The sequence below is a fragment of the Coloeus monedula genome, assembly GCF_965178545.1.
Source record: "Coloeus monedula genome assembly, chromosome: Z".
NCBI classification, from domain to species: Eukaryota; Metazoa; Chordata; class Aves; order Passeriformes; family Corvidae; genus Coloeus; species Coloeus monedula.
Window position 1 is genome coordinate 24,201,173 of NC_138822.1, and position 144,179 is coordinate 24,345,351.

General features: G+C 40.2%; 1 protein-coding gene across 2 annotated transcripts; it reads right to left on the minus strand.

Annotated features, from left to right (window-relative positions):
* Window positions 1-29,048: 29,048 nt before the first annotated feature.
* On the minus strand, window positions 29,049-84,454 carry CHD1 (chromodomain helicase DNA binding protein 1). Of its 2 annotated transcripts, XM_082301397.1 has the most exons (37): window positions 84,131-84,454; window positions 82,120-82,328; window positions 64,540-64,744; window positions 63,514-63,618; window positions 62,149-62,216; window positions 60,801-60,950; window positions 60,224-60,498; window positions 57,579-57,804; window positions 56,631-56,731; window positions 56,201-56,379; window positions 55,031-55,158; window positions 54,243-54,459; window positions 53,553-53,642; window positions 52,544-52,734; window positions 51,260-51,448; window positions 50,784-50,946; window positions 50,221-50,373; window positions 49,664-49,735; window positions 47,895-48,044; window positions 47,158-47,306; window positions 46,829-46,925; window positions 46,627-46,722; window positions 45,510-45,686; window positions 45,178-45,338; window positions 43,791-43,832; window positions 43,020-43,150; window positions 42,525-42,663; window positions 41,665-41,815; window positions 40,518-40,640; window positions 40,020-40,157; window positions 37,545-37,808; window positions 36,992-37,132; window positions 34,004-34,182; window positions 32,078-32,174; window positions 31,802-31,859; window positions 30,680-30,890; window positions 29,049-30,472 (listed from the first exon to the last, which is right to left on the minus strand). In XM_082301397.1, exons 2-37 carry the CDS (start codon window positions 82,170-82,172, stop codon window positions 30,109-30,111), a joined length of 5,433 nt encoding a protein of 1,810 aa, XP_082157523.1. In that variant the 5' UTR covers window positions 82,173-82,328; window positions 84,131-84,454; the 3' UTR covers window positions 29,049-30,108. The 2 variants fall into 2 exon arrangements, with proteins under 2 accessions (XP_082157523.1, XP_082157524.1); XM_082301398.1 differs by lacking the exon at window positions 37,545-37,808.
* Between the last annotated feature and the right edge of the window lie 59,725 nt (window positions 84,455-144,179).

Sequence of the window (144,179 nt, forward strand, 5' to 3'; positions counted from 1 at the left end):
AACCCTGCAACAGAAAATTATTTTCTGTAAAACTGAAGAAGAGATGGTGAAATTTGAATAAATTATACAGAAGAGTCCATAAGATTACAGAACTAAGTGTAACAAGGTGATTTGCTAAGTATACATGGAGTATTTCAGCTGCAAGGCTAATCACACAGTGTGAAGGTAAATTGAAAGTGCCAAAACTTAAAAGAAGTTATGTCAGATACATACCAAGAAATACAGACCTAATAAACCTAATCACAACTCTGAATGTTGCTTTGCTAAGCTTGTATTACAGCTAGAAGTTGAGGTGTGTGAGAAATAATCTTATCCGGTAGATATATTGTGAAAAAAGTCATGGAAATTGCTGTAGAAGGCAAAAGGAGCTTTAAATGTGTATATGTACACAGAAGGCAGCTGTCATACATGTAGGAGCTTACTCTCAGAGGTGTCAGTCTAACACCACAAGCTCTGCAGAAGGCTATGTAATGTGATCATCGGTATTTTAATGCAACAACCAGTCAGCCATTACTGATGCTGTCTGTTGTTGGCCTTTGTCTTAGGCTAGCCTTGGATATTAGTGGCTTTCTCAAAAGGGTTTTTAAAGTATCTTCTAGAGCATTCCTAACCATATGCTAACAGAGCTTCTAACAACGGATGATGATAGTTCTCTGTAGTTGTGGAGTCTGACAACTTCGTCAGTAAGCATGTTGCAGGACTGGCAGAGACTGTATGTCTAATCCCTTATTTTGTGTGTGTATTTTGTATAATATCCTAAACAAGGATATTATAAAAAGAAATAGTAGGTTCAATTGCCTGTCAAACCAAAGATTCTTTTTTTCTTCCCGAAAAACCTGTCTGGAAGAAAAATCTGCATAGAACATCTGTTAAGTGGAACACAGCCTGAGAGAACAACCTTTTGTTCTTATGGTCAAGTTACAGACCTTCAGTATTGCATTTCCTTTCAGACTGCTGCTGTACTGCCAGAAAATCGATCACCAGTTATTTACATTCTCTTACTTTAGCATTATGGCTACCTTGCATTTGTTTGATGAGTTTTGAGGCTGTGCAAGTGGTTGTTTACTTACATACCCTCCAAAGTGAAGCAAGCAATGTTGCAAGCTTTGTACCGCCTAATGACAGTTTCATTAGTGAACATGTTTTGAAAAAAAGCCCAGGAGTCTCATGGCTGTCTTCTCTTCTGAGAGGAGACACACAGCAGTTTAAAATCTTGCATTCATTTTCTTCTGTAAGTGCAGCTATGGTGTTTTACACTGAAATTTTCATTCTTTGGTTATTTAATGCCCATCTATGTCTTGACTGATACAAATTCTTTTCTGTCGTTCCTTGTTCCAGCTATTCAAGACTGCTATCTATACAATGTCCAAACAGGACTAGTAATGATTCCTTTTTTTTAGCAAGTATTCTGTTTTTTTTACAAGATAAGCATTCTCTGTATTGTGCTGCTACTTGTCTTCAACTGTATTCAAAACAAACAAGGATTGTGGGGATCAGTTTTGTCTGTTAGATTTTATCATTCTCATTAATTACCTTGTTATGGAGAGCAACATAGCCACAGATCAATTACAAGTGTGCAGCTAAATTTATGATGCTGATGTAAAACAATTGCATCTGATCTGATTCAGAATTCTTTGTTTGTAAACTAAACTTTGTTGACATTAAAAGCTGCTGTTAGTAAATTAACTGTGAACAGGAAGATTGATTACAGTCTGTGCAGGGGTATGTATCAGGACTCATTAACTGGATATTAAAAAGTGTGTCATATGGGGAGTGCCAGTAACTTATTTATAGGAATTATTTTACACTAGTTTTAAACCTTAATTTCCACTTCCATCTACACTGTAACAATAGAAGAGTACTCCTTTTTGTACACAAAATATGTACGTGTCATTGATTCTAGCATGTGCTGAGGGCTGGATGTACAAAAGTTTTTTATGTCTAGTTTGTGTGTGAAGTGTCTAAATCTGAAACTGAGACACACAGTAAAGCCTTTTCAGCTTGAACCCACATGTTTCTCTAGGATCTCTACTCTCTTCTTAGTCCAGTAAGCCCCCTTAAAGAATCTGTATTTTACTGCTGAGCAGAGAAAACTAAAGCAGTTTTGAGGGTTGTACCTGCACCCCAGCCAGATTCACATGTTGGTTATCTGCCTGGTTTACTTGCAGGACTTTTTGGGCAAGTACTTGACTTGCTCACTCATGTTTGGCACGTGATGATGGAGTTGTTTAAAGTGTGGTGCTGGTGAGCATTCTGCTGGAGTTTGGGAGACGCAAGTTGAAATTCCTCTTCTGCCTTGGTCTTTCACATCTTGTGAGAGTAACACCTGGGGGCTATTATTAAATAAACACCATTTTGTTGTGTTACAGGGGGATAGCTTTATCCAGACTTAGGTCCAGAGGTCATAGGTGCCTCAAAAGAGACTGGAGGCTTGAGAGTCTTCAATGCTTGAGAGGTATTTCACCTAAATTCGGCAAACTAAACATGTAAGCTGCCTCTCTAGTCAGTGGGGAGAGTGGCAACATTGTAGATTGGATTGACTTTTCTTCTGGAAATGCTTATTGCTATTGTCCAGGAGAGGAGGAAACAGCTATTTTAAATAGCTGAAGTCAGGTGAAACTAGTCCAGCCCTGATGGGTACATTTTAAATTCCAGCCTTGGTTCATACCCAGGGACAGCCTATGTTCACTAGAGATGAGCCACTTGATCCAACACTTCCTCCACACACAGTTCCTTGTTTCCCAGACCTGACTGATGGAGACACCTTGGCCTGGGAAAGTTTCACGCCAAACCTGGGCCTTGCCTGTAGTCTGAAACCTTCAATGTTTGATTCTCTTGGAAGTAGAGCTGGAGAAGGCAACAAGGCCACCCCATCCTTGCTGTACTGGCCCCTTCACTCCTCCCAAAGCAGCTCTGTGTAGGTCAGGGGAAGGGCAGAAAAGAGAAGAAGCTGAAGTCAGAGGATAAAGAGGAAAGAGACCAAGTGGGTAAGGTCTTAGTGGTAATGCTTATAATATTAATTTTGGTCTTTAAATCCCAGAGTGTTTACATTTTCCAGTGAATGATACAAAGTATATAACAAGTGTGCAGAAGAACAAGGGCTGCATTTTCTAATTGGAGTATTTTATCTTTTAGGCTCTTCTTGGATGTGTCCTTTGCTGCCATTACCATGCAAGTGTTTTACAGAAAGCAAAACAGTTTCAACAGCTGAGGTTGGCAAAACCCTTAAATACCCTGCAGCCATATTATTAATGTATTTGACTAGAAAGTAAGAGACAGGTGTTTGTTTGAATCCTCACTCCAAACAGTGTGAAGGAGATGTGTAAACAACAGTTTTCTTGCTTACTTGGGTGACTGTAATAGTTATCCTACTGGGTTTACTGTTTTTATCTGGCAGGGATAAAAGTGCAGGTTGCTATCCTTCCTCAGGAAAAATGCTCAGCTTTTTCATACCAGTCGGCTTGGAAGTGTATGAGACCTGCCTTCAAAGAATGTATTAGGATTGAAACCACTCCCACTTTCTATACGTGGGGTATGTTAGAGGAATAACTTTCTGTAACCCTGTCTGTAGAGATATCTCAGTAGTGGCAAACCCTTGTGGGTAGGTCAAGTTAAAAAGTCATGTACACCGCTGTCTGTGATGCCATCTCTAATCCCTTATTTCTGACCTTTGTAGTGCCAGTGGTTTGGCATGACCTGCCTTCATCTAGTTCTTGCTCCTTGAGGTGCTGCCAGTCATCACTCCCTAGCTTGCTTAAAACACCATGAACTAACTCTCTGTGAAATAAGTAAGCTGATAGCCATGAGAGAACTGTTACCCGAACAGGCTATTTGGGAAAAAAATTTTACAATACTTTGGCAATTATAAATCCTGTAGAAAGGCCCTAATCAATAAATTGTGCCTTGCACAGTAGTGTTTGGGATTCTTCGGAATGCCACCATTTCAGAATGATTTTTTTTTTTTTTTAGTGTGCATGCAAAAAAGTCAAAGTCTCACCTTCTTGCAAATGAGATGAACTTTGTGTGTGTTAAAGAAATCAATAAATAGTCCTATTGGGAAAGGACAAATAGATACTCCTCTATAATAAGAATAACTGGTAAAAAGTAATTTCAGATGTGCCTGTGTCTATGGCAATCATAATCTTCTGCCCTTTCTCCGTGACTAGTCAAGGCTCCTTGGCCAAAAAATACCAAGTCCTACAGAGATGACCCTCTGTGTTTGAGTCCTTGAAAGCTTTCCACAAGCAGACCTGCATGTTCATTGACAGAAGTGCTAAGAGTTTTTTCTCTCAGCAGACCATCAGCTAACTGTTTTAAGACAGTGGATTGCTTTTTGACTTTTCTCTGGATACACTGTTTTGTATTGTTATACTCTGTTTGTAAAATATGATAATCCTGATGTTGCTGTTTCAGGGACAGAAAGAGAAGACCCGTAAAAGTGGAAACACTTTCTACTTTGGGGTTTAGACTCACAAAAATCCAGATTTCACTGTTGGAATTGTAAAAAGACGAGAGGCCCGGTAACTCCGGCAGGGGGAGAGGGTTGCAGACCAGCCAATATGGTTGATAAGAGCAAAACTCCGTTTATTAGCAATCCAAAGGCACTTATATAGTATACCAGCTTGTTAACTCCTAAGTGGCTTAAAGCCTATCAAAGCACATTTCTACTTCTACATAATTGGACTTACATTGGCAAGCTTCTTCAGTTATGTTATGATTAAAAGAATTCGGTGTTCACCCTCCTCCCTCCGGGTCTTATCTCCACAGCTGTACCTTTTCAAAACTCCCTTCTTGTTCTCAGCTTGGTTCTCACAGATTTTTCTCATGGAGAGTTTTTCTCACACACAGGCCTTTTGCTTGCAGGCTTATTGCTTGTATAGTTCTTCTGTTGATCCCATAATTCTATCAATGATCCATACCCCAGATCCTTTAATAATTGCAACAATTCCCCCTTTTTTTATTTTGTACAAGCAATACTTGATTGGTCACAGATGTAGTGACTTTGTATATTATCCTTTGCAAGCATTGGAAGGCAAGGTGAAACACTATTATTAATAATATTACTAGTCCTACAGTAATCAAATGCTACACAAATAAAACTAGCCATGATTTTGAACGTAATAACTTTAACCATCCCTCTAAGTTGAGACCGTCTTCTTTTTTCTGTAATTGTGTAGTTAATTGATGTAACTCACTTATCTGCTTGTGAAGTAGGAAAAAGTGGTTAGAATGATTCATACAGCACATACCTTGGAACCTTTCACAGCTGTGGCTGTGAGCTAATGGTAGAAAATCAATGGCTGCTTAATCTTATAATATTATATGTCTAACACTAATAACATACACACTTAACTTATTGAGCATTTGCAAAGTCATATTAAACTTATCCCTCTCCCAGCAAGCAAGTTTAAGCAATATAGTGTAAGCCCTGGCTGCTAAGAGTACCAGGTAAAAACATAAATGCTAACTAAATTAACTGCTTTCACTTGATCTAAATGGGCAGACAGCTGATTGAAAATGCCTGCTAATGCTCTTGTTTCAAGACAGTTAAAAAACACTTTTTCACTTTACTTCTGTGTTTGGTGTTATACCCAAAAATTTATGCAATATACCCAAAAATTTATGCCATTTTTTTTTCTTAGTTTTGTCTTTGGAGAGAGTTCCCCGACACCCACCACAAGTCACTAGCAACCACCCAGGGCAGCTGTTAGATTTGCCCCAGAGTCTCACTATTTCTCCTGCTATGGAGAGTGGTGGATCTGGCAAGTCCTCAGCTCCTTCACTCAGCCACGTCTGCAGCCTCTCTCAAGGCTCCTCGGGACAGGTCTCAGAGTCCCAGCTGTTGAAGTAGTGGCATCACTTTCCTCAGGAGCTGATGCTGACTGTGCCTTCTCGTTTCGGGGTCCTGTACCACTTTGCTGGACACAGCTCTGGTTAGTGATGTAGCGATGACTTGTCCCTGTTGTTGCAGGACATTCTGCAGCATTGCAGTCCACGTTCTTTCCCAGAGCAGGAACTGTGAAGGGGTTAACAACAACTGTACGATGTTGATGTAGTAATTTGAACACAGGACATCTGCTGTAAAGATAGACTGCAAAACGCTTTGTGTAGATAAGTCAGCAAGCTTTTTGATTACTTTTTGTTATCATTTCTTGGTGTTTCTCCCCGTCCTGGGGCCGCTTCCGGGCCGCCCCGACCGGCTTTGGCTTTGCAGGAGACGAAACCGCAGAAGCCGCGTTGCTACCGGACATCCCGTTGTTCAGCGGGGGGGGGGGGGGGGGGGGTGGTTTACTCTCTGCCGCTTTTGGCCGGGCTTTAGGACCTCTGGGCTGCTCTGCCGCTTTCGGCCGGGCAGCAGGACTGCCTGTGTCTCTTTGGCCCGCCTGTGCCCTCCCCCTGGATCGGGTGTCTCAGCTTCCGCGTTCGCAGCCATTCTTCCCTCGGCCGTCAGAAGGATAACATCCGGCTCTGCTGAGTTTAGCAGCTCCTGCACTGAGCGGACGCGCGCCGCCGAGTTTTTAACTGGTTTTCTCGCGGCCAGCCCGAAGGACCGTGCTACCCCGGACTCGGCTCTGGTCTCTGCCCGCCGCTCCGTAAGACCCGCGTCTGTTTCTTTCCCGGAGCTGCTACAGCCAGCGCTGCCACTCTCTAGCAGCTACAGCAACCGTCTTTTCTGTTTTTATTTCTGCGAGAGTGCTAGTTACTGCTCTCCAGATGAATTTGAGAGCTATTGTTTCTTTAGCTTTCTTATTGGATCAGCTAGTTCCTTATAAAGGTGCACTTCTTTAAGTCCCCATTTTTCTAAAAAGTGTAAAAATAAGTCAAGGGCCACCTCTGGTTCTGTAACTGCGTCCCAACCGCAAACTGCGTCCCAACCGCAAACTGTGTTTTTCCACAAACTGTGTCTTTCCACAAACTGCGTCTACCCACAAACTGCATCTACCCGCAAAGCCGCGTCCTACCGCGCCTGTCCCTGCTGTCAGGGTCGTGCAGCCTTCAGGTTTAGCCCTTGTCAGCCAAGCGGAGGACCCGCTGTTCAGTCGGTCCAGGATGGGATCAGGCGCCGACGTGCAGCTGCTGATCCTACGCCCCCGATCGCTGCTACCGTGCCGCAGTTGGTTCCCACAGGGTCGAGTTCGAGTTCCGTGTTCCGAGTTCGGGCGCCAGATGTTGGAATTGTAAAAAGACAAGAGGCCCGGTAACTCCGGCAGGGGGAGAGGGTTGCAGACCAGCCAATATGGTTGATAAGAGCAAAACTCCGTTTATTAGCAATCCAAAGGCACTTATATAGTATACCAGCTTGTTAACTCCTAAGTGGCTTAAAGCCTATCAAAGCACATTTCTACTTCTACATAATTGGACTTACATTGGCAAGCTTCTTCAGTTATGTTATGATTAAAAGAATTCGGTGTTCACCCTCCTCCCTCCGGGTCTTATCTCCACAGCTGTACCTTTTCAAAACTCCCTTCTTGTTCTCAGCTTGGTTCTCACAGATTTTTCTCATGGAGAGTTTTTCTCACACACAGGCCTCTTGCTTGCAGGCTTATTGCTTGTATAGTTCTTCTGTTGATCCCATAATTCTATCAATGATCCGTACCCCGGATCCTTTAATAATTGCAACATTTCACTATTATTAAGACAAAGCTAAATAGAGCTTTTTTTCAAAAATGTGTTAGGATTTTGCTCCTACACTGTCTGATAAGTGCAAAGTGCGTAGGAAAATCTCTAGTTCTGCACATTTGAGAGGATTTTGCTCTGAGTTTTTCCTACACTAGCTCAAACAGAGCAAACAGCTGTCAGCAGCTGGAGTGCATTACATGATCTTCTGAGTATTTCTTCCCATTTAGTTCTACCAGGAAGGATCCATTTCATCCGGTCAGAGATGTGAACCAAAAGCAAGGTAAGAGGGAGGATGAAATAAGGAGGTTCACTTCAAAAGTTAAAATCTTACCAGCTCATTTAATATTAAGGAAAGGTCAGTTGTCTGGTAATTATAACATGAATCTTTAAAATTAATATTCTATGTAATATCTCCGTGGATAAAAAATAACAACCAGAACCCTGCAATCTAAAAGCAGTTCATTTGTAAGTGAATGAGTTAGTCTAATGACAGGAAGTAAAAACCCTCCCAGTTTCAACTTTGCTCAGAGGATATTTTTACTGGCTAGTTAAAGTGCCAGTAGTTAAATGGCAATATATTGACCTCTGGTGGAGACCTTAAACTAAGGGCTGCTAACTACAGAGAAATTGTGGACAATAGGGTTATCTTGGTAGTCATTAATAAATCTTCCCCATGTAACAATTTAAGCAGGTTCTTTTACCACTACTTTCCCCTCAGTGGAGTTCTTTATTACATATGTATATGGATCACTATGTACATAGAGAGTCTCCTTGATTTTTAGTTTCTGGATATAATTTTCTTATGTGCCAAAGTATTTGGTGGTTTAGAGACTAAGAAGAATTTCTCCATCTTGCCTTTTCACCTCTGTTGCTTATGCATAGAGTCAGCATTCAGTCTGTCCCACTCCTAAAGGGGCAATACAGTTCTTCCATTCTTAATTTATTTCACCCTTACACATAGCTTTGAATATAGGGATTATTGTGTATCACCTTTGGCTGAAGCACTGCATCCTTGAATCTCGGACAAGCTCTTTCCCCTGCATATGACTTCCAAAGCTTTGTTTCAAACTCTTAGCACTCACCACTAGCTGCATTTTTCTACAAAGGGACAAAGCAATGCTCATAACTTCCTTTCACTAATTGTCTTATGCTACCAAGGGGCAGCCGAGTTGAAGTTACCATTTCATCTCTAGATATCCACCAGTGCCTTCGCACTCTGCCACCCACAAATGTAATTTTAGCAAGCAAATAAGCCTCCTACAAGAAAAATTTCACATGTCATTGTGAATTTAATGGAGCCTTGTGTTCTCATTTTCCTTTTCATATTGATTTTCTACCTAGAGAGAAAAAATCCACAGCATAATCTTCTACACGTGGATAAACCCATTTCTGGGATTATGTCAAGAATAGCCTTGCAAAAGACTGTTATCCCTGCAGATAAACAAACTCCAGCTTTTGCAGATGAGCTTTGATTTTGAGTATCCACACATCCTGGGACCTGATAAGTTGCATTTCAAGGTCCTCATCTTTTGTATTTGAAAAGTCAGGGCAATCAGGTGAAGTCTGTAGTGACTACATGCTCCATGCATGTAGAGAGGTACCCAGTTATGATGATCTTGTGTAAAAGGTGTGAGAACTTTCACCATAGTACAGAGAGTCCTCTTTGCATATCCTTGTTTGTGTGGGCTGGGCCCCCTTCTGCCCTGTTTTGCTGGCAGGAGGTTTCTCCTGTCCATGTCAGCCTGAGCCTTTTGCTTGTGAGTCCAGGTCACAACTTCCCCTCGTGATGCTTGTGAGAAATACTCTCTTGCTGATAAATGTAGGGTATGCCCAGCCACTGCCCTGGAGGGACGTCTGCTGAGATAATGATATTGCTCAAACTCCTCTGGAAAGGCAACCACTTTCAGTTACTGCGAGAAGAAGACAAACCCAGAATCCTCTGGGAGACCCTATGCAGATCCTTTGTAGCCCATTGGCCTTTACCCTCTGACACCCACCCCCTGTATAAGAGCTAGCCCCCTGCCCCTGTGAGGGCAGAGAGATGCTCGTCTCTGGCTCCCCTTCGCCGAACTAATAAAGCTACCTCATGCGGAACAGCTATATGGGCCTCTTGTCTCTCTCCCTGGTCTGGCCTGGAGGCTGCCCTGCAGAGCTAAGCCGAAATCACAAGCTGATAATCACTAAAGAGCTGACAGCTTCTGCACGGGCCCTCCTAGCTAGCAGCTGAGGGAAGACACCGGGCTTCGGGAAGATGATCTCTTTTGGGACCATCTCTCTGGACCAGTCACCTCTTCCTTGATCAGAGCTACTGACCCCTCACCAGCTGTCATAGATAAAGTGGAAAGAGGACAAAGTCATCAAAGCAACACTTATTTATTGATATAAACGAGTCACCTGATGTGGGATATGCCCAGCCACTGCCCTGGAGGGATGTCTGCTGAGATAAGAGATTTCGCAATCGCCCAGCAGGACTCCCTGGAAAGGAAAGGACTTTTGAGTCATGGTGAGGAAAAGTAGACCCACAATCCTTTGGGAGACCCTATGCAGATCTTTCTGTAACCCATTGGTCTTTCCCAGACCCTCTGTAACCCATTGGTCCCCTTGCTGATCCCCTGTATCCCTATAAAAGAAGACAAGTTCGCCTCTGTAGGAAAGAGCTCGTCACTGGCCTTCCCTTCGCTGGAGGGAGCCACCAATAAAGCTCCCTTCGTGCGGAACCAGCCATACGGGTCTTCTCGTCTCTCTCTCCGGTCTGGTTTGGCCTAGAGGCAGCCCTGCAGAGCTGAGCTGAAATCACGAGCTGATAATCACTAAAGAGCTGATAGCTTCTGCAAGGGCTCCTCTGCCAGCAGCTGAGAGGAAGATACCAGACCTCGGGCAGGCGATTCCTTTTGGGACCATCTCCCCGGACCGGTCATATCTTCCTGGGTCGCAGCCACGGACCCCATCACCAGCTGTAATAAATGGCGCCCGAACAGCCTTGGATCCTGGACAACCCGGACCTGGCCTGAGCTGCGTCTTGATCACCAAGACAGAACCAGCCGTTCGTGTCCTGCTCCTCTGAAGATAGACCTACGTTTTAGCAGGCCTTTCGGACGGGGACAGTTCGAGTCCCTCATCTCCCACCTAGGACAAAGTCCCTGAGGATCGAACTGCCAGACCATCCCCCCAGCAGACTTTTCCAGGAGCCAGCCCCACCAGAAACGGGATTTGTAAGTTTAAACTTGGGGCTCTGCTCTCGTCTTGCGCGCATTTTAAGTTTTTTTTTGTTTTTTCTCTTTTTCTGCTGAGGGAGGAACTAAGATGGGACAAAGGCAAACTAAACCCAGCCTTTCCCAATCTGAGAGAGACCTATACCCCTTTCTTCTGACTCTTCTCTTAAAATCTGACTTTAAATTCTGTAAAGGTGTTCTTTCTAAGAAAAATCTCAAATCTTTCAGTAATTGGCTATCTCTAAATTTCCCTGAAGCTACCATCGATTCTGTTCTTTCTGATTCGTTCTGGGACAGTGTGGGGAACAAACTGTATTCCTCTCAAGCCTCGGGAAACCTGTCAGTTTCCAAATTCATTCCTTTATTTCATTTACTGGTTAAAATGTGTCGTGCGAAAACCCCCCCTCAGCCAAACCCCTTCTCTGCCCTTCCCCCCTCCCACCCCCCCTCTCCGCCTCTGGTAATGGCCAGCCAGAGCGCGGACCCCGCCAGCTGCCCCGGCCCTGGCCCGGCTGGGGCGCCGGCCCCCCCACTTCCCTTCCCCGATCCCCTGTTCCCGGCGGTCCCCCCGTGTCCGGCCCCCCCCGCTCGCCCCCTCGGTTCCGCTGTCACCCCCCAGGCAGCGCACGCGGTACCCACCCCAGACTCATCCCCCCTCCCCGGCGTGGATGACTCTGAACCCCCCCCAGCCCCGTCTCCCTGTGCCCCTGGCATCCCGCAACCCTCCCCGCACGACACCACCCTTCCCCCTCTCGCACCGGCCCGCGGTGCCTCCGACCCCCCCTACCCCACCACGTCCCACTCCACCGCGTCCCAGTTTCCTGCCGCGTCCCTGCTCCACGCGGTCCTGCCCCCCCCCACCCCAGCACGGCGGCCCCGTCCCCACAAGCCGCCCCACCGCCGCTGCCCCCCCCCGCACCCACGGAGCAAGCATGGTACAACACGGGACCGGTCCCACAGAGTTCCGTGCACACCCTGTGGGACACGGAACAAGCGTCACGCCCCCCGCCAGCGTCTGCCCCTCTCGCCGCTGGCGGAACGCAGCTATCCGTGGCACCGCCTCAGGCTATCGCCCATAGAATGGAATCTCCCTCCCCCCTTCCCCCACCACAAATGGCCCTGACACCCTGGCAGGCGCCAGCACACCCGCTCTCCCCCCTCCCAGCTGCATCTTGCGCAATCCCTGCTGATGTTCCCCCTCTCCCTGCACCCCCCCCTCCCCCTACTACGGGTTCTTGCGCAATCCCCATTCCCCCCGCTGCTGTCCTAGAGCCTACTGCCCCCCCCCCCCATCCTCCTATCGCCTACCCCGACTCCACATGGAATTGCGAAACCGGCAGTACCTGTAATCTGCCCCCCCAAACGACCTCCTGCTGTACAACCTCTTCACCCACTTGCTGCCATAACACGACCCCTTCCCACCCCTCAAAGCACCCCCGACCCCCCGCCATTCCCACCCTGGGTAAAGCAGAGCCGGCATTTCAAAAACGCCGCGCTACGCCTGTATCCCAGCCCCGCCCTGCCACGGCCTATCCTTTCTGTTCAGATGACAGTAGCAGCAGCTCTGACTCGGAATCTGAAGACCGGTGGGCACAGACACGCAGAGAAGCAAACCGGGAGGGGGATTGGGAGTTGGCTCAGAAAATTTCAGCTTTTCCAGTCATTATAGGGAGAGGGAGGAGGGGCGGCCTATCTACAAAAGCATGGGAGCCTTTCCCATACAGAGTAATCAAAGAGCTTAGCAAGGCAGCAAAAGACCATGGGAGAGGATCACATTTCTTTAGAAACTTATTGGAAGCCACTTTCTCTGCCTATACATTAGTACCACATGATATTAAAAACATTATTAACTGCATCCTTTCCCCTGCCGAATATATGTTATGGGAAAGGCATTGGAGAAGACACTTAAAAACACTGTCTGACACTTATGCTAAAGATGCAAATCAGACAAATTGGACAATAGAACAACTGGCTGGAGAAGGTGACCTCCAAAAACCCTTAGATCAAGCTACAACCTTACCTGAAGTAGCATTACAAGACATAGCTATTGCAGCTAAGACATCGCTGTTTCTCACCCCTGATGATTCTGTTCCTACACAATATTTCTCTAACATCAAACAGTCAGCAAATGAAAGCTTCATTCAGTTTGTTGATCGTTTGAAAGCTAGCTTAGAAAAACAGATAGAAAGTCTGGATGGACGAAAAGAACTCTTGAGCAAACTTGCCATGGTAAATGCTAACGAACAATGTAAGAACATCTTGAGGGCCCTACCCATGGACACAGAACCCACAATAGAACAAATGATAGAGACCTGTACTAGACACACATCCACAGAGAACACAGTGACCCAAGCAGTTGTAAAGGGCATCACAGAGGGAGTTTCCAGTGCATTTGCTGCATCAGTCTCTAAGGACAATGCCCGCTGTTTCTATTGTGGTGAACTTGGACACTTTATAAAGGACTGCCCACAAAGGTCACCCACCCAGGACCATCGCGCCGCCTACCAAAGGCACCAGAGACAGCAACAGCACCAGCAGCGTCCAAAAAACTTCTATCGGAGCGCGGTGTCAAGGCCCTGCGCCCAGACAACAAATCAAAGGCCATACTACCCTGCCGCAGCTGTGAACTCCACATCGGACCACCGAGAGCAGACAGCTGGACCTCGCCCGGCACCATCATCCCAGGCGATCCCAGAACACATGAAAAGGATCCAACACACGGAGCGCTACCGATTGGAACGAGATGCCAACTGGTAACATCACTGCCATTTAACTTTGTTGACAAGCGTTTTTATCGTATTCCCACAGGAAAGTATGGACCGCATGACGGCCCATGGGACATTCTTATCCTAAGCGATACCATCCATGGTCCAGAACAACTCTTTGTATTACCTGAGATACAAACAGTGCACCCTGGACAAGAGATTCTTGTCCAGCTTTGCTGCACGGACACACCTTTCTTTCTCCCACAGGGAACACCGATTGCTCAAGCTTTTTTACTTCCACAGAACCGCCCAGAACAGCTTCCCCTCAATCCTACAGCAATGTGGATAGAGATCGTGGGCTCAAACAAACCGACCATTGAATGCAGCTTGTTCTGTAAAGGAGAGAGGGTCTACCACCCAGGGATGCTGGACACCGGAGCAGACGTGACCATCATCACCCGCTCTGAGTGGCCAGGGAATTGGGAACTGGAGCCAGTGGCAGGTATGATCTCCGGGATTGGTGGAGTTGCAGTATCCATGAGAAGCAAACAAAATGTTGTCATTGAAGGACCTGAGGGCAAGATAGCGACCACCCAACCATTCGTGGTAAGAGCCCCCATCACCTTATGGGGCAGAGACCTTCTATCCCAGTGGGGTGCCACTCTTACCATTCCCAGCCAGGATTTCTGACTGGGGCCACTGAGAAACGCGCGCTACCATCTACTCCCCCGCTCACCTGGAAGACTGACAACCCAAAATGGACAAGGCAGTGGCCCCTTGATAAAGAAAAACTCAGCGCGCTGGAAGCCCTGGTGGAAGAGCAACTTGCCAAAGGTCATATCACTGAGACTACAAGTCCTTGGAATTCACCTGTCTTTGTACTGAAAAAGCCCGGCACAAACAAATGGAGACTACTCCATGACCTACGAAAGATCAATGAGGTCATTGAAGACATGGGCCCCCTCCAACCCAGCCTGCCATCACCATCCATGCTGCCCCGAGACTGGCTGCTGGCCATCATAGACATTAAAGACTGTTTCTTTAACATCCTGCTCCATCCCCAGGACGCACCACGGTTCGCCTTCTCCATCCCCTCTATTAACAATAAAGCCCCACTCAGAAGGTACCATTGGCTCGTCCTCCCACAAGGCATGAAGAACAGCCCGACCATCTGCCAGTGGTATGTCACCCACATTCTATCCCCTATCAGAAGCCTGTTTCCAGAAGCAATCATTTACCACTATATGGATGACATTAATCTGTGCATCAGAAAAAACTTACTTGGACAGAACTCTTAAAAAGACAATTGAAGCCATAGAAGAAGCAGGGTTCGAGATTTGTGAAGACAAAGTGCAGCACTCCAGCCCATGGACTTACCTCGGCCTCCAGATCCGTGAGAGAACCATCGTACCCCAGCAACTCTCCATCAAAAAGGACCCTAAAACCCTAAGGGACTTACACAGCCTGTGTGGATCCATAAATTGGATACGCCCCCTACTGGGAGTTACAAATGAAGACCTTGATCCCCTCTTCAACCTCCTCCACGGCAGCAAAGACTTGGACTCTCCATGCGTCCTCACACCTGAAGCCCGAGATACCATCACTAAAGTTCAAGAAGCCCTGTCTTCACGCCAAGCCCATCGCATTGAACCCAGCCTGCCTCTTCAGTTCGCAGTTTTGGGTAAAGCTCCCTGTTTCCATGGACTGATCTTCCAATGGGACCCTAAACTCAGAGACCCTTTGCTGATACTTGAATGGGTCTTCACAAGCCATCAACCTACAAAGAGATTAACCACCTTCCAAGAAGTAATGGCACATTTAATAAAAAAGGCCAGAACTCGTCTCTGCTCTCTTGCAGGGTGTGAGTTCACATGCATATACTTGCCACTGACCACTGAAGATCTGAAGCTGTTGCTTCGGACCAATGAGAGCCCCAGTTAGCCCTAGATAGCTACACAGGCCAAATTTCCGGTCACATGCATTTTTTCACCAAAACATTCCTGCACTCGTCAGAATGTTCAAGCTTTCAAAAGATCAAGCAAAAGCTATCATTGCAACATGCCCGAACTGCCAGAACTACCAAATACCATCTATGGGTACCGGAGTCAACCCCCGCGGTCTGAACAGCTGCCAATTGTGGCAAACTGATGTAACCCACTTCCCATCCTTTGGGAGATCCAAATACGTGCACGTGTCAGTTGACACATTTTCTGGGGCAGTGTTTGCGTCAGCCCATGCAGGAGAAAGTGCCATCCACGTCATTAAGCATTTTCTCCTTGCCTTCGCCACCCTGGGAGTCCCTGAAGAAATCAAAACAGATAATGGGCCTGCCTACACCTCTCACAAGTTAAAAGATTTCTTCAACCAATGGGGAATAAAACACAAGACAGGCATACCTAGCAATCCCACAGGACAATCCATTGTAGAAAGGACCCACCAAACCCTCAAAAGAGTCCTCAACCAGCAACGGAGAGAAACGGAAATCTTGTCTCCTGTTGAAAGACTCTGTAAGGCTCTCTATGTCATTAACTTCCTAAATGGTACCTCGTCAGAGCCTGACCCCCCAGTACTCCGCCACTTCTCAAATTCAACCCAAGCTAAGCTCACAGAGAAGCCACCAGTGCTGGTGAAGGACCCTGAAACACACCAGGTATCTGGGCCTTTCCAATTGATTACCTGGGGGAGAGGCTACGCCTGTGTCCAGCTACCATCTGGCCCAAAGTGGTTCCCAGGAAAAAGCATTAAACCATACTTAAGCCCTACAAACACTGCTCCTACAAACACCAAGAACTCTCCTGAGACAAATACAGGACCTCCACAAAACCAGACCAGCTCGCCATGGAGACAAAAACGTCGCCGGATGCCCACCAACCAGGAAAAAGATTGTCCCACCACATGGCAGCAGACAAAACAGAAAGCTGAACAAGAAGCTACAGCAAACAGTCAAGCCGTAGGCCAGACACAGCCTGGAAAAACTGATCCCTAGTTTATATGTTATCACCCCTTGCTACCCCAAAATATCCCCTTCCCTCAACCCTTGTCAAACTTCCCTAAACCCCAAAACCTCCCCTCTCACCACAAAGCTAACAAAATCTTGCTTGTATTCCCTCTCAGAAGCCCCATCCCTGCCCAAAGATGAAATGTATCTACATTGATGCTGTCTTCACCACAGCCTTGATGACCTAAAAGTAGACAATGACTTTTTGGACGATGGGGAATAACGGGATGGATTGCATCTTTGATTAAGGGAGCTTTGTGGGTATTCATTGTAATTATTACTGTGTTACTTATGTTCTCTTGCCTCCTACGTTGCTGCAGAAAGGCTGCTGGGAATGCCCTTTTAATAAATACAGAAGGGGGAGTTGTGGGATATGCCCAGCCACTGCCCTGGAGGGATGTCTGCTGAGATAAGAGATTTCGCAATCGCCCAGCAGGACTCCCTGGAAAGGAAAGGACTTTTGAGTCATGGTGAGGAAAAGTAGACCCACAATCCTTTGGGAGACCCTATGCAGATCTTTCTGTAACCCATTGGTCTTTCCCAGACCCTCTGTAACCCATTGGTCCCCTTGCTGATCCCCTGTATCCCTATAAAAGAAGACAAGTTCGCCTCTGTAGGAAAGAGCTCGTCACTGGCCTTCCCTTCGCTGGAGGGAGCCACCAATAAAGCTACCTTCGTGCGGAACCAGCCATACGGGTCTTCTCGTCTCTCTCTCCGGTCTGGTTTGGCCTAGAGGCAGCCCTGCAGAGCTGAGCTGAAATCACGAGCTGATAATCACTAAAGAGCTGATAGCTTCTGCAAGGGCTCCTCTGCCAGCAGCTGAGAGGAAGATACCAGACCTCGGGCAGGCGATTCCTTTTGGGACCATCTCCCCGGACCGGTCATATCTTCCTGGGTCACAGCCACGGACCCCATCACCAGCTGTAATAACCTGAGTCAGATGCATCTCACTGAGGAGGCACCTCTCTCTAAAATGCACAAACTTTTATACCCTTCCTCAACTGGTGGGGTCCCTGTCCCTGTTTCTTGTTGGCTGGGTACATAAGAGCTCACATTCTTTCTGAATGCCTACAGTGCTCAAACCGACACCCCCCCCTTCCCCTCCCTTTTCTATCCCACTAAGTAACAAGCATTGATTAACTCCCCTTTTCCTTCCCACCCCCCAAGCAGCCTAGCCCCGTGCTAGCTACATCTTTGCCTATATGACGTAAGTGTGAGAGATGAGTGATATTTTGCTGAAGCCAAAGAGTTATTAAGTTAAAGAACAAAAGTTGTCAGTTCTGTTATAACCGACCCACATCTGAAATGGATATGAGTTATTAAAATTTATTGAGAATGCAAAAAATATTTGCAAAGCAAAAAGGGACAGCGCTGGGAGTTTAGCTGGTTGCCAGAGGCTCATTCACAGACATGGCAGGTTGGCCTTTTATACCCTTGTGTCTGATGCATAGTAATCCCTGGTTTTACATAGCCACGCCCCCTTGCCAATCCTCTGAGAGCCTGCGCTTTTCTGGCCCTGAGGCAATCAGGGTTTTCATGGTCAGGGTTCTCATTGCTTTTGTGGTGCTGCTCCCGAAGTCTGGCTGGCAGCAGCTCACTCCCCACAGAACTGGCGCTGTCACACAAAACTCACCCAACTCCTATGAAACCAAACTTGTACAATCAAAGCCACCCCAACAACATTAAACCTTTGACATATATCTTACCACTTGATATTTCCACTGGATAAAATCATAATAGTGAACATTATATTCCCTAATATAACTTATAATATAATTCATAATTAATTCAACATATGGCAAAAGCCAGCCTTCAAAAATCATTCATAACAGTTCTATGTGGTGTTGTTTGTGGTTTGGATTTGTTCTGGTTGGTTTGTTGGGTGTTGCTGTGATCTGGGAGAGGGGCGGGGTTGAAGACCTGATTAAAAAAGGAAGTAGGATGAGAGGGGAGGGGACAGAAAAGTAGGCAGTCAGTTGAGAATGTAAATTCCCGAGTACCCAGCCATTGGGGAAGGGGACAGGGACCGCCCTGGCTGGGAAAGGGTATAAAATGTAGCTGTTTTCTTGGAGGGTGTGTTTGTTCAGGTCTGGGGAGGAACAGGCACCTGCCTCACCTGAATCGTTCTAATAAACAGTATAGTTTTATTTTTCTTTGATGACTTTGTCCCCATTTAATTGTATGTAAAAGTTAGTTCATTTCTAACATGGGAAAGTTCATTCTAATTTGGGAATTTGTCCGGGATACCTGACCTCTGATCCTGCGAGGTAGGACAACAGGAGCATGGGAAGGCATTCCCTGCAGTTTCAGCAGCCCTGTCATGCCCCGTGAGGGCTGCAGGTGAGACCCGGACAGGGGACTCTTGAAACAAAAGAGGGGAGAGGAAAGGTAGAGAGAGAGGGAAAAGGCAGAGAAAGAGCAGAGTTCACGCACGTCAGCCGGTAACACCTGTGCACGGGACCCAGGTAAGAAATTGGCTGTTGTGAGAAATGAGTCTCACAAAGTAAGATTTTCGTGAAAAATTTTATTCCAGAAATAACCTTCCCAATTAATGATAGGAGACCACGATGGCAATTTGCCTTACACAAAACAAAGGGAACAACACTGGGTGCTTGACCTGGGACAGGCGTGGTAAGAGGCACACCCAGGATTGAGTGATGATACATTTTATACCCCTAAACCCAACCCAATACATCTCCTGGCCCCGCCCCCAAAGAGACTGGAGTAATTGTCTGAGTGGTAAGACCTCTTGATTGGTCAGTTGTTGGCTCATTGGTATTCAAGATCTTCTTATTGGCTTGTGAGGTATCCAATGGGGTTCCTTGGTACCTCCCCTTATGTTAGTCAGGTCGACACCCACTCCCCTTTCCTGGAGCAAGATTGCATCATGAGTTGTCTAGAGGGTTCTACACTCTCCCCATTACATATTTTTTACAGTTTAGGCAGTAATTCTTAACTGTGAATGGGTAGACTAAATTAGTATCATCACCTTCAACCAACCAATTAACAACCATTAAACTAATCAACAACCTTCAACTAATTAACAACTGGTTCAACTCGAATGAGAAAGCCAATCTTCTAGATCTCGTTTGTAACAGCTGTCAAGTATGACCTGGGCAGCTGGAAGAAGCAGGACTGAGTGAGTGTGGTTGAGATGCAGAATTGCCTGCAAAGTGAGTGTGGAGTCCTTCTAACTGTGGTTCCATTATCCCACGAGGGGTGCATCCAGTGAAGGGATGAAGCGAATGGTTTTGAGAGAAAGGAGTCCTTCAGGGGAATACTAGGAAATAGGCAACATCCGCAGCAGGAAGGTCAGGAGGAGTAGAGAGGGACATAAGGGCTCCACTCCGAGCATACCTCCAGACAGTACCTTAGGGAGGATGCTCAGGGATGGGGGACAAGTGGAGCTGTCTTGTACCCAGGGCAAGGATCAGGGAAAAATGATCCAGTATTGTATGTTTGAATGGACAAAGGAACCTATTGGGCCAGACCTATTGTACTGGCTGCAGTGTGGGTCGTCGGACAAATGGGTATGTTAGGCATTAAATTTTTATGTAAACATGAAAGAACCTCAGAAGAGAGAGGAGAGGAATTATGCTGCTTGCTGGAGACATATGTGTCCATATTTGTGACCAAGAACTTAAGGGAGCTTAAAGGGGAGAGCAAGAGGGAAAAACTGGACCCCTTAGACCACCTACCCCTTCACTGTGTGCCTGATAGGGTACTGAATAGTCTAAATTTAGAGAAGAAGCAGCAGAGCAGCAAAGGGACGATAATGGCAGGGCTGGTCCCCATAAAATGGTGGAACCACATGGCAGGGCTGATCCCCATAAAATGGCGGGCCCATGTAGTGGGGCTGGTTTTACTGAAACGATAAAATCTCAAAATAGGACAGACCAGCTGTCACAGAGAACAAGGACTACAGAGCTAGGACAATTAAAGAGAGATGTTCAAAATTTCCCCTTCCCCCTTTCAAGAACCACCTCAGATGCTAACACAAATATGTCCATGTTTCCCCTGGGACAGGTACCTATGCATGGAGCTCAAGGAGGGGTAGGGTTTGTTAACATAGCTCTAAACAGTATTGAAGTAAGAGAATTTAAAAGGGAAATGAGTACTATATCAGAGGATGCCTTGGGACTAGCAGAACAACTGGATCAATTCTTAGGCCCAAATATTTACACCTGGGAGGAAATGCAATCTATTTTAGAAATCCTATTTGCCCTGGAAGAAAGACAAATGATAAGAATTGCAGGAATAAAAATATGGGAGGGAGAAAATCCACCCAATGTTCAAGGAGGAATACCTGGTGAACAGAAATTCCCCCTGGTAAGACCTGATTGGGATCAGAATACAATCAAGGGAAGGAATAGTATGTCCGATTATAGAAGATTGGTGATAAGGGAAATTAAGGAGGCAGCACCAAAAGGACAGAGTTTTGAAAAGGCATTTGAAAATAAACAGCAGCTAGACGAGCCACTGACTGCCTGGTTACAAAGGCTCAGAAAGAATGTGCAGCAGTATTCCAGAATAGATCTTGAAAGTGCGGCATGCCAAGAACTATTACAAATAAGTTTTGCTACCAGAGCATGGCCAGACATAAAACAGAAATTGGATAGTTTTCTTTTCTTCAACAACTTTGTCCCCATTTAATTGTATGTAAAAGTTAGTTCATTTCTAACATAAGTATGCATTCTTGTGGCTGAAACAATGGCTGAAGCAAAACATTATTTTATCTCTCACATGGTGGATCATCATCTCTCCCCCTGCTGTTTCTAGTTCAAAGCTCTTCTCACCAGCTTGCCCAGATTTGATAGACATGAGAAGCATTTGTCATACTCAGTCATGTCAGACCAACTACCCATCCTTGATCTTCAAAATGGCCCTGGCGTCATAAAAGCCAAAGCTCTAGTTGAGACCAGGTGCAACCATGGTTGTTGACCTGTATGATCTGTCCACTCCTCCTCAACCTCCTCCTTTCACTGGCAAGCGGCACCACTGCACGCTGGTGCCCCTGGTCCTCAGTTCCAGACCAACACACTCATTTTTGCTCTGCTCCAGGTCTCCCCTGGTGTAGGGAATGAGTAAAAAATAAGGAATGTTTCTACATTGCCTCTTAGAAGATTAAGGTTTGAAAGTTGAAGTGTTTAACTGCCTCTAACAAAAACTTTAGAAACTGCTTTATTTTAGAAAATGAGGGCACCCTGTATCAAGTCATTAAAAGAGCTTGTTGATACATCAGCAGAGCAAGTAATAAACTTTGAAACATCAGATGAACTTCTCGTGGATACCAACGAATCAGCCCACTTCAAGGGAGCAAATAAAGTCGTGATGGATGCGGCCATCCTGCCCCCATGTCTAAAAACTCGACCAAGTGCTGGAGTCTTTGCTGTCTTTTCTGTCCTTCGCTGTCCTGGCTGCTTCTACAAAGGTGTTCGTGACCCACCACCCTGTTGGTCTGGCTGCCTGGCTCTGCTCCCTTGCTGGATTGCTGGCCAGCTCTTGGAAGGACTTCACCAGGGAAAGACCCATTGCGCCCAATGGAGATCTTCCCCATGCACTCTATAAGCCAGTGCTGCACCCCTGGTAACCCTTTTCCTGTGGTTTTCATCATTATTCTTGGAAATTTCCTATTTTTCTCTTTCCTTTCTCTCCTTCTTCCTTCATGAAAAAATAAGTGAGTTATTGCTTTGGATCCCAACATCTAACCTCGTTTGTGTTTTAATCTCACTTTCAGGTATTCTAATCTCACTTTCCTCGGTTGTGGATCAAAGCAAAACTCGCCTCTCACCTTAAGGGGTTGGAACATCTGGCCGTATGGCTGGTACTTGAATTAGCCAAGAACTAGAGAAGCCTTGTCAGCCTCCCCACAGAACCCCTCTGAAGAAGCACATCTCCTTTATCCTGACCCAGGCCAGGTAGGGAAGCAGGAGGGGACCTGTGCCCCTCCACAGGGAGTTTCACTGTCATTTACCACCTCTCCCACCTGCTCTTGGAGGGATTCAGGGGCTGCCAGAAGGGGGGATGTCCCAGTCCCTCATCTGCTATTGGGGCGCTGAATCTTTTGTAGGTACAGATCTGTACGTGGAGCAGAACACCCTCCAGTCTTTGCTGCCTTCATTTCCCCACACCTCTACGCGTGCACGGACTTTGCTTGTGTCCTCAAGTGTTGCAGTGGTTCAGGCTGCCACGAGCTGATGCATCCTTGTTGCTGTCAGGAGAAATGATTAGACAAGGTCAGGCGCATGACTCACAAGACCACTCTGGACTGTAATTAATTGTTGGAAATACTCTCCTTTGCTCTTTGTCTGCTTTGCCCTTGCTCATGCCCCCTAAGAGTTTGGCATTTCTATCACCGTATTATCCAAACACTTTCTTTTATCTACCAGCTGCAACTTCAGTTCCAAAGGTCTTTTCTTAGATTGTGCTTTGTTCTTCTGTTCTTGTCCCTTTCTGATGCTGTAAACTTTACCTGAAATATTAATTTCAATCAATAAAGTACATCAGAAATAGCTATGAATACCCTTATATTTGTGCTGTAGTCAGATACAGACTCCCCGAATTGCCTACTCTATGCCCCCTCTAATATGCACCCCTTTTTTTTTCTTATATAACAAAACAGTATTCATAATTCTATTATGTCTTTGTTCTTTTTCTCTAAGTTCAGGAACTTAACACAGCCTTGGCTGAGCAACAATCCACATAGATTAGTAACATTTTCTAGAACTGATAGTTTCTCTCTTCTGTTACTTCCTTATCTGTAAGTTCCTGGCCCTATCTACAAGCAGATTTACATGGTCTGTTTGTAAAGACACATTCATTTTATTCCTTTCAATCCCTCCTCTTTTTTATTTTCTCAATGATTTTCTTCACAAAGCTTAATTATCACTGATACAATCATTTCTTCCTGGGTCTTCTTGTTTTCTGTCCTTCTTCAGCCATTTCTGGGTCTGTAGGCATGGCTACCACCTGCATCCCCTTGATCACATGTTGAATGAGCTGCACTAAGCAAGGGATTACGCATGGTAAAAAGATTAGAGTTGCTGTAGCACATAAGAGGACAAATAGCATTTGTTTAACCCATAGTTCACCAGCTAACCACAAAAACATGTCCCATTCCCATCCTTTCCATGTTTGGGCTAGTACATGAGATAATTTTCTTACTTCCTTTGTTATCTGTTTACCACTTTTCTGTGGTCATCTATTTGCAAACAGCAGTTTGAGTAATTTATCTTTCCACAAGCTCCCCCTTCTTCAGCTAATAGGTAATCTAACACCATCTGATGTTGATATATCACATTCCTCATCAGAGTGGATTGGTCAGCAAGAAGGTCAAGAGCTGTAGCTGTCTGGTTGGTTATTGTTTCAAAGACAGCTTGTAACCTAATTATCTAATTGAAATTCTAAATGGGTTCTCTGATGCCTGATACTAACTCATTAGGATTCCAAGTGGCTGGTCCATAGTGTTGTATAATCCATTCTGGTGGCCATTCATCTTTTCCCCGCCTTTGGGCACTCCCTCCAGCCAGGGATTGACTGCTTTTCTCTAATTAAATCACCATATGGTTTGATTCCTAGCAGATTTCCTGGAACTTGTGGTAGCAGAAAAAGAACAATATCCCTGACCAGTTTGGAGGTAATTTGGGATAAGCATGTTGGCCAAAAATCCAGTTATGTCTTTTCAAGGCCCACATTCCGTTGGGAAAGGCGTCTTCCGACCTTTTGTCATCTATTGGTGGGTCAAAATACAGCTTGTTTCCTGGGCCTAACAGTCCTCCAACAACAGTTGCCCCACCATAAGTCACAATATTTGAATATCCTAGCTCGTAAACAGGCTTTCCATTTACAGTTACGTCCCCAAGCTGTTTGGTTGGATTTGGATCAGAGCTCACTAAAAAGGGTTTGAGCGCTGTTCTGATGTTGCTACTTCCACTGATAATCATGGACAACATGTGTTTTACCAGTAGAATTGTCTCCGAGGCATCTTAAATATAGGTGGTCAGAAAACCTGTCCCTCCCCGCTGCTTTACAGCCTTCAAAATCCCTGGGATCACTTTGCCCAGCTACCATTAGTGGGTTTAATATGCATTAGATTCCATCTGCCTCAGTATTTGGAACAATCATAAAGGAGGGCAATTGGGGGTCCAACAGTCATCTCAAAGATACCAATTTATCCCAAAGATGACGTCCGTCCATCTTACAATGAATTCACTTAATTAAAAGGAGGAAAGCTGCACTGTCAAAGGTAACAGATCAGATGGAAGCTGTATTTTAAAAACTTGTCCAGAACATGCTGGAAGGTGATCTGTTGTGGTAGCTCACCTCTCTTTGCTCACTAGCAGAGACATTTGAAAGAAAGAATACAGTTTGAAAACACCAAACTAGAGAGTGCTGTGCTTTGTGTGCTTTTTCTTTTTCATTAAAGCCCATGGGATATCTCCTTCCTGTGCATGTTTCCCTCCAGCATTATGGGTAATGAGTAACTCCAACCTAACTCTTCATAGTTGGAATTTGACATGACTTATTGAACCCTTAGAATCTTGGGAAGTAATTCTCCAGCCCTGTTTACTTTCTTGACAAGAATGAGACTGAGTTAGACCTTACTCTTCCAGATTTTATAGCTTTGATAAGAGTTCCATGAGGTGGAATTGCAATTTTGTATTCTAGATGTTTCAAAACTGACCTCCTGCTTTACTGTTTTCTGGATAGAGAATTCACCTGCAGATTTCATTACAGGAAGAATATCATCAACCCTCCCAAGTGAAATTTAGTTTAAGTTTAGACTAGAAAGCTGTCTCTCATATTAGCAACTTCTTTGCAAGCAGTACCAAAAAGAGATGGAATAGTTAGTTCCAGACAAAGGACTAAAGGGCATTTAAGGCTGTGGACCTGTAACAGCTTTATTATGCATACTTGGTGCCATGGTAGTTTAACGTGTTGCTCAGTCATCGACTACATTTCACAGTTCCTAGACTGGAAAAGAATGATAATCTAGTATGCTTACAAAAATCAGAGCTTTTGAAGTTCTCTGTGTGCTCCTCAGTGATGGGAAGGAATGTCGAAGTGTCATTTGGTCTATACACTGCAGGGAACCACTTATCAATGCTAGAATTAGGGAAAACCAAATCCATTAGCTAATTTTAAGTGATGAGTGAGATTACTTTCCAAATGCTTCAGTTACTTCAGCAAATACTAACTCTATTGCAAATAAAATGCAGTGGAGGTCTAAGAGTACTGCAGTAATAAAAGCCCTCTGATTACTTTCTCTCATGTGATCAGTGTCACATGATTTTCTGCCATGATTTCTGGATGTTTATTTTCAGAGAAGACAGACTTGCCTGATGAAAAACCTGTGTCAAATAAATAATATGCGATGTCCAAGTGTGTTCTTCAGGCTTCAGCCTTAGTGCATGAACTCAATATAGATCTAAAGTTTATATGTCAAAACATCTCAAAAGTCTTGCAGCAGCAATTTTCAAAGTATTCCAGAAACACTGAGGGTGAAGTTGTGGGGTGAGAATCTGGGCTGTGAAAACAAGTGCACTCACTACCAGGCTGGGTTTGGACACTTCAGGTTTGAATAGCAGGCATCGGAGGGACTTGCAACACCCTGGGGCACTATTTCCTTCACAGTCACCTATCTGTATCCAAGAAATAAACACTCACCTGACTCTCTCACAGGCACCCTACACATAGCTGAGACTGTTAGCCTTCCAGCAATGCTCTTCTTTTTGTTAGTGCAAACATGGGATCAACTATGGTAATGGCTCAGTCTCAAGCGTAGTTTTTGAATAGGTTTATGAAGATGGTACAGATAATTTAAAAAGCAGAATTATTTTCTTTGCAAGTTATGCAAGGTTCAGAAAGTTATTTTCAACAGGACAGCAATTCTTACATTTTTATGCAAATTAACAATCATCATTCAATTTCATTATTCATTCCAAAGCAATGTTTCAGTTGTTAAAAGCTTTGGAAATATAAAAAATAAAATAATTACCAATAAATTGGTAGGACTACGGACTTGGAAAATACATGCTAGAAATACTGGTTTTGTGTTGGCCATATCCAAATACACCGTGAGAGTTTAAGGATGGGTGGACCAGAAGGTACTTGCTGTTATTCAGGTGTTCTTGACTTATATCTTAAGTAATTGAAATACAGAGAAAAACAAAAAGCTTAAGAAACAATTAATTCCATGAACCTCCTCTTCATTCTGATCCTATCAGCATCCCACACAACTAATATTCCTTAGCTACTGCTTCCAGACTGTTTCACTAATAAAAGCTTCAGCACAAAATTTTAAGAACAAAACTCAAATTTCAGGTGCAGTTACACTAGTTTGTTGGAAGAATGAAGACATAAACTGACAGCACTACATATCTGTCCCAACACAGTTCAACAAAACAAACCTTGTTTGGTGCAATAGGATAACTCATACTAGGTATTACTGATTTTTACATTATTTACTACTCTAACAGAAACAAGAAATTGTCTACATTTATTTCTGTGTAATTCCTAAGTAATGGTGAGGTAATTTCCTACCAAAAAGAGCTATTGTCACTGAACACAACACTAAGCCTAACACTGGAGATGGAATCAGTTCCTTAAAACTGCTTTGCTACCAGAGTGCTGCCCTGGGATTTTATATTGTATGTGGAGCCTTGCAACTACACAGTTAGGGCTGTGAAACTGACAAGATATGTTTGTGGATGACAAACTATCACACAGGGACAAAACAAGCCAATCAAGCTTCCAAAACGCCTCAAAAGTATTCATCCTAGGGAGTCCGTATCTCAAAGGGAGGTCAGGGCACACTCCCTTCAAAGGAGTGTCATGGTACCACCGCAGGAACTGCCATCCTTCAGTGCTTGGTGCCTTAGTCTTTTGCAAGTCCTGTTGATTGGTCCTGTGGTGACAGGCTCTCAGAAACCAGCAGCTGTCTGAATGCTGCTCAGTCACCACATGTGCATGGAGGATCAAAATGGGGGAAAACAGAGCAACTGTGAGCAGGTAAATGATGATCACATCATCACCCCTGACAACTAATGGCAACCAGAATATGCATTTCTCTGTCCATAAAACTTTTAGAGCAGCAATACGGTTCTTAATCTGCTTTTTCATACTTAAGAGTCTACTCTTTTTGGGTATTACTGGGAATGGTAGACTAGAAATACAAAACAGGATTAAAATGGAAGTCTTAGACTTCCATGCATGGTAGATGGAATGTCTAAACCTTTATCAATAGCCATATGAGGACTTCTCTTGCAGTCCTCAGGATTCTTACCTCCCAAAACCTTTGACAGACAGGCAACATTAGTATCTGATGGACGCTTCAGGAATGGACACACTCCTTGGAAACCTTTCATTACAAATGAGCAAAGGAAGGATCAAATCTACATTAAGACTGGTTGATAAGTGGCTCATTTGCAGAGGATATGGGATTGAAAAGTAAGATACACCATAACAGGCCTCACCAGATATGAAGGTAATTTCCAACATCAAACTTCAAATACTTACAATGTAATGGAAACCAGAGGGGAAAAAATTAAACCATTGCAAATGTGATTTGTGTATCTCTAAATATGACCAAGTAAAAGTTACAGTTACAAAGCAGGAGACTAATTCCCAGAGATCCATATCATCAAAGCCACCAAATATTTCAGAGACCTGAGGTACCTTCAGTGAAAATGTACAGACCAACCATATCATGTGAAGCCACAGTGTTGTATCACAGCCACACTGATGGCAAACCAGGCTCTGTGGGGATGCCCTGTCTATGCTCTAGGATGCATCTGTGTGCTTGCCAAGCAGGAATAATTGTGTCCATGGAGATGCTGGAGATGCTCCCGACTTCTACATTTTCACCCTTGGAAGTGGAAGGTGCATGGTACACATGCACAACCTTATCAGACTCTGCTGCCTGAACAATGTTCAACAATCAAGCTTGAAAGCAGAACCACTCAAACCCCTCAGATCCTGTCAAGATAAAAAGTTAAGAAATGAAACAGCATTAACTAACCAAGTCCAAGCCTACACTAAATGAGCTTAATGTGCAGCAACTGTGCCTACAGCAAGATCCTTAGAGATACTCTGTGGACAGATCATGCTTCTATGGTAATGCTTTCATATAAACCTGCTTAATTGGAAAAAATACTCAGCATTTCAAGAGCAGAGAAAAACTGGAGCAGTAGAGAGAGCTCCTGCCACACGATGCCAGGCTAGGTAACTTCTCTAGTTATCACCAGGATTAAAACTGAGTACTTTTAATGTCTTCATGGGTGAACCTGGGGAAAAGTAACACTGTATAGACAAACACAGCAGAAAACTACAAGACCCACATGTCCTTTTAGTTTAAATTTAATTTGTCAGATAGAAGTTATCTATGTACAATCAGTGTGCATTGTAACAATTCTGTCAATAAATTCGTAAGTCAAATCTTCTAAAATATTAACTACCTGCATAGCACATTTGACATTATTGCCCATGTTGAAGAGGGAACGTATGAATTTACAATTAATTTTGACTGATTTTGATACTGAAGTGTTCAGGTATTTGACACTCCTCCTTTAAAACCAATGCACCTGAAAAGCTTTCCAGAGCACAGTTTAGCTGGATATTTCTTAAGATTTCATTACAAACAATCACAACACTGACAGTTTAATAGAGAAAAAAGATCCAAACCAAAAAAAAACCAAAAAAACCAAAACCCACAAACCAAAACATGTATCTAAAGTATCCAAAAAAGGGAGCACTAAATGGAATAAAATGTTCCCTTTCCCCATTTTTACATTCTGAGCAGTGACTCCGTCAAAATCTTTTATTGAAACATACAAGTAGACTGATTTTGTTTCATAATTGTGACAAGAAGGCCTGAGTTGGTGGGGAAAGGAACAGTCAAAAAAAGCCTGAGGGGGAAAAAGCTCATTTAATAAATTTACAACAATTTACAGCCATTTGTTTGTGTTTCGCTTTTTTTTATTATTTGTTTGTTTTGTAAAAACGTGTTGTAACTGATCACAAACAGGAGAAATCCTGGCTATTTTACAGTTATAGGTACAGAATTTAAATATTCAAGCTTGTGATGGAAAGCGGCAAGGTGGTCGCAGTGTACAATGTAAACAAGTAGCTTTGGAAAGTGAACAAAGTCCTTGAGAGTTCTTTACTAAGAAAAAAAATATTTTCCCCATTCCCTCCTGAAATATGAGCACAGGTCAGTGTTTAAAAGTTCGTTTACAAACATAACTTAAAACATTATCAGCCTCAAACCACTTTGACATGAAGTGTTCTATAGTAAGATCCAGTCTGAAATGGGCAGTGTTGAGGTCCCTGTAAAAGTAAACATCTTCCATCTCTTAAAAAAAAGTGCCACAGCATTTGCAGCACAGTGCAGCATAAACTTTAAATACAAAAATATTTTTCTTCTGTTGGGATACTAGACCTTGCATCCTGGAAAGAAGTAACAATACTGCTACTGATAGAATATCCCGTCTGTATCTTTCAAGTCATGTAAGGCAATTACTGTGTTAATTTACTGTATATGGCTAAAAGAAGGTCCAGAAAATGTCAGTCTTTGTTATGTTTTCCGGCTACTCCATGTATGTTCAGGTGTACTTTTGTGATCTGATGAATGTTCAAATGGAGATCTGTGACCTAGGGGAGATCTTGAACCATAAGGAGACCTCTGATCCAATGGTGACCTTGGGCCACTACCTGAAGCTCTGTGGTCCATTTGCCAGTCTGAGTGGTACCTATAATCTCTGGGAGATTTATGATGGCTATATTCGGAAGAGGGACGGTGATCTGCATGTATCCTGTGGTCTGAATGGGAACGGTGATCTGAATGAACCCGGCTGTCTTTTAAACTCCCCTCCAGGCTTGACCTGTGGTCTCTGCTCCTGTACTCGTCAAACTTCCTATGTTTACTATCACTGTAGTATCTAAAAAATAAGAAATTATTTGTAATAGAGTTACTGGTAACATATTAAGAGCCACAATTATGTAAAATTGACAGAACTGCATTAGAGAAAGATCACTGTTGCAATTTTATGTTACTCAGAAAAGATGGTTTGGTGCTTCCTACAAGCATAGCTACAAAAACACAAAGAGAATTCTGACCAGATTTCAATATTACTCAAGAAACTCACCTGCTGTCTTGTTTGTAGTGATCCCAGTCTCTGTGATCTTTTCCATTGCTGAAGGCCGAATAGGGCCTTTTCCTGGAGTCACTTTTCTTGTAAGCATCTCCCTGATGCCTGTCTTTATGATGATCGTGGAATTGTGACAGGTATCTATCAGAGGAGTAGCTGTCCCTGCTACTGTCATCATGGTTTGTATTCTCCTTCAGTCTTTCCACATCTGTTTAGTAAAGCAGAGGTTAAAAGGAAGTATCATAACATCTTTACTTCACCTAATTCAAACAGCACTTCTACCTGTCAGCTGTATGAAAAGGACGTAATTTAAAAAACAAGATCTAAATAGCTGAAAATCAAATGCACTAATGCCGGTGAACAGAAGAAAACTTCAGAATTAAGAGGGAACCAAGCTAAGATGTGGATGTGTAGGACTTGGAAACAGAACTTCTCAGCCCCTCCATTCAGTCTACGAAGCTAAGTGTCCAAACAAGCAGTGAGTAGAGGTGCCTTCAGCAGAGCAATTTTAGATAGAATTGCAGCAACTTCCTCTCTAAGAAAGGATGCTCTTAGCATGACTAACAGTTTTAAAGGTGCACCTTGTTAGCAAAAGAATTTCAGTAGTATTCCTAAAACACATGAGTCTTGATTTTAAATCCATGACAATATACTTGAGGAGTTCAGTAACACAAGATTTAAAAAAGCACTACATACAAGAAGGCAGGTGTGGGAACATATGGGGGAAAAAAAAAATCAGTGTTACTGTCAACAATAAAAAACAGCCCCTGTAACTAATGACAGACTGTGACTGACTAATAAACTTACACCACAGTGATACCACAACAGCTACAGTCACAGAATTTCCAAGAAAATTACAGGTTTTGACCTCTTGACCTCCCCAAAATTTAACACAAAAAATGTTTCTTTATTATTTTAAAGGACACTCAAATAACCTGGTAGTACCAGCTTCACTCTGCACTCTGCTGGATTTCACCAGCAAATCAGTGAAGCTTTTCGAATTAGGCTATCTCTATGGGACTTAGCAGTGTGGAAAACAGACCCAGGAGACGTGTGAAATGAAATAAACATGAATACTTAAAAGTATTTAACACAAGAATATATTTAAAAGTTTCTTACCTGGATTTCTAATTACATGTGTATTCACATTGCTGCTAATATTCTGGTCGTTATGTTGCTAAAAAAGAAAAGTACATTGGTAAATGTACTTATTGGTAAATCCCAGAGTTCATCTGAATACATTGAAATATACCCTAACAAAAGAGACTACTATACTGCAAACACAAAGACTACTTGAAGTGTATTTCCGTATTCTTTATAATCCTCTGTATCTAATAAACATTACAATAATTAAAAAATGTATTTGTGTCTTTTGAAATGGTCTGAAAATATTACCTGAGACTCTTGACGTTTTTTGATTGCATGTTTATACAGTTTGTGCAGCTTTCTTGCATCAAATTCTGTAAACTTAGAGACAAAAATCCACAAATTTCTGAGGAAGAAGAAAAGAGAAGTTATAATTATTTAAATTTCTCCCTGTATTACGTAGCAGAACATGGATTTAACTGCAATTATCTGAATGCTACTTCAGTAATCCTGAAATGCTATATAATCTACACAGTATTGTCTAATCGCACAACAAATGTTATGTAGTTGTAAATAAAACATTTGAAAGATTGATTCCTTTAACAATTTTTCACTTTTTAATATTTATCGTAAGTACTTCAGTGTGAAGTGCATGGACAGTAGTACTGATAAGAATTCTGTCAATTTTTGGTGAAATGCTCATTTAAAATATAGCTATCAGTTTATATATGTCTTCTAAAAGTTTGTTTGAATTTTGAGTATTTACCAGTCTATAAATAAAAAATTTAAGTAAGTAAAGGAGTAAAAATTCTTTCAAATTTGAAATCTCTTACAGCATAAGACACTTGATGAACAAATCTTATTAAATGAAACCATCAACAAAGGAAATTTTCCACAGAATTTTAGAGTCTGGTCAAGGTTTTTGAAACCAAGTAAGAATGTGAAAGAGGATGAAAGTCGTACAGTAATAAATCTGTGCCTAATCTGTGCTTGAAGGAACCAAAGAAGAACAAATCAAGTCTTTTGCTGTCAAGATGCCAAAATTCTGAAGAAAACTTTTCCTTCCATGACCATAAGTAAAGTTTTTTAAGAGATACGGATTTTTTTTAGTGAAATTTGCAGGTGGAATGGTTAGAAGAGTCTACAGAATAACAGTGTTCAAAAATATTCTGAGTGTGGCACTTCAGGAAGCAACAGTATGCTCATTATTCAAATATGATAATTTAAACATGATAATTTCTGTCTAGAAGTTTTCGTAAGTAGGCAACCAGCCAATGGTGTGTCTAATGAGACCATTCTAACTTTATATCAACTATACTACTTCTTATCAAATACAGCTGAAATAAGTATTTTATCTACACATAATATCATACCATTATTATGAATAACAGCTCTACCACAAGTTTCCACTTAAAATAATATAAAATTTGCCAAAATGTAAGACGTGGATTTTGTTTTTGTATCTCAGATCACCTCACTAATTTCAAGTAAAGGAAGTAAAATCAGCAGAAGGATTTTACGCTAACAGAAGTCTTCAGGAAAATGCAACACTTAAGACTTCGATATATATAATCATAGGATGTATCTTCAAGCATAAAAACATTAAGTGAACATTCCAACAAAAGGAAGTCAAATTGCATTAAGAACTTATCAATGAAATACAAGACCAGTATTTTTTTTCTTAGTTCTTTTTATATTGTCACCTGATATAGATGCAAACTCTTCCCTCACTTTTGAATTGCATTAGAGTATGCTATGATAAATAATTATCAAGTCGTAGTTAATACATAATAGTTAATTCAATTTTAGAGCGCATTTTAAAAAAAAAAGAATTCTACAACTTGGAATCATACATTCAACACATTTTTAGAACTGCGTATTTTCAGCAGGAATTATTAAAAAACCAAAATGACCTGAAGCTGAGAAAAACAGATCTTTAAAGGTAAGAATGGTTTTAACTAAACAGAGTGGCAGTGACAAGTCCCCAGCGTTTGCTGTCAGCATTAAGCAGAGAGATGTCTCCACCCTCTGGACAAAATACAGGGTTCTGCATCAATGCTTAAAGTCAATCCATTACAGGTCAGAACAATACATAATCACCTTTTAATAGACTTCTATTTAAAACAGCAGAAAGATACAAGAGCAAACAATAAATAGGAGACTAAAACCTATTCTTCTCAATGGAACCAATTGTAGATTTCCCTTTTCCAAGTAAAACCCAAGAAAATAACTTACTTTCTCCACTGTTTAATTTGTTCAGGATTTGTATACTCCTTTAGACATTCAGTAATATGATCCCCAATTTTGATAAGACACTGTCTAGTATGTTCCAGCTGCTCTCTTTCAGAAAGGCCCTTCTCTGGTCGATCCAGCTGTTTCAAGGCTGCCTTGACAGGTCTCATTCTTTCTTTGCACTGTGAAATAGAAAAAAATGAATGCATCAATTCAAAACAAAAAAATTTATTCTAAAGCATGACCCACTGTTTACTGTGATATATACCCACAGGTGAAGACAATATTGTTAGAAGTCAAATGAAACACAAGACTTCCTCACAGGTCTTAAAAATGTTTTACATGTTTCCTTAGGAAGATTATCAATCCAGTTGGAAATTCACTTCCCTATGAAAGCATTAGATTCTATAAAATACACATATCAAGGTGTAGCAGCACAGAAGATACAGGTGCTAATGTGTATATCTCAAACACCAGCAGCTGGATGGCTGTGAGGCTATCTTATTTTCTGTTCAAAACCCACTGGTGTCGGCTTATATGGCAGGTCAGGGACTAACATATTGATTTTCTTTCCAGGTGTGTAATTTACTAATAAAACTTTGTAAGCTTTTGCAGACCCTCTCATTTTTATTGTTCCTTCCCATCACAAACATCCAAGAATCTTGGGTGATCCCTTCCCCTTAAGGGTGGGACTCCACACTAGGATTCGAGAAAGCACTAATTTAATATATAGGATTTCTGAGGAAAAGGACTTACTACAACTGTATTTTAGTATTAAAAATTTGAGCAAAATCATGTAGGACAAGTCTTACCCCTTTTAGCACCTACAAAGCTATACAAACTCAATGTCAAAATTAAATATAAGAGTGTTCAGGACATTTCAAACAAATACTTTCTGCAACCATTACACTTGGCATTCAACAAAGGATCAAAATTGCTTCTCTGAGCATGTTTTAAACCTCACTCCTATGCAGATACTAGCAGAAGTTATGCTACCTAGAATAAAGCTAGCTTGGGTATAGCACCATAAAGGTTGGAAACCACCTCCGAGATCATTAAACCCAGCCTTTCACTGAACACCACCATCTCCATTAAAATGTATCACCAAGTCCCACATCCAGTTGTTCTTTTGAACGCTTCCATGCATAGTGACTCCACTACCTCCCCAGGCAGGCTGTTCACTGCTTAACCACTCTTTCATTGAAGAAGTCTTTTCTTACATCCAACATAAACCTCCCCTGGCACAACTTGGGGCTATTTTTCCTTGTCCTGTCACTGGTTCCCTGGGAAAAGACCTGACCCCCACCTGGCTACAACCTTCTTTCAGGAAGCTGTAGAGAGTGATAATGTCTCCCCTGATGCTCTGTTTCTCCAGGCTCAACAACCCCAGCTCCCTCAGCCACTCCTCATAAGACTTGTGCTCCAGACCCTTCCCCAGCTCCATTCCCTTCTCTGGACTTGCTCCCGCAGCAAAATGCCCTTTTTCAATTGAGGGGCCCAGAACTGAACACAGCACTCGAGATATGGCCACAGAGAATGTCTAGACTAGCCACAGATAAAGGTCGTGCATTCTTGAATTTTCCCACTTTGAATCCAATGTTTTAATGATAAATCCAGATGAACCTAGTTGGCATGGTTTAAACTGCAGACACTTGCTTGGTAATACCATTGAACTCCAATGGCATGGTAAACATGACATGCATATCCTCCTTGTCACCAAGAGCACAATCAGTTAAGCCTGAACAACATTTCCATTTGAAAGTGCAACTATAATTAGACTGCACCTGACCATGGCATAATGAAAAACAACAATCACCTCCTTCCCCCATTCCTCCCCTCTATACAGTACCAAACCTAGAAAAACCAAACAAATACCTGGAATGGAATGAAACAGAGTATCACCATTACCAGCTAAGCATCTAGGGACAACTCAGAAAAACTGGGGAAGCTGTTCCACTGCCATCTCATTCCACTAAGTAATTAAGCATCTGGTTTACATTTTGCACTGCCACAGATTAAAGTAGCTTTTAAAAAGACAGCTTATAGAGTGCAATTCTTAAATATAGAAGTGATCAGAAAAATATAACTGTACATGGAAATCAAGTGATTTTCTGTCATTAGCTACACAGGCAAATCCACCTGAATCACTCAAGGCCCATGCTGAAAATCACACGTGATTTACTTAGATTGTTTAGAATAAACTCATGGACCAGTAACTGCCATACTCATGGGAATCCTACTGGCGTGTCACAGCCAGCATCCACAACAGACCCAACAGACCTGGCTGGCAAAAACACAACTGTTGAAATCTGAATGACAACAAGCACAGCTGTTCAAAGTAACTCATTGATACTTTTCCAGGGGCCTCAGCCAACCTATAAAACTTCATATAAATTGTGCATATGCATTCTTCTCAAATGTTAATTCTATTCTTAGTAAGAAGTAGTGACTAAACAGAATTCTTTTGGTGTCAGAGACATTGCCTCAGCAAGGTATTTCTAAGTGCTTTAGTATTGTTCCTTCTTGTGTTTACTAACTAAAGTCTGCAATACTTTAGTTATACAATACTTCAGAAGGAAGTCCTGAAACCTAGTTTTTCTTGCTATCTTGCAAAGAAGAAAAGCAGAAATGGTATGGTGAAGCCAAAGACTCCATCAATTCCAATTAAGTTCATTCACATCTGCTCTTTAAGAAGCATGATATACAAGTGATTCTTGAGGATAAATCTTTAGTGTATATTCTCAACCTATAAATCCTACAAACTACTGGATAAGTTTTTCTATTATCCTGAATAAATACAGAAAAAAGGCAAAATAAAACTGCTAGAACACGGTAAAAAATTACTTTAGTACACTGTCAGTAAGATTCATTGATCTGAGACTTAGCAAAAGATCACCTGTGTTACTGTGCCAAGTAACAATATCAAGAATATCAGCAATTGTCCTCATTTAGACTATTAAGTAGAAACACCAATTTCAAAAGGGGACTTACCACACTAAAAGTTTTCTGATCTAGCTCTTCAGATTCTTCTGATATAGGAACTGGTTCACTAGATGCAGTAATATGAACTGGAGTATCCAGCAATGGAATTTTTTTAGCTTTCTCTTTATTTTCAGATTTGATTTCATTTACCTAAGAACAAGATACAAAAATACTTAATACATTTTATTTTGGTTCTGCAATTATAACATATGACAATCCCCCTAACTACTGCATTCTCTTCAATACATAAGAATAAAATCTATGCTGACATTCAATGACAGTACATTTTATTTTCTCTGTGGAATGGAAAAGGAAAATGGAAAAGGAAAAAAAGAATTTTTTGCACACGTTCAGTCCAATTAAGAGATACATCATTGAAGATGTACTTCCCCATTCCAAATGCCTGTCCTTGTGGTTTCAGGTAAAAATAAAGCTTCAAGTGACATAAAAGACTTCAATGAAATGACAACTGATAAGATCCAAACACTTTTTCATCTCAAAATCATTCACATAAACCTGGTGGCCTTCTCTAGCGCTATGTAAGATAAGTAAACCTAGTTACCTTCTCTTCCTTTACTTCTTTTTCTTTCTGTGTGGATTCTTTTGCTTTGTTTTCTCTCTTTTCTTTAATATCCTTTTCTTTTAATTCTTTCTTATCCTCTTTTTCTTTTTTCTCCCTTTTCAAATCCCTCTTATTTTCCTTTTCTTTTGTCTCTCTTTTTTCTTCAGCTTCCTTCTTAATACCAGAATCTGGCTCAGGCTTTTCTTCATTTTCTTTTTCTGCTTTAAATTTTTTATGTGGATGTTTCACTGAAACAATCTCATCCTGCAATATGCAAGCATATGTGTCACATCAAATGGGGTTCCTATCTATACAAGTTTCGCAACTATCAGATTGAAACACTTTTTATCTGTGCATTTTTTATTTCTGGACATAGATTTATCAAATCACCCATGAAATAGAACTGAATGCAGCGGGTTCAGAAATACGAGAACTATGCACTTACTTCCTTGATGTGACAAAGCAACTACTGATTTGGCAGAGTCAGTGGGTGTGAGAAATTGTGTTCATTTAACTTAGAATTAAATTTGAATTTGGTCCCTTTAAAGGTTATTAGACTGAAGAACTGAAATCTAAAAGGAAGTAAGTCTTGCAAAACTGACCTGATCTGTCAGGACAGTCAAGTCATGGGGGATGTTAGAAGACCTCTGATCTAACTCACTTTGTCCCAATACCATATTAAACACTCACAGGAAAAGGTAACAGAATCCCAACTTTCTCTTTTCCAGAACTGTTAGTTTTACCAGGCTTTAAAAAAATCTTTAGTTACAGACTCTCTGTTAGGTACCCATTTAACTGTTTGAAGGTGAACAAAGTATCACTTCACTGCTCTTTATAATATTCACTGAGAAGATCTGTGATGGAAACTAATATCCTTTCAGACATACAAAAATACTGTAACTAAAGTATTATTATAATACAGGTGGAAGAATCACTATCATGTTTGAATTTATTTGAATATACCAGAAAGGCACATACAGAAACTGTTTATCTGTTGCAAAAAAACAGATGAAAGACTGTCTCGAACGGAACAAGTTACTTAGAAGAGGTATGAAGTCACCAGCCCAAACAGGGCTGTGTTTTCGTGTTTAGGTATAATGGAAGCTTTCTAACAAAAATCCAATGACATAAAAACTTTCCTGATATTTCTAGGAGTAAAATAGGTAAATTTTAAATACTGCACACTGTGTGGCATCTAAGTAGCTAAAGCCAGTTGTTTAGGAAGGTTGTAACATACAGTCCAGTTTTCCGAAATGCAATTGTTAATCATGTCCAAAAGGACTGAAGTGATGAGTACCTGCTGTTAAAGAGAGGACAACATTCTAGGCAGTTTCCCAAAACATAGTTAAGTCAATCAACTGACTGGCAGTGTATTCTCATTTAAATGGAGATGAAGACACTCATTTTTGAAGTAGTCTGAACAATTAATTTGCTTAGTTTTAGGGTTCAGTTGTCTGTGTTAATTTACTGGGAACTGTGGCAACATTTACAGGTCTTAGTCTTACATTCCAGGCAAATGACTGTAGCTATAAACACAAGGCAATCTACACTGAACTTTTTTTTATTGCTGGCTTTACATTTTATTCTTCATAGTACAATTTAAATACATACACCTAAAGAGTGGTTAAAAATTACTATTTTTAATAGATTTATCATAGTTTTTCTAATGCTAATTTTAACTATGTATTTCTGTAAGTATTTTTTCTTTTAGAACAAGTTGACAATTACAATGGCTTGTAACAGTTTGCTTCAAACCAAGTAGAGAGTATTTTATTGATATGCATACAATTGCAGTGACTTATTTCAACTGCTTTCAAATTAGCTGTGTCATGACCCTAAATTTTATCCAAATATTAATGTCTAGTGATTTTGCTATATGATAAATAAAAAAAATAAGAAGACACAACAAAAGCATAATACTAAGATTAATAATCAGAAGTAACAAAACCTAATAAGGTTAAATAGTTGGTTAAATAGTCTTTCTGAAAAATGGGATGCATAATGTATATACAAGCTGTTGTATGCAAACTGTGAAATATTTTCTTATGCTGCTCATTCTAATTGAGCTTGATGATATTTTTCTCAGCCTCAATAAAAAACCCTTTACCTTAAGAATCATTATCAGTAGCTGTAACACATGAGCAACCCCAGTATTTTTACAAGTGTGATTTGCATATCTAGCAAATACAGTGCTAATGTCTTTAAAGAATGCTGAAACTGAGCAGTATCACTAGTAGTTAGACCATAATGTTTTTTATAACAATTTGGAAAATTCATAATTCCTCAGTTATTAGTTCATCATGAAATTGAAATAGATACAGTCTTCCATGTGCCATGATGCAACATCAATTGTAGTGGCCACAGGAACAGGATGACATTCAGGTGTTTTAATTTTATTAAGCCAAGCAGAAGATAAAATACAAATTGATACTAACAGGAAGAACTGAATAGACATTTTTATTGCGTGGAAGATACCTTGTTATTCTCATCATCATCTTCATCAGATTTTTCTGAGGGTTGTGGTGAAGAATCACTTTTTATTTCCTCTTTTAATTTTGCAGCCTTTAGCACCTTATTCTTCTTAGTTCTTGTTTTCCTTCTCTTTGAATTGCCCTGAATGCAAATTGATCTCTTTAATCATGTAAACTGACAAGCATCTTTGCAAAATAAAAGGTTTGGGTTTACATCAAAGAGAGGGTTCCTTTTATTTTATTTATTGCCACTAATGACCACCACTTTACTCAGGATTGGAGACAGAGCTTAGTGCAATAGCAGAGAATACACACAAATAATAAGAGAGTAATATAACATTAAACTTGCAATTAATATTCTGAGTTTGTTTTATGTATTATGATTAGCAATAGAGTAATACTACACAAATAAAAAGTGCAGAACTAAAAAATGAAAAGCATCAGGTGACATGCCCCTAAGCATAATGTTTTACCTCAGTAACGAATGCCACATTTTACTTACTGCTCCAGCAAGCCTTTGTGCTTCCTTCCTCGCAAGGTCTTTATTCAGTAGTTTAATGAGGTAGTCTGCACGGGTCTGTAACTGCTTTGCCTGGGGTTTCTTATCTGGATCGTCAGGCAAAATCTGAGGAGAAAATGGCAGCATCACAGCTGTGAGTACAGGTTATCAACTTTAGATGTTAGCCTGGAGCACACAGAACAGCAAAAGCCGTGCCAAAGGAGGTAGTAAACAATCCACTCCAACTATACCTAGCAAATATGTCAGAATGTTTAAAGCAAAGGAGAATTTTTAAAAAGTTTTCATTTCTCTCCACTGAAACCAATGCAAGCAACCAATGCAGAGTCTTTGAAATTGCCTCGGAGTTTAAAACCAACTCAAGAAACCAGCCTCAGATTTCTGTCTCCACTCTGATATTTCATCTAAGAAATTCTGGGCACCTGTACCAATCAGTCACAGAACTCTGGCTCTGACTAATTCACCTTCTAAGTGCAGAACTACACTACAGTGCAGATGCCAAGAATACAAATGTGTGGTTCCAAAAGTCAGACAAATTAATGAAAAGCAGGAGTAGGAATCATTATTAAACAAATGTGGACACAAACCTGGCTCCTCAAATGCCAAAGCTATAGGTTGTTGGCACTGTCACAAAGTTTACTTCACCCCAGGCTTTTCCTCAGTATTTGCTGCTCACTATTGCTAAGAAGCTATTGCACTAATTCTAGTAAAGCTACTCTCAGTGTTGGGAGTGGAAGATAGCTCCAGCTGAAGAACCTGGGGATTAAGCAGGGATGGAGAAACTAAAATAAATCTCTAGAATAAATGCCCTTCTCAAAAGATCAAGAACACAGAATTAACAACAGCAGAACATCTGAAATAGAGAAGGAAAAGACTGAAAAAAAAAAATCAAATGACACAGGGCCAACCACATGGGAATATGGAGACACAACTGACTGCAAGAATGTGTACTTCAAAATACTCAAGACCCTAAAAGCTAGTAATATACCACAAGAAGGATAGTATAAAGTACAACTCACATATAATGTTTCTGCAATTTCATTTATCATAAAATAAGCTCTTTCAGTAACTCTACTTAGCAGCATCATTACCAAAGCAAATAGTCCTTGATAAACTACTGTAGATGACATACCTTATGTGTCAAACTGAGATCAGGATCCATTTTTATCATTTCCCAGCTGCCATAACCATATTCATAGATGCCTATTAACAAATTGGAATCATCTTCCTTACCCCAATCTATATCAAAATGAGCAGCCTTGGTGTGGCATGGGATGACATATCTAGAAGAAATATATTAGAATGACAAAAAAAAGATTTTTACATCTGAAACTTAAGAGAGGGGGAAGGGAACATACTAAAAGTAATGTAACTAGATTTATTTTTTCTGCTAAGATGCTGGTAAATGTAAGAAATTAATCCAAATATTTATCATAGTATTTTCTTAGTAATTCTATAAAATATTTATTGAAATCAGCACTGGAATGTGTTTTAAAGCTGAGTAAGACTAAAATATGAAGAACAGACATCTGTCTGTAGCCATGAGCTGTGTGACAAAATCGGCCAGCCATGAATAAAAGCAAAAATCATCATCCAAGTGTTCTAACTAAGTGGATAGCTTAGGAATTGCAATACACAAGGTGGCAAGTTTAGAGGTTGGAACAACTACTGCTGCACTTTGACACTCCTCTCAAGCAGAGATGACACATTTAGCACCTTAGCAAGCCTGAATACTAGTCCTAATTATTACTAGTAACTGAACACAGTTCCCAGTGAATACAATTGACAGGTTAAAGCTGTTACTGGCTTCTATGGCAAAGGAAGTAAAAAGGAAGTACAGCTGTGGAGCAAGTTACCGCTGCCAGTTCTTAAAGCGAATAGAGAGACAATGCTTTTAGAGTGTTTGAGTCGAAGTTGCCAAAAACAAATGCTAGTAAGACTTGAGAAGTTTTCTGCATTACTACTCCCTTAAAAAAACGCAAAAATCAATACCTTTTTCTTTCTTCTGGATCTGAAGGAATGGATTTGTGCAGTGGTGCCAACTCTTCCTCATGAGAGATGACTAACTTTGCATTTACTTGCACTCCTGAGATTCGGAATGTTGGGCCTTTAACCTTCCCAAGTCTACCTCCTTAAAATGAATGATAAAAGCTATTAAAATATTCACCTTTACCAATAGCATCAGAAAAATGTAAAGGAAACAATTATACCACATGACCTTTTCTTAACCAAATGTTTGAATTAAAAAGCCGCTACATAACAGGAGTACTTCTAAATTTCATAGCAAATCAAAAACCTACTGCATTTTTCAGTGGTAAGTCACACACAGAAAGGGGGAAAAGTCACCTTATTACAACCCTGGGGTTTTTAAATCATCCAGTACACACCTCAACATTTTCCCAACAAAACTGTTTTCTGTTATGATCAGAGTGCAAGAGTACCTCATTCTTCTTGACACTGTCCCCTCAAGCCCCCTGAATACTGCACCTGCTCTCTCTTGTCCAGATGAATTGTCCTTTAAGGCTTTAATGCATCCATTATGTACAAGCTCTCCCAAACGTCTGAGATCTGTCTCTGATTTATCAACTAGCTCAGCATCTCTAGCTACAGCATCTAGCCTGTAATAAAAAAAATACTCATTTTTATTTGTTGGTTATGAATGATTCCTTCAGACTTCAAAACTAAAGAAATGATCACATAAATTATCAGTCACCTGTGTTTTCTATTTGATGTACAATTTTGATCCAAGAAAGAAAACCCTAAATGATTTAGGTGTGAGGACAATACAACAAGCACTGTAAAGAAGCCTAACCCTAGTGTATATAGGTATCATATCATCACATGCACTATAAATATTTTTAAGGATGGGAAGTTTCTCTTAAATAGGAATAATGAAAGAAGCTTAAAAATGAGAATTGACAATATGTAAAATGCAAAAGTAACTTTGACAGTCAGAGTGGATACACTGATAGGCTTTCATGAAACAGGCCTATCAAACATGACAAGTGAATGATTATTACCAAGGAAGATTAAACAAGTCAGCAGATAAATATAAAGGAAGTATTCCTCCAAATGGCAAGGTCTGTTGTGTGGCTGTTTGCACACACACCATACATAAAGAAATGGAAGACACTACACTGAAGTCACACTATATTCAAGATGATGTATTTCCCCGACTGCCTAGTTTCATGGTACATTCTAATTTTTATAAAAAAGAGATTCCAAGTTGCCACACAAATAATAATCAAACAACTTTACCTCTCAAGAGGGCCACCAAATTTCTTGTAACTCTTGATAAACCTAGTAACAGAAAATAATTTTGCTATTTAAATATATGCTTAACAAACAACATTTGTTTTAAACTTGTATTGATACAATTGTTAATCTTAGTATAATGCTATATAGACAACGGGTGAAAAAAAACATAGAGAGTAGAGCAGCTTCATATATTCAGATAAACAAAATCAGAGTTTTATGGGTTTAAAAACTGATATAAATAAAACAATAGAAGATACAATTTATTTCAGAAATTACTTTATTAATTTCACAAGACTGAGGATTCAGCAGCTGTATGTATCTAATAATGAAAACTGAATATGGATTTACAGTAAATCAAGATTTCAGACATTATGTTATGTGTAGTTACACAGTTATTAAAAAGAGCAATCTCCAACAGGTAGTTGGAAGGTTTCAGAAAATGACACAAAAGATACTCTCTGTTGAAATATCTAAGTGATGGAAAGAAACTGGAGATACTTGGAAAAGAAAGGACATTAAATAAAAATAAATTAAATATAAATAAATAAAATAAAAGAAGAAAGAAGACTTCTTTAACAACGAAGTTACTTGTGCAAGCACAAGAATAGCCTTGAAAAAAGTACCAATTTGTCCCGCTGTTAGATGAGACAGAAAGCCAAAAAAGATCTTTGAAGTTTTTCTTCTAAAAAAATACTCTGAGAACTTTACAGCATTTTAGAGAAACATGCATACTTGAATTTCAGAAGCAAGTAGCATTTCACAAATCCAAAAATGTTAACCAAAAGGAATTCCTCCTCCTCCTACCAAAACAGTATTTCAGCAAATATTTAGCATATACAGAAGGGATCACTAATAGTACAAGTTTCAAACAGGATTTTATATTTTCTTAGTTTTAAAAAACCAGGATATAACAATTAAATTACAGTGTCAAGAAGTGTAAAAAGAAAACAAAATCCAATCAAATTTTTTCATTTGTCACCAAATAGATTAACACCAGCACCACAGGTTTTAAGATAAATTGGTAGAAAGCAGATTATTTGCTCATTTCTTTTTAAAGAAAAGTTCACCCCTTGTAAAATCACTGTCAGTGACCACCCAGTGAAAATACTGCCTTCACAGGCTGCAGGAATTAAAAAACTTAAATCAATCATGAGTATTTTTCAAACCTAATTTTATACTTCATTAAAATGGTTCAAATTCTTGCTATGGCAGTTCACTATGTCAGCACCACAAGGTAAAAACATTAAATGCTTAGAGTAAAAAGATTTCAAAGAACTTCAGGAAAAACAGATTATCAGCTGTACTTTCAAGACTAGTAATAATATTATTAATAATAATAATGGTAATTTCTTGGTCCTTTAAATATGCATGTCCTCCCATATCTTACCGCCTAATCTCTGCATCACTAAATCCTTTAATATTTTCTCGAGGAATAGTTCGTGGTCTTCCACGTTTTTTTGGCCTTTTTCTCTCTGAGATGGAGTCACTGTCAGATCCAGAGTACCTTCTGCTTCTACTGCGCCTCCCTTCGCTGCCATTGAAGCTGATCTGGAATTCCAGAGTAAGCAAGCTGTATCAGTAACAAATACAAGCAAGTTTTATCTGCCCTGTCAAAAAAAATGTGTTCAGAAAAGGAAATAAAAAAACCCCAAACCCCAAAAGCAACAAACTACACCAAAAGCAACACAGATCTACAATTCAGTCAGAACCAAGAGACACCTGTTTTGCACAGTTTCTCATCCTTGGAAGCATGTATATTTCTTCAAGCTCTTTTTGTCTTTCCTCCTCTTCTATTCTTCGCCTCTGGACCTCCGGAATGATTTCTTCCCAATTTCTTGAATTTCTTTCTGGTTCCAACTCAATAACATCTTCATCCATATTGGAGAAGTTGGCCACCTTGTATACCAAAATGTACATATTTTCATCAAATCAATACATGACACAACTTGAAAAAGACTGATCAACTACTATTTTAGGAAAATGAAGTTACAGATGCCATATTTCATGCATATAATGTAATTACATATTTATCTATTTATATATATATGCTATTGTATTATAAGCTATATATAAAATTTATGAATACAAAATGTTTCATTAAACAGTCTCTAAAGAAAGTATTTTTACTCATTTAGGAAAGACAGACTCCTCCAGCATGGGTTAAGATGAGATAAAAGGAGAATCATGTCCCTCACACATGTATGATGGTTATTTAACTTCCTTCAAAATAGGGCTAACAACATTTGAATGCCTGATTTAATGTGAAACTATAATAATACAAAACTAACCAAACATTAATACCATGCAGATATCAAAATATGTTGTGAATAAGCGATTAGCAGGAGAGTTGTGTAATGATTTCCTTAACTAAACAAATATATCATGCTCTGCTTTTTTTTTTTTTTTGTACATATATGTTTAACTGACAACACTTTAAACACCTGGCATTCCAAGTTTACTTTAGGGCTAAAAGCAACTTGCAGAAATGATCAACTAAGAAACACAGAGATGTTATAATGTACTGCATTTAATGATACTACAGCTGCTTAATACAAAGGCAGTCCATAAAACACAAAATTAGAATTCGAATCATTAACACATTCATAAATACATCTCATTTTATTATCAAAATACAGAAAGTATTTTTAATTTTTTATACTGATGGTGGGTATCATGTATAGGTGAAGAACATTTTACTAGAAAGTGGTACAGAGTTGACTTACTGAGGCATCTATTTCCAAAGAATGAAGAGATAGAGATAAATACATAGAAGAGAAATAGTACTGTTTACAAAGGAAAGTATAAATATGGCAGGAAGGCGGGAAAAGAGCCATACCTTGAACTGTGAAAGTAACTCATCTCCTACAGTTAATGGACCTGGCTCATTTTCCCGCGTTTCAGCCCTCTTCAAAATTTCATCTATATCCATTTCCTGAGGATTTAAAAAAGTAAAAATTCTTTACAATTAAATAATTTGTACATATTTTTGGCTGGTTTATCTGTCTAGTCCAGAAGGACTACTACTAATTGCTACTTACTTGAGGCTCCTGCTCTTCCCCTTCAGGTTCTTTAAAAAGTTCCTCAGCACCAAACTTTAAAATTGCTGACAACTCCTCCTTATTAAAAGGTGTTGAGCTGAAATAAATTATATTTCAGAAAAAACATTTTAACTTACTAACTTGGAAAAGTTCTTCATAATCATAGTCAATTTAGCTATCTTTTTACTGTTAAACTCTTCATATATTTGACATACATATTTAATATGAAAATAAAAATCTACAAAGACTTTGCATCTTACTTTTCGCCTTTTATTTACAAGTGAAATATTCTTAAGGGTAAGTTGGTATAGAAAAAAACACAAATGTACCTTGAAGGAGTAGAGCCTGTATGTAACACAGTTTTCCCTGTAGTGTCCATTCTCTGGATTACTAAATGATCTAACACCATCTTTTTCTTGGCTCGTTCAAGAATATCTTCTTCTACTGATCCTTTTGTGACTAGTCGATAAATATTAACCTATGTGTATTTAAAAAATAAAAGATTTTAGAAGCAGAAATCTCAGTCTTCATTACATAACTTCTGATTTATTAATGTCTTTCAAATATGAAATACTAGTTTAATCGTATTACCACAGTCTTTACAGAAACGTTTTTAAAAACCCAAATAAACAGTCTTAGACCTTTCTTTATAAACTTCAGTAACATCACACAAGTATTGCCACAGGAAATAATGTCATATTTCTAACTGTTACTGTATGTCTTCTGTAAGAAGGAAACAATCCTGTAGAGACCTAGAATATTTAAGCATGGAGGATGTGCCTGATGTAGCAGTTGTTTTGTAGAATGACATCAGACCAATGAATGTGAGACTGACAAGTCCACAACTCTTCTCCCTCTCCCACCCAAATACCACAGCTGCCATATTATTTCTTCCTGTATGGAAACTTAGAAAAAAAGAAATGAGCATTAGTAACATTTCTGGACATATGCAGAAAGTATTAGTTATTCACAAAAATACATGAGAACTGAATGGTGCAGACAGAGAGTGGACAGCTGATGTACAGAACTGTCCTTCAGGGCTGGAGCTTAAACTGGGTGTGTTTACCTGCTTCTTCTGCCCAATTCTATGTGCTCTAGCCTGTGCTTGCAGATCGTTCTGTGGATTCCAGTCAGAATCAAATATAACCACAGTATCAGCAGATGCCAAGTTGATACCTAATCCTCCAGCTCTGGTAGACAGTAAAAAGCAGAAGTCCTGAAATCATAAAGTAAGAAATAGTTTTATATACAGTATTTGTAATATTCCTAAAGGAACCAATATACTTTATGCATTATGTGGTACAGACTACAAAACCATATTACTACCAAATCCACAATTGCTCTATGTTTAAAGCTTCTTTAAGTATAAAGCAAATGCTGACTACCAATTTCTTTCATAAAGTTGCTGACTTCTCAACAGTTTAAAGGACGCAGTATCTTAGATGAGGACCACTGAGCAAGACATCCCAACAAAAACCAGATTGGTCAAAAAAAAAGTACCAAAATCTTACTGTCAAGGCCTTCAATGCCACAAAAACCCTCTTCCACCCTCCCTGCCCCAAGCCCTGCAGGACTAAACAGTCATGTCAGAGCAGGGAAAGTACTTGAGCCTATATGGTGAAAAAAACCTCTAGACAATATAAAATTATTGAATCAGAGATAACTATGAAATACTGTAGAAGGAAACTGAGACATGCAAAAAAACAACATATGAAATCTAAGCTAAAGTAAAACAGGTTAAAAAAACCCAAACAAACCAAATTTTCAGTACAGTTACAGGAAACAGCAAACATTAGAATATGGAAAGAGTCCTGAGAATTGTGTGAAAGATTTCCAGGTAGCCCTTAGCTCAGTAATACAAAACTCTACAAAATCCCCTCCAAAATGTTACGAAATTTTAGGAAATAAAAGCTACAATTGAGAGCATTATTTTTCTTGCAGCACAAATGAAGAGTTTGCCTCAATTTTAGAAATGCACGGTTTAAATTCCTCTTCATCTCAAAAAATGTACAGTGTAACTGCTAAGATTTCAGAAAATGTCAACAACGTCCATGAAAGGAATCTGAAAGAGTTAGCTTTTGTATTCAATATGGAGTTCAGTCCTTCTCCCTCCACAAAGCAGAAACAAGCTCAGCAGCAACTAATAAATGCTATCTTCAAATACCAATTAAAAAACCAAACTAACTAAACCCCCAAACCAATGACCAACCAACCTCCCCTCCCCCAAATCTGCCAGTGGAGGACAAAGGATTTAAACTGATCAAAGGTATGCAATGACCTGCATAAAAGGAGTGCTAAATAAGGTACAAATATTCCAGTTCAGAATCTAAAGAATTGTAACAGATGGCTACATACTTACAGGTTGTTCACAAAGAATTGCTATAAATCAGTACTTTACTATTTCTTCCATGGCATGTAAACAGGTGGCAACAAATGAAGATAACAGAAATTGTATTTGAAACAAGTAAGACATGATCATTTGTGCAAGGATAGATGAAGTTAGTTCTGCCCATTGCTAAAGGACTTTTGGATGCTAACTGCTTAAGTTCAGCACTCCTGTAAACATTATTAAATTCTACAGAGGAACAAAGCTGGGGTTATATTCTGCAGCATTTATAGAGCAATCAGCTACCATTTTCCTAACTTATATGTTTTCTACTTAAAACTCTTCTAAAAAAAAAGGTTATATAAACCTTATACTCTAGGCAGTAGCAATGAGTTTCCAACCTAATTGATATATTCCTCACTTTTTTCAGCCCTTCTTTTTTGTGGAATGTCGTCTTGTACTTCTTGGGAAAAAATTAAAACAGACTCCTCAGGAAAAAAATACTGTACCTCTGATCCTTCTGCATTAAAATGATCCAGTGCTTGTTTCCTCAATTCCCCTTTTATTGATCCATCAAGTCTCTAAAGAGATTGAGAACTACAGTTAAAAAATAATTTTTATACTATATTCAAAATCAGAGAACTTCAATTGTCAGCTGCCGAAACTGTTATGTGAAGGGAAAAAAAAGTAAGTAAATAAACAGCTCACATAATTTTTAGTTCATCTGTTTTACTTCAAAATAACATTCATCATAGAGCCAGTCCCCTTCTAGAAAAAGATTGCATTTTCTTCCACTTTTTTTTAATTGAAGGGGTAAAGGTCACATAATCACGAACAAAGCTGAAAGGGACTGCTGAGGGTCAACTTGTCTAAATCCCCTACTCAGACAGCTAAAGCATGCTGCCCAAGGTCATGCCAAGGTAGCTTTTGGACCTCCACAAGAGACAAAATTCCATAACCTCTGGACAACCTGTTCCAGTGCTCTGACACCCTCACAGTAAAGAAAAGATTTTCTTAATATTCAAGATCAAAGCTTCTTAGCTGCTATTACCAGCAAGTTTCTTACCTGAAATGGGAATTGACGATATTTCAGATATTCTGCCAGGATGTCCAGCATCCTTACCATCTGTGAGAAAATCAGGACTCTGTTGCCACGTTCTCGCAGACGAATCAGTAGCTTGTCAAGAAGGATTAGTTTCCCACTGCTACGTATTAAATGCTGCAAAAACCAAGAAAGGTATATTGCAAAGTAATTTAATCTCAACACCAATACACACTGGGGTATGTTGGATATTCATCTGAGGTTTGCTTTTCTTTCTGTTACTGTGGGCAGAAAAATAAAAGCCAAATTCTGACATTTCTGAAGAATTTTACAGTTTAAAACATCCATACAATAATATGTAATTAAAACTGGGCATATTTATTTAGTCAATTCTCTGTCAATTACTCAGTTCCAATTAAGAATCAAAAAGTACTTCACTGTAAAAACCCACGATGCACATTTTGTGGAAAACCTCATTTTCCTTAATACACTTCAATAAGAACTAATGAACTGCCAAAGCACTATAAAATTCCGTGAAAACTACAGATGTTTAACTTCTCTTTTTTTTTAATAAAAAGTGGCATTACCTGTAAGGCCTCCTGTTTATTATAGAATTCATTATCATCTGGTGGTTTAATGAGGTAGCAATGGTTGCAACACTTCTTGAGTTCCATCATGATATTCAAAAAGCCTGAAGTACTGCCTTTTGAACCTTTGCTAAGGGCTTTATAATTCCTGGTTAAAATCCATCTATGAAATAAAATGTACAATATTAGTAACTTCTAACCATATGTGGAAGCAAGACAGATGCAAGCTCCTAAAATGAACAAGCTAAAAAGTAAACGTATCTCCCAAAAGTATATATAAATACACCAAACAAAAGAAACTACATGAACAGACATTAGACTACCGTAATTCCTGAGCCCTTACTTCATAGAATTTTATTGCTGAGAAATCCTATAGAAGCCTCAACTTCTATACAGTACAGAAACCACTGTAATTCAGTAAATTGTATGTAGACATACCACTAAAACAGCAGAATACACAAAGATTTGGTACATACTTGTAGTATTGCTTCTGCAATGCGCTCATTTCCATCCTCAGAATTTGCTCCACTTTAGCAGGTAAAGACTTTTCTACATCTTTTTTAACTCTTCTCAGCAGAAATGGCTCAAGTTCTTTGTGAAGACTTGCATAACCATACTCTCTCCCTTTGCCATGCTCCTCCTCAAAATCTTCCCATGAGGAAAACCTTCAACATAATAAAATATGAGCGCAAAATAGTGACATACTGTGAGTGACCTGACGAAGCAAAATTCAGGAAGAAAGGTAACACAGACACAGAACATGTATAAATATACCACAAAACCACATAAACATTCAGATTTCTTCCCCACTCCCTGCTGTTTAATCCAATTTCTGAACTTTCATCCCCCAAGAAATCCCAGATATTGTGCCTGTAAACAAAAGAATGGAATTTTCCAAAAATGTCTACAGAATGAAAACTTTCAATTCCACCATGGAAATGCAATGATTTCTTTTTCTGCAAGGACACTTGTCTAGATGGTTGCAGAAAATTCCATTATTATATTCTGTCAAGACAGCATAAAAAGCCAGCTCCAGGTCTAGAGGGTGTGCAAGAGAACAAGAATCTATTTAAAATATGTCCTGCAGCTTGTATGGTCTAGTTGACATGTAGCAATTGTCTGGACTAATAGAGTTGGAGAACAGACTTTATGATCAAACAAAAGAATAATGGCTGCCCAACCTCAGTGGCTTTGCTTGTAATGTTCTGAGGAAGTCAGTATAATCCACAGCTCAAACTAAATAGAGCTATGGTGCTTAGCACTTACAAGATGTATGACAGGAACACATGCTTTCACACATGAGCTCTAGTTTACCTTAGGTTTAAACAAGTCAGTACAAAATCAGGTCAACACAATAAACTTACCATATGCAAAACATATAGGAAAACCTGCTATCTAACTGAATTACAGGATATTTGGCATCTTGACACAAATTTGTTTTTTTTAGTAGTACTAACACAAGAAAGATTCCATTCTTCTTCCCCCAGAGCAAATCTATATGGCTTTCCTCTTAAACTAAGATGAAGCCTTTTTTCCAGGTTCTGACCTATACATCAATCCATCATTTTTATGCATTGCTAAAATGGGAAAAGGTGACAACTTCTACCAGCATTACTTACCTAACGCAGCATGAAAAGGTATATGCATTTACTTTATATAGGATATTTAAGCTATCTTTCAGTACAATTCCCTACTTCTACTGATTCTCACATCACTACACTACTTTGCTATAACAAACTTGACAAAAAACTCTTTCTTACTTTTCTGGCATGATGAAGTGCAATAAAGACCAAAGCTCTTTGAGGGAGTTTTGCAGAGGGGTTCCAGTAATAAGAAGACGATGGTTAGACTTGAAGTCTATTAGAGTTTTGTACAGAAGAGAGTCATCATTTTTTAAACGATGAGCTTCATCAACTCCTATGAACGCCCAATTCAGGCTACCAAGGAATGACTTAAAAGAAATGGAGAAGGGGGAAAACATTATTCAAATAAACACATTACATAATTTCCCACATTATACAATCAAGCTATAAACCCAATAATTTCTTGGTGTACTGTAATAAAATAACAGCTATATGTTTTTAGTACTAATTATGGCTTTTACATTTGCCAGGTTCAATGAAAATCTGTGTAGTCATCCCAAGAAAGCATAAATTAAATTTATTATTTAAAAAGATGCCCAGAAGTCTGACCCACATGAAGTAAACAAAGTCAAAATGTTCTGCTTCTTGAATATCTGTATCAATTTCCACATGCTGTTAGGATTAACAATAACTCTGTGTGCTATCACTACAGAGACTGCATTAATACATGTAAACATACTACTGTATGCACAGTATCACAGAAAAACTATAGGGATTTCCTAGTTTTGTATCATATCTGGGGCTAAGGATCGGGTTCTGTTTAAGTTCCGTGATGGTGGTCTGCAAAGAAGTAGAGCATGAAGTTGGGAGAAGATCGTTACAGTAATGAGAATTTCAAGCAAACTAAGAAGAAAAAAACTAAGAACAAAATTGTTACCCACCTCACAAAATGGGAAAAGGCTGAAAGCTTCACCACATATACATAAAATCCAGAAGTGCTTAAAGTAAGAAAAGCCCCCACAAGAAACAAAAACCAAAACACCAAACTATACACTGCTATACTTTCAAAAGCAAAAACTATCAGACTTGCCATAAATTTAATGGGCCATAAACCAAATACATGCAAGTCTAAAGAGAATTCTATATTGGGGAAATTATTTTTGTCTCCCCACAGAAGTGCAATTACCTTATCCTTTAACAAAATTTCATATGTTGTTAAGAGTATGTTAAATTTCAATCGTTTTGTCTGTGGATGCATCCATTCGTGAGTTCTTATCTACAAAAAGAAACAAGTAGACTGTGAGCTGCAGAAAAAAGGTCTTTCTGACTGGAATCAATTCAAGTACTGCAATAATGTAGATATTTAATAGCATAAAGTAATATGGTAACAAAACAGAGGGACAACACACACATATGTAACATTTTATACACATGTATATATGCACACATACCTTTACACACTATATATATATATACACATACATAACATACAAGAACTTTTTACTTTAATGGGTAAGATTACTAACATCAAGAAAACAAACCGACAACCTTTCAGGAAATAAACTAAGATCATGACTGGCTTTCTTACATACTTATTTTCACTATATCCACCTAAATAATCGCATGGCAGAAGATAATTGATTTTCAAATGCAAGACAACATTTTTAATTCTCTTCACTATTAAGCAGAAAGGCAATCTCTCACACACATTCACATGACATCAAAATCTAAGCTTTCAATTCACATTTTAAGGACATAGGTCTTCAACAAATATTTGCTCAGTCCCAACCAAAATATTTGAGATATGCCGATGATAAGAATATGAAGTGAGTCTTGTTTATGTACAAGACTTCCAATGACAAGGAGAAATACTCACCATATTTCTGCTAGTTATGTCTCCTAAGTAAACTACAGCATTCATCTGAGGAGCCCAGGTTTGAATCTCCCTTTGCCAAGATGTCAATGTAGAAAGTGGCACAACCAACAAGAAAGGCCCATATAACTGATGCTCGTGAAACAGATAGTTCAGAAAAGAAATAGTTTGTATTGTTTTACCCAGACCCATTTCATCTGCGAGAATACAGCTATTGCCCCTAAAAAAAAAAAAAAAGAAACAAAACTATTTAGGGGAGGTGTGGAGATGGGGAAAGTAGTTTGGATAAGAAGAAATTATTATCTTTTGACCACAAAACCCACTCATAAAAGTTTTCAAGATTTTGCTACTACATATTTTGAATAAATTTATTTACATGGTTTTTCCATAAAAAAGATTTCCCACCCGTACTATCCCCTTAAATTAACAAAAAGGTTGCAAGTAGACCTCCTGAGTCTAATTTTAAAAATTTAATACTAATGTTGACATTCCAGAAATGTTTGGGTTTTCTGGTTTTACTGTTTTAGGTTTGTTGGCTGTTTTAAAAATACAACTTATTCCAATGAAACTAAAAGCAAAGTAATGACACAGCTGTTTTTTGTTGAGAATGGCCATGTAATGATAATTTTGGTACCACTTACAGCAAAACCAGTCCCTTCAGACCTCTACTTTGAGTTTACAGTATGAAAGTCTCCAAAAATAAAAAACCAAACCACCAAACAGAAGAAAGCATTTCAGTACTTTACAAATGCTTGCAATTTACAAACAAACAAATTTGAGACTACACTTACTTGCACCATGAGTGAGCAAGCCAGTTCAACCCATTTAACTGATAATCTCTTAATTCTAGAGTTTCGTGTCCTCCAATGTAAAGTGGTTGCTTCTTTAGTGCAACAAACCGTGGCCTTTGTTTTAGAACCTGTGAAAAGGAAACTGATCATCAGTCAATGATCGAAGTGTAACTGACTGAAGTTGCCAAAAAATCTTCCCATAGAAAAAGTAACAGGAGGTATTTACTAGGTCATCAACTCTAGTTTTTATCCATCAATGTAATCTAGGCCATACAAAAACACCAAGTAATTTGCAAGTTGAAACCAGTTTGATTTCTAATCTAAATGTCCCAACATGAGTGATATTAACTCACTCAAAGTTTTCTTTTAATATAAACTACATTAGTAAACAAACCCATTTCTGAATGCTAGTAAAAATGCAGGGGACTGGCATCTACAAAAACCTACTGTCAGTAGTGCTATTGTCCATACATCCTACTATGTATCATTATTGCTGTTCTGAAAAAGCTTCCAAAAAATACATAGCATGTATTTGATATCTGGATTTAAAAAAAAAAAAAAAAAAATTCACATTTTTACTATTGCAACTGACGTGGTGGCATGAACTTGGCCACCAGCCAAGCTGCCACCCAACAGCTTACTCACTTCCCACCCCAGAGGGACAAGAGAGAGAAATGAAAAGGCAAGAGTGAGAAAAAATTGTGGGTCAAAATAACGAGTCTACTGCGTGAAGGAAAAACACCCACCCAATCAAAACAAAAAAACACATAGGAAAAAAACCTCACAAGTGACAGAATGTGAGTCACACATTAATTCACCAGTAGACTGATGACCAGCAAATCTCCATGCAACAAGCAGCCCCTGCTCAGCCCATGCAGTTTATTGTTGAGTAAAACATTAAATGGCACCAAGCACCTCTTTGGCCAGTTGGGGTCAGCTGTTAACTGGTGTGTTCCCTCCCATCCCCATGGTGGGGATGACACAAAAGGACACAGAGAAGGCCTTGACATTGTGCAAGTGCTGTTCAGCAACAGCCAGTATGTGTTACCAAAACCATTTAGGTCACAAATCTAAACCACAGACTGTAGAGGCTATTACGAAGAAAATTAACCCTATCCCAGTCAGATCCAGTACAACTGATTATAAATCCATTGCAAATTACATACTCACCTTGCAATCTTTAAAGGGAGTGGTCTTGGACTGATTTCTGCTGAAGTACTCATCAATGCGTGCCTGAAACTTTTTGGCAATGAGAGCTCCATCTTCCCAGCTACATTCAGAGTAAGGCAGGCCCTGCCACTTACAATAGTAGTCCGGATAACCAGCAGCTGATTTCTGATTTGAATGAGCTGTAAAAATGCACCAGAGGTCTGATCAGCATTTTACTTCTGTACCGTATGAAACATTCATTTGAGGTAATAATACAACAAAAGCTAGAACCATACAGCCAGTCTGACAGCTCTTCTGTTTACCTGAAGATTTGTTTTGGATTAAAAAGTTTGTGACGTCAACATTTTACATTTCTTAACTACAAATACAAGAGCATTGAGAACATACAGAATTCCTGACATAGATTTCTGTCCCCAAGTTTGTAACATACCTATTATTCTTTCCACTATCTGATATTGTTTATGTAGATCATCTGTAAGCTCCTGCTGGCAGTTGTAATATTCCACATCTTCTGGAGAAGCGTTTTTCAGCCTGGAGTGGGAATTAATTTACAACACTTATTACACCATATAGTTCTAAAACTAAGAAAATTCAGCAACTCTATAGCTCTGAATGTAATCATCCCAGGAATCTTGCCAGGAAAGCTTTTTTGAAGGAACAACCTAAACAATCTTACTACAAAGTGGCTGGCCTAAGTACCTCACCATTAATGACTGAGAATACTTATTGCAGAAAGTAAGTATTCTGCATTAGTTGCTTGACTAGTACAACTGGTAGCTGTAGTAGCTGTGTCTCTGGATAAGCAGTACACTTTACAGTTTATTTTCATGGAATAGTATTCAGGGTGGTCCACTCTGTAACAGTCCATCTTATGATTAGTTGCTAAAAATCCCACCAGCATTCATTGATTATATTAAACATACTAATAAAACTGGATACCAAAAAGGCGACTTTAAAATACATGTATTTCTTCATGTTTTTATTCCCAGGCTTTGACCTCAGGTTTCAGCCAAGAAAACTGAATTCTTCAAAATAACCTGAAATGGTTAATGCACCAAGAAAACACTGATCCTTGTAACAATTCCTGAAGAACTCCAATCGAAGTATAACAGAAAAATTACTGAAAGGTACAATTTATTATTCATTTTTAAACACTACCCATCTTGTTAAAACTCCATTTATAACACACATGCACACATCAGATTCAGAGGATTACGTTACAAGAACATGTTAAAGGGACTTCGGCTTTCAAAGTTTTTGTCTTCCCATTGCACAGACACTCAAAGTTATGTCCTCAAAACCAGGTAACAAGTCTCAGAAACACAACAGAACACCTAGAGTGTTTCAAAATAAGTATCATAAAAATAAAAAAATTCACCATCGTTTTGTTTCCTGATCCTTTTTCTTGTAATTGTCCAGTTTCTTCATTCCTTTAACATTTTGTTGCTTCAGTGTTTCCTCAGTTTCCCAAGTGTTATGGATGTGCGACCAACCTTTCCATTTAATAAGATATTGTATTTCTCCCGGCTCCTTTGATTTTTCAAACCCAACATTTGGGTCACCATCTGCCTCAACTGCATAGATTGTGGTTGCAGCACCTGTGGCTGAGAAAGAAACCACACCATATGACTTGAGTAAGTGTGCATTGTCAGAAGTTAACCAGTTAGAAATGTAGTAGAAAAGGTAATTGGTGGTAATTTTAGATGAGCATATACTTGACTAGTGTCTACTGCACTCAAGTCATTACTATCATTTGAAAAATTATGATGTAGATATGTTAACACATGCACAAGTTGTCAAGAGAATAAACAAAGCAACCAAAACTTCTACATCTAACCTGCAATATCTTATCCTTCCTCATAAGAACTTTATTATTTTTATATTATTACTAGTATTCCTGGTTTTTAAAGAAGTCACTAGGGAATGCTCCACTGCTTGTCATCTTCTGTTACACTATTCTTATCTCTGAGCATATAAAATTATGCCATCTGATGTTATGTCTGGTCAGCCTCAAGACATGAAAAAACCTACTAACAGAGATACTATAAACCTCCTTCTTCCTAAACAAGTTTGTTACTTTTCCTGCCTCTGTTATCTTATCAGGTAAAAATTATTAAATACAGATTAAGTACAGACTGTATTGTAGCTGCAGCACACTAGCAGCAGGAAATAGGCTCACTTTGGTGAGAACAGGTTACAGAACCACAGAATATTCAGAGCTGGGAGGGACCCACAAGCATCACGGTGTCCAACTCTTAAACCCCTATGGGGATCAAACCAATAACCCTGGCATTATTAGCACCCAGCTCTAACCAAGTGAGCTAATCTCAGTGGTGTTGATAAGAAAATGAGCCCACCAAGCTGCTGGAGCGGACAAAGTCACAGAGAGGCAACATCAAAAAGCATCACAAGCAGCAACATCATCTGGGCAGGAAGAATGAAAGAAGCTTAGTTCCTAAGGCTTTCACCAACAGCAGTAACACCACACATTGGAGCAGGATATGGGATAGCATGGGAAAGGGAATTTGAGAGAAAGAAGAGTACAAGTTCCGAGAGGGGTCCATAACTTCAGACGCTTGGTGTAACTAGTAGAGAAAGACAGCCCTGAAGTGCAAAGGGCTCAGCGTTTGGGTGGGGTTTTTTCATGTGTTTGTTTTTATAATTAAGAGTCAAAGTATGGGAGAACTGGTTACTTGGGACAAGGAGAAGGCTGAGGTACTCAACCGTTTTGCCTCAGTCTTCACAATCAAGTGACCCAGCCACACCAGAGGAAGCAAACCAGGGAGGGAATGAGAGAAGGAAGAATCATCCACTCTAGGAAAAGATCAGGTTTGAGACCAATTAAGGCAACTGAAGGTGCACAAATCCAGGGAACCAGATCAGATACATCCACAGGACCTGAAGGAACTGGCAGAGGAAATAGCTAAGCATTAAGTAACTACCATAATTTTTGAGGTCATGGTGGTCCGGGGAAGTTCGCACTAACTGGAAAAGGAGAAACATAAACCTCATTTTTGAAAAGGCTGGGGCCCCTACCATAAAAAGGATGTGGGCTTGCTGGAGCACATCCAGAGGAGGCCATCAAGATGGTAAGAGGGCTGGAACACCTATGCTATGAAAACAGGCTGAGAGTTCGGGCTGTTATGCCAGGAGAAAAGAAGACTCTGGGGAGATCTTATAGCACCTTCTAGTACCTAAAGAAGGCTATAAGAAGGCTGGAGAGGGACTTCAGACAAGGGCATATAATAGTAGGACAAGGGGTATTCGCTTTAAAATGAAGCAGAGTAGGTTTAGATTAGGTATTAGGAAGAATTCTTTGCTATGATGGGTGTGAGGCACCGTAACTGGTTGCCCAGTTACATACAGAGAAGCTGTTGATACGCCATGCCTGGAAGTGTTCAAGGCCATATTGAATGGGTCTTCAACCAAACTGATGTAGTGGAGTGTGTACCTGCCAGTGGCAGGCAAGTTGGAATTAGGTGATCTTTAAGGTACCTTCCAACCAAAACCATTCTATGAGTCTATGATCTTAACTTGCAGACTCAAATACAAAGCAGAACTGCTAAATACCATCGCAATTTTAGGTGCATTTTTTGTAGCCATTCCACATATTGTTCTGTATTTGTACTGAAGTAACTGAAATCATGGTTTCAGTGGTCCAGCCTTGCCAACACCATCTTTCAATGTTCAGACCACTAGTCTAGTCTACTTTCTCTGCTTCACTGCATATAATTTATACTGATCAAGTATCACTGAACTGTCCAAACAGTGTCATAACAATATGGTGCGCATTTATGCAATACAGAGCTATCTTCCACCTGATATTTATCTTCTACTTATGTATGCAATTTTTCTGTATTTTACTCTGCAATACTTAGATGGGAATAGGAATGAATGAGAGGTGAAACAGTATGACTTCTTTGTAACTTTAAAACTAGTGCTCTTCAACCTATAGCTGGGAATATGCATTGAAGTTGCACCATGAACTTAAAAAGAATCTTAAAAAACACTTTAAAAAAATACCTCCTTTACGGCCAACTCGACTATCCATAAATTTTTCTATAGTTTCAAATTCATCTTCTTCAGGTTGTGGAACATCTTCTCCACAAACTTCTAGCAAATCATCAGAATCTGTCTTGGTTTCTTCAGCTTCTTTGTAACTAATATTGACTGTTGCCTGGCGACGAGATCCCCTCTTATCATAATCATCATCATCCTCCTCCTCCTCATCATCCTCTGATGAATCAAGTTGCCTCTTTTTTGGTCCTGCACTCTTTTTCCCACTTTTTGGCTTAATTCTTGAAGGCAATAAGATATGAGACAACAATGATGTTTCAACAAGGACAACAATAAAAATCTTCTGCATTGCTTTCTGAATACATGTATTTAATGAATGTTCAATTGCTCTGCTTTCATTTAAAGCAGACAGGAAAACGTATTCACTAGAAAGCATTAATATATTATCATGTATATTTAAAAATAAAAGTACTTTTTTTTTTCTCAAAAAGTATTATTGTTTTCAGTCACATGTATAGTAGTAGTAAATACTCAATTGCTTTTTAGAGATAGTACCAGAGCATTCAAATGCCCAGCTTCTTACCTGCTTGGAGGCTTCCGGCTTTTGGCCTTGTTTTTTGGCTCATAGTCAGATTCACTCTCTTCACAGCTGCTTTTCTCCCGTTCTTCCTCTGATTCAGAATCAGAACCAGTTCCCGATACTGACCCTGATCCCGACATTTGCCAGTCCTCACTGTACATATTGAAAGACAAAACAGTAATTTCATGCTGTTGCATTTTTAAGAACAGTTATTCATCCATGGGGGATCTTCTGTAATTTCAAGACTCTTCACAGAAATAAAATCTTGTAACAGTTATTTCAGTCGATGAGACAGGAAACTGTCATCAGTGAATACTAGGTAAGTAAAAACATGCCCAATTGCATCAAAGGGATTTGGACTATGTTTCTGTTCTCAAGAGGTAGATTTAAAATCTAGAATAAAAACAAAAATCTAGATTTCTATATAAATTTCAGCTTGAAGAAATGAGTTAACATGACATTAAGAAAACAAAGCACTTAGCAAGTCTACCCGGAAAGACACATATTCATCAGAACTTAGGCATGTTCAAATCATGAAGTCCTATCATGCTGTATTCTGGAGAGCCTTGTATTGTCTAATGCCTACAGTCTCTGTGGCCCATGTGAAGAATCAGCAACTTTACATGAGAATTGAAAAATACTAGAGGCAGATTTGAGAAACACAGAAAAACATGAATTTCAGCAACTGGTGAGTGGCACTGGCTCCCAAAAGCTCCCACTAAACTCACATCAGCCAGGCAAGGTACTATGAGTACTTGTGACTGAGTAGCAGGATCTCCTTGTTTCTGCTTAACTGGTATTTTTTACTTCATGACAGGAAAGACTATGTACAGTACCTTGATTCAAACTCTGACTTTATACAGGAAAATTCAATCTTAATAGCTTAATTAATATCAATATCAAAACTATACTAACTTTTAAGCATGCCCAAGGAAAGGAAAAAAGAAAACAAAAGCAACCCCACAAAAATCCAAATGAAAAGCCATGTGCATTAACTAAGGGATTCAACTTCAATTTGCTGTGAGACAACCTACTTAAGTCGTTTTCCCATCTCCACAAGAATTTTTAGGGAGGGCTTCCAGCTCAAAAGTAAACTGCAACAAAGTATTTTAGAAATAAAAGCAGTGATGAATGTTTTCAAACAACATTGCAGACTTGTTTGCTGAGAAACTAGTACGATGGAGATGTTCATTTGGGAGTTTATTTTAAAAATTACAAAACTGGAAATGAAAGATCAAGACAAATTAAAAAGATAACTTAAGCATTTCAAGAGTGAGGAAATCAAGCATAAGTTATGAGCATCTGTCTCTATGATAAAAAATGTGTACCATTACTTAGGAAAATATCTTACTCTTTATGCTTTTTCTTCTTGGTTTCACTGGATGAGTCATCTGCTGAATCTTCACTACTTGAGGAGTCCTGCAGGTGAAGGAAATAAACCAAACCCAATTCATTACTACAAAAAGAATTAAGTACTTCAAGCAAGTAGATTTTGAAAAGATACATCAGCTTCTACTTTCAAATTGGAGGCATATTATTCATGTTTCACCTTCTTCATGCCTCACAGTTTAGCTGTTAGAAGACTGCTACTGTTTTTCTCTTTATCCATCTATGAATACATTGTGCCAATACCACCCTGGAGAACACCACATAAAATCCCCATCTAAAAAAATTATAATTGTGCCTACATAAAAAGTCATGGTGTAAGCTGCTCCACATTAATCGAGATGATGGCTCTGTAAAAATCCTAATGAAATCTCCTACCCTCAAGAGCTTTTTCACCTTCTATATTTGTTCACATCAAAATAACAGTTTAAGAAAATTCTGAGAATAGCATGTTCCCTCTTTATTTATAATAGCAGAAAAAACAAGAACCCTCTTAATGTTAAGATTTTCTTAAGGCCAATCTCATTGTCTTAAACTTAGATTTAGAATAACTTTTATCCTAAGAAGTATCTTTCTGGAAGAGAGTGCTTAACAGCTGTAAATTACTGTTTTAATGATAGGTGATTAAGTTTTCTGTTTAAAAGATGAGCTGCTGAATCAGACAAAAACAGAAATCCAACCAAATGAGTGTGACTACATGGCAAAGTCTTTGTAATACAAGACAAAAAGACTGCTTTACATATGAATTCCATTCCAGAGTTCCGACTAGTGTTCTTAGAAGATGTTCCTACTGCAAAAAGTCAGCATTTCTGTAGCCTATGATTTTGGTTTTGAAATAGCTGGAATACAAGCCTCATTCTTAAAATACAATTCTTTTGTAGTAACTATTTTAAGACTTGTAAAAATTAGTTTTCTACTTCATATGGAATTTCTGAAAACCACAGCAGACACCTTATACAAAAACATACTGAAAAAAAAATTTTAGCATTTTTATCTCTCTTTACAAAACTCAAGAAGTCAAAAATACAATGTACATCAGTACCGTGTGGCCTGAAAATTTTGTCCAGACAACATAGAATAGCTACCTAAAACCAGCACAGAATCAAGACCGCTATAATTTTGGGACAACTCACTTGAAAACAAATAACCAGAGATAGCTTTATGTTTGCTTACAGAAATGTCAGTTATTTGAATGTTAATTTTATAGACTAACCTCAGACTTCTATGCACACTAAGAAAATACAAATTTGCTCTATGTAATTTTATTTTAACGGGTAAAAGAATGAGACAGGCATGTGTACATTTTAAAAATCTAAGTTACATTAATCACCTCTTCTGAAACACTGTCTGATGAGGCTGCCTTTTGTTGTTGTTGCTGCTTCTTGAGCACTGCTGATCTTTGCACAGCAAGTATACTGGGACTAGACTTCCAAAACTAAACAGGAATAGAGATGCAAGAGCCAGTTAAACATACTGAAAGTCTCCAGTTTACCATATATTTACTTTTCCTAAGTAGCATCTTAATTTTATCAATTAAAAATTTCACTACAAAATACTGCATTAAGTAACAATATCAGTCAGCTTTTTAAAATAGTAAGATTTCTACAAAACAGAATGTTATATGCTAATCACCAGGGTAACTACTGCAACATGTCTAACCCTGTTGTGTAGGTAATTGTTAAGGCAAAGCTTTATAAAGTACATTTTAAAATTCACACAGATAAATTCTTTCAGATTGCTTGACTGCTATGATTTTGTTTCATACAGTAATACCTCAGTACATGAGAAAAAAATCTAATAGAGACTCCTTAACAGTCTTCAGTTCTTGATGTAACTGATCTATAACTATCTTCATAAATATGATATACCACTCTATAAACATGGGAGAGTGCCAGTAGTTCTGCCTCACTGAACTGAAGACATTTCTCAACATCACTTTTCCCTGCACTTAGCTGACTTATTGATAAAGAAACTGTATGTAAGCTTGAAATTTTTATACAATTATTTATTAATACAATGAAACCAAGCATTAGAGAAACAATGTAAAAACAGAATTCAGAAATAACATTTATGTGTGTCTCTGTCTTCTACAAGTTCCAGTAAATTAGTGCATGCTTCTGTATGATGAAATTTAAGTAGGCTTTTAACTCAAAACACTTACAAATCTAACTTGCCCAAAGTTTAAGGGAACAAAACACATGCTTTCACTAACCCAATCAAATTAAAATCTAATTAAGAACACTTCATTGCCTCCTTTTATTTTTTAAATGAACACTGCTCTTGAAAATTTCAAAAGATTTTTCTAGTATTTCCCTGCCACCCCCCACCAAAGGGTTCATTTATGTGTCTTGTTTACCTCAGATCCATCAACTTTTGGTGGTTTAGACTGAATTTGTTTCTTCTCTCTAGATGTGTCAGACTCTGATTCTGACTGAGTGCCTGACTCTGAACCAGAGTCAGAGTCACTGCTGCCTGACTGGCTGCTGCTTCCATCACTACTGCTTCCGGAGCTTGAACCAGATCCAGAAACTGATGCTGACCCAGAATCATCATCTGATCGGCTGCAATGACAAGTTAGTAGGATATTACACAACTGCCAAGGTAACAGGATTAAAAGAAAAAAAAGTCACCTTAACTTTACCTATAACTCAACAGTTAAAGTGAGACCAGACAAATGGGTAGTACACAAATGGAGCCAGTTGACTAAATAAGTTGAGTTGAATAAAGCTAAAAATAAACAGGGAATAAAATTCAAAGTGTAATTAGATAGTCTATGTGAAGCCAAAATAAAGATAAAGCAACCATTCCAATTAATACAGCAGAGTCACGCAGGGGAAATAAAAGTGGTGGAAATGCTTTGTACCCACAGAAAACTGTTGAGTTTCACCCCCTCAAAATTCCTGCTTAGCTCCATCAAATGCCATATTAACTAATGGTTTAGTCTACCTCACACAGACCTATCCAATATTGTTTTCAATCTTCATACATCAGTGGTACTCCCTAAAAAACAAAACAAAAAGCTACATAGACTGTGCTTTTCTGTTAAAAGAGCAGCACAAAATTTTCCCAGGCAGACAACTCTGAATTTGTCAGAGGTGGTATGACTTGTGCCAAAGCACTTTCCTTGGCATACACTTAAGCCGTGAAATTATTTCATCTGTATCTTCATTTTACACCAGATTTAACATAATTAGAACACACATTAAAGATAAATACTTATTTTATGACCATTCAAAAACTTTACAGCATTTGTTTCTCTAAAACAACTTCACGAAGCAGATGAGTTTGAAACTTTAGTAAAATTCCTCATTAGATTAATACTATATTTCAAAGGTATCATGAGAAAGAAACACCACATAGCAAAATAATTTCAAATTATGTACACATTGACTGAAACACTTAAAAACCAGAGTAAACATGAAGCCAGAATTGCAAATGTTAAAGCCAAAATTCTATCAAAGCCCAGCTGATCCCTGCCAGCACAATTCATCTGGCTGACAGTTAGCTGGAGGTGAGGTGGGGGAGAGGGAATATTGATCATCTGCCCCAGAATATACTTAACTGACAATATTGTAAAACTGCAAAACAAAGCAAAATCACTCCTCTGCTTTTGCTGCCACCAACAAAACTGTGCCAGTGAAGAAGAAATGAAGCTATTCATAAACAGATCCCTGCAGAGGGTACCTCTATCAGCCATCTGCAACCAGCAATCGTGAAATAGAGGGGCAAAGCGACCACAGTGAAGCTTCCTTGCTCTGAAGAGCAAGATGTGGAGAAACTTGTTGCTGCTGTGTTCCCTGTACTTGCCGAGAGGAAAGCTGGGAAACTACAAGGCTGCTCTGAAATTTCCAATTTCTTTCTTTCATCAAAGTCTTACTGCAGGCATGATACTATAACACTAACCTCACTTGCCCATAAAGCAGGTTACAGAACATGACACTACAATGTATGACCAGCAGAAATTAATGGCACTCCATGATCGTCTTCTGAAGAGATTTTCATTGTAATAGAGTTTTTGTACACAAACATTGCCTTACCTTAAATATTGGGTAGATCATACCTTTACAAAACAACCACATTTCTCAGCAAAGCAAAGTGCCATAAGTACATGTCAGGGGGACTACAGACAGCAGCACTAACTATAAGGAAGATATACAGAAGAAAACTCAGCATGGAGAGACATAAGTAAATACCAGCCAAAGTTCCAGTCATAAAAAGTTACCAAAAAAATGTAAATCCTACAGAACCTTGAAGGAGGGGAAAGGAATCCAGTACCTTCATGCAGGACAAGGCTTGCTCAAAGAGGACAATAATGACATGGATTATCAAATCAAAAATTTATGCAAAACACTAAGCCATATGGATGGCAATTAATTAATTAGCTTTCCATACAGCAGTAAAATAGTTCACACTATTTTAGACACTAATACATTAATACAGTGCTAACCATAGGTTCAATTGCATACAGAGACAGAGGCAACCAGAGCAAAGTGCCTGTTTTCTAAGGTAGCATGGGGAAACTAACACTGGAATAAGACATCTTGGTCAACTTGCTAACATAATGAGAAACATCTAAACAAGCTACAGAAGAGAATGCTGGAGAGATAACAGAAAAGATGAAAAAAAATTTAGTTTACTTAGATAATTAAGCAAGAATTACACTGATTAGACAGAATCATAGAATTACCAAAGTTGGAAGAGACCTTCAAGACCATCCAGTCTAACCATGAACTCAGCACTATCACTGTAACCCCTAAACCACAGCACCCAGCACCAGATCCAAGTGCCTCTTCGACATCTCCAGGGATAAACAATTGATGGGAAATTTTATGTTGTTTGATGTTCTTCACAAGAATTGAGTGTAAGTTCAAAACCAAAGGGACTGAAATAGGGAAAATATAAGTCTAGTGGATAATGCTATTTGCTGTAGAGTTGGATGCAAGAAAACCAGCCAGTGCCAAATCTTATTATTTACTAAGAGATCAGCTAACTATCATCTAAGGTCTCTGTTAAACAATACCAACATGTCAACATGTGGATATTGATGTGGATCATACAGTATTCAAAAAAACCATACAGGCTCCTTATCTTGACAGCTAGCTCTCATCAAAGCTCTGACTCTCGTAATGAATTCTCAATAGGCTTGTGAGAAGGACCAGCAAAGTAAGAGCTATTCCATAACCCTTGTTTCTGAAAATAAATTGGCCTGATTTGGATGGAGAAGAGCAGCCTAATACAACTCAACTGCATCACAACTCACAGCAACACCTGACAAAGAGTAAAACTCTTAATTCAACCACATTACAAATAAATGCAAGACTACAAAACAAACCTACACACAGAAGTAAAAGGGATGGGGAGAGAAATTAATGAAATTACAAGAAGAAAAAACAAAGAATAAAGTTAACCACAACTGATTTAGAGCAGCCCTAATGACACCATCTATGAAGGACAATGTAGGATCCCTACCAGACTAACATATGGTATACAGAACAGAAAAAAATAGTTACATGAAATTCAAAGACTATAGCATCAATAATATCTTACTAAGCTTTCTTATCCCAGAGTGTTGAATCAGAACAAGGAAAGGGGAAAAGACTAAATGAGTAGCAGCAACCAATGTTACAACCAGGGAAACAGCAAGGACTTGCTGAAACATGTATCGAACCGTAGTAATCTATGTTAGTATACATATATGCATAAAAAGTTTGAAATTAACACATAGGAAGCACTACAGGAGTTCAAACACACAAGGCTAGTCTATGTTGGGAAGAGCTTACTTCAACTATAATCATCCAAATTAATACAGTTGTGTGAAACTTGTGTGAACTGTAAGTTCTGCCTGTGCACCACATACTCCCAGATGTCTTCATGGAACTACAGTGCATATTAAAAAGATTAGGTAAGACTAACAAATAGGTCTTCATTTCTACTGAACAGCAAAAATCTTCACCGTTTACTTGCTACAGGACAGCCTCTAAGGGTTACCAAAGCAATGCTTCTTTCATCATGTACTTTCATACACTGTTTCAACTTGAAACAAACTCTACAAATACAACACTGTGAGTCAGAAACTTAAAGCTCTTGTTTGCAAAGGAGGTAGAAAGCGGAGTTATAAATAAGCTCTGCATAAACATATGCAATAAAGACAAACTGCAGATCTTTAAGACAGTATAGACAAGCAGCACTGCATAGGATATAACACCTACAAATCCCCAACAGCTGTTAACAGTCCATACATCAAAGGACTTTCTTTCCTCTAGAGAAATTTGAAGGATTTGAACCAACAGTAATAGTGATGGACCACATAAGGCAAAAAACACACCCTCTAGTAAGAATTATGGGTTTAGGGCTCAGTTTTCAGTGTACTAAGTATTTTCAATATTAGAGAGAAAATCAGTATTTTTCTTTTTATCATTTAAGTCAAAGATCCAAAATAGAACATGTTTATGCCAAGATCAAAATATGATACACTTCTGGATGCATACTGTCCCCTTGCTTTTCCTGCACTTAAAAAAAAAGTATTTGTCTAGCACTTCCAATGATAATATTTTGTTTAACACAGAAGTTTAAAGAAAACATTCTTGTATCAACACAACAATAACAAAAAACCCTCTATTATATAACGGGACTAGCTATCTATTCAAACAGAAATTGAATAGAATTTTTCAGCCTAAGAATTAGTTCTTAATTACCTCTAAAGCTCTGTGTCTACAAGGCAGACAGAAAGAACAGACTTGATTATCAACTGGGGGGTTTTTTGTTTCTGAACAGATCTCATGCAAAGCAGTCTTACACCAACATCAGACCCAACTAATGATCCACTTTGGATACAAAGGAGCACCTTACTTGTTTTTTACAAAATACCTGTAAGAAAGCAGCAGCAATGAAGTAAAAACACAGACCTATGTAACGTTTTCTAAAAATTAAGAAATCCAGCAAAATCCACCTTGGGACAAACGGAGAAGAGTTACATAAAGAGGAGAATAAAAAACTACCTTTCCCCTCATAATAAATGTAAAAGTGAAATGTATCTGTGGCATTTTCTAGCCATGTCTCCTAAGCAATGTCCATACTGAAAAAATGGGGCAGTGAAAATGAAGTCTTACTGAAAACCCAATCTAGCAGCAGTTTTCCATTTCAACTTCTATTCAGCATTGATACTAGCAGTTTACTATATCATATCAATTTAACACACAGAGACCAACCATTTCTAGCCTCTGCAGACATAACATCACTGGGACATTATCTGTACTTTTAATTTTTGTTTCACATGTAGTGCTGACCTAAACAAAATGTAACAATGAATCATTGCTTCATGTTATCACATGAGCAGGACCCAGAGCGATCCTGCCTGAGGACTTAACTGAGAAACTCTCTTAAAGGCAGCCTTCCTAGTGATAAAGACAATCCATACTTCAAACTGATGTGAGGAACGCCAGTGTTTAACTAAAGGCTTTATCATTCTCTAAGGAGCCAGCCTTTTAGTTGCAGTATTTGCCCTAAGGTGTTCTTTGAAAGAGAAACAGCTTCCCCCTCTCCCAGCCTCACCACACTTCTTTGACAAGACAAAACTGGCACATGAAGACAGTGGTTTTTAAAGAGGGGTGCACACAAACCATAAGGTGTGCAAAACAACTTGTGGGGGTATGTAAAGAGCATACTGGAACTACTATTTAGATTTACTTTTATCTAAAACAAACAAAACCAAAAAAACCCACCCAAATCCAAAGCCACAACAAAGTAACAACCCAGGAATTAAAAAAAAAAAAGAAAAGAAAAAAGAAAAGAAAAAAGAAAACCCCAAACTACAAATTCAACTCTGCAAACATTCAAGTATTTAATGGTTTGACACTTGTAAACTCACTCAGCCCGTATCTCTGATAGGCCTGTATCACATAAGGCAGTTGTGGGGCTCTGGGGGAAATAGTGCTCCACAGCCCAGATGGGTGACAGTGGCGCAATCACTCCATTCCTTCTGTGTGCAGGGAGACAGACTGCAGTTTGTCTCTGCCTGATTAGGTGGATTCATGGATAGCACTACTTATTTTTAACCAAACTAACCCTTACAGAATGGAGAAGCAGTTTAAAAAGAGTCTGTAAGGAAACAATGGACTGAAGGTACTGTGAGTACTGTGAGTGCACGTGAAAAGAAAATGGCAGCACTGACACTTCTACTATGGTACAAGCTCTTCGCAAGCCACACTCCAAGGTAACAGACAATGACAATTTAATGACAATGACATCTGACATGAAGTTGGATTAAAGAAAATTTCAATTATCAAGACTATTCAAAATATTACTTACCAGTGTTAACAATTACTCTTACCCTAAATCTGTATTGCATGTTGAGATATTAGCCAATGGTAGCATGAAACCATCACAATTAACAAGACATCTGAATAGACCATCTAGAACACAAATATAAACCTTCATTTTTTCCAGCAAAGTTTCAAGTAATGTAACAGTCAATCCTGTACTTTAAAGAATGTCCCTTAATTTAATGATAAATGTTTAGCAGCCTGCTCTGAGGTTATCTTACCTAAGATCAAGGGAAAAAAATCCACATGCCATCAAAAAATTGAGATTTTGCTGCTTAAAAATAGCTAAAATAAATGCATGGAAAACTACAGTGACAAACTGAAGTGCATTTCTTTGTCAACAGAGCGTTGAAAGACACAGAGAAAACATTGCTGAAGATTTGAAGAAACAAGTATTAGAACAAATCACCCGTTGCAGGAGGTTTGCAGTATGGTTGAATGAAAGTACAGGTGCTTCTAACATATCCCAGCTTCAGGACTTTCAATAACAAAATACACAAGAAATTACTTTTCTTAAGTAACTAAAGGAAAAGCATTAGAGAAGTTATCAACAGTAAACCGCTTCTTTAATTTAAAAAAAAAAAAAAAAAAGGTTTTATGAAAAAACTATGCAAATGTAACTAAGAATGTGTGGTTGCTTTGACTGGAATAAAAACCAGAGTCTAGTAGGGGCGATGAGAGATCGCAGTACAAATTAAATTCATCCACTCCATCAACAAAAGGCAAGCTACTGCAGCAAAGAATCTAGAGCCAGAAGGACGCAGGAAGTCACTGATGTTCTTAATTTTACGAAAACAAGTCCATTAAATAGTAAAATATTTACAATACTTTGTAACAAGATAGGAAATGAACATAAAAAAGTATTTATACCCTAAGAGGTTGAACTGCTAAGAAGCATTGTTGACCAGGAATATTAGTTTTTGGTGAGCTCTGAAGGTGTTTGTTTGTTTTAAAAAGAAGATGACTGCTTCAAACACACTGACCCTTTCTGTGGAAACAATTTGTTACCAATATACTGTATGCTACATAGCAGATATTTTTGAAAAAAATAAACAGACTTTATGTATTCCTTCCAAGCAAAAGTGACATTTCAACAATGAAAAAGCAGCGGCTTTTCAAAAGAAAATCATGCCATAGAGCCAGCATTTTTAAAACAGATGTTTGGAAAGGTTTCCATCATTATGTGATCTTATTACCAAAACCAGTGCACGTCACCTAGAAAAGCTATTGTATCTATACACATTAAAAGCTGGGAGATAAAAATTTATAGCCTTTAAAAATAAATCTTTCAAGAAGTTTCAGCGGGTTTTGAACCCACTTACTAAAAACATAAAAACTGCAATCCCTTAAGACTAATATGCAAGAAATGATTGACAGGGTAGATGGGAATTTACTAGACGAAATTTAAGAAAAACCTTTGCATAATTAGCTGATGGGACTGAAAAAACTAGTACTATGACTTAGTGCAGTAAACAATGCTTCTTTCATCTGAAGCCATGTATCTTTGCTAAGTATCTTCTTCAGATGTGCTGGTCATTAAAATAAGGTACCAAAATAAACTTAATGAAGAACCATACCTTCAAACCACTGTATCACAAAATGTTACACCAAGATTTTAATAAACAAGAATATTCTTAATATTTTTAAATGAGTGCTAAAAGGGATTTTTTACCGATAAAAATGTAACATTTTTGAATATTAAATCTTTATCTCATACATTGAAGTTTTCTATTTTACGTGTATGTTTTATGAGGTAGGTTTTAGTACAAATATTATTGTATGTATATACTTCATAAATGAACTATATAGACATTAAAATGCATGCTTAAATATTGACAGGAGTGCACAAACAACTATTTTAGAGACCACTGCACTAAAGGATAGAAAAAATACAAAGGAGAGATATCCTCCTTTCTCCTTAACCTAGACATACTACACAAGCCTTGGTTATTAAAAATGAACATAAAACTGTAATCCCTTTTGCAGAATTAACTGTGACCTGCTTCCATATGAGCAGTAATTCAGATTAAATCCTAGTATGCTAGATGCTAAACTTAAAGAGTAAATATGGAATTACTTAAGTAAAGGTATATACATTTACACACAGGCATTCAAGGAGAGCATTTACATGTCACCTCCTTATAGTAAAGGAGGAACACAGAAACATGAAACATAGAACTGTAAAATTTCTCTTTAACTGCTCCTACCTTTGCTCTGAGTTACAGTAATATTTACACAATTCGAACAACGCTGGGAACAGTATGCACTGCCTCACTTTGAAAACACATTCAGCCCTCACCAATACATACACCTATGGGTGAAGGTATATAAAAATAACTTTTTCTGACGCTGATATTGCTGCGTTCTCCAATGTCCCCTTTGGTGTCAGTACTATCCACAGACAGAAAAGACAGAGCTTTTCAAAACAGCCTCTGTTCTCATAAACACTCTTAAGAGCCTATGAAGATGTGGAAAAAAACAAGCAGAAATGAACAGGCAGTATTTATTGAGACTGCTGTCCTGAAACTGAAGCATAAACCAGTGGAAATCAATAGAGAACCTACAAAAAAAACCCTAAACAGATTTCAAATTAAAAAGGGTGTCTTTGGTATTTTTCAACTTTAGCACATCTACTAAATGTGTAATACCTTCTCTCCTTTTTCCAGGCACATGGCACTGCAGATGTGACTAATAAAACAGGCAACAGCATAGAGAACTCCTAGCACACTGCAGTGTCTACCAGCATCACTGCAAATTTAGAGCCTGTTTACCAGTTTTTGAAATGCAATTGTTTGAGTCTTTGAAGCTCACAGGAAAATACATACAGAAGTTTCAGACAGATTTTTAGTAGCTCAGCTGACATTTTCTTCATCTGCTGAAATGGGACACCCCAACAGCCAGCTACAAAAAGGCAAAAATAATTATCATCAGCTGGAGAGAGGTCTAAAACTTTTCAGAGCATGAAGACAAGTAAACTCTTATTTTAACAAATAATCTCTGAATTTAACACCTTGTATTAGCAGAACTCCAGAAATGGCTTAACCTTCCCTGAAATGGAAAAGAAATGTGAAATAAAAAGAACATATGTATTTTCTGTAAATACTCAATGGAAGCTACCACTGTACACCAAATGATAAGTGAGGGCATTTCATACTGTGCTAAAATTCGACTTTTAAAATCATTGCTACAATAAGGACAAAAAACCTATCAATAGAAAGGCAAAGATTTAACTTGCATTAAAGAAACAGAAGCTAAGTTCTGCAATAAAGGTATTAAAACCACAGGGAGATAATAGCAGTTAGGTAGTCATAACACCCTTGGTTGCTTTCTTTTCTATATTTGCCTATGGGATTCTTTAACTTCACCTGCATTTTTTGAGGCACAGCCTATAAGGAATTTATTTTCTAGCCTGTCTTGGGGTGACTTTATGATGTGTATCCCATAATCGCTGCCCTATGCCCAGAAATTAATTTTTGTGCCTTTCTATGCCTTTAAACTGAGCCTGAGAGGGGGGAGGAAAAACTGAGCAAAACTTTTTCAAAGCAGTTTGCAGCTTGTTCAAGGTCACACAGAGATAGAGACTTTTTTTCAGCTGGAGAGCGAGAGGGAAGGGAAGCATGCAGCTTGCTTTTCTTTCCAGCCAGCTTTCAGCAGTTTTTTTCCTCAGCTCCTTTTCCTCTGGAGAGTTGAACTTTTGTTTTCCTGGGACTTCGTTTTTTTCCTTTTCTCTCTGCTGAACAGTTTCAACATCAGAATACAACGGGAGGAATTTCCACCGAGGCCTTGGCCCTGGACACAGGCACACCACCCCGTCCCATCTCCAAGGAGGGAGAGAGAGATCTACGGAAGGACTCTGAATTTCCCCCCAGGTTTCTCTCAGCAGACCGGGAGGTTTTATCATTTAGCATTATTATCCTTTTCCTGTGTGTTTGTTAAATAAATAGTTTTTATCTCTTTCACTTTCCTTTGAGGAAAATTTATTTTTTCCCGAACCTGGTGGGGGAGGGGTGGTTGCAGCCTGCCTTCTCGCAGAGGATATATTTCTAAATTTGGCCAAACCAGAACATAGCCAAAGAGCTTTAAAGTGTCAGCTGATATAGTTTAACTAGGGCCCCTAATTTGACCAACCTTCCTTGCAACAAGTAATGCCCATTAGTGCAAAGTAGCACCACTGACTTTCACAAAATTAATCACCTGAACTGACATTACTAATTACTGAGATTCTGGTATCATATCTCTAGGGGGTGGATGCAAGGAACATTACATATTTCCTCAAACACTGATTGGAATACTGTCACAATTAGCTGTCTGCTGCTGCTCAATGCTGTCACACAAATACTGTCCCTCTCTTCAGAGTTCCTCTCACAGAAAAGGAGATGTCAAGCGTGTTATTTCCTGACAATTCCTCTTCCTATACAAGGCACGGTCTTTGCTTAAGTTGCTTCTACTGGAAATAGTTCAGCATAACACAACAGTGGATACATTACCCACTCTCCTGGAGATACTTAAGGTGGAATAGGACAGATGGCTTAGATACAACTTAACCAGCCTTTTCTTTTGCCATCTGTATCTACATTTTTCTTTCTTCCAAAAAAAGCCTGACTAAAACTGGTAAGTAAAAGAAAACTCCATTATTTTTAGGCAGTTAGTACAAATTAGGACCTTCCTCTGTCTCTACCTCAGCCTTTCCAAACTTAGTCAAGATGATTTCTCTACATGACAGTGCAGAGCTGGAACCTACTTTTTACATTCAACTCTGCTGGCAGAACTGACACTTTACCTAACATAATCAGAGAAACTATCAGCGTAACAGACATCATTCTCAGTTAACTAAAAATGTTTGCTGTGAATCTGTGTTTGTCAAACTCGCCCTACTTTTACTGTGTCACACTATGTATACCCTTTGCTCTGGTCTTGTACTTATGACCTCTTCTAACCAATACTACTTTATTGTCCAACTTGCCTTTTTTTCTTACCTTCTTCCCAGATGACTGGGATTCCAAGAAGCCAAATGGCTATAGAAATTATAAACACTATCAAGACTAGAACAGGAGATGTAGATCCAATATTCGCTAAGATTAACCACTGAAGACCATTTACGCTTTTAGGCACTTAATTAATCAAAACGAAATTACTATTAAGTCCCTCTTCTGTATCACATAAGCCTTCTTCCCTCCTACACCTCCAAGCAAATTACATATATTACTTATTTTTTAAAAAGTAATATGAAAATGGCATTATGTGTTTAAAGGTGCTCCTGAATAAGAAACCTTACATTGCATTCCCTTTGCTCAACTGAAATAGAAAAAACAAAACATTCAAAAACCCAACCTCCCCTCTCCAAACTAAACTAAGACAGTAGTATGAAAGACTGTGCAGAAGAGTGGACCCTCATAAGGATATGGAAAATAGAAACAAACATGATGGGTAAAGCACTAAGGATGATCTCCTTGGTACCACTGAAGTGAGACCATTTCTTTACTGTGCAAACAAACCCCAGTAACGATGAAAAATTTAGCAGTCAGCAGTAACTTTCAGTAGCAGGCCAACAGCATTTACTGAAAATGAACAGCAGGTCTCAGGATGGAAGTTCTACGTGAAAAATTAGTTTCATGTATGTTAACAAACTGAGGTGTAAAGAAAGAGCACTTTCCAGGATATGCACTTAAGAATCCTCTTACCTCTAGCCCTTGATAGTTGCATCTGTCCACCAGCACATGTCAAATCTGATTTGGTAAGGAATTTAGACACACTGAAGGAATTTGTCTAGTTTTTTTAACTGTCTCTGGGTACTCCCTACATGTTCACAACAAATCTATGCCCGAATGTCATATTTATTTGCAAAGATATCTTTGAAAGAAAAGCAACATAGGTTAGAGAAGGTACCAAAGCAGGTAACAGGTTAAAACAAATGTTGGGTTTTTTTTAACTCCCCCAAATAAACACTTATGCAATGAAACTGGGGAATGCTTTGGGGAAATGACAAGCTTAAAGCACATATCCTGCCTCAGAGCCATTAGTTCTTTCAACAGTCTTAAGTTTAGCTTCACTAGCTTATCCTTTAAAACAAGGTGCCCCTGAGAGGATCATACAACAAGGAACTAGGCATTAATACAAATCCTAAAATGGAAAGCTAAACAAGCCATGTTGCAAAAGAACTGACAGAAAGTTTAGACTCCTGTCTAGGATAGTAACAGATCCAAGAACAGCTAATTTAACATCACTGATTTCAAGTGCATTCATTAGGTGAAGTTACCTTACTGATCAAGACTAGCAAGACAGAGAGTAACAATTTAAGCAAACTGAACTTCAACACACTAAAAAAGAAAGATTACTATCTGCAGGGTCTTTGAAATGTATCTGATGTGACAGTGGACTGTCTCCTTTGTTGTTTGATTGTTGGGTTTTTTTTAAACAAGCTGAAGGAAGGTAAGCATTGGAATATGAAGAGCCCACTCAAAATGTGCAGAAGCAACAGATAGTAAATGCCAAACTCATAAAATGGCAAGTAAGCTTCTTAGGCAAACGCTATGTAAGTAGTAAAGCTTTTTTCAGTTTTACTTCTTCAAGAAATCTTAAATATTTAACCTCATTATAATGCATAAGGCAGATTTATCTTATTCACCACTGTCAGTAAAGAACAGAGGGCACAAAGAGTATCATGTTCAATCTACCATGTTATTTCCTGTCCTCAGCTATTACAGAGTATGAACTCAATTGAGTTTTCCTGGTATGGGCTAACACATTGTGTTTCCTGTCCTGCAGACTTCTTATCTGCTGGTACTACTGTAAACACAGCAATGTTATCAAAATTAAACTGATTACCTACCAACTTTCATGACCCTATGAACCACATTGCAAGTCTTTATTTGAAGGATGCAAGTCACACATCTTAAGAGCACAAAGAAGTTCCAGGAACCCTTCCCAAGGCAGGAGGTATCAGTCATTACCCAGGGGTCTACTACTTTCTTGTGTAATGTGAGCAACCTTCAACACACAGCTGGATCCAGCAGCAACACAATGATGTCTTTACCAGAAGCTCCTTACAGACCACCAGCAAAAAAAGTATTAAATGGAATTTAATTAAAAAAAAAAAAAAAAAGCAAGCCAGTTGAAGTGCCACATCTGGATAGGCCTGACGCATACACTGCCGGTATCACAAAACTTCACTCTGTCTTGAGGAACACGAAACGCTTGCATCAGCTAAAATCTTGAAACTCTCAGAATAGTGGAATTTAATCTAAAATATGTGGTACAGGTATGTGGCATCCAATTGGGTTAGACAAAAACTGGGGATAAACTTAGCAGGAGTTCCAAAACCAAACTTAAGACCACATGCAGAATGAGAGCCAGACCATGAATTAAAATATTTTTTCCTTTTAGTTGGAAAGGTTTCTAGGAAAAAAATACTTGGGTTTGGATACATGTTCTATCTGAACTCTTCCAAAAAGAAGTGAAAAGATGCTTTTAACTTGGATTTGGACAGCTTATCAGGCTTTAATATTCTTAATTCTGTAAGAGATTACTCTTGACAAAATAACAACTTGTTAATTAAAGACAAAAATACTGCAAAGAATTTGCTTTATCCACTAGCTGTTTACAGTACGTTCTACCAAAAGTCTTCCTTACCATTCAGGTACTTTAGTTGATCAGAGAATTTCTGTGCATGAAGTATTTATCTAAATATATATAGTTTTATGTATATGCTCTCTCTTGCTACATACACACATTTTTACTAATATTATCTATTAAACTCCTACTAAAAATAAGCCAGTGCATGCAAGTAATTCTGCAAATATGCTTGGTCAATTTCTGTTTTAACTCCCACTTAGATTTCAGGAAAGCAAGAACCTGAAGTCATGGCTTTCAATGAATCTTTTTTACTTTCTATGGAAGGTATGCATTTATATAGTAAATTGAAGCCTGTTGACCAAGTCTTTACTCTTTACTTATGTGCTCCACAGACTACGCAACCCACAATGCAAATTAAATCCACTGAAATTACTATCTTCTCTCAACGTCAACGTTCAAGTGTGTATAGACTTGTAAAAGTCTTTGGTGTAAGAAGCTGCTTACTGCAAAAATGGCCAGCTACCTTCCACTCACGCTACACTGAGCACATGCCTTTTTACTAGGAAAGGAAGGCTTGCTCAAGCCCTCTATACCTTGTTCTGCAGAAACACAGAAGAGCAAAGAGATGGGAAATCAGGTTGGTATTCAAATAGTGCCAACATTTCATTGCTGCAGTCCCTGTTCTACCTGGCACCTGTCTTGCAAATCAGGTGTAACTGCCCTTCCTTGCTGATTAAGCTTTCTTATTACTATGTAACTTGAATGTATGTATTCATACTGAAGTTTGTATGCTGAATTGTTCTAAATGCTGTCAAGAATGCTATACAAAGATGCTCCACTTATGTAAGCTTCTCAACGTACTGCTAAAAAGCCTTTGTGTCTACACTCACTTGCGATCCAGATGAACAGTATCTGTGATATTTTACCTTGAGCTACTTAAAAACACTATGGAATAGTTATTTCAAGTAAACAAGAAGCTGGAAAGTAGACTCCACTGTGATTATTGAACAGAAATCAGAACACCAAGCAACAAGACTAGTTAACAATGTTTACAATAATTTCCATCATGCTCTGTTCTAGTACTGATTTAGAGCTTCAGAGGTTGCTGAAATAGGCAAGGGAAGTCCAAATGGTGTGGCCATGCAGTTTGCCATCTGTAGCAAAACAGAACTTCAGGACCAACACCTGCAACCACGGAAAGTTTTTCAGTGATCTAGCAGAGAGATGAATAGATGCAACACTGGAGAGGTATGAAGCAGTGTGGAAAACTGTTCATTCTTCTTACTTCAGAAAAAAAAAAATCACCTTCACAGCTAAACACAGTGAATAAAGGACAGCTACAACTCCTTACCACAGTGCATCAAGTCAAAAGTCTATGACCAGTCCCTTCTCCAGCCCTCCTACTGCTGAGAATACTACAAGCTTTCCACAACTTTTTCAAGTCATGGTGTTCCCATAAAACACCATGTAATGGTGTATTTTTGTAAAGCCAGCCATGATCCACTGCTTAACCTTCTGAAGTAATGATGGTGGCTCCCCTGTATCAGGCTATAATTACTATCACTCCAGAATGACAGCAATGGAATTTGACATCAGACACCCAAGGCAAGGGAACGGGCTTTACTGCACTTGTAAAGTATCAATTTTGCAAACTGACACAAATTTTCAAAGACTTCTCCTAGTTAACACCAATGCTGCTACTTAGATTATCACTGTATTCACCTCCATCTTTTCTTTTTTCCTACTAATTCTTGAATTTGATCTTTGCAATTTATTCCCAGCAGCAGTTCTCAATTGCTTTCTTCACTTATTCCATTTCCATCCCTAGCATTCTGAATGGAATGGGATCACTATAAGCTTAAACATATTCTGTTGCTGACCTTACTTCCATTCTCTAAAGTTCACATTTCCAGATATGAAGGATAATTACACCAACACTTCGAAGTTACAGTTAACTATCTGTCTACAGCTGCAGCTTGCTAAGGTACCTCACCTCAGAGTGAGTACCACCTAGAGTACTGGAAACCTACCAATTAAAGAAAAAACCACACAACTATAACCCAAGGATAAGTAAAATAAAAATATTCCGTATTATTTTAATAATGGAACTAAGTTAGACAGAAAAGGGTTCCATCATCTAAAATGGCAAGTTTTCTCGCTTCGCTTACAAGAACAGCTTTCTGATAACGAACATGAAAATAAAGTTTCCAAGGCCTGCCTGTGAATTAGATTATGGGGTTATGTCATAGGTTAGTAATGAGTATTCTGGACCAAACCACTACAGGTTATCAAGTGACACAAGCCTAGGAAAAACTGTTGTTTGGATTTTCAATTTTTTGAAGCTTTAAGATGTACTCAGCAGGACATATAAAATGAAGAACAAAGTCTCACTTTGCAGGCAAATGTGAAGCTTTGAATACTGTGCATCCTCCTGATACTTATTTTTCATTAAATTCATGGGAACCTTACAACATTTAATTGTTTTAGTCTTATGAACCCCTACGGCTTTTAAATAACTTTGATATACAGATACTTATGGCCATTCACAGTTCAATACAAAATAGTTTCTCCACAGACCTTTAGCAAGGTGGCTTCTTTCAAGTAGTTTGAAAATTCACACACAAACTTGTCCCAGGTAGCTTCATGTTTGTTGGAAGCTTTTGGTTTGGCTTTTTTTAAGTGACAAGGAATATTTTGCCCCAGATGAAACTTCAAACTTGTTTGTTAACTGTAACAGTATCAACTTTATAGGAAGCAGATTTCTTCAAAAATTACTATGTGGCAGAGCTTTCAAATTATTCACAACATTGAAAATGTACTGTCTTTCTAGAACACTCCTGTCTATTAATAGGAAGCTTAACATAAAAATACACAACAATTATAAAAGTCTCTTTAGTTTCATTGTTCGTACATTTCCTTGTGATTTGCATCCAGGGTCACCTAAACAATTCTCCCTTCCCTGTCCTCCCAGTCCATCATACACTGTAGAAGTTTGATGGCCAGCACATGCTGACTGATCAGCTGGCAGTCACACATTCTTCTTGCATTTCTTCTCTTGAGGCAGTAATTTAGATCTCTCTCCATCCAACTGGAAGTTTCCACAGTCTGCAGAACATAGTTTTTTTATGGCACTCTGACTGACAGAATTAGCTAACCACTTCAACAGGCAGAAGAACAGATCTGACAGAAAGAGGGGCAGAAAAACAGCACAGTCACCTTTTAGAGGAGAAGTCTAAGGCCCACCTTTTATTGGCGAGTTGATTTTTAAACCTTTCGGTTTATCATATTTCTAGTTTTGGAAATCTAAACTTTGTAGCACTGGAGGGGCTTTTTGAACTTGGAACTGTAAGTGAACTTAATTCCACCCCTACTAATCGGCTGTCACCCTGCATGGATGCAAGGACATTCTAATCACACTCTTCCAAACATTTGAACATTCTGCACCTGATAGAAGTAATTTGACATTAGAGAACTGATTTTAGGTTTCTTTTTAGTTAAGAACACAGCTGGAAAATAGTCCTTTAACTTCTGAATACAAATACAAAGTTAACACTTTCAGCTATACTAGTATGACAGCTTTAAAGAATGACAGAATTATAAACATATTTCATATAAAAAACTGAAGTGAACCACTGCCCCTTTAAAGACACCCTAAGTAGGGTTTTATAGAACATATAGTATGTATGTGTGTTTGCACTTTATAGAGGATAGCTTTATTTTAACATTTTAAGTCAATATTTTTGATACCTCAGGCACTTTTTTCCCTCAAGAGTGATACTATTCTGCTGGATGCCAACATGGCTTTAATACTACTTCAGCTTTATTATGTAAGACATATACAAGATCACTCCCATTCTTAGCTGCAATGATGCGAACATAACAAGCAGATTAAGCACCTGCAAGAAAGCAAAGCCATTCTTCCTACCTATGATCTGCATGCTAACCACAACACTTTAGCACTCAGTTCAAATATAATTTAGTTTTAGTAAACAAAATATAAGAAAATACATAGCCAGGAATAACTGAAATAAGCAAGTGCTTACCTTGACTCTCCACTACTGTTTCTTACACTTTCTTCATCACTGTGCCCATTCATTGTAAATGTTAAGAAGTTTAAAAAATAAATAAAAGTCCACTCAGGTTACAAGGTGGATATCAGGAATCCGCTTCTTGGTACTGTGTATATTTTCCAGACACTGTATGTGTTTGCTTTAGTGTTCTCAGCGGGTATTCAAGATTTCTCCCAAAATACCTAAAATAGGAAAGGAAAACATTAACACAGTTTTAAAGTATGTTTGCAATTAAAGACCTACCAAAAATACTACGTTTTTTTCCACTAACAGTGAAAGGCGGCATGTTTGACATCACATGTGTAACTCAAAAGTAGCATTTTTTTGTGTGCTACCTGTTCACGGTTGATCATTTTATCACCATTTCCCTTTCTGAGGGAAAAAAAAAGGATTTTTCCTGCTCTCTGTGAAAACAACAAAAAATAACGTCCAGAGAACAGCAGGTCCTCATATTAGCCATATTTAAAAAACTGGAAGATCTAAATAAAATGCACAAAATGCAGGGAAGACCTGTCTCACTTTTTGTTTGACTGCAGTGGGGTTCCACCATACACTTCTTTACGCCATCATGCTTCTTTATGCAACTTTTTGTGGATAGTGCTATAAAGATGGCAATTTCTGCTGAATGACTAGCTGCAGAACAGGAAAAATTATGGAAACTACAATTTCTTTAGTACTGGAGGGTGAGAACAGTTTACTGCCTATCTGCACTACTATACATTGTGTCTTAACTTTTGACATAGTATTGAATTCAGGACAAAACAGATCTAAATTTTAAAGAAAAAATGCCTACTTGAAGAGGTGGGTAAATATTAATGTTCTGCTAAGATCTGCTAAGTAAAATGTATTTCATACACAAAACATAGCAGAAGCATTTCCAGAAATACACGTAATGCTAACCACTTACAGTTGTGGGTTAGGAGCAGGAAGATAGAAGACTGTACCGTTTAACACGAGTTCCCACGAAATCAAACCAGCAAGATCCCACAGATGGAATGATCATTATTCCATATACATGAGTATCTTAGGCCAGATCATTAGGCAGTAAGTATTCGAAGCAGCCAGAGAAAGTTAAGTCTCACGGTGAATGGGCCGCAAGTATAAACTCAGTGATAATCAGACCAAGACATGCGCCCTCACAGACTTGGCGGTGTGAAGGCGATTAGGGTCTTGCCTGCCTCGGGGTGCTCCCCTCGAACAAGCCACAGCCCAACTCCAAGCCCATCGGGGCCGTGGTGAGGGAACCCTCGCTCTGGAGCGGGCACTGCCCTGCGCTAACACCGCCGGGGCCGCTGCGGGCCGCGAACAATAGCGATAAGGGAGGGAAGCGCGATCGGAAGGAGCCCCGCAGCCGCAGTGGGGCCGCGAAGCGCGGCCGGGGACCCAGTGAGGGAGTAGAGGGCGCGCCGGGCGATCCCGCCGCGCCCTCGGCACCCGGCAAACACCACGGGCAGCGGCAAAACTTTCTCCCCGCCGCCCACTCTCTGCTCCGTGCCGACGCGATCCCGACTCTCATCCCCTGCCGCCCGCGCCGCTCTCTCGCTGCCCGCCCACAGGGAGCGCGGGCAGGGCCGCCCGCCCGCTCCGCTAGCGGCGCGGCCTGCACGGGCGCCGCTCCCTCGCAGCACTTCCACAGCCACCGCCGCCGCCCTCCCACGATCTCTTCCCCCGGCGCCCCCCACGGCCCGGAGCGGAGCAGCGGCCGCTCTCAGGCCGCCCGGCCGGCTCGCACTGGCTCCCCCCGCAGGAGGGCGCAGGAGCAGCTCGACCCCACTGCCCACCTCGGCCCCGGCGAACCCCTCCCTCCCTCGGCGGAGAACAGGGAGCGGGCCCGAGGAGCCAGCCGGGCGCTGGGCATCCACCCCCCTCGCGACCGGCAGCCGGGCCGCATTTCCTCTGCACTGCCCGCCCCCACTCCGGCTTTCATCTCCGGCAGCTGCACAGCTCCCGGCCGGCGAAGGGTGCCATGGCGGCCTCTGCCTACCTGCGCTGCGCGGGGCCCGGCCGGCCCAGCCCTCCCCGGGCCCCCCCACGGCCCGAGGCCTCGCTGCGCCCCGCGGGGCGTACTGCTGCTCGTACGGCAGTCCCGGGTCGTGGGCGGCTTCCGCGGCCGCGGCGGGGCCTGGGTGGCCGCCGCTACTCCGGCCGGCTCCGCGCTGCCCGCACCGCGGGCTCGCTCGCTCTGCTGCTCGAACAATGGGGTCTGGACCACGCTGGGAGGGGCGCCGGGAGAACCGGGGTGGGCGCTGCTCCGCTCCGCTCCGCTGCCGACTCCTAAGTCCTGCCGACCGCCGCCATCACGCCGCCACTCCGCTCAGCCTCCCCCTCCCGCGGTCGGATGGAAACCCCGGGCGTGATGTCAGCCCTGCGCCCTGGGACCGACCGGCAGCGGTAGGAGGAGCCTCGGGCGGGGGCGACGAGCTGCGCTGCTGCCGGGCCTCGGGTAGCGCGGCAGAAGCGGTGCGGTCGCCCGGGGAGCCGGCGGGTTCGGTCGCATCTCCTGCCCGCCATCCGCCCTTACCTCCCTTCTGCCTAGCGCTGGGAAGGGGCTCCCATCCCGGTGTGCGGGCTCAGGGCGCATCCCGAGGGGCGCCCTGAGGCGAGCGGCGCGACTGCAGCCTGGCGCGGGCCACCCGGTACTGCGCTTTGCGGTTTTCAGTGTAAAATCGCGGCCCGACGACAAACGCAACTGCGTTTCTCACTGCGCGCGGTTCGAGCGGTGCTGGAGCGTACTTAGGTAGGCTTGGACTGTCCCCTGGTAGAGGGCTGGCCTTCCTCTTTAAATCCAAGCTTGTACGCCCAGTCCTATGCTCGGTCCTTGCCGGTGATCAGGACGGTTTAACGAGATGCACGGTCGTTATTGAAAAAACGAAACAACCTAAACCCCCAAAAAACAACACACAAGCAAAAAAGTAATTTGTGTGTCCAATTGTTTCCAGAATGGCAAAAGAAAGTAGTAGCTGAGTGAGACTGTGCTGTAAATAATACAACACGGCGCTGGAAGGTGGAAGCAGCTTACCTGCCGCCTTCCCAGTGAAAGCACACCTGCGCTGCAAGGCTCTATCACTGTGCAGGAGGATTGTGGGGACATTGGTGACTGACGTCTGGCATCCGACCTTTGAACCCCCTGCAAGGGTTAAAGAGGTTAGATCAGCAGGAAAACATAGTTTCTTCATCAATGAAGGAGATCTTGAAGGAAGCTACTCACCGTGTGGGTATACGGGAAAAGGTGGTCACAGCAGCTGTCAAATGAATTCAAGCTTGAAGAGTTGTGTTGGCCAAGACCCACATGTGAGCCACAGTCAGTCAGCTGGAGACCTCTTGGTGCCATATCTTAACTCATGGTTACTCTTCCAGAATGAGCAATGCTAGCTGCCTTGGTGCTCAGTGATGTGTGGACAGCTGATATACACACCACCCTGCAGCTGAGTTGGTTAGGTTTCCTGGAGCCTACCAAGGAGACTTCAGCGCACCAAGCATGGTGTGGGGTTGGCTGTCACACTCAACAATTCCCTGTCTGAGGAGCTGCAGAGGCCAGATGAGGCATATACACTAGCTCAGCTCTCAAGCACGGTACAGGAGATTACCACAAAATCTCAGTATTGTATGGCAGAGGAAAAAATTTCCCCCTAGAGTTAAGAAAAATGCCTTTAGGAATTGCTTGAATAAGAAAACAGCTTGAAAGTTTACAATAAGGGTATAATTACACTATGTTCCTTACTGAAGCTCTGAAGTTTGCCCAAGTCGTCTTAAAGGAGAATGTTTTGTGATAGACAAGAGTGCTGCAAAGAGCAATAGACTGAAGTTTGAATTGAAGAGTGTAAAAATGAAAGTAACTGTTTTAAATTAAGGTAAATTTAAAACAATTACCTAACCCCTTCCCACAGGCAGGTTCAGCCATCCCCAGGGGAGCAGGGCCCTATCGCATATCCCACCATCCTTCTTTTCCCCTCAGTTTTATATACTGAGCTTGATGCCATATGGTCTGAAACGTCCCTGTGGTCATCCTGGCTGTGTTGCCTTCCACCTCCTTGTGCACCTCCAGCCTCCTCACTGGTTGGGTGGGATGAGGAGCAGAAAAAGCACTGACTGCATAAGCCCTGATCAGCAGTAACTAAAACATACTTATGTTACCAACACTGTTTCCAGCACAAATCCAAAACATAGCCCCATTCCAGCTATTGTGAAGAAAACTAATTTTATCCCAGCCAAAACTAGCACATCTACATGTTTAGTTGTATTTTACTTAATAATCTCCTTGGCTTTTTCAGTTTTCTTTACCTTGATTTGTTTAGTAGAGTTTCTCACCTCTCAGCCTTGGAAATCTCTTTTGAAGTTATGTTTTCACAGTGGTTTAAATAACTGGAGTTAGAACTGCTGTGATTCCAACCTCATCTGCTATGAGAGCCAAAAACTAGCCCTTCTCAAAAACAATTGCTTTCTGGTCACTTAACTGTCTGAACTAGGTCACCACGCAGCTGCACATGAAGTGATCCCTGTGCAGTGTGATAGTAGCAGCTGTTGTTACTGAGAGTAGTTAAAAATTGCCAAAACAGTGTCTGGAGATCTTTCTTCACATCATGTGAGAGAAGGACTTTTCTTTCACTTCAAAACTTCTTTGTATTGCATATTTAACCAATTCCTTCTTTCCCAGATGTCATAGTAAAGTATGGATGACATTCCTATCTTAGCAGCATTTTATGCTGTAAGTGATACTGACTTCCGGTATGCACAGCTTTCAGTCTGCATCAAGAGAGAAATACATGTGATGCACAACATTTTAAGGACAGATGGACAAAGCTTTTTGTCATTACAGAAAGCCACCACCCATGGAAAAAAATTATAATAAAATATAAAATAAATAAATTGGTTTTTTCTGAAGCTGTTTTGCAAGTTTCTGTCACCTCACCAGGATGTGGGTGAGAATATTCATTGTCACTGATTTACCTTACCCCTGCCTCCACAACACTTTGTGAGTTGGATTTTTGCTTATAGACAAGAGATATCTGTACAAGATAGCTGCACTGTTATGCAGTGAGCACAATCCCTTTCAATGTCTATGTTTTCAGGTTACTTTCTAACACTGGTAGGGATTCCTGTTTATCACAGTAATTTATCTTCAGGAAAAGACTTATCACTGTTCTAGTCTTAACATTTAGAAGTTCTGGACAAAGAAGCTTTTCCCTTTTTAAAGTACTGAAGCCTCCAATACTGCATCTAGCAGTCTTTTGTGAGGCAAGATAGACAAAAGAAATATCCTTAAGATTTAACTATGCACTAAGTTTTACACTGGTTTCTTTGCTTTTGTTCTTTCTAAACAGCTCCCTCACCACACTTAGTACTTTGATTTTTCTGCTTCTAACTTTCAGTTAATTCTAAAACATGTCCTGAAGAGCTCAAAGATCACAACTTGAGATAGAATATAGTAGCAAAGATTTTCTTTCTCTTCAGTAGCTGTTATACGCAGCAGGTATGGTCTAGTTTGCTTCTTTTCATTCATTTTGTATCCCTAGTGTTATTCCATTTAATTTTGCATTCTCTCTTCTACTGAGAAGCCATCAATAGCAATTTATGCAAGTAACACAGTCATTATCCTGTGACTTGAATACTACATCCTTCTTGCCTTATTCACCTTTCACACCTCTTTTATTTTAACCACACCCAGAATCCCCTCCTCACCTGGGCCTAACCAACCAGCCAGCTGCACAGTGCTAAAGATTAGAGAGAGAAGATTTAGAGGAAAACAATGGTGGCAAAAAAAAAAATTCTTTTATAGAATTAGTAGAAAGAAAAATAAATTGATTCAGTGGATTCAGGTCTAGGAGGAAAAAGCTAGTATGAATTTTTTATCAGTTTAGTCTGTGGGCCACTTTCAGAGTACTCTTGTTAGAAATCAGGTTAGTTTAGATCTGCAACTTGCTTAGGTCTTCACAAACAGTTGATCAGAAGTGGTTATTCCAAAACAATTTCGTGAAAGATGCAAAGTCTTGTTCGATTTAAATGTCACTAATCTGCCAATACTTAAAGTGCAGGCAGATTTGTCAACTGCAGTGCACAGAAACCGGATTATGACTTTTGGAAGAGAAAATAAATAGTGACTAGTTTAGATACATTGGTTAAGTTTGACCAACTAAGCATAGGGGTTTTTTTCACAATTTAATAATAAATTTCTTAAATTTTTTTCGCAATTCCTTAAAAAATATGTCAGTACATCATTTAAAAGATTTTCAAGTTAAAAATAACACCTTTGACTGGTACAAATGTATGCATAAAATTTCTTAACTATATGAATTTAATTAAATTGAACAACAAACTGGTCGCTGGACAAGAATGACTAAGGCTTCACTTAAATCTACACATTACAATCAACTGAAATTTTAACTGGTTGCTACCTTGTCTGAACAGAGTATCTGTACATTATTGGACCTCCAAAGAAACATTCTATCTCTGCGTTGGCTGAACATTTTGCTGAAAAGCTCGAAGAAGTAATATAAACAGGGGCATTAATATGGTTATAACGAGGCTTTAAAGTTAATATACATCAGGACAGCTGAGAAAGGTTCACACTTTTCTTTAAACTACTGTTCTGTTTGGTCTAAGTTACTACAGATTTGTTGGAAGCATTAATTCTCTCCAAAAGCAGCTGTGGGGGGTAGACCTTAGGTGCCAAATAAACGTTACGTCTATTAGTGTTTTCTTCTCAATGTTTAGGTAACAAGTGTAAATTGAGTGTGAAGTATACTTTTTTTTCTCTTCTTAGATATTAACCTGAACAATCAAAATATGTCAGATTCTACATGTAGACTTAATATGCCATAACTCTCCTCCAGAGAGCTGTTATACCATTTCTAGGGCAGACTGCCTTTTTTTAGGGTTTGCAAGTTGTATCATCCAAGTCTTGTTCATCTGGCACCTTTCTTGCTTTCCTTGTTTGCTTGGTGGTGTATCATAAACTTCTAGAGGTCTCATTCATGATCAATCTTCCCAAATTCAGATGGCTGGCCAGCTGGCCTGGTTTGTTGAGCATTGGCCAAGTACATTTGGCAGGTAGAATGTCACAGCAAAAGGCATTGTACTGGGCAGGTCTGATGGAATATGCACCTTTGCTTAATGAATTCTCACCATAAGACACTTCTTGTGATGCAGGCTCTCCTCTGTGACCATGTGTTACCGGGAACCTGTTTCTCATTTGACAATCATTGTAAGGTAGCCTTATGCATAAAATGCCTATTCTTTGTAATGTGTAACTGTAGCCTTAGATTTTCTAATTGACTGGAAGTTAAGAAGCATAAAGTGGCATAACTATATGCTACTATATATAATACTGTGTTTACACCTGGAAATTTTATTTGCACACCTATTTCAGTCACAAGCTTCCCCTGCTCATATTCCAATCTGACAGAGCTTATACTACAAGTGTTTACAAATGCAGATGTTTGGAGCTTCCTCTCTGCCACAAGAAGGCCACTCTTATGCATCAGTTCTAGCAAACCAATATATTTTATGCTAGTATATTATTATATAATATTTGGCTAGTTGCACTTGGCCAAAATCTTGAACACTATGCCTCACGTACAGAAGTAATGCAGTTCTCTAACTGGACCAACTGAAATCATGTAGTACATTAGACTTGGAGCAAGTTGTATAAGACTGTTTTTTCCCTCTGTGTTGTAGAAGTATAATGGGTAGGTCATGCTAGAAATTATACTAATGAGTAGTCTTTTAGTACTTCAGAAGTTCTAGGTATAAATAAGTTTATAAAAGTAACAGTTTTCAATGTCTGAGTCTCTCTCTGAGAAGAGCTATTAGAGTGTGCAGAAGTCAGCTCAAAGCTAAGGTTTGTTACCTAACCCTACTGCTGTTGGGAAAAATAGACTAAAGAATTTGAAGGAATCATATGTGAATTGTTTATTCCAGTTACTAAATGGAGGATAAACAGGAGTGCTGTCTGAAAGAGGAGTTATCCTTCTGTACTTAACCATGTAACATACAAAACATGAAGGGGTGTTTTGAAAAGACCTGCACTGTATGGCTGTGTACAACAGAAACAATTGATTCTTCGATGTAGAGAGTGATGGAAAGCAGTAATTTTGAAGCTGAGAAGAGTTGCAAAAATGCAGAATATATTTGTTCCTTCAAAGTGTTTGTACTGTCATTCAGAATTTAATCCTCAAAATATTCCTGCAAGATGCAGCAATTAAGAATGAAAAGGATACAATAGCAGCAGGAGAAAAAAGGCTACAAAGTGTTAACTGCATGGACTTTACAGCAAGACACTAAAGACATTACAGTGTCAGGACACTTATTACATAATTCATTTAATGCTAATATAAGTAAAAGAAGGGCAGTGGAACCTCAGATTTTTGAGGTCTTGTCTGAGACAGTTCACTAATGTGTTAAAATATAGATCTCTATCTCCAGGTCTTACCAATAAGACGGGATAAAAGTTCTTTCTGAAATTACTGATACCAAGTTTTAATTCTTCCAAAAGATTATAGAAGTTAATGACTGTAGAGTTGAGAACTCACGTTAGTAGGAAGAAACACATTAGAGACGAGAATTTGTTAATTGAGGCAGAAGAGAGCTAAGTCAACCCTAAAACTTAAAGAAATGTAAGAGAAATACCTTTGCTGTCAGACTACCATTTAAGACTCCATTGTCCAGTCATATGAGGCAAGGAAATACAAGAGAGAGTCTACATCATGTGCTAGAAAACAGGAAGCTGTCTGTGAGGGCAGGAGCAAAAAAGATAAAGTTCTGTGAGCTCTTGGCAGTTGTGAACTGTAGAGGAAAGTTAGAAAGTGTCACAGACTTTCATAGAAGGTGTCATGAGTAACAAGAAATTCTAATGTGAGTTTTAACATTTTCTTTTTTGTTTCTGCTACAGTCTGTAATTTTAAGTGAGCAAGTTATTTTTGTCCTTATAGCTTGTCTGTGAATGAAATGGAATCCTTTTATCTGACTTTTCTGTTTCTTCATTGTGACAAATTTCACTACACATGGTGGGTTGACCTTGGCTGCCTGCTAGATGCCCACAGAGCTGCTTTCTCACTCCTCAACATCAGCAGGATGGGGAGAAATTTAGGTGAAATTCATGGGTCAAGATGAAGACAGAGAGAAAACCTACTAAGTAACATCACAGGGGAAACAGACTGGACATGGAGGAAAATAATTTAATTTATTGCCAATTAAAATAGAGCTGGGTGGTGAGAAACAAATACAGAGCATTTATACTGTCTTCCCTTCACCCTCCTTCTTCTCCTCAGGCTCAACTTCAGTCCTTCAATCCTGACTCCTCTCCCTGAGTGGTGTCAGGATCCAGGAAATGGCTGCTGGGATCAACCTGTAACAGCTCCTCTCTGCCACTTTTTACTTATCACATTCTTCCAGTACTCCTGGCTGGGTCCTTCCCATGGGATACAGTCCTTCACAAACTGCTTCAACACAGGTTGTATGTGGGCCACAGTTTTGTCAAGATAAACTTCCTCCAGCATGGGCTGTAGGGGAATCCCTTCTCCAGTGCCTGGAACACCTTGTCCCCTCCTTCTCTGATCTTGGTACCTTCAGGGCTTTTTCACATATTTCTCACTCCTCTCTCTCAACTGTTGTGCAGTATTTTTTACAGTTTCTTAAATAAGTTTTCTGAGAGATGCCACCACTTTGACTGCAGGGCTCAGCTGTGCCCTGTGTCCATTGGAGCTGGCTGGAACTATGTGGGGCAGACACATGGCTGCTGCTCAGAGAGGTTGTCCTTGCAGTCCACCACAGTGATCAAAATGTTGCCTTGTAGACCCAATGCATAAGATATCAAGTCACTTTCACCATAACAAGATCTCCAGAATCTCCAAATGGTTTCATACTTTACTTCCACTTGAGCTGCTCAATCTCCTTGAAAACTGGTACTCCATAATTCTGAGAGTAAGTTTTTTTTCTGGTGGCTGACAGTAGCTGGGTATGCATCCTGGCATTCCTGAGCCTCACAGAAGTGTGCAGTATTTGTGCTGAACTGCATAGTCTTTCCAAGCAGAGGTTGGGAGACAAAACTCAGGACTGGTCTTTGTACCATGGAGGGCCATGAAGTATGTCTTCACAAAGATGTGAGTTATGCAGAAGAGATTTAGCAATTTTCTCTTCCTTTTGATTACTCTGACAAAGTAATTTGCTGAGATGCTTCCCTGTTTCCTGAGGAAGTCCTTGCAAATTGCTAGCTGTGTGGCAAGACTGAGGGATATGATGACTGAAAGTAAAAACACTGTATAGCATTGCAGGAAGTTTTGTTCTTATATCCTTGCATTTATATGTGTAAAATGCAAAAAGACTTGTAGCAGCAGAAAACAGGAGTTGTGGAGCTGACTGCGAACACAAGCTGTGCCTCTCCTGCCTTTCCCTCACAGGAGGCTGGAAACAACTGGCCCCTCCACAGGTAGTAGAACTTCCTGTCCTTCTGAAGGACATACAAGGCATACAAGATCTGGAGGGAGCTGGCAAAAGTGTTCAACCTGTTTCAAACCTGAAAAACACTCGGTGATTGAAATTTTAATCAATCTCCCTGAGGGGATGACAGTAAGGAGCTGGCAACTATATATTGTTTTATATATATATATATATATATATATATGTCGGTAAGGCTGGACATATGCTTGCTTTTAACATGATAGCTTGCTTTTAACATGATATACAAGATAACAACATAAGTAAACTTATGCGTTGGGATACTGGCATATTAGATCCTGGACTTTTCAAATTTGGCATGCGAAATAACAGGATCTCTTGTTGAACTTTCAGCGGTATGACCCTTCAGGTGCAGAGTGGAAGTAAAAGCCCTGCTGTAACTCAGAGAGATTTCATCAACTTAGTAAATTATTATGAAACAGGAAGACACAATAATATTGTTTGTTAAGGAAAAGCATCACAGGAAATTAATACTTGGCATGACTGTATTTGGCCATTCCATGTTTCTAAATTGAGAACATTCAGTGATATGGATACCAAACATTCCTCTGCGTACTGGGTAAAGCAGCAGTATCATATCATTTCAATGTGGGATAAGAGGCCCTTAGTCGTTTAAAGAAACTGACAACTTAAAATTCAGAAAGTGTTCAGCTGAGTATATCTGGAAAGTCTTAATCTAATCTTTTAGTTTGAAATACATCTACAGATATAGAAATTAGAAATCCTACTGCAAAAATGGATCTATGTTTTTTGAAATATCCATTAAAAAAAAAAAACTTCCAACCTCCAAAACTTTACTATTGATGTAACTGTTGGGTTGTTCTTTTTTTTTCCACTGAAGGCATGGGGAATAGAATAATATGACCAAATTATTGAACCATACCAGGTGTCTTCATTTCAAATAAATCTCTAGTACTCAGTTAGTTAGTTCTTTTAATCAGTCCATGGAATCATGATGATTCTCTCTACTATTGCAAATATAATAAAAGTGTTCACATTAAAGGATGCACCTCAATTTAGCTGGTCACACAAAATGCTGATTTAATTTTTTGTTGTTGTTGATTGAAGATATTTCCATATGCCAGAAGTCCTACCACATCTTTCTGTAAACACAGACTCAAAATACAGAGACTCTGCTCTCCCCTCCATCCTTCTTTTCAATGTCAAAACTTAAAGAAAAACTAAGTTCAATTATTGAATTTGGGATAGACAAAGTTCTGAGTTAATTGAAGAAAGAAGTCCTAGATCAGGATAAAATGGCAATTTCTGTTTTTAAGTCCTGGAAATGTGAGTCCAATAGTGCTTTTAACTTTAACTTTGCTATGAATACCAGACAGAAAAATATTTTCACAACTTTAAATATGATCTGAGTGTAGAATAGGAATGAGGGCTATCTTTAGTTTATTTTCATTTCATATTGTTTACCAAACAATTTGATAAATCATTTAAAATATATGCTGACATTAAGAAAGTACATATTCAAAGGGAGAAAGCTACTTAATTAGGCTGCATATTACTAAATTTTATTCCTGAGGTCCAAAAATAAGAGAAATGTAAAGACTAGTGAGAAAGAGTGCTCCACGATACAGAACATATTCATATATCTTTGGTGCAGAGTGCTTTGGTGCACTGTATTGCTATGAAAAAATGCCAGAGTTGCATTTATGAAAGTGGAAGGATAAACAGTGATTGTGAATTGCTTGAGATCACACAGCTGTGTGAGACAGTTCTGGCAAGTAAGCAAAATTTTCCTACATGCAGTAATAGAGACGGATTATACTTGGTAAGTGGACAACAGAACTATACCTTCCAAATCCTGTGACTGAGGATTTCTCATACTGATTTTTAAAATAACGTCTATTTTAAAACTTTTTCTTTACTGTCACAGTCATGAGGTAAGTCAAACCTGGTAAAAGTTTCTTACAACTTGCAATTCCAAGATACTATTTCTCCTGTTGGAAAATGAAGATACGGTTTTGTAATAGGCAAGACAAAGAACTGAATCATCTTCTCCCTAAAATAACTATGTCTTAAAGTCGTTCTTCTACTAGCTAAGAAATATTTCCTGTTGCAGTGTGCTTGCTTAGTGGTTTTGGGGGTTTTGTTTGTTTGTTTGTATTTTAAATAGTTTTGAAAATCAGCCCTTCAAAAACAGCCTTAGGGGCCCATATACAGCTTGTAAATGAGAGCAACAGTATGTATGTCTCTATCTTTGGTAGAGGAGTGTGGATTATAATACAGATATATGTAGCTTCATTCAATACACACTGATTATTTCATATCTTTAAGGGATCTAAGATTCTGAAGTAATTGTATTATCTAAAAGGGAGCATTGTGGAAAGCTGCTTGCAAATGATGACGTTAATAGTGGCTCTCCTTTTTATATACAAAGCATATCTATACCAAAAATTAAACAGAATATTATGTAGTTTCTTCCTTACAAGAATGTAACATTGGAAATCAGCCAACAGAGGGACAAAGAATACTCGAGGAAGGAAGAGGTAAGAGGAATCAGAAGAGGTAATAAATCCATTTTTTGGGTCCTCCACTGACACTTAAAACATCAGTTTATTTTTTTTTGTCTCTGATTCAGAAGTAGTATTTGCACATGCATTTTTCTTGTGTGGGAACCTATTAATTAAATGGTTGGATCTAAGTCTGGTAGATTTTTCTTGTAAGATTTAACCTTTTTCATTCTGAAATCAGATTTTAACTTCATTTTGGGATAAAGAAGGAAATCTCAAAAGGTTAACTTTTTTCTTCCAAGAAAATTCAATGCATCAGAATCAGTGCATGGAAGGAAAACAAGACAGCTAGTGAATACTGCAGCCTATGGTTAAAATGTTGAGAAAGTATGGTATAAAAGAATGAGCAAACTGAGACAAGACTTCAGCTCTCAGCTGGAGTGTATAGTTTTGTAAGAAACAGAAATTATCACTTTCGTGTCATTAAGGATCATGTTAAAGAATTGAATAGTCATTCTGTGACATGGAGAAAAATAGTGCTATAATTTTAATTGCCTATTCCATGCTTATGTGTGAGTGCTATGTGATCATGATTTCTTGAAGTTTCATTTCCAAGTTAAATTGCCTCCATCCAGGTGGATCAGTTGCTGTATCATGTCTTTCTTTGTACTATAAATTATACTGAGTTCTAAGGTTTGTACTATCCTGTTGGTCATTCTTAAGAAGAAAATGGAATTATTATAGTGGCTAACATTATCCAACATTAAGAAAATGGAAAAGAAACATGCTGTGCAGGCATTCCTCTCTGGGAAGCTGTTGGTAAATTTAAAATAGTACATTTTCACTTTGAGATTCTGGGTTATTGTGTAGCTGTTGTGCAAAAGTCTGTATTCAGTACATTCTAATATTTGTGTGTGCCTGAAATTCCTTGCATAAATAAAAATTAGTGATACTTGAAATGAAAATTTAAACTTCTTTAGTACAGCAAATTTTCTTTTATTACTAGCTGGCCTTACTTCTTGAAGTAACCTATCCTACATTGGAAATTCTACTTGGAAACTAATTTCATGTAAGTAGTTTGTGGTTTAAAACTTTTTTTTCAAGTATGTAACTACAGCCTTTCACGGTCAGATTACAATTAGTAGTAGTAGTTTTAGTAGTATTAGTAGTTTTAATTCTGTCTGAAATACCAATTTTTCATAACACATACTAAAATTCAGGGGGAAATACCCCACATTATTAAAAATTTTGTTATGAAACAAACTCTAGAAAACTGTAAGTGAACAATCAACATTAGTCAAAACTAGAATTGTGGGTGTTCTCCAATGACAGTGTAACCTTTATTCACTATGAAATTGATATAGTTGTGTAATGTTGGAACAGTTTACACTAGTAAAGTATTTTATAAAATAATATAAAATACTGCTGTATTTTATTTGATAATTCTTAATTACAATGGGAATAGTTTTTGTAATAATTTTTACATCTGGTGTTTTAACATTGACAAGTTACAATGTGAGATACTACTGGCACTTGAACTTTAATTCAGACTAAATGTAAACAAATCATGGTCTAACATGTTCTTGTGTTTGTATTCTGAAGCTTGGTGAAGTTTGGTACAATTTGTCAGTGTGCAATAGAAGGAGCATCAGTGGTAATTCCAGCTAGACCGAACAGAATTATTTAATTGAATCTTCAGTATACGTTAAAACTGTCAAGTTAGTTTTACATATCTTTATATTACTTTAATCAGGACTGATAGTCCTGAACTAGTCACAGTTGTCTTGTAACAACGCGCATTATGATATTCTACAGAAAGTATTTATTAAACTGCTATGTAGGTGCACTAATTCTAAACCACTGCTGTTGACTTGCCTTTAGATTTTAGTGGTTTTGTTGTTTTGTGATTGGTTTTTTTCCTAGATTGTTACGGGTAACTTACAGTAACTCAACAACTGGAAGATCTTATTCCCTTCTAGAAGGATGAAGGCTGCATATAATTGAGAAATATCAAAGCAAAATGACTAAACTAAAAATTGAGACCTTTATCTTTCATCTTTCAGTGCTGATCTTTTTGATACTTAATATGATAACATGGATACTAGAAAGAGACAAAGAAATGGCTAGTCTGATCACTATCTGCAAAAATTATTTGATTTTAAAAAATGCACTATCACTGAGGACATAATGGTGGGTCAATTTTGGAATAAGTATTTTACTAACTCTATCCTTCAGAGTGTTTTCATCCTCTTTTTTGATTGAATGAAGAGCTCTGAATAATTACTTTTTTAGCAGGGTGAATTGATTATAGTAAAGAATATTATATGGTAAAATGCAAGCAACATTAGGACTGTAAATTAATTAATCATTAGTTATCTATAGAAAATCTCAGTATGCTTAATGTCTTTTATAAGTTCTGAAGTAGAGGAGGGAGTTTCAGTATAATGTTTTGAAACATAATTTGTTACATAAACCTGTGTGGAAAAAAAGGGTTTTGTTAGAAGCAGACGTCAATCATTCTAGTAGGACGTAAGATATGTCACTGGGTTTTTTTCCATTATATATTTTAGAACAGTGACAGTGAAAGTTGTTACTTATGGAGGAACATTTGATCCGATAGCTGTAGCTCAGGTGGGAAATCTTAGAGGAAAGGTATTCTTGACAAATTAGAGGAATAGGCAATTACCAACACTATGAAGTTTAACAAGGACAGATGCTGGATTCTGCTCCTGGGACAGGGCAGCCATGACTGTGTGTTTAAACTGGGGATGAGATGCTGGAGAGCAGTGCCATGGAAAGGGACCTGTGGGTCTTGGTTGGTGGCAAGTTGAACATGAGTTATCAGTGCCTTGGCAGCCCAGATGGCCAACCACAGCCTTCCCCAGCATTGCAAGCTGGTGAGGGAGGGGATTGTCCCGCCCTGCTCTGCACTAGGGCAGCCTCACCTCGAGTGCTGGGGGCAGTTTTGGGCACTGCAATATAACAAAACCATTAAGCTATTAGGGAGCATCCAAAGGAGGGCCATGAGAATGATGAAGGGTCTGGAGGGGAAGCCATATGAGAAGCAGCTAAGGTCACTTGGTCTGACTGAGGAGAGACCTCGTAACAGTCTACAACTTCGTCATGAGGCGAAGAGGAGGGGCAGACTCTGATCTCTGTGGTGCCCAGTGACAAGACTTGAGTAAATGAAGTTGAGTCAGGGGAAGTTTAGGTTGGATATCAGGAAAAAGTTTTTGACCCACAGAGGGGTTGAGCACTGGAAGAGACTCCCCAGGGAAATGGTCACATCACCAAGCCTGACAGATTCAAGAAGTATTTGGACAATGCTATTAGGCCCATGGTGTGATTCTTGGGGTGTCCTGTGCAGGCCCAGGAGTTGGACTCAGTGATCGCGATGGATTGCATCCAACTCAGCATATTGTGTGATTCTGATTCTATTCTCTAAAATCTCTAAAATTTGGAGTCAAAACTTCAACTTGAAATTCTTAACATTCTTATACTGAAGTATAAAGGCCCACAAAATTGCTGCTGGGCTTATCAAAATGGAATTTGTTACTCAACTATTTTATTTTCTTTTTAATAGAATAAAAGATGGGAAAAACTATTTTCTGTGCAATTAATTTATTCCTTCCAAGAAAATCTGAAGCTGCTACATACTAATTTGACCTAAAAATTAAATTCACTTTCTACGCCAACCCCCACATTCCTCTTCCCCTTGTATGAAAACTCTGCAAGGTGATCTGTGGACTGAATAGGCAAGCTGATTAAAGAGATACTTCTTGCTTTTTGTATTAAGAAGAAGTTATGGGTTGAGATAAGAACAGTTAAGTAATGAACAAGAGAGGGAAAAAAGAGCAAGTATTGTCAAGGCAGTGACTTGCCATCTCCAAACAGCACATCAGTGCCCAGCTTGTGTCTGAGGATTGGCTGCTTTAGAAAGACTACACCCCCAGTTTTGACTGCTGAGCATGTCATTATATGGCATATGGCATTTGCATTTGTTCAGTTGGGGTCAGCCATCCTGACTGCTTCTCCTCCCAGGCTCTTGCTCACCCCTGGCCTGCTTGCTGCAGGGACAGAGTGACAGAGAGGGCCTGGATTGTGCAAGCCCTGTTCAATTACCAAAACACTGGTGTGTTATCAACACTGTTTTGGTCACAAATGCAGAGTGCAGCACCATGCAGGCTGCTATGAGGAAACATAATTATATCCCAGCCAAGGACAGTACAGGTATACAGACTCTAACACATAACTCTGTTACTATGGTGCAAATTATTACTAGGCAGTCTTTACTTGTTTAGCTGCTACTTCCTCTTTTCTGTACTTAGAGAGTTTTATTAGATCTCTAATGGGTTTTCAAGCACAGTTCTTTTATGCAAAGTAAGGTACTGTTCCTTTTGGGTTCACTGAGAGAGCTTCCTTAAAAAGTATCCCCAGGTGCATTACATTTGCACTGAAACTCTGACAGTGCAGAGGTGGATGGTGAAGGAGACAAGGCTGTTGTGCTTTGGAGAGGTATTATGGACAAGGAAACTGTGTCATCAACAGAGACAGCTGTAAGTGCTCTTAACCTCACTAAAGCAGTGGAAGGGCAGGAGTGACTGTCACGAGTCATTAGGACAGGGAGCTGAAGCTGCGGTGGTAGTTAATATGTACACTGGATGTGCATTCACAATCTGACACTGTCCAGGTCTGAAGATTGAAGGGGTTTTAGATTCTGAAGCCAATGTTATGTTATCTTTTGGTTTTGTTCCATTTGGTTTTTGATTAGACCTAGATGATGTTTTAAAATAAACATATGTTACCACCCCTTATTTCCTATCATGTGTAGGAATTTCCACTTTTATGTCCAAATTATTTACATAATTTCTTGAAACAATCCTAAAATCTTATCAAACTTTGCAAGTATATGGCTGTAAGCACAAAGCACAAATATAGTACAATAAAGATATCAAAATAGGATTCTGCTGTCCTTCTACTACACTCACAAATCTAAGAGTTACTATTCCCTGGTAAAGAGAAATTACTTTCCGTACTCTCTTGCATGTTTTCCCCTCCAGAACAATGAGATTGGATGAAAGGTAAAACTTGTTTAGGTTAAAAAAAATTGAAATTGACTGGGGAAAAAAAGAAGGAATCCTGTATTGAGAATCGTCTAAAAGATATTTTGATGTGGGCATTTAAAATTTCTCTGAAAAACAGCATGATAATTTTCTTCTCTATTAGAAACTAAGAAAGACATGTTGCTTTCAAAATTAACCAGTGATCAGATGCTGTCTTTATTACTACTAGTAATAGTTATTTATTTATTCATTTATTTGTTTTTCTAGTGTCATAGATTCAGAGAATGGTTTGGGTTGGAAGGGACCTTAATGATCATCTTGTTCCAACAGCATCAGCATTTTGTCCCTTATATCCCTTTCATACAGTAAATCATCTAAAAAAAACAGCAATGCGTGGCGGTCTATACAGTAGGGTTGATGCAAGCTGTTGTTAGTCCTAAATAAATTTTTGTAAAGAGCCGACACCAAATATAAACCAAGTGAGAATAGTAATCTAGATAACAAATGGAAACTAAACTGTCTTGTATAATTTTTTTTTAGAGGGATAAAGAGGATTTATAGCTAAGAAAATGTAAATTTGGTTTTCAGTAACTTAAGGCCTTAGTATTCAAAAGTTATTAAGGGAGGGGGGGAAAAAAGGAAAGAGAAAAAATAGAAAACCTAAAAGAAAACTCCAAACTCCTAAGTCCCCAAATAAAATTCTTTCATTCTTTGTATGAAGCCTTTTGCCAAATAGAAATCCGGTATTGCAACATCACTGGAATCATCATAGATATATATGAAAAAAGGTTTGACCTTTCTCGCATTATCAAAATGACGGAGAAGATCAGTTGTTCAGCCTAAAACCCATTTGAGCACTCTCCTTGTTACACTCAAAATTAGCACTATGTTCTCCAGTTGTGATTTTATGAACATGGTTAAGCCATGTTTGGTTGTGTAGTTCCCCCACACGCTTTCTTGGTGAGTGCTGCCTTTGAGTTACTGCAAAGTGTACATGTCATGAAGCCAAGCTGCAATAATGTTGCTGATCCTATTCTACAACTTCCCATCAGCTCTGAGGTCCCGTACAAAATCTTCCTGTTAGAACGACTGCCAAAGTTGAGTGAAGAAAGGTTCACTCTAGCTCTTTGTTGTACTGTCCCTCATACTTCTTGTTCTTCCATATAATCACTACTGCTGTTTTGCCTTGGCAAAACTGAGCCTCAAATATGCCGGTCTCATAACAAGTATTAGCAATGCACTCTAAAGTTAGCTTATCTTCTGGATTATCCTCCACGGGTGAAAACAGAGAAGCTGAGACAGCCCCGTTCTGAGCATGAATTAGTATGAGATGATTAGATGTAAAGTAACTTCCTTACTAGTATTCAGATGCAAAGTCATAGCTTGTTGCTATACCCAAGGCTTTAAGTTCAGCTGCCAAAATTCTGTAAACTTGTACCAGCAGGACAAAGCCAGTATCTTTTGCATTTCCTCCTTTTTATGCTGCAATAACATATTAATATTATTGATAATAAAAATAGTATTCCACGGGTAGCACATTTGTCTTTTCCACAGTAACTGCTAACACAGGACCGGACTGAAAACTTGGAAGTACAGTACTTACAACTACATACAGGGGGTTTTGGCTCCCTCTAGTGAAAAAAGGCATCAACATTACAGTGGAGCATTGGCTCGCCCGTTTAGATACGGATAAGAAAATCATTCCAGGATGTTTAACTAGTGCACTGCAGCGCCTCAATCTGCTACACAAGGCAGCCAGTGCGGGACTGGGCTGATGTAAAGTGTCAGAACTGGATGATCTTTGTTGAGCTAAAAGATGTCTCATTCTGCAATTTCCTTAGGAGGATTTTTTTATTTATTTCTGTATACGTATATTGAAGGAAAAGCTGCTGCAAGATGGACAGCTGTTGGAGTGGGGAGTTTGCTTTTTTGTTTGTGTTTATATTGTTTTTAAAAAATTTTTAATAGCTATTCCTTTTGGATTAAAGTACTTGTGAATACTCATATTAATAAAAAGAATCAAAGGAGAAGGACAGTTAGGCAGAGTGTGAAAAAGAAGACAGAATTAAAAAAAAAAATCAGATCCACTTCTGCATAGAAGTGTACTCTGAGTATCCCTGTTCTGTTTCTAGCTTCCTTAAACCAACTTTATTTTCCTTTTCTTCTTCCTTTATTTTTTTAAAGAGAAGAATAGAAAAGCCAAGTGAGAGAAGAAAATGAAGGAATATAGCAAAAGAACATTTATAACAAAAAGAACATCTCTAAAAAGAGAACAATAACATCGTCAAAGGAACAAGATAATGACTATTGTTTCCAATGTTCAGCTGAAGAACAGCCTGTCAGATTGATCTCAAGCTCTGTTGGTGTGGTTTAAACTATTTATTTCTCCTAGGTGACAGAGCTGTGCTTAAAGTGATTATAACAAATGGCAGAGTGCAAGAGGGTACCATTAATGTTGTTTGAGCAGGAGAAGTCTATTCTTTTTCATAGTTTGTCAAGATTTTTAAAAATTTCTGTTTTCCTTCATTTTTTTTTCTAGACAAGGCATGAAAAGCTAAACTTCATTTCCAGTTTTTGGCAAAGATCAAGAAAAAATAGAAAGTTCTTTTGTTGGGTTTTCTGTTCTTTTCCATCCAACCCGTTCAGAATTTAATAAACGAACACTTTAAGCAAGCTTCATTTTTCACAAGGAAGCTTTAGTTTCAAAGACAATGATTAGCCATCTCTAACATATTTTTTGTTGTATTATTCAGAAACAGAGAGTTTAAACAGAAGGGTGAGAAGAAGGACTAAAATCATTGCTGGTCTGATTGTTCTTTTTAATTTCCTTTATATGCATCTCAAGTAAATCCAGTTCCTTAATCTACTGTTAATTGTGAATTGTCTTAATTTACTGTTAAATGTAAAAGGCATATATCAATTCCTACAAATGATTATTTGAAGGGTAGGAAGGCCATGGTAATTTTCTTGCTAGGTTCTCTGTTTTTTCTTTAATGGCGAGGTTATGGGAATTTATGTGTATTATCCAGGTAAACTGCTGTTTAAGTTGGACTCCTTTATATGTACTCCTGTAGCATACATATATTAGAGTGTAATAAACTACCTTGAATTTGAACACATAAATGTTTAGAGGACAAGAGAGAAAGGAGAAGGAAGTAAATGCTGGCATAAAAGTCCACAAAAACATGTATCAAGGAGAAAAGCTCAGATCTTCCGAATGTGATACCTTATCTATAGCCTCTTGCAGAACACATGGAACTGCTTCCAGGAAAGGTTTGGTTTTTTTTTTTTACCTGCACCAAACAAGAGTAAGAGCGCATGAATAGAAATGTCTAGGCAGGAATTTTCTTTGGGCAAGTGAAAAAAAATTTAAGCCTGGGTTTATCAGAGAACTTGTCTTAAGAAAAAGATTGAAAAATAAAATTAAGTTGGACTTGTCTATTTCATTATAGACAGTGATCATAAACTTGCAACAAAAGAAGCCTATTCTGACAGGTGAGATTTTCACAATAAATAGTAATCAGGGAAGATGATGAAATCATTGTGTAATGTATTGAAGCTAGGTTCTAGATGATCTAGTAAAAACTACAGTCTATTTTAAAACTACTTAAGCCTGATGTGGTGTTGTAATAATTTGTAATAATATTTAAAATTTTAATAAAGCAACTTGCCCAAGATGCCTAATTGTCCACTAAGCATCACAGAAAAGAAAATTATTTTTTCTTTTTTTTTCTAAGCTTCAGTGATGCAGTTGGATTACACATTGTCCACAATTAAGGAACTAAAACTTTCTTATGGAAGCTAAAAGCAGACTTCATAAGAGAAACAACAAAGGCAGTGTAGCTTAGAATAAAAAAAGGCAAATGTTGTCAATACAGAGTAACCAAAAATATGGTACTTGTGCACAGTGTAATAATTCCAGATCTCTATCTGGAGTATTGTTAGTCACTGACCATACATACACATTCTCCATTCATTCAGAAAATGAGCCATAGATTCTATTAACATCTGCTGCTTAAGAAATAGGGAACCATATTGCAAATATTATTGGTGTTTATAATGGGCAAGTAATTAACTGGGCAAAGATAACAACTCTGAATAGTTGTTGACTTGAGCCACATGGGTAATATCTTCCTGGTAATTATGCACAGTAAAAGAAAAGAGATACTCCGATTAAAAATTTAAATCAACTAGGCTTTCTGAAATAATCTCTTCTGCCTGTCCTAAACAGAAAGTTCTCCTCTTCTTGAGAAATATGAAACCATGAATTTTTACAACTGTGAAATGTTTTTTACCTGATTTCTGCCTTTTCTGTCCAGTGTATGATGCTATTGTCCTTTTATTTAGAGAGTGGAGCAATCACCCTGAAAGGTAAGACTGAAAGAGCTGGTGGAGTAGCTGTTGGAGAAGAGAGATGAGGGGGAATGTAATCAAATCTTACAAAGTCATGAAAATGGTGGGTAAGGCAAATACAGCAAGTGCTATTTTTGGCAAGTCCTAAAATTAGAGGCACTCACTGAACTAGTAGGAAATAGCTAGTAAGAAGAGCACCTAAAAAACAAAGCCCCCTTTTTTTCTTCCCTACAAAACTGGCAGTGAACTTTTGCTTCAGTAGACTATAGAGACACACAGCATCAAGATGTTCAGAAGGGATTTTAGAAAAATCACATTAAATGATCTGTAAATGGGGATATGCCCTAAATAACATCTGTTTTCTACTGCTGGCAGTGAGAGCTGGACAAGATGGACCCCTACCCACATTCTTATAACCCTGTCCTTTTCTCGGGAATCCTGTGTTCTTGCTCATGTCTTCCAATGCACTTGTTTTCCATTGGATTCCTCTCTATCCCCTTCAGGCTCTTCACCAGTGATGCTGTTGGGTGATGCTGTTCTTTTATCATACTCGTTGTACATACATGTACTGTTTGCCTGGGTTCATCTACTCAGAAGCAACATGAGTGACTAAAAAATCTGAAGCAGATGCCTAACCTGTCCGTTACATTCTTCTGTTACAGCAGCAAAAAGAATTGGCAGTATGTGGACCTGGGATATGTGTTAGGGAAAGTGAAAATGTATATCTGCTTTCTACTGATCCCTGTTCATTATTTTCTATAATCTGCAGTCCATTTCTTCTACTTGTAAGCAGGACATTCCCTGCTGCACCTTTATTTTTTTTTCTCCCCTGTAACATTAATGTAGTCTGAGTTTTTCTTGGTGCTTCTAGACATTGTAGAATAACTGACACAGAGATTTCAAGAAAAGCACAATTAGAGCAGGGAATATGCTTGGATAGAGTAGAATATATTTATTTTAAAAAACTTCTTTGAGTAACTGTTACATCATTAACCTTTTATCAGCACACAGTCAAAGAACTACAAGAAAACAGGTCTAGGCAACACGGTAACTTTGGTTTCTCACTAAAAAAATGTTGTATGTGAGCTTAATGCTATTTGGAATAAAAAGTATTCAGGCACTGTTTACATTTTGTGACTACCTTATTAGACCTGGATTCAACAAACAATTTTTTTTTCACTGAAAATGAATTGTCAACCTGAAATAGGGTATCATTTATACTAGAAACAGGACATAGACATGCAAGATTTGGATATCTGTATAACATAAATCATGGACTTTCAGGAGAGATTGAACTGATTGCATATTGCTACTTATTTTCTTCCAGTTATACAGAGGAAAACAATTATCTTTGACTTTGACTGTCTTAGCTTAGACTGTTCCATAGTTTCCATGTGGATGTTCCATGTAGATTTTAAAATATCAATGTATCTGCTCTGTGGGAGCATTTCTAAAGGAATGTTAACACGTAACTTAAAAAGTACACTTAATAGTATTTATTTGATTTTTTTTTGTCTCTTTGGATTAATATTTTAAAGACCTTAGACTGTATTTTGCATACTAAATCCCACCTAGATATTAAAATGAGACTAGTAGTTGTAATTTTGTTCTATAGCTTCTCAGCAGTGAGCATGAAATTCCCTTAAGAGAAAAATGTCTTTCTTAGACAGTTATTATCTCAAAAAGGAAGATGGCTCATGGTTTGATCAGTGTGGGAGACAGAGGAGTAGAAACTCCTGCAATTAAAGGATGCTTTGATTTACAACCCGGGAAGAGACTAGGTCTGGCTTAATTGACAGAAATATATGGATCTTAAGCAAAAGGATTAGAAGCCTGTGTTCCTATAGTTATAAGTAAAAATGTACACTGGGTGTTCTGGTGGAGGGTTTTAAATATAATAGTGTGATTTTATATAGTTTACGTTAAGAATGTAGATGGTATAATAGAGACATCTGTGTGTACGTGACATGAGAAGTTATTGGTCAAGACACAGCTGCATTGCAGTGAGAAGTGCCACAGGTGATAGGTCATAAATCCAAAACAAAGTGTCGTTTTAAGTGCCTATTGGATTAGAAAGTTATAAATTACAATGTAGCTCTAAATCTTATGACTTTTGCAATTATTCAGAGGTATTGTAAAATCTCACACCTCGACTGATGCATTTTGTTATTTTAAAAAATAAATCCATATAATCGCGTAGCCCCATCCCTGAAAGTTATTTCCTCCGACGAGTGAACACGCGGGAAATTCGACAGATCAGGAATTGCAGTAATGGGACGCATAGCACAACAGTTACTCTGTAGCATGTAGCATCTACTTGCTCTTTCAAAGAAATTGTCTTTTCCATTGCCCTGAGCTGAAAGTGCAGTGCTGATCCCTCCTCCTGAAGTAGTTTAACCTACAGTGTACACAACAATCACTCAGGCACTGCCTAATCATCTTGGGACTGAAATTTTTAAAAGGCCTACTGCCCATGCAATTGATGTTACTGAAGAGGAGATTTTGATTTTCTTCCTCTGACACCAGCCTTGACTCTCTACCAAGTTGATCTAACTCACTGAATGGTAGGGTATTTACCCACTGCTTTACTGAATTAATTCTCTAGCACCTTTTCCAGTTAGAAATTAAGTCACAGTAGCATGCAGCTGAGACGACAGAAGACAGGGAAATGACGAAGAAGTGGAATGCCTTTCCAATGGCTTCTTGTAGTATTAGTCTTGCTCAGCTTGTAGGAACCCAGAGGGCCGAGAATATTTCTCTGCCTGTTTTTAAGGGTTCTTACCCCCCTGAACAACACTGTTTTAGCTTCAAACCTTGGAAAAAATTACCAACAGTCAGACAAGAACTAGAAAATACAGTGGTGTGAATTAGGTGATAGAGTACTATGTTAGATTGTCACAAGGTGAAAAATTTAGAGGTTTTGGGCTTCTCTTTGTAGTAACTAGATAAGAGTAAAAAATATCAAAATGGAGGATTGTTGTTGTTCTATAAACCTTCTTCTCCTTCTACTACTCCATATTCTGCAGTAAAAGTAGTTTGGAATGATTGGATAGAAAATCCCGCAGTTCCTAGTCGTGTTACTGAATAATTGGCAGGAAAGTGAAAATAATGTACGTTTTTAGTAACTATTGGTTAAAATATCTTTAAAAGGTAGTGTAAATCTTGATAATTAGCTCTCACTCCTACTTTTCTTCCTTCTATGCTGTACCTGGGTCACGCTAATGGCTCTGTTCCTCTGACAAGACTTAATAAACAACTATCTGGAAGCATTGAAACTAAAGGAAAAGTCTCGGTTTATCTCTCAAACTCCTTGCAAGGACTTCCAGTAAATTCTCTCCCATCAGGAGGGACTTGATTTACAGCATGGTTCAGTGTCACAGCTGAAGAGAAGGAGGTGCTTCTAAAGACTTAGAGACAGTAATACCTCAAATCCAAATAGGTATAGGCAGGGACCAGGTGTAGATAAGTATTAGTCTAAGTTGTTGATTATGGACAGGATGACCAAGAGAATCTTGCTGCTTCATTTCAGTAATCTCAATCTTTCTGTAGTTCACTTTCCCATCATTTCCCTATATTTGCAATGATATTGTGAAGATAAAGTGACTATCTGAAAGGGCTGGGAAGGACTCTGACAATATATAGTCATCTAGAGTTTCTGAGATGCAAGTTGTCAGGCTGAAGATGAATCATTATCAATTGCCCATAGCTAAAATAGCTATATGTAGCGGGTTGAGTTCGAAACCGGGCAGAAACACCAATTAAATGTAGTGGTTTAGGTTCAAAATATTCATTACTTACTTATTTTCCTTCTGTGAGATAAGAATTAGGAGAAAAGCAAAGCAGGCACAAACCTTAAACAGTTGCAGTACAATGAAAGAGTTTTATTACTAATAGAATTAAAAGTAAAGAGACAATAACAAAACAAAATTAAAGCAAATACCCCCCCCCTCCAGCATTTCTCTCCTTTTACCTAGCTCACACAAGGGATAACAGAACATGGGATGTTAGTCAGTGTTCCAGTTCTTGAAAAGTCTCTCTCTTATGCTTAAGGGAAAAAAGGGTTTTTCCTTCAGTTGCACGTGGTTCCCAAACTGCCACTAACAGCAGATCCGCCCGGAAACAATCAATCTGCTGTGTGTAGAACATCTCTCCCATGAAAAATCTCACAGTTCCTTCACACTACAAAACATGGGCCATCACATGGGGTTATTCATCTTTTTTTTAAGGATAAGTTCTTTTGGCCTGCACACAAAAGCTTTTTCTTCGCCACGAGTCTCTAGCAGCCTCTTACTACTATATAGCCTGGCATCGGCATTCTTCACAATCTTCACAGGCACACGAAGATACTCCATCCCCCCATGTTCTTCAAATGGATTAAAGAGACAAACAGTTTGTGGTATTACAGTTTCTTACCACGGCATGCAAGAAGGTTTCTTTTAAGCTGCGCGCCAGAATCGCGGCACCGCCCTCTTTTCTCCCATTGCCATTTCCAGCTCTGTCCCATGTGACTCACTTCTCTTTCTCTCTGACTCTGAAGCCGCCATGCTATAGAGTGTTCTTGTTCAGGCTTTACGGTGGGGAAAGCCTCGCTCCCTTTGTGCTGCTGGCTGCGTGGTGTCTTCTTCAGTTCAGCACGAAGTGTGCTGGCTGCAGACAGGAGGCTCTGCCAGCTCCCGTTGACTCCGCCGGCTCCGCATGGAGAGGAGAGGGACCCGCCGGTCCCAGAAGCTGTGCTAGATGGGTCCAGCTGTGGCAGTCCATGGCTGGTTTTAGCTGCCTGTGGCTCTGAGGCAGTCCCCCCCAGCCACCCAGGGTCTGTGCCGCAGCGTTGGGAAAGGGGGAAAGGGGCAGTGGCCCCGGCCCGGCCCGGCCCGGCGGGGCCGGGAGGCTCGGAGCCCCCCCCCCCCACTTTCCAGCAGACGAACTCCGACAAAAAGGGGAAGTCCCGCCTTTCTGTGCGGTTTAAATATGTAAATTGTGAGAAGCATAATTGGTCTTAAAGACTGTCCATCAACTCAGGGTCAACCCAATACACTATATAAAATAGCTAAAATAGCTAGATAACCATTAGACCATATATGCACATCTGATCAACTCTGTTTTATTGTAAATAAAAAGCAAAATGGTTTTACAGTGTTGCCAGTATTTTTGCAACTGCAGTCTGGAGAACTAGCACTTAAAACAAAGCCTGGTAATTTAATATTGAAGCAGTGTGCTACATACAGCCTGTGGAAATGCTGGTATTATGCTATGGTATGTTCTATTGAATTGATTCCTTCATTAAACATTTAGATTCTGCAAGATATCCATAATGTGGCAAGATTTTTTCATCTTTTGAAATTTGTTAAAAGTCCATTTTCATATCAAGTATTTAAAACACCTTGAAAGAGATGTACTATTTCAAACAAAACCAGGCTTTCAAGTGATTTCTTCAACGGTAAAGGAGGTGTAATTGCATTTGATACTCAGCTGTTTCTGATTCTTTGATTTCACTTAGTTAAGTAGGCTTCTAGGGCTCTTGCTATTGTGGATATGAACTGCTGTTTTCTTCTCATCTTTCAGACAAGTTTATATATTTATGGTTTAGTTTTAGGCAGTCCTACAGGGAGCAAGGAGTTGGATCCAATGATCTTTATGGGTGTCTTCTAACCTGAGATATTCTATGACTCTGTGATTCCATGCATGCATCCAGGATGCCACTCATCTGTCAATTATTTGTAATGAAAAAGTAAAAGAACTACAAGTCCATAATAGCAATCAACCAACTAACCACAGTAAAGGAATAACACAGCTACTTTCCTACAAATCCTCATACAGTAGCCTAGGAGACGTGCATTGTAGATCACAAAAACATAAAAAGAGGAAACTAATATTTTGCAATGGGCTAAAACTTGTTAATTAAATTTAGCATAACTTAAAACTTTCAAGTAGTAGGAAAAGTAAGGCTTTTTCTTCATGTATGATTAGTGAAAGCAATTTCTCTTTCCTGACAAGTAAATTTGATTCTATCACCTTTAGCTAGACTCTGAGATAATTTGCTTTTAATGTGCGTGGGTTTTGTATTGCTTGATTTTGTTTTCTGGGAGGCTAGGTTAAGGGTCAGAAATAACAGGGAGCTAGATGGCAAAAGCATGTTAAAACGAAGTGAGAATTTTAAATTGAACTCTTCGGGGTCCTTTGCAACTCTGAGTGTCACATGTCATGAACACATTTCTGTCCACAGAAACGAGAGACTCCCTGACTACAGGTAGCTGATTCTCAGGACTGTACTGCCAGTGCTTCCCAGCATGTGTCAGCGTGAATCCATTGGAGGGCAGCATCGTCAGGTTTTACTGGCACTGCTGGACAGTGAATTGGCATGGTGGCAGTGCAGGCAGGCATTTGTGCTTTGTGTCTGGCAGAAAGCTAGCATAAAGAGCTTGAGTTATGTTTTAAACCACTGCAGCAAGATTCTCACCTTTAAAATGTTGACAGAATCTGTAAAAAGACATTTATGAAAACTGGTCTGTAGAAGTGACCTAAGGTGTGTCTGTCATCTGAGTGGACAAACTTGTGAGAACATCTTTACAGTGCCATCATTAGTACATTTCCTTAAAAATTAGAGTTCAGTGTAATTAGTTATTTTATTTTCAAAATTGTTGTTACAACAGTGAAATATGTTTCCTATTTTCCTTCACACCTCATTCCCTGCTCCTTCTGAGAGTGACTACATTAAATATGGAGTTTGGTTGATCCTGGCAAGTGGAATCTAGTACTTTTCACTTTAAGGGTTATTGTCTGAAGAATTTGTGAATTTTCTTCTGAGATCTACATGTGGTACAATAGGATGATGATGCCCTTCATACAAGCAAAAAGAGATCTTCTGTCAGTTTGGTCAGTAGGTAGCATTTGAGTTCACTTGTAGAGCTCAGAGCTTCAGGCAACTACTTTCAAATATATTCCCACTGTACCCTGTGAGTCCATTAATACAGTTTTTATAAGTGTGGTACTGTTGATCTGACTTTATTAAGTAAATTTAATAAAGTCATAAGAAATATCAATCTTCAGATATTTACAATCTTCAAGAGTAGGTGTTATTTCTGAAGACTAATATTCTCTTTGGAAGTAGGTATAATCTACACAAATCAATTTCCTAATTTTAATTTTGGCTTTCTTAAAAATCCAAATATAAAATGCAAACATTTGTACATTTGCATTTTGTTTATAGGTTAATATACCTTTGATTAATAAGCAATCTTTACACAGTCTGATAAAACTGTTATTTAAAGTGAATTGCATATTGACTTGAATAGCCTATAATAGTATGCTGACATTTGCTCTTAAGCTTTAAAAAGTAATAAATTTATGAATGAGATGTCTCAGGATCCTTCCAGGTGGTTTGGAAATTGCATGTTAAATCATTGAAATGGTGATTCTGAATTAATCCTACTGTGTGCCCCAAAGAAATGCATTAACTTAGGTGCTTGATCCCTGTTGGATTATAGATTGATTACTGGTATGCTAGATGCCATTTTAATAAGCTAAGAAATAAATCCCTCTACAGTCTTCCACAGCCTTCTGCTTAATTTGTGTCAATCTTCCTATACACCTGCTTATTTTGAATTTGAAATGACAGGTGGAATCTCTGTGGGAACCGACAGCTGGTCTGAAGACCTTGCAGACGTTTCCCTTGATACAATCAGTTTGTAGCTGTGAGAATTGCAGAAGCAAGAAGATAAACAACAGAAAGAAGTTGTAACAGCTGCAAAAGTGAGGATACTGGCCAATGTTTAGCACAGAATGTGTGTACACTATAGACAACCAATAGTGTAGTACTGTAGGAAAATAACAGCCAATGAACATGTAGCTAAGAAAGTGTATAAAAGAAGTTGTGTAAATAATAAACATGCTTTTTGCCATTACTCGGGGCAGAGTGTATGTGTTTCGTGACCTTCTCAATAGTGACAAATCTCTATTAATCTTTGCAGGTGGCATCTACACAGATGAACAAACTAGATGGTATTCTTGCTAAATAGCTAGAATGAAACATAGTACTGTCCCTTTCTGTACTCACCCCTTTCTTTTTTTGTCAGATTTAAAAGTGCTATACTAAAATAATTTTACATCCTTGTAAAGAACTAAATGTTAAATGACATTAGTGTGTACCAAAGGAAAAACTGACATTAAAATGTAGATAAAATGACTCTCAAAAGGAAGAGAGTCAATGATGGCAAGAACTTTAGAACTCCTCATTTTCTAAGTATCACTCTTTCTTTTTTTTTAACAATACTGATACCATTCTTGCAATAAGGTTTAAGGGTTAACCACTTATGTATTACTACATCTCTCCTTCCCTGACCATCTAGCTGTGTCTCCACTTATGGAGCTATCTAAGCACAAGGAAGACCCACATGTCTTATCTAAATGAAAATATATTTGGGTTTATAACTTATATCATGTCTGCATTGATGAGATTCACTTCTCATTTTACTGCCTGAGCTGTGCTCTAAGCATTTTGTGCAGATGCCTAGAATCCTCATCTGGTCAGCTGGGAGCTTTTTTCACTGAGTTTTGTGTCACTGATTTGCTATTATTTTAACTGTGTGTTGCTGGTGTGCCATTAGATTAGAACATTAGAACATTAGAACATTAGATTAGAAATTAGAACATTCCTGAGTTTTGGAAGTTCTGGACCATGACTGGGAATTTATTTTGTCTCAAACAGAAATACATGAGACAAAACTATTGTTTTCTATGGCAAGCTTTTAAAAGTTGTGCTGCTCTGCTGATAACACAATGTTGTATCTTCTTCTAGGGATGCTTTTGGACTGACAGATCATTCGAGCTGCCTTCTCTTCTGCTGGTCATTGAGCCATTCTTGCTGCCAGCTCTGCGCCTATGCCCACTCAAGACCTTGTACATCTTCGGCCATCTTTGGCTCACATAAGCGTTATTATAATTGCTTTGTTTGTATTAACTACTCAAAGTAACATGTAGCACAGGTTTTAGTTTGACTGCTATTTTTGAAAAGAGAAAACTTCACATCTCGTGTGTTTTCTTCATCTAAAGCTGCAATTTTTCTTCCCACTGTTTTCTCTATCAACATACAAACTGTGCTTAATTAGAGTACTTTAAAAAAAGGTAGCATGACAAGCTGCATCAATTTTAATGTAGAATTTCAAAAACTCAAAACCAACTACCTTTTATTTGATGCTGAAAATTTTGAGATTTTGGTAGAATTTGTGGCTTACTTCTGCATAGTTCCTGCAACACACCATTATTACCCATAAACAGGTTGAAAGTCTGTGGGTAAGAATCAGAGACTGATGGAACAAAGGGAACCTCATGGCTGGTGTCTATTACAGGCTGCCTGATGAAGGGGAGCCTGTTGACAAAGCCTTCCTGCTCCAGGCTTTGTCCGGAGGCATTGTGTTCACAGCCTCTTGTTCTGCTGGAGGACTTCAGCTATTCCAGCTACTGGGAAAGTAGTACAGGCAGCTGTAGAGAATCTAAGAGACTCCTGGAATCCATGGACTTTTTGTCGCAGGTAATAGACAACCCTATCAGAGGGGATGCCATGTATCTGTTGGTCACCAACACCAACACAAGCAAGCTACTTGGAGACATCAGGATTGGAGGCAGGCTGGGCTGCAGTGATCCTGCACTGATGGAGTTTGCAGTCCTGAGAGATGTAGGAAAGTTAAGGAGTAAAGTTAGATCCCTCACTTTCAGGAAAGAAAACTTTCAGCTCTTCAAAGAGATAGTCGATAGGATGCTCTGGAAAACTGCCCTAAAGGACAAGGGGTTGGAACAGAGCTGGCAGATTTTTAAGGAAGTCTTCAATAGAATGCAAGAGATATCAATCCCCAAGAGCAAGACATTGGGAAAGGAAGGCAAGAGACTGGCATGGCTGAGTTGGGACCTCCTGGTAAAACTAAAGGGAAAGAAGAAATGCACAAGCAGTTGAAGCAAGGACAAGTGACCTGGGAAGAGTATAGAGATGTTTAGGGAAGGGATGAGGAAGGCCATGATGAAGCTGGAACTGAACCTGGCAAGGAACACAATAAGAGGAAGGGCTTTCTACAGGTGTGTTGACTGGAAGAGGACAGTCAAAAAAGGTAACAACTGATGAGGAACAGCCCTTTTGCCTCAGTCTTCAATGATGATCTCTCTTCCCAAAACTCTCAAGTCAATGAAGAGCACAATGGGAACTGGGGTAGCAAAGTCCCTCCCACTGTAAAAGAAGATCAGGTTTGTGGGCCCCTGAGGAACCTGAATGTACATAAGTGTGTGGGACCTGAATAAGATGCATCTGAGAGACCTGAAGGAACTGGCTCATGTAGTGCTAGGCCATTCTCCATGGTATGTGAAAAGCCATGGCAGTCAGGTGCAAGTTCCAGGTGACTGGAAAAAGGGTAACATTGTACACATCTTTAAAAGGATAGAAAGGAGCACCCTGGGAACGACCAACCTGTCAGTCTCACCTCTGCGCCTGGAAAGATCATGAAGAAGCTATGTTTATGCACATGGAGAACAGAAAGGTGATCCAAGATAGCCAGAATGGTTTCACCAAGGGCAAGACCTGCTGGATCAACCTGGCGGTCTTCTATGATGGAGTGACTACATTAAAGGACAAGGGAGGAGTTACAAATGCCATATATCGGAACTTCTTTAAAGCCTTTGGCACAGTCCCCTATCAGGAGCCAGACAGCAACAGAAGCTGTGCCGATCTTCTAGCCTCGGTTCAGCGGAAACCATGGGACAGATGAAACTCAAGGCAAGAACAAGAAGCAAAAATGGAATGAAGAGGATGCCATGACCTGACCACTTTGGCATAAAGAAGATGTGGACAAGGTCACCGCTGGCGCAAGGGGATGTCTTCAAGGACTTGATAATGTTGCTATGGGAACAGGGGCAAAGGAAGTTTAAGTAGAGGAATTTGTCCAGAAGTTAGAGAATTATAAGTGCTGGTGATTTCTGTAATAAACTGGCCTTGCTTGTTGCTTTACTACCATCCAGCAGGGTCCGTGTCTTTTTTCTCAATCTCTGCAAATGATGTACCCATGTGAGGAGGAGTACGACAAACCACTTACCTGGCACTCGGTGGAGACACCCCGCAGAACTTAAGTGTCCATTGCAAGGAAACGGGAAGTTCGCCCGACATTAATTCCTTCAGGTTTTGAAGGTGAGATGTGGGGAACATGGGCAGTAATATGTCCTCAGAAGACAAGCATGTTTATGACCTGTCATGGGTTAGCAAAGCATAGTCCCGGAACTGATGTTCTTGCAAAGGGGTGCTTACACCTCCTCTATGACCTGACAGAACCTATCAGCTGACCAGTTTGAATATGGACAATTTTGTAAGCCACTTAAAATTTTGACCACCTCTGTGGTCCACACTTAAGAATAGACAAACCCTGGGCAGAGCTCTGTCTCATTTCCGGCGCTGGGACAGGTAGCTGTGGGCCCTTTACAGGGGTCCAGCGGGCCCAGCCCAGGCCCTGCTTGGGCCAGGCCGGACTGGGGCACAGCCATCCTGGAGCCGATGGGCCCTGTTCCACCCACGGATCCCTCCCCCTCTCCCCCCTTCCCCCCAGTCCCTGCTATGTGCAGACGGAGCGGCCCAGCTCCCCCTCTCCAGTGGAACCAAGATTCAGCTGAAGCTACCCTGCTGTCCAGCAGAGATCATGTGACCAACAGCGATAAGCAAAATTCCAGCTGCAGGGCCTAGGTGAGATTAACCCTTTTAGTGCTGTGAAGAGCTGAAAACCTGAGGGAGAAGAAAGAGGAGATGCTTAAAGCTGAAATTCTGTTGTGAAGCTATGATATATCAGAGTACCTGTTGTAATTTCATGAAGGCATGGGGGGTGGAGCGTTCAACTTGTACTTGTGAGCAAAAGCATCTCCGCTGAGATAAGCAGGTGCTGACGCAGCTGTAATTTCATGAGAAGTTTGAACAGAGAGAGATGGAAGCGATGAGGACTTTTGCTCCAAATGGGAAAGGAGAAAACCTCAGTTCCTAGAGATGCTCCCAGAGATAGTCCTAAAGATGAAGATGAGGAGGACCATTTGCTCCCAGGGAAGGAGGAGGGCCTCTATTCCTAGAGATGAAAATGCTCCCAGAGATGGATGAAGAGAACTTTTGTTTCTGAACGGCTCAACCTTAAAAATATACCCCAGTGGCCCAAGACTGGACCCTCGAAAGCAGTTGTGGGAAGGGCTGCAAGTCCTGGGAGGGGGACTCTCACATGATGCAAGCAGAGAACCAACCCGGGCGGCTGGCTCGTGATAATTTCTCCATAGCATGGGCAAGACAGATTCCTCTTCCTAAATGAACTGAACAAGGCTATTATGGAAGTGGTAAACAGACTGAACATCTCAAGGGCTGTCTTTTTAAATTGTCAGTGGGAGAAGGGAGAAAGGTGGGGGGAGGAGAAGTGTTCTGAAGGTGTGGTATGATTTTTTTTTTTTTTCTCTTTTCTTTTTTCCTTATTTTAGGTCTATTAATAAACTTCTTTATATTCTTTCAAGTTTGGTGCCTGCTTTGCTTTTCTCCTAATTCTTATCTCACAGAAAGTAAATAGTAATGAGACCAAACCACTACACTAAATTGGTGTTTCTGCCCGGTTACAAACCGAACCCGCTACATGACCTTATGTCTAAACTTTTGGAGAAGCAAGGCAGATCTGTTGCTTCTCCCTTCCTTAAGTTGATCCTACGCTGGGCGGAATCACATGTTAAAGGGTTAAGCCCTGCCACAGCTTTTTCAGTGGAACTATGGAATGAAGTGGGGATGAAACTTTGGGATAAAGCGACTAAGGGTGATAAATTAGTAGCTGATTTGTTACCTGTCTGGTGAGCTATCTTGGAAACCCTTAGAGCTCAGGAGGCTGCCAGGGAAGAATTGGCTGCTGCTGCTGGCTCTGGCTACAGCTCCGCCATGCTGCCCGCTGTTTTACCTGCCAAGCTGCTTGCTACTGCTGGCTCTGCCTACACCACCACCCACCACGCCACGCCCCCCCCACTGCAGCCCCTCTGGCAATTCAGACCCCCTGCCAAAGCACAGAAGGAGAGGCTTTGCATTCTTTTGTGCCTCCACCACCCACGGAGCTGCAAGCTGCCAGCGGTCCAGCACAGGGTCTCACAATGCAATTTGCCGCTTCTGATGGGGACTTGGAATTTGGTGATGATCTCTTTGATCCCAGACCTTCAGACACTGAAAAGAAGCCTAATTCTTATCTCCCTATTCCCATCACAATTGGCGTAAACTTTGCCAAAAGGCCTTAGAATCATGGTGCTTTGAAATCACTCAAGCCATAGTGGCACCCGTGATTTATCACGGTCAGAGACAGCCTGCCTGGGAAAGTTTGCCTTTTTCAGTTATTAAGGAATTAAGACAAACGTAACAGAATATGGTGTTTGTTCTCCTTATTTTACTAATATGGTTTCTACCATGCTCAATTCTTATGTTATGGCTCCCCACAGTTTAAAATTGCCTTCCAGCTGCTGCTTGCGTCTACACAATATGCACTGTGGGAGGCAGAGTGGAGGCAGTTGTTAGAAGCTAGATGGTTAATTTATACGGGGAATGCAAATCAACAGCTTGCAGCTCTAACCCTTGACCACCTCATGGGAATAGGCCAGCATTCTCAGCCAGAGGCTCAAGCATGGGGGATCCCGCATGAAGCTCTGGACAATATTAGGAATGATGCATACTGCGCTTTTATGGAAGTCCCAGATGCCAGTAAACCACAAAAGGCTTTCATATCCACAACCCAAGGGGCAAAACAGCCTTTTACACAGTTCATCGACAGACTTCGTGAGGCCTTAGATAAACAGGTGGCCCATCAAGAAGCTCGCAATATTATTCTTTTAAAATTAAAGTGGAGAATGCTAACTTGAACAGCCAAAGAGTTTTAAAGCCACTTAAAGACCCTGCAATTGAATAAATGGTGGAAGCTTGTAATCGTATTGGAACCGTTGAACACAAATATGAAGCCATGGCTGCTGCCTTTGCTACCCTTAAGGTAGCTCCTCATCCCACAGGACAGACTTGTTTTGGTAGTGGAAAACTGGGCCACCTTAAGAAAGACTGCCATGCCTTAAAAGGAGCGAAGTCCAAAAAGCCCAGAGTCTGCCCATGCTGCCGTAAAGGGCGGTACTACACTAACCAGTGTTGCCCTAAATATGATACTGACAGCAAACCAATTTCGGGAAACGCAAGCATGGGCCGGTGCTGCATGCAGACACAAATCCCTCAGCTGACCCCTCCAGCAGCAGTGGGAGTGTTTCAGCCCTGCAACCAGCCACCTCCAGTAGCTCTGGTTTGGATCTTGCAACTGCTTGTATAGTAACTATTTTAGACTCCTCCGTCCATCTGATTCCCATAGGGGTTTATGGACCTTTAGGACAAGGACGGAGTGTGCTGCTTTTGGGGGGTTCCTCAACTACTTTAATGGGACTGTTTGTACTTCCAGGTGTAATTGATGCAGACTTTTTGGGAGAAATCAAGATCATGGTCTGAACTCCCTTCCTCGCTTGTACTGTACCCTAAGGTTCTAAAATTGCTCAATTAATATTTTTTACAGCATCAGTGTCTACTAACACAGTGCAAAAACAAAGCACGGAAGAGGGCTTGGATCCACAGGAGCACCTCAAATCTTTTGAGCTCAGGAGTCACCTGTTCAGCATCCCATTTGTAAATGTAAATTATCCTGGCAGGAACAGCATGTCACATTCACAGGTATTATTGATATAGGAGCTGATGTTACAGTCATTTCTCAAGCTAAATGGCCCCCTAGGTGGCCACTTACTGCAGTTCTCCAAGTACTCACTGGTACTGGAGGGAGCAGTGCCAGCTTTCAAAGTAAAGGTTTTATTTAAATTATAGGTCCTGAGGGACATACTGCTACCATCAAGCCTTTTGTTTTGCAAATTCCCATGGTGTTATGGGGCCATGACATGCTTTCCCAAATGGGAGTCAGAATTGGATCTAATTTTTAGTAGGGGTCACAGATTTGTGCACTACCTTAAAGCTGGTCTGGAAAACTAAAAACCCAATATGGGTTCCTCAGTGGCTCCTACAAACTGAAAAACTGTGCGCTTTACAAAATCTCGTTAAAGAACAACTACAAGCAGGACATATTGGCCCCTCCACAAGCCCTTGGAATTCTCCTGTATTTGTCATTCAGAAAAAGAGCGGTAAGTGGTTTTGCTTGATGATCTTAGAAAAATAAATGGAGTCATGGAAGATATGGGGGCCCTGCAGGCAGGACTCCCATCACCTACCGTAATTCCTCGAAACTGGCACTTGACAATCATTGATTTAAAAGACTGCTTTTTTCCAATTCCTCTGCACCCAGAAGATGCACTGAAATTTGCCTTTTCTGTGCCCAGTTTAAACATGCAAGAGCCTCTGCAAAGATACCACTGGGTGGTTTTACCCCAAGTGATGAAAAACAGTCCCACAATTTGTCAGTGGTTTGCAACACGGGCCCTTAGCCCAGTGTAGCAGGAAAAGTCTCATGTATTCCTATATCACGATATGTGATATTCTCATTGCAGCTGAAAAACAAGGTAACACGAAGGAAACCTTGTCCCTTGCCACAGAAGCTGTAAAAGGTGCAGGATTGCAAATAGCTCGAGACAAGATTCAGCAGATGCGTCTATGGCAATATTTAGGTTGGCATATTAGATCCCAAACCATACAGCCATAGCAATTACAAATTCAAAACAAAATTTCTAAATTACATGGAGCACAAAAGCTATTAGGAGCTATTAATTGGGTGACAGCCTTGCTGGGAATCACAAATTCAGATTTAGCTCCCCTTTTTGCATTGCTAAAAGGAGAGCCTGACTTGTCTTCTCCAAGACATTTAAATGATGAAGCACAATTGGCCTTGCAAAAGGTAGCAGATGCCATTGCCCATTGACAAGCATCACAATGGGCACCTGATCTTCCATATTCACTGATTCTTTTGAATTCTTTGTGACAGCCACATGCCTTGCTGTACCAATGAGATCCTTATACAGCTGACCCTTTGCTTATCATTGAATGAATTTTTCTACCTCACCAGATGACAAAGTGTCTTGGTTTGAAAGACAGATGTCTGCTAAGGAAGGCAGAAGCCTCCCTTGGAATAGCAGATGCAACCCCCCTTCCCTCCGAGCTATTATAATTTTGAAATCAAGAAGGCTTTTAGGCAAAGATGTGGGAAATAGGAATAACAGTTCTTTACTATTATATATATAACCAGTCAAACAAACAACAATAACCATGGCAGTAACAGCAAACAATCACAAACCCAGTCCCAGCCTTCTTGGCTGTCAGGCCCTTTCCCCTCAGGTGCAGTTCTGGTTGCAGCTGGCAGGGGCGCTGGCAGCTCCCGGTGACCAGGGCGAGTGCGATGGTTTGCCCATGAGCTCAGGGAGCACGTGGCACCGGTTGCCTGGGATCCGGGAAGGGATGGAACAAAGAAGCTTCACAAACCCCTGGGCAGCTGATCCTGGTGTCCGGCCAGACCCTTGGGAACAGCACGCTGGAACAGCAGACTGGAACGGCAGGGACGAGCACAAATCCCGGATGGCAGCTGAGATGAGGTGTATCCAAACGGAGAACCACACACCCCCCCCCCCCCCGGGGGTCAGGGCAGGCAGGGTGAGCACGGCTACAATGTAGCGAAGGCTCAAAGCAGCAGCGGGGCAGGACAGCCACATCCCGGCTCCTAGCGGGGCAGGGAAGGCAGGCTTTGGGATCTCGGAGCTACTCCGGCAGAAAGAAAAACAGCCAAAGAGCAAGAAGCTTCTCTCTCTCTGAATGCTGAGACCCACTGCCCACACACCCAGGTGAAACAGAAAGAGCAGCCAGATCCTTTGTTCTTCTTAAATATTCGGCCATTTGTTCCCCTAGCAACATGTATAGGAGGAAAACTCCTTTAATAGAAAAAAAACTAGGACTAAACTAAAACCCCAACACAAAGACAATTGTTACTCAACATGAAATGTTTGCACAGCTTATCATTAAGGCATGTCAGAGACTGCAAATGTTGGCAGGTTGTGATTTTGAACAAATTTGTGTACCTATAACTACTGTTTACTTAGATTGGCTTTTGCAGACATCAGGACCTCTTCAGACTGCACTTGCCGATTTTTCAGGTCAGCTTACTCTCCATTAACCACCTCATAAATTGTTAATTACTAACTTTAATATTCTTTTAAAACCCAAACATAATGAAACTCCTTTGCAAGCTCTTACACTATTTACTGATGGCTCTGGATGATCCCATTAATTTGTTTTACTTTGGAGGGATGGTAAGATTGGTACATGGGCCTCTGATGTGACTGTAGTTTCCGGGTCCCCACAAATTGTGGAATTAGCTGCAGTTGTTCGTGCTTTTCAAAAATGGCCCACACCTTTTAATTTGACAACAGGTTCCACTTATGTTGCAGATATTGTTGAAAGAGCTGAAGCTACTGTTTTGAGAGAAGTTTCTAATGTCGATCTTTTTCAGTGGTTACAACAATTAATTTTCCTTTTAGATGCCAGGAAACACCCTTATTTTGTTATATATGTTCGCTGTCATAAAACGTTACCTGGTTTTATAGCAGAAGGAAATCGACAGGCTGATTTGCTTACCTTACCTGTTCATGTACTTCCCGATCATTTTGTAAAAGCCAAACTTAGCCATTCCTTTTTTCACCAGAATGCTGCAGCTCTTTGTCGCACATTTGCTTTAAAGCGCCAACAAGCAAAAGACATTATTGCTGCTTGCCCTGACTGTCAGCATCATAATTTTGTGACAGGCTGTCATGGTTCAGCACAGCCTGGGTTTTAGTTAAGGAAGAATCCACCTGCCACAGAAGTGATTTTCTTACAAGGGGCTGCAGACAGATTCATCTAGACCCGACAAAATCAATCAAGTGGCTAGTTTGAATATTGACAACTCTGTTAAACCACTTAAGAAGCTTGACACACCTCTGTGAATTAAGTACAAAAAAAACAGGAAAACTCTCTTGCTTTCGGCTTTTGGACAGGTGACTGGGGGCACCTGTGCAGCCCAGCAGGACCAGGTTGGGCCCTGCTCTATTTGGGCTGGCCCCATGGCATGGCCCTGCTCCGTGCAGGCCGGCCCACAGCGCAGCTCGGCTAAAAACCTCAGCCACTTCTGCTCCATTAGAGCAGTCCCCCCCCACAGTGCGGCTGCTGAAATGAAATTTGACACCGAGATGAGCTCCAGCTGCCGCTCAGCAAAGATCATGTTGACCAACAGCAAAAGACAAATTCCAGTGTCAAGGCCTGGGTAAGATTAACTCTTTCAGATCTGTAAGATTCCTCAGAACAGATGAAACTTGCAGACATCAATCCTCTCCCAAGTCAAAGGAAAAGGAAAGGTGAAGGCATGTGAAGAAAACACCATAGAGATACCAGTGAAGGAGGAAGAGCTGAAACCCTGAGAGAGGAGAAAGAGGAGATGCTTCAAACCTAGAAGCTGAAATTCTTTTGTAAGGCTATGGCAATGGACTATGATACATCAGAGTACCCTTTGTAACTGCATGAAAAGCATGGGGAGTTGGAGCGTTCAAACTGCAACCACAAGCAAAGGTGCCTGCAAGTATCTGAAGTAAGCAAATGTTGAAGTACCTGTGATCTGGTGAGAAGCTTGAACAGAGAGAGATGAATGGGATGAACACCTTGCTCCTAGGGAAGAAGAAGACCTCTGTTCCCAGAAATGAAGATGATCCCAGAGACAGATGAAGAGAACCTTTGCTTCTGAGCAGCTCATCCTTAAAATGGTACCCCAGTAGCTCAAGATTGAACCCTCGAAAACTGTTGTGGGGAAAGCCGTAAGTCAAGGGAAGAGACTTTCACATGCAAGCAGAGAACCACCCCAGGCGGCTGTCTTGCTGTGACACTGAAGCCATGAGAGAACTGTTTCTTGTGGAGATGCCTCCATAGCATGAGCAAGAGAGACTCCTCTCCCTAAGTGAAATGAAGGAAGACTAGTATAGAGGTGGTAAACTGACTGGAAAAATCCCAAGTTTTGTGTCTTTACATTGTCAGTTGGAGAAGAAAGGAGAGGTGAGGGGAGCAGAAGTGCTCTGAAAGTTTATTCTCTTTTTTTTTTCCTTCCTTTTTTTAGTCTTGTTAATAAACTTTTTAATATTCTTTAAAGTTTTGCTTTCTCCTAATTCTTATCTCACAGAAGGAAAATAAGTAAGTCATGGATTTCAAAATAAACTGCCATGGTGTAGTGTTCGGGTGGAGGGGAGTTCACTGCATTTTTCCCTGAAGCGTCCCTGGCAAGAGATTACTTGGGGTGTGGCTGTATAGCACGCTAGCTAGCTTACTCCCTTCCCCCTTGCACAGTTGTTTAGGCTCAGATCTCACACACACACATATTCAAGCCAGATAGCTCAGTATTACCAGAGATAAAGAGTCAGGAGGGCTCTCCCACATGGTAATTCCACAGATAAGGTTTATTTCAGTCTCACTGTGAAGGGTGATCGGATATGAGAGAGAGCAGGCTTACAGAGCCAATGATCTGAGGGCATGGGGGCGGTACAAAGGCGGGACTAGGGAAGGCAGCCAATGATGAGAAGGAAGGGCCGGAGTGGGGGGGGATTAGGCCAAGCATGCAGCCGCACAGGGAACTGGGAGATGTAGTTTTCCTTATATCCAGTTTCTGGGGAGATATTTACACTTCGCTATCCTACCAGCGAGTGGTCTCACCAGAACTCTCTGGTTCTTCGACCTTCACTACAACACTAAACCACTACACTTAATTGGTGTTTCCGCCCAGTTATCAAAACTGAACTTGCTGCACAGGCTCACCGGGAATTAACCCACGTGGCCTACAGAGCCTTCAGGTATGGCAAAGTGATGTTACCCATTACCCTAAATTTGGTTGCCTCAAATATGTTCACACATCTATTGACACCTTCTCAAGTGCATTGTCTGCACCATGCCACACAGGAGAAACGGCCAAAGATGTTTGCCACCATTTTTTGGCAGCTTTTGCAACTTTAGGGATTCATCAACAAATTAAAACTGATAATGGTCCTGCTTACACTTCCCAACAACTTTCTTCCTTTTTCACCCTATGGGGAATCTCTCATATTACTGGCATCCCTCACTCCCCCACAGGACAAGCAGTTATTGAACGTGCTCATTCAACAATTAAGCATCCTTTATCTCAACAGAAGGGGGGAATGCAAGGATGTACACCTATGGAAAGGCTACACAAGGCACTGTATGTTTTTAATTTTTTAAATTGCTACGGTGATAGCAAGGTTCCCCCTATAATAAAACACTTTTCCACTTCTAAGGAAATGTCATGAGACATAGGGCAAAAAGCACGAGTCCTTGTAAAAGACCCAGAAAGTGGAAAAATCATAGGTCTGTTTCCCCTCATTACATGGGGAAGGGGTTATGCTTGTGTTTCCACAGATACTGGTCCTCACTGGGTTCCAGCCAAGAACATCAGGCCCTTCATCAAACAACCAGCTGATCAGAATACAGAAAAGGATTAATGCCCGTGAATCGGTGGTTTGGGTTGTCTAGGGACATCAGAGTAAGAAAGGACAGATCCTCCTACTTTGGAGAACCTGTTGATCATTCATCCAGAGGTGGTTGGTACTATGCTTCTTTCCCTTTGGATGACCACTTTCTTGCTTTAGACTGGCAACACCCAGACCCCAGCCAGTTTGTAACCTCTTTTGAAAGTGAGCTTTCTGCAGGTCTTTTAATTTCTTTTCCCTGCTTGGCTTGTCACACAAGGGATCATCAAGCGTGGACTCTGTGTGAGTGTCAAAATTGTGGTTGCCTTTTGTTGCAGTGGCTAAGTCCAATTTACACCCCCCCAAGTTGCCTTAAAAGTGGTCTCTCCCTAAAACACTCTGCTAGAAAGTTCTCCCTTTGCCTAGATCCTGCTGGTCACGGGCCCTCTCCCCCCTCCCATCCCTTTTCCCATTGGCCTCTGTTATGTCATTCAACCTTGTGCCTGCCTCCTAGCCCTCAGACTATTGGTTTTGAATGCTCTGCCCCCGCTTTGGGAGTTTTCCGGATAAAACTGGCATGGGCCTTCAGTTTGGTTGTTCTTGTCACCTCTGCCATCCTTTGGGTGTGTTGCCATTAAACACCTCAGAATTGCCTGCAGAGAACCCCTCTCACCTCTTTGTCTCCAGTTCGTGCATGGACTCTGTGTGTGAGCAGCTGTTCATGACTACCCGTGAAGGTGAGATTGTGTGCACGCATAGGTGCTAGGAGAGTGCCACCTAAGTGGTCCACGAGGGACCCAGCAGGAACAAACGTGGCATTGATCCACTGAAGCCCTCTTCCATAGCCTTTGGTATTGCGCATCTCATAAAAGAAGAGCTCACTGTCAATGTTGTGACCCCTTAAGACATAATTGTACAAATATACAGATAAAGACTCTAGTATGCGGGTATAGCTATGGCTTGCCTGAACACTTGTAAGTCTTTGGTGAACAGTGGTCCACTACACTGGCCAAATATTCTAGTAGTACTTTGGTCAAAAAGTAAAGTTTGGTTTATGCTAGCAAAAGCTTTTTTAGTATTAGTGCTTTTTCCTGTTACTTTTGCTTGTCCTGTTAATTAGCCAAAAACAAATGTATGGATAACTGTCATGGGTTAGCAAGCATAGTCCTGGAAGTGATGTTCTTGCAAAGGGGTGCTTACAGCTTCCTCTGTGACCTAACAGAACCTATCAGCTGGACAGTTTGAATATGGACAATTCTTTAAGCCACTTAAAGTTGCGACTGCATCTGTGATCCACACTTAAGAATAGGAAACCCTGAGGCAGAGTCTCTCTGTCTCGTTTCCGGTGCTGGGACAGGTGACTGCGGGCCCTGTGCGGGGTCCAGCAGGCCCGGCCCAGGCCCTGCTCGGGCCAGACCGGGCCGGGCCATGGACATCCTGGACCCGATGGGCCCTGTTCCACCCACAGGACCTCCCCCCCACCCCGCCCCAGCAGGGCTGCGGGCAGCCGGAGCGGCTCAGCTCCCCCTCTCCAGTGGAACCAAGATTCAGCTGAAGCTGCCCTGCTGTCCAGCAGAGATCATGTGACCAACAGCGATAAGCTTCATTCCAGCTGCAAGGCCAAGGTGAGATTAACCCTTTTAGTGCTGTGAAGAGCTGAAAACCTAAGGGAAGAGAAAGAGGAGATGCTTAAAGCTGAAATTCTGTTGTGAAGCTATGATATATCAGAGTATCCCGTTGTAATTTCATGAAGATATGAGGGTGGAGAGTTCAACTTGTACTTGTGAGCAAAAGCACCTGTGCTGAGATAGGCAGATGCTGATGCAGCTGTAATTTCATGAGAGGTTTGGACAGGGAGAGATGGAAGCGATGAGGACTTTTGCTCCAAATGGGAAAGGAGAAAACCTCAGTTCCTAGAGATGCTCCCAGAGATAGTCCTAAAGATGAAGATGAGGAGGACCCTTTGCTCCCAGGGAAGGAGGAGGGCCTCTGTTCTTAGAGATGAAATGCTCCCAGAGATGGGGGAAGAGAACTTTTGTTTCTGAACGGCTCAACCTTAAAATTGTACCCCAAAAAACTTCAAGAGTGGGCCCTCGAAAGCAGTTGCAGGAAAAGCTGCAAGTCCTGGGAAGGGCCTCACATGCGAGCTGAGAACCAACCCGGGCGGCTGGCTCGTTGTGATAATGTTTTCATAGCGTGGGCAAGAGAGACTCCTATTCCTAAATGGACTGAACAAGGTTATTATGGAAGTGGTAAACAGACTGAACATCTCAAGGGTTGTCTTTCTACATTGTCAGTGGGAGAAGGCCTATTAGTAAACTTCTTTATATTCTTTCAAGTTTGGTGCCTGCTTTGTGTTTCTCCTAATTCTTACCTCACAGAAAGTAAACAGTAATGAGTATTTTGGACCAAACCACTACAATAACTTTAGTCAATTTAACAGGACAACATACCTTATGCTTGGCTACAGCCTCTCCTGAAAACCCATTTTCTACTTGTCTTGTTGGTTTACCCTTAGATACATGGCCACGTCCCTCTCAGGCTCATATTCTTGATATTCTTGATTTGGAGAATCATGCCAATGGTTGGGACTAATGGGTCCCATATCTTCCCCATGCAGGCCTTGAACCCCAGGAAGCAGAACTTTTGGGGTCCGTAAAAATGGACCTTTGTGTTAAATTTAATTATTCTGGGAGTAACCAATCCAAAGCGTGGGATGTTTCTCTGAGTCAACCCACATTTAAAAACAAAAGTGCCTGGTGCAATTGCACATGTCCAATTATATCTCTCGCTCTACTAATGCTCCATTATTATTGCCAGCAGTTTTTTTTATTTGTGGGGACAGAGCTTGGGCTGCATATCCCGTATATTTATATCCCATCACATATAAAGGGAGGTGTAGTTTAGGGCAAGTCTCACTGTTGACACCCAACACATCCATGATTTTGCAACACAGATTACTGTGGAGAGAGAAGCGCAGTACTCATGCGATGATAACCTCGACTTTCACTCACTGCATCAGCGTTGGGCTGCCTTCGTTTTTGCTCTGGGAGTGGCAGCCCCGAAAGCACTGGGATTGCTAAATAAACTAGGCTGCTGATTAGCTCGACAAAGTAATGCTACTTTTCTTGCTTTAACAAGATTGCTAACTGACATTGATTCAGTTAGACATGCTACATTGCAGAATAGAGCTACTATTGATTTTTTGCCTTTAGCGCACAGACATGGATGTGAAGATTTTGATAGAATGTGCTGTATGAACCTTTCTGATCACTCACAATCTACTCAAGCAAATATTAAAGCTTTACAAGATAATGTAGCCAAATTAAAAATAGTAGATAGAGCTGATTGGTTTAACAGTCTTTTTGGAGACTGGGGTATTGACTGGATGGATTAAGCATTTAGTCAAGATGGGAACATTTGTGGCTTTGTCAAGACAGACATAACAGCACACACTTCTTGTATCCAAAGCTGTAAAAGTTTTTTTATTTTCTGTACTGCTATTCTTATACCTCTTCACAATTGTTGTGGCTTATTGAGATTGGCTGCTTAACAAACAATGACAAGGCTGTCTAACAAACAATGACCATTCAAGCAGTAAAACAACTAGCTATACAAGCAAAGGTATAGTTGCTACATATTATCCACAAGTTCCTCCTTGTACACTATTAACATCCCATAACAAGAACATCTCCTTGTGTCCAGAACATCTTCTCTCATTGATTATCTTCTTGGCTTTCTCAGTGGGTTTCACTGAAGCTGCAAAATTTCACTGTAAAATTCTCACGGGTAAATTCTGACTGCCTTTAGGTTTGACTCTGTGAGGCCTTCAGGCCAGCTGTCAGCCTCATCCAATGTTTGTACTAGGAGTATTATTAATTATAGTGATATGCTTGCCTTGCTTGATTCAATGTATTCAGTGATTGAGTAATAAATCAATAAAGCAAATAATGATTGTTGAACAGAGAGGGGGGAATTGTCAGGAGCCAGACAGTGACAGAAGCTGACAGCTGTGCAGATCTTCTAGCCTCAGTTCAGCGGAAACCATGGGACAGATAAAACTCAAGGCAAGAACAAGAAGCAAAGACGAAACGAAGAGGACGCCATGACCTGACCACTTCGGCATCAAGAACACGTGGACAAGGTCACCGCTGGCGCAAGGGGATGTCTGCAAGGACTTGATAGTGTTGTTATGGGAACAGGGGCAAATGAAGTTTAAGTAGAGGAATTTGTCCGGAAGTTAGAGAATTATAAATGCTGGTGATTTCTGTAATAAACTGGCTTTGCTTGCTGTTTTACTAGCATCCAGCAGGGTCTCTGTCTTTCTTCTCCATCTCCACAGTCCCCCACAACTTTCTGCTCTCGAAATTGAAGAGAGATGGATTTAATAGGTGGAGTATTTGGTGAATGAAGAATTGGTTCCATCCAGAGGGTAGTAGTCTATGGCTCAGAGTCTGGATGGACACCAGTGAAAAGTCTGTCCCTCAGAGGTCCTTGCTGGGACCAGTATCACTTAATATCCATATTAATAACAGAGATTAAGGGTTCGAATGCACCCTCAACAGGTCTGCAGATGACACCAAGCTGAATGGTGCAGTTGACACACCTGAAGGACAGGATGCTATCCAGAGGGACCTGGACAAGCTTGAGAAGTGGCACACAGGAATTTCATGAGAGTTAACAAGGCCAAGCTGGTACTGCAGCTCCTTGGGCGGAGCAAGCCCAGTACCAACACAGGTTGGGAATGAACAGATCAACAGCAGCCCTGACCAGAAGGACTTGGGGGTGTGTCAAAGACTGGAACAGGTAATCTGTTTTGAGACATCTTAGGGGCTTGGTATGTGCGGTAGGGAGTGGGTCTGGTAGGGACCTGCTCTGGTGAGGTGGTGCCCTGTCTCCCATATTCCCCAGCCTTGCAGTGTCCATCAGTCATGGCACAAAGGAGGCAGCCTCCCAGTGTTGCCTAACCCAGCGCCCGAGTGGCCAAGCAACAAAAAGTCCCACCTGGGAGGAAGGGACTTTAAGAAGGCTGACCATTCTTTAACCCTACCTTCATCTTGGAGCTTTACATAGCTGGAAGCCGGGAACTGGTAGCTCTGTGTGTTTTTCTACATCTTTCCTGTATTTCTGTTTTTCTTCCTTTCTTCTTCTTCTTCTAACTCTTCTCACAGAACATAACATCGAATGGGTTTAAATGTTTTCTGTGTTCAATGGGATAAGTCTATGCTGTGGTAAGTGATTAATATTTCTTAATTTTTTATGGTTTGCTAGTAACCTTTTGTGTGTTTTTTATCTCTTGAGAATATCTGGTTGACATTTTCTCCTTTGTGTCTATCCAGAGCAAAAGAACTTTGGTTTAGCCCTAGATTTAAGTGACGGGGATATATAACAGGGTGCTGGTGGTGAGAGGCTGGACATAAGCCAGCCATGGGCACTCCCAGCCCAGAAAGCCAAGCATGTCCTGCGCTGCATCCAAAGCCCCATGGGCAGCAGGGGAGGGAGGGGATTCTGCCCCTCTGCCCCACTCTAGTGAGACCCCACCTGCAGAGCTGCCTCCAGCTCTGGTTTCCAGCACAGGAAGGACACAGAGCTGTTTGAGCCAGTCCAGAGGAGGGCCGCCAAGGTGATCAGAGGGAGGGAGCACCCCTTCTAGGAAGAAAGGCTGAGAGAATTGGGATTGCTCAGTCTGGAAAAGAGAAGGTTGACCGAATTACAGCATTCCAATATCTGAAGCCAGCCTACAAGAAAAATGGAGAGAGACTATTTACAGGGCACTGTAGTGATAGGATAAGGGGGAATGGCTCAAAACTGAGAGTAGGTTTAGATTAGATATTTTTTTTAATTCTGTATTGTGAGGGTGGTGAGGCACTGGAACAGGTTTCCCAGAGAAGCTGTAAATGTCCCATCCCTGGAAGTGTTCAAGGCCAGGTTGGATGGGGCTTGGAGCAATGGCAGAGAGACTGGAACAAAATGGTCTTTAAGATTCCTTCCAACCCAGGCCATTTATGATTCTGTGAGTCTATGAATTTTAAACCCTTAAAGCATGACATTTCTCTGTCATTCTGTGAGATTCTTTACTAAACGTAAATTCTATGAGACATGGAATGGATGGATGGAAGATAGCAACAAGAAAATTTTTCCCTTTTTTTGTCTTCTTTTTTGTGTTTTGTAGTTCAGAAGTTAAATGTTGTCTGTAATAGGCCAGGCACAAGGGAAAAGAAAAAATTATTTAGATGAAGATTGACAGCTAAATATGCGTGTTCAGTGGGTTACTATGTAATAATGATGTGCTATTATTATCAAGGTCGGTGAAGCCCCTGTGCAACTTAAAATACTGTGCAGTGCTTTCTGAAGAGAAAGCATCAACCAGAAAAAAGCTTTAGCTCCTTCTAAGAGCAAGTCCCTTTCCTATTTCTCCTCAGAAATTTGTTACTTCACTCTTTATTATCTTAGTTAATGATATATGTTTTTTTCTTGTCAATAAAGTGTTTATATGTTGAGTACTGAAAAATAATTGAAAACGGCATCCTAATTCTGTTCTTGTTGCATTGGGTTAACACTGAAGACTGAAAAAAATCCAGACTTAGAAATAATTATAGTAAGGAGGCAGTGGAGGGAAACTTGAGAATGACTAATTCAAGTTTTGACAGATTCATACCAAATCAGGTATTGTTCAAGAACATTCACTCATGAATTCACTCAGAATTTATGAGTATCTTGAATCTGAACATTATTAGTAGCTGATAAATAGAACACAGTGTTGGTGGTTGAATGAATCTAAGATGAGGAGGTGAAAACATTACCAGAACTTTGGCCACAATATTCAAGTTCTTGTGTTAGAGGAAGATTTGCCATTTCTTATCTGAGCCCAAGGCTTCTCTTTAACCATTATTTGAAGAGAACTTCAAATGTATTAATGAGTAGCTAGTGTGTTATTTAATAGATTACAGAAATATTCATGCACACTAAACTCATAATCTAGCATTAGTCTGTTTCAAGATTAACACTTAAGTTATGGCTAAAGACAAATCAAGGAAACAAAAGCTGTTTCTCTGCTCTTGAAGAAGTAGAATGAAAGCAACAAAGGTTTGTGTGTCACATGCATGGCAGCTGCCCAAGGTTACTTTGTGGGTTTGCTTAAAGGTACATTTTTTGCATCCAGAGCTATTTTTTCCTCTATAATATATTGAACAATGATGACTTGTGGAGGTGCTCAGGGAAGGATATTCTCTGTGCAATCCCTTGAGTTTACTTCTGGCCCAATATAAATTAGATTTAATGAGCTTTCCAGAATATTGCATAGGCTGCTATTTTTTTCATAACATTTATGACGAAGAGTGAAGATATGTATTTGATACAGCTGTGAGGTAAAGCTTTTGCTCTTGCTGCTGAATTGCCTTTTGACTGAACTTAACTGCTATTGTTAAGGCTTCCACTCAAAGATATTGACCTTTATTAGACTTGCTGAAATGTATCTGAGGGTAGCGATAATACGTTTATACTGGTGCTCCATTATGGTCCAACTGATGGTCCAGTTACTGTTATAACAGACCTTGATCAAATATTTGGGGGTTTTGGCTGGCAAATCCCAGGAAAGATGTGATACTTTTCTAGGGACAAATGTTGATGTTTGTCACTGAACTACAGTTCAATGCAGTGGAAACATTTTTAATATTAGCTTTGTGATTTAATATTAGTCAATATGACATCATGAGAAGTGCTTTTAGTAAAGAATCTGGCTGTACTTGTATGTAAGTGTCTTGGTTTTGAAAGACAGGTGTCTGCTAAGGAAGGCAGAAGCCCCCCTTGAAGTGGCAGATATAACCCCTTTTCCCTCCAAGTTATTATATTTTGAAATCAAGGGCCTTTAGGCAAAGATGTGGGAAATAGGAATAACAGTTCTTTACTATATATAGATATATATATGTATATGTATATGTATATAACCAGTCAAACAAAACAACAACTATGACAGTAACAGCACACACAAACCCAGTCCCAGCCCTCTCGGCTGTCGGGCCCTTTCCCCTCGGGTGCAGTTCCGCTCGCAGCCGGCAGGGGCGCTGGCGGCTCCCGGTGAGCAGGGCAGGTGCGATGGTTCCCCCGCGGCTGCAGGGGGCGCTCCGGAGCGAGCTCGGGAAACACGCGGCCCCGGTGCCCTGGGATCCCGGGAAGGGAAGGAACAAAGGCTTCACAAACCCCTGGGCAGCTGATCCCGGACTCTCAGGAACAGCAGGCTGGAGCGGCAGGCGCGAACAGCAGGCTGGAACGGCAGGACAGAGCGGCAGGCTAGAGCGGCAGGCTGGAGCGGCAGGGACGAACGCAAATCCCGGGTGGCAGGCGAGATGTATCCAGATGGGAGAACCCCACGGATGCCCAGGCAGGCAGGGCGAGCAGGGCTACAGCGCAGCGAAAGCTCGAAGCAGCAGCAGCGGGGCAGGGCAGCCACAGCTCGGCCTCCAGCAGGGCAGGGAAAGCGGCTTTTGGGGTCCCGGCGTTGTTTCCAGCAGGAAGAGAAGAACGGCCAAAAAGAAAGAAGCAGCAGCTCCTTTCTCTGCAGCTTCTCTCTCCGGACGCTCAGAGCGAACTGCCCCCACACCCAGGTGTAGACAAAAGGAGTAGCCAGGCCTGCCCCACTCCCTTTTTTGTCTTTCTTAAGTACAGCTATTTGTCCCCTAGCAACATGCATATGGGAGAAAATTCCTTTAACAGAAAAAAAACTAAGGCTAAACTAAAACCCCAACAGTAAGACCAACTGAATTCAAGCAGTACTGGAAAGTCCAAGAAAAAGTAAGTGCTTTCTTATATTTATGTAGGTGGACTTAAGCATCCAGAAGTATTTGGCTAGGAAAGACACAAAGTGATAGACAGCAGTGTCAAATTCACAGATACTAAACTGAAAGAAAATACCTTCTGTAATGTCTTCAGTGTGTGAGATTCTTTTGAAATCAGTGAAGCTGTTGATTTTTGAGTCGGTATTCCCTTGCCACATGGAAGTATAAAGTACTGGATTTTTGTTGTCATTATTGTTTTGTTATTTTTTCCAGAGAAGCTTTCAGTATTTTTATTGTAGGTAAGTATCTTGATTTAAAGCACACTGCATAGACATCATGGTAATTTTTGCATATTTATGTGAGCCAATGAGTCTAAACATAATTTTTGGTGTTGTTTAGGCAGTTTAGTTTTCATCAAGGATCTCTTGAAAATGGAATTAGGATTTTGTTGCCATGCCAACAGATTTATGTATTTATTTCCCAAAACTTCTACTTTCTTTGTTGCTACAGTCCTAGGGCTTATTATCCACTGAGTTTTATTCACTGATATTTCTAATAGGAAAAAGGCAGCTTTCTTCTTGGTGTATATCAAGACTTTAAATCTTTACTTCTAACACATAACTATACAGTTTTAAGATAAACATGTTTATCGAGAGTCAACTGTTACGAGTGTTTTAGTTAAAAAGTATACATATTTATTTAAACACAAATATATTCAGTGGTTTTCCCTCGTGGTTCAAACCAATAGAGTTTAACCACAGAATATGGATGAAATTATAAATTACTTAGATGGAAGACAAATATGGAGGAGCTCATACTTTTTAGAAATACTTGAAGTCTGATGTCATATTTCCAACTCATAATATTCAGAAAATTAAAAGAGTTTGTGAATTTTCAAAATCAGTAAAATTTTAAATTCTATCCTGAATGGGTGGTAAACAGTAACCAAATCAACAGGTGAGATACAAAGGGAAATTATTATGCATCACAGCAAAAGGAATAAAAAGAGAAGCAAGAAAAGGCAAATATCTGAAATTGTAAAATACTAGCAACTAGAAGGCATTTCTTGTCACGGCGGTGTTGGATGGTAAAGTGCTGCAACCCTCCCAAAAGTGTGTCCAGGAGGAAGCTTCTCAGTGCAGCCACCACACATGCACATACACATACACACACACACACTGGATAGCCAGCAAAACAGTCCAACGGTGAATGAGCAGGAAGGGTCTTTGCATGGGTACTACAGGAGAGGTTTATTGCAGCCACACTCGTGCAAGGTTCCAGACACAATGGGGGGCCCAGGGTTATATAGGGGAGCGGAGAGTGTGGCAGTGCAGGTGGCTCCAGCCACTCTGTCTCCTGAGAAGAATTCCGACAACCAGCTGTGGTGGTCAGCAACCGAATTTTAGTATATTACTTCAGTTACAGTGAGAAACCATGAGTCCTTTGTTCTGATATTTGCATGTTTTCCTCTGATAGGTTGATGTTTTCCTCTCCCAGTTTTACATATGAGGTTATGTATATATTCATTCTCCTAGTTTAATATACATATGTTCTAGAAAGTTCTTTGTTCCTCGATGCCCCATTGGATCCTTTCCCAAATCCCTCCTATGTGTTGTTCCCCTTGGTTCCCTCACTGTCAACCCCGCCTACTTGTCCCTGTACCCATTGCATGTGATCCCTTTCCCCGCCTTTCCCATCCCCACTATAAAATCCCTGGACCCTTGTCAGGTCCTTGGCTCTCTGTCTCTTCATCACTGCCCTTTCATCAGAATAAACCTCTGCATGGAACACAACAGAGAGTCCCCTCTCTTTACTTCTTCGCCTCTGCCATTGCATGCACTCACATCAGCTCAAGGGGAAGCTCTCTTAGGTGAGGAGCATACCTTGTCTGCCTATTCCTTTTGTGTGTGCCTGCCGTAGTGCAGACGGGTCCATGGCTAGACCTCCTGGCGCCCTTTGGACTAGCATGCAGCACACCGTCAGGAGAGAGTATCAGACATCAATGATCTGAGGGCAAGGGGCGGTATAAAGGTGGGGCCAGGGTAAGGGAACCAATAGGGAAACTCTGAGGGCGTGGCAATGGGGTGTATACAGTGACAAGGGGTGGAGCGGCCAACGGAGCCAACCAGGGAAGCAGAACTGGGGTATACTAACATAACAGAACAGAGCATCTTGGGAGAAGCTTTTTCAGTCACCCTAAACTCAGAAAGGGAGCTAGGACTTGTCCCACCATAGGGCTCCCTTTGTTCATTGTCCAGCAGGCCTCCAGGCCTCCACAATTTCTCAGCCTAGAAGAAATCCAGACTAAGAAGAAGCTCTATACTGCTCCGACAATTGCCTTAAGAGTCAGCTCTGCAGTGAATCCCTAATGAGACAGTCCAGAGCTCTTAAGACTGTACAAATATCTTACACAATGAATCTACACCCCATTTACAAAACTCTACATGATTCAGCTTGCTAAAAGCTGTTCTAACAAGTAAGTTGTTACCTAAGTGAATAAATAAATTATTAAGGGACTACAGGCCTATGGTACAGACCCCATCACTGGAGGGTGGATCTAGTACTAGTTAAGGAGAGGTGCCTTGCAAACATACTATCTGGTTCTGATTGAGTTTAAACAAAACATACATTTATCCAGGTATTAAATTTTCTAGCCAGGTAGTTTCTTTATGATTTAGGTTTTATTTGATAGTATTTCTATAATCTGAAATTAGTGCTGCCTAATGAAACACTGTATTTGTTCTGATATTTAAGAAAACATACTGCTTATGTAACATCCAGCAAACAAAACCACACATTGCAGGCTGTCTCTCACAGGATTATTTTGTTTCAGAGAGATATTTCTCCATTTTCTATCTCTCAGCCCTTCTAAAACAACATCTGTTATCAGACTTTTACAGACCAAAACCAGTGTTTCCAAATTCTACATACTGAATGCTTCCATATTGTGCTGAGATTTTCTGAATTACACATGCAAGACATGAAAAAAAAAAAAAAACCTCACCATTTTAATTATAGTGGTGTAACGGCTTAATTTTAGGTTTCATCTATTTGTTTTAGAATTTATTTTGTTTTGTGTCCAATCATGTTTTATCTTTAAAATCTTATCTATGGTATTGGGTTTTCCATGCCTGATAAGATTTTTTGTTGTTGTAGCACAGAGAATTTGAATAAATTACTGGAAATAAATGCCAGGGTGCTGAGAAAAGATGCCATAAAAATCCTGAAGTGATAATTAAACATTTTCCTCTACATTTTTCAATTTACAAGATTCTAAAGTGCTTTATCTTTGATTACTTTTTTCCTGTCTGTAGATCTTCTAACAAAATTATTTCTATGCCATTTGGCATATATGGAAACTCTCTCTCTCTCTTTTTTCTGGTGTCTCTTTCTAATAGCACCACAGGTGTTTCAAGTACATTTTTGTGCTATTTTTTTTATTTCAGACAAGCATGACAAAGATGCAACTTTCTTTGGTAAGCTGATTGAATGCTGCTCCCCTTTAAATGGGCCTAAGAGTGTTTTTACCATTTTCCTCACCTTTTTCTAGACTCTAGGAGAAAAATAAAATAATTATTCAACTTCATTGACAAGGATTTTTATGCTCTGTTATGTTTAATTTGGAGGAATAAATTAATTTTTTACATCATGTTAGTGAGGGGATGTCTACATTAAACATAAAACAACTGAATGTCCACAGAACAGTCAGAAGGCCCTGGTTTAAGGCCATTCCATCAGGGACAGAGGCAGCCTTCTCCCCTACTTTGCATCAGCTTTTCTGAGTATGTGGACACACTGTGTCTGGAGAGTTCACTCAGTTGCCTGAGACTGAACTGAGCCAGAAAAAGAAAACTTTTGTTTTCTTGAAGATCAGCACACTGATCTGACTTGATGCTTGGCTGCACAGCCTCTTACTACTGATGATAAATTCTAGTGGGGAGAGGAGAATATCCAGCTCAGCTAAACAGAAAAGATAGATGTAACCTTTTTAGAGATTCAAGTTAGGGAGATGTGATTAGCTCATGTGTATCAGCTAATTTTAATATTACCGTAATATTTAATATTACCGCATACATAAATACTTCCATCTGGGTAGCCAAAGTAACCTACATTTTAACGCATGCTGACCATCTGAATACTTCTTGAGGGAAATCTTCATATAAGACTTTCAGAAGTGTCCTAGTTTGTTTTATCTTTGGTATACTGTGCCGGTTTGGCCAAATTTAGAAATAGATCCTCTGAGAGAAGGCAGGTTACAAACCACCCCTCCCCCATCAGGTTCAGGAAAAAAACCTTTTCTTTGAAGGAAAGTGAAAGAGATAACAACTATTTGTTTAACAAATACACAGGAAAAAGATATTAATGCTAAATAATGAAACCTCTCGCTGTAGAGAGAAAACCTGGGAAAATTTCAGAGTCCTTCCGTAGTGTCTCTCTCTCCCCCTCCTTGGAGCTGGGACGGGGTGGCGGGCTCACCTCCAGGGCCAAGGCCTCAGTGGGCATTCCTCCCGATGTATTCTGATGTTGAAACAGTCCAGCAGAGAAAAAAGAAAAAAACAACTGAAATCCCAGGAAAACAAAAGTTCAACTCTCCGTCTCTCTCTCTCTCTGGAGAAAAAGAAAGCTGAAAACTGGCTGGAAAGCAAGCTGCTTCCTCCTGCTCTCGCCACTGTAGAAGCAGTCCAGTTTTATCTCTGTGTCCTTGGAACATGAAAACAAACTGCTTTGAAAAAGTACACTTTTCTCTCTCCCCTCTCAGGCTCAGTTTAAAGGCATAGAAATTTGCACTAATTATATATATAATTACTATATATAAATATATATATTATATATAAATATTATATATTATAATTATGCACTAATTTCTGAGCATAGTGCAGCGATAGGGAATACAACATCAAGTCACCCAAAGACACATACCGGTTGACCTTAAGGACAGTGATCATCCCAATGTGCAATAGGTCATGATTGTTTTCCGTAAGTGCACAAAATACTACATATGACTTTTCTAAGTGGGCTACCAAATTTGGACAACAGAAAGGGAATAGGTATGTTTAGACAATATTTCTCACAGCAAGGCTTTGGATGACAATCTCTTCCACTCTGGGAAATTATAAAAGTGGGTGCACTGATTCTGACAGACTTCATTCCCTCAAAATCCTTTTCCAGCAGAATCAATTGAAAACCACTCATAAGTGGATAAGTGAGAAAACAAGCATATGTGATGCTTCAGCTGAGTAGTCTTCAGCTTCTGACCATTTCCAGCTCTATGGGCAGTCTCCTTAATAACCAAAGGTTATTAAGATATTCAGTGTCCCTTTGAATCTGTAAAAACTTTTTTTCATCCACAGTGCTCTTTATGTTTTTCTGCACTCTATATCCTGCTCTATTAATTTTCTTTGAACCTCACCCTTAATTATTTTGCTTGAAGTTCCCTGGAACTCATATTTAAAGGGATTGATTGTTTTTGTCTCATAATACTGTTGCTTGTTTATACACTTCCATCATTTCAACCCCAAATGGGCAGAATTTAGGGTTTGAGATGGGGTGTAGCTTTTACTCCCAAGGTTTGAGGGGGTGACATCATGTTTGGGGAGGCACAACTCTTCTCCAAGGCTGATAAACCCTGGTTCATCCTCCACACCTTACCCAGCAGTGTGAATTTGCAACTCCAAAGCTCTCTGGCTCTAGACAAGCTTGTTTAACTGGCTTCTCAGGTTTCAGAATAGTGTCTTCTGGGCATTCTCTTGTTCTGCCCAGAGGCAAGCTATTGTTTCAGCCTCCAAGGCAATTTGCAACTCAGTCAGTTTTTTCTGTTGCTGCTCAGCAACATATTTCTCTCTGAGTTCAGTTTCTGTGGTGATGCGATACCTTTATTGTATTTTTATATAAGTTTTCTGTACCCCAATGGTTCATCCCTACCTTCCCCACTCCTATTCCCAGTTGGTTTGCCCCAGACCCAAGCCGCTCCCCCGGTGCTCCCTACATGGTTGTTCTCCTCCTCTTGTTCTAGCTCTTTCCCTATCAATCACCCAAACCCCTCCTGTTGTTCCCGAAGGTCCAGTGTCCATCATCTGAAACCTCCCAGTTTACCCTTTATGGTCCCCGTCAATCCCCCGAGACCCTACCCCTCTAGATACCCCCCCCCCGCTTTGGAAATCCCCTAAACCTCGATGCCCCATTGGGGCATGTGATCCCTTTCCCTCCTCCACTTGAGGCTATTGGTCCAAGGAAATGTCTATCCTCGTCCATATCCCTCCCTTAGGGATTTCTATTGTCCCCAGTTAAGCCATCCCCATTGTAACACCTCTCTTTATAAGGGGTTCCCTGGAGCTGCTCGAGGCTTGTCTCCTGGGAGTTGCCTGCGATGGAGTTGGATTATCCCATGTGGCAAGGCTCCTTGCTACTTTTTATCCTCTCCCTCGTCGGGACTGCTGACAGCCACTGTGCCTGGAGCTTCAGCTCCCGTGGGCAGAGCTGAATTCCTGAGGAGCAGCTTTAAAGCCAAGAGCCTCCAGCTGCTCCCCACTCCTGTTGTATACCGCAGGAGCTAGCCTGGGCAGTGGTCAGTGGCAGTCATTGCGACAAGCTTCCACCCATATAAGACGCCAGGCCTTTTTCCTACTAGGGCTTTTCCCCTTTTCTTTTTCCAAAGTTTGGGTTTTCTCTGCAACTAACTGATTTTGCCAGTTTTTCTCAGCCCACTTCACTCTGTTTTCAGGCTTGACAAGCTTTATAGCTTTTTGCAATTCTGTCAGTGGAGGATCAGGCTCTACTCAGGATTCCATGACCTTTCTGCTGGAACACATCAGTTTTGACTGAAAATTAATTTCTCTTTTATTCTGCAACAAGCAATTATCTCCAATTAAAATACCTCTTTGTCACCTCAGAAGTAGCCAGTTCACTGATCCAAAACCACAAAATGTCTTGCTCCACGAGACACTTAAAAGGTATTACAATTTCTCATGTACTCTGAGTTAAATGGACTGAAGAAATACCAACAAGATATCCTCAAAAGGTTAAAAACAACAAAAAACTTTACTAGCAACTTTAGAAAAGTTAGAAGAACTTCAAAAACTTTGGCAAAAGATTCAGAGCAGCATTCAATCAACATAAAGCTCTTCTCAATGCATTAACTTAGCCTATTCGACTTCGCAAACTCCAATGCTGTTTGATTTTAAATTACTCAAAAATTCTGAGAAGAGGAAATTAGAAGAGAAAGACAGAAAATATATAGAAAAGAACAGACATAACTGCCACTTCCAGTGATGCTCAGCTAATGGAAATTCCAAGAGGAGGTAGGGAAAGACATGTTCTTGCCTCATGTTCTGCTTTAAATACTCCTTGGCCTTCCTGGGCCCTTCCCCTAGGTGGTAATTGTGGTCATCTGGCCACTCTGGATCTGCATTAGGGGCTCCAGGGGCAGGTGGGGACGGGTGTACAAGTCAGGGCATCGCCTTACCAGGGCAAGGCCTGACCAGCCGTTTCCCCCACACACCCAAAGTGTTTTGAGCCAGCAATCCTTAGAGTCTCTCACAGTCACCTGAAGAGTAAAGCTTTTTGCTTGTATTGAGGTGGAACTTCTTTTGCCTCAGTGTCTTGCTGTTGCCTCTTGTCCTACTGGCTGGCACCACTAAGCAAAGCCTGGCTCTATCCTCTCGCCACTGTCCCTTTAGATACTTTACATTGATGAGGTCTCAGTCATATCTTCTCAAGGCTGAGCAGGCTCAATTTTCAACTATAAAAAGAACTCCAAGAACAACAAAAAAAACCCAAAATTTTTTGTGAAGTACTTCAGTAAGCAGCAAGGCATTGATCAAGTGACTCCTGTAAACGTCTCAAAGTAAATCTCTATTTTTTAATAATATGACACCTTTTTATAGATAACTATTAGTGTTTCTGATTTAGGATTCAAAAATAAGAGTTGTATTGATATGTTCATTGTTTTAGTGTTAATGACTTTTTGCTAATCAAGATTTGCTAAACATCCTGTGAGTAGCTGTCCCGTTCTGCTATATAAAGGAAGGGGGGGATTCTTTTTGAAAATAAATGAGATAGATTTGTCTTTACAAACAAAGTGTGGGTCTGATAGGAAACAACTAGAAACTGAAAGACAAAAGAAACAAGGGGAGAAATTCCACTAATTGATGAAGGGAGTGAGAGGGTTTAGTCTTTACAAACAAACTGTGGGTCTGCTGATAGGTAAAGATAGATAATGAGAGATGAAAGAAGCAAAGGGGGAAACCAGAAATTCCATAGGAAAAGAAAGAAAAGGGGGTTTACATTAGATGGGGGTCTGTATTAGGCGATTCAGGAAGCCTGTACCTCTCAAGTACCTCAGCCATTGGGGAAAGAGAGAGAGAAATATGGCCAGGAAATTAGGATAAAAAGGAGGCTGCATCCTCTAACAAATTGAGATCCCAGCAGAATGCCCCACAGCCTCGCCCTTTAGTCAAATAAAGTTACAGGACACCTCTGTCTCCTTTTTGGACATAAACCTCTGGTGTTTGTGGATTAATTTTCCTGATATTTTGATAAATTTATTGGGCAAAAAATAAAGTGCAAATGTGGCAGTATTATATTTGGGAACTACTTATTGATAGGAAAAGGGTAAGTATTACTAAAGGGGAATAGAAAAGAAGCAGAGAGGGGAAAAGGGAGAGAGAGAGAAAGAAACAGAAGACAGGGACAGCATTACCACAAGGGGACCCTGGCTCTCCATCAGTGTTGGCTCAGCAGACAGAGTGGGTGGGCTGCGAGCCACAGTGTGCCTCCAGAATTCGTGGCGGGCTGCGCACAATTTTCCAAGCGGCGGTGGCAGCGTGTCTCTGGTGGCAGTTGCAGCCGGCCACAGATGGTTGCAATTGCAGCTGGGCACGGACGGCTGTGATCACGGTTGTGGACAGCAGCTGCGGCTACAGGCAGGCTCCTGCTTTTTTTCAGTTCACTTAGGGAGAGGAGTCTCTCTTGCTCATGCTATGGAGACATTTCCACAAGAAACAGTTCTCTCATGGCTTCAATATCACAGCAGGACAGCCGCCCAGGTTGATTCTCTGCTTACATATGAAAGTCCCTTCCCTCATCTTACAGCTTTCCCCACAACTGTTCTCGAGGATCCAATCTTGAGCTACTGGGGTACCATTTTGAGGATGAGCTGTTCAGAAGCAAAGGTTCTCTTCACCTATCTCTGGGAGCATCTTTGGCTCCAGGAACAGAGGCCCTCCTCCACCCCTGGGAGCAAGGGTCCTCATCACTTTCATCTCTAGGAACAGAGGTCTTCTCCTTCCTTGGGAGCAAGGGTCCTCATCAAATTACAGCGACAGTCATTTGCTTATTTCAGCACAGATACTTTTGCTCACAATTGCAATTTGAACATTCCACCCCCCCATGCTTTCATGATATTACAATGGGTACTCTGATGTATCATAGTCCATCACCATAGCTTTACAACAGAATTTCAGCTTCTAAGCTCAAAGCATCTTCTCTTTCTTCTCTCTCAGGGTTTCAGCTCTTCCTTCTTTACTGACTTTGGTGTGTCTCTGGTGTTCTCTTCACTTGCCGTCACCCTTCCCTGTCCTCTGACTCGGGAGAGGATTGATGTCTGTAGGCTTCATCTGTTCTGGAGGAAATTTACAGCACTATAAAAGGGTTAATCTCACCCGGCCCCGCAGCTGGAATTTGCTTATCGCTGTTGGTCACATGATCTTTGCCGGGCAGCGAGACAGCCTCAGACGAATCTTTGGCCACACCTGGGGGGGGGGGGGGGCGGGGAGGAGGTGGGGAGCTGGGCCACGCTGCCTGCACGGAGCAGGGCTGTGGGGGGTGGTGGATGGAAGAGGGCCATGCCATGGCCGGCCCGGCTGGGCCGAGCAAGGCCTGGCCTGGCCCTGCTGGGCTGCCTGCAGGCCCCCCCACTGCTACCTGGTCAAAAGCCGGAAGACAAGAGATCTTTCCTGGGCTCTGTTCGTTCTTAAATATGGATCATAGAGGTGTGCCAAACTTCTTAAGTGGCTTAAAAAGTTGGCAGTATTCAAACTAGCCAGTTGATAGGTTCTGTCAGGTCATAGAGGAAGCTGTAAGCACCTCTTTGCAAGAGAATCACTTCTGTAGCTGATAGAGCCTTCTTTACTAAAAAACCAAACTATGCTAAACCATGACAAGAAGTAACTCATAAAAGATAAACACATAAATGGAAATTGTTAAGAGAAATATTAGGCTGGAAATAACCCAAGAGAGGCGAGGCTGCCTCAGCTCTCTGCCCACTGGTCCAACCAGTTGCAAGACCGAAAATCTATTACCAGTATGTACATACATACAAAAAGTATGCGTAAACAGCTACATTTGGTTTACTCATCAGGGTTTTGGTGGAAAGGGGCCTATTGATGTTTTTGGTGTGAGAAGATGCCAAAAGCTTCTCCCTTGTCTGAGAGAGTCAGTACCAGTTGGCTCCA

Excerpts from the sequence above, each read along its gene's own strand:
- CHD1 (XM_082301397.1), bottom strand. The coding sequence starts at position 82,172 with ATGAATGGGCACAGTGATGAAGAAAGTGTAAGAAACAGTAGTGGAGAG. Across the intron at positions 60,951-62,148 it reads AAGAAGAAAAAGCATAAAGA|TGAGGACTGGCAAATGTCGG; the intron begins GTAAGATATTTT and ends CAATATGTACAG. Across the intron at positions 55,159-56,200 it reads CTCCCTTTAAAGATTGCAAG|GTTCTAAAACAAAGGCCACG; the intron begins GTGAGTATGTAA and ends TCCTTTTCACAG.